Source organism: Oncorhynchus nerka, linkage group LG5, assembly GCF_034236695.1.
Source record: "Oncorhynchus nerka isolate Pitt River linkage group LG5, Oner_Uvic_2.0, whole genome shotgun sequence".
NCBI classification, from domain to species: domain Eukaryota; kingdom Metazoa; phylum Chordata; class Actinopteri; order Salmoniformes; family Salmonidae; genus Oncorhynchus; species Oncorhynchus nerka.
This window is the reverse complement of record NC_088400.1, coordinates 9,327,586-9,471,764: the sequence shown is the minus strand read 5'-3', so window position 1 is coordinate 9,471,764 and position 144,179 is coordinate 9,327,586. Positions and strand designations below refer to the sequence as shown.

Below are 144,179 nucleotides of genomic sequence, written 5' to 3'. Positions count from 1 at the left end.
ATATTCAGATGCCCTTCTCTTCTTCTTCTACCACATTATGGAACAACATATTCAGATACCCTTCTCTTCTTCTACCACATTATGGAACAACATATCAGATGCCCTTCTCTTCTTCTACCACATTATGGAACAACATATTCAGATACCCTTCTCTTCTTCTTCTACCACATTATGGAACAACATATTCAGATACCCTTCTCTTCTTCTTCTACCACATTATGGAACAACATATTCAGATGCCCTTCTCTTCTTCTTCTACCACATTATGGAACAACATATCAGATACCCTTCTCTTCTTCTTCTACCACATTATGGAACAACATATCAGATGCCCTTCTATTCTTCTTCTACCACATTATGGAACAACATATCAGATGCCCTTCTCTTCTTCTACCACATTACGGAACAACATATTCAGATGCCCTTCTCTTCTTCTTCTACCACATTATGGAACAACATATTCAGATGCCCTTCTCTTCTTCTTCTACCACATTATGGAACAACATATCAGATACCCTTCTCTTCTTCTTCTACCACATTATGGAACAACATATCAGATGCCCTTCTATTCTTCTTCTACCACATTATGGAACAACATATCAGATACCCTTCTATTCTTCTTCTACCACATTATGGAACAACATATCAGATACCCTTCTATTCTTCTTCTACCACATTATGGAACAACATATTCAGATACCCTTCTCTTCTCTTCTTCTTCTACCACATTATGGAACAACATATTCAGATACCCTTCTCTTCTTCTACCACATTATGGAACAACATATTCAGATGCCCTTCTCTTCTTCTTCTACCACATTATGGAACAACATATTCAGATACCCTTCTCTTCTTCTTCTACCACATTATGGAACAACATATCAGATGCTCTTCTCTTCTTCTACCACATTATGGAACAACATATTCAGATACCCTTCTCTTCTTCTACCACATTATGGAACAACATATCAGATGCCCTTCTCTTCTTCTACCACATTATGGAACAACATATTCAGATACCCTTCTCTTCTTCTTCTACCACATTATGGAACAACATATTCAGATGCTCTTCTCTTCTTCTTCTTCTACCACATTATGGAACAACATATTCAGATACCCTTCTCTTCTTCTTCTACCACATTATGGAACAACATATTCAGATGCCCTTCTCTTCTCTTCTTCTTCTACCACATTATGGAACAACATATCAGATGCCCTTCTCTTCTTCTACCACATTACGGAACAACATATTCAGATGCCCTTCTCTTCTTCTTCTACCACATTATGGAACAACATATTCAGATGCCCTTCTCTTCTTCTTCTACCACATTATGGAACAACATATCAGATACCCTTCTCTTCTTCTTCTACCACATTATGGAACAACATATCAGATGCCCTTCTATTCTTCTTCTACCACATTATGGAACAACATATCAGATACCCTTCTATTCTTCTTCTACCACATTATGGAACAACATATTCAGATACCCTTCTCTTCTCTTCTTCTTCTACCACATTATGGAACAACATATTCAGATGCCCTTCTCTTCTTCTTCTACCACATTATGGAACAACACATTCAGATGCCCTTCTCTTTTTCTTCTACCACATTACGGAACAACATATTCAGATACCCTTCTCTTCTTCTACCACATTATGGAACAACATATTCAGATACCCTTCTCTTCTTCTTCTACCACATTATGGAACAACATATTCAGATGCCCTTCTCTTCTCTTCTTCTACCACATTATGGAACAACATATTCAGATGCCCTTCTCTTCTTCTACCACATTATGGAACAACATATCAGATGCTCTTCTCTTCTTCTTCTACCACATTATGGAACAACATATTCAGATACCCTTCTCTTCTTCTACCACATTATGGAACAACATATTCAGATACCCTTCTCTTCTTCTACCACATTATGGAACAACATATTCAGATGCCCTTCTCTTCTTCTTCTACCACATTATGGAACAACATATCAGATGCTCTTCTCTTCTTCTTCTACCACATTATGGAACAACATATTCAGATACCCTTCTCTTCTTCTTCTACCACATTATGGAACAACATATTCAGATACCCTTCTCTTCTTCTTCTTCAACATATCAGATGCTCTTCTCTTCTTCTTCTACCACATTATGGAACAACATATTCAGATACCCTTCTCTTCTTCTTCTACCACATTATGGAACAACATATTCAGATACAACATATTCAGATGCCTTCCTTCTCTTCTTCTTCTTTATGGAACAACATATTCAGATGCTCTTCTCTTCTTCTACCACATTATGGAACAACATATTCAGATACCTCTTCTTCTTCTACCACATTATGGAACAACATATTCAGATGCCTCTTCTTCTTCTTCTACCACATTATGGAACAACATATTCAGATGCCCTTCTCTTCTTCTTCTACCACATTATGGAACAACATATTCTTCTCTTCTTCTTCTACCACATTATGGAACAACATATTCAGATACCCTTCTCTTCTTCTTCTACCACATTATGGAACAACATATCAGATGCCCTTCTTTCTTCTTCTACCACATTATGGAACAACATATTCAGATACCCTTCTTCTTCTTCTTCTACCACATTATGGAACAACATATTCAGATACCCTTCTCTTCTTCTTCTACCACATTATGGAACAACATATTTCTTTTTTCTTCTAGATGCCCTTCTCTTCTTCTACCACATTATGGGAACAACATATTCAGATACCCTTCTCTTCTTCCACATTATGGAACAACATATTCAGATGCCCTTCTCTTCTTCTTCTTCTTCTTCTACCACATTATGGAACAACATATTCAGATGCCCTTCTCTTCTTCTTCTACCACATTATGGAACAACATATTCAGATGCCCTTCTCTTCTTCTTCTACCACATTATGGAACAACATATTCAGATACCCTTCTCTTCTTCTTCTACTTCAACATATCTTCCCTTCTTTCTACTTCTTCTGCCACATTGTGGAACAACATATTCAGATGCCCTTCTCTTCTACCACATTATGGAACAACATATCAGATGCCCTTCTCTTCTTCTTCTTCTACCACATTATGGAACAACATATTCATATTCTCAGATGCCCTTCTCTTCTTCTTCTACCACATTATGGAACACAACATATTCAGATGCAACTATTCAGATGCCCTTCTCTTCTTCTTCTACCACATTATGGAACAACATATTCAGATGCCTCTTCTTCTTATGGAACAACATATCAGATGCTTATGGAACAACATATCTTCTTCTCTTCTTCTTCCACATTATGGAACAACATATTCAGATACCCTTCTCTTCTTCTTCTACCACATTATGGAACAACATATCAGATGCCCTTCTCTTCTTCTACTTCTCTTCTTCTATTCTTCTTCTACCACATTATGGAACAACATATTCAGATACCCTTCTCTTCTTCTTCTACCACATTATGGAACAACATATTCAGATACCCTTCTCTTCTTCTTCTTCTACCACATTATGGAACAACATATTCAGATGCCCTTCTCTTCTTCTTCTACCACATTATGGAACAACATATTCAGATGCCCTTCTCTTTTTCTTCTTCTTCTAACATATTCAGATGCCCTTCTCTTCTTCTACATTATGGAACAACATATTCAGATACCCTTCTCTTCTTCTACCACATTATGGAACAACATATTCAGATACCCTTCTCTTCTTCTTCTACCACATTATGGAACAACATATTCAGATGCCCTTCTCTTCTTCTTCTACCACATTATGGAACAACATATTCAGATACCCTTCTCTTCTTCTTCTACCACATTATGGAACAACATATTCAGATACCCTTCTCTTCTTCTTCTACCACATTATGGAACAACATATTCAGATGCCCTTCTCTTCTTCTTCTACCACATTATGGAACAACATATTCAGATACCCTTCTCTTCTTCTTCTACCACATTATGGAACAACATTCTTCTTCTTCTACCTTCTTCTACCACATTATGGAACAACATATTCAGATGCCCTTCTCTTCTTCTTCTTCTTCTACCACATTATGGAACAACATATCAGATGCCCTTCTCTTCTTCTTTCTACTATTCAGATACCCTTCTCTTCTTCTTCTACATTATGGAACAACATATTCAGATACCCTTCTCTTCTTCTTCTACCACATTATGAACAACATATTCAGATACCCTTCTCTTCTTCTTCTACCACATTACGGAACAACATATTCAGATGCCCTTCTCTTCTTCTTCTACCACATTATGGAACAACATATTCAGATGCCCTTCTCTTCTTCTTCTACCACATTATGGAACAACATATCAGATGCCCTTCTCTTCTTCTTCTACCACATTATGGAACAACATATCAGATGCCCTTCTCTTCTTCTTCTACCACATTACGGAACAACATATTCAGATACCCTTCTCTTCTCTTCTTCTTCTACCATATTATGGAACAACATTATCAGATGCCCTTCTCTTCTTCTTCTACCACATTATGGAACAACATATTCAGATGCCCTTCTCTTCTTCTTCTAACATTATGGAACAACATATCAGATGCCCTTCTCTTCTTCTTCTACCACATTACTATTCAGATACCCTTCTCTTCTTCTTCTACCACATTATGGAACAACATATCAGATGCCCTTCTCTTCTTCTTCTACCACATTATGGAACAACATATTCAGATGCCCTTCTCTTCTTCTTCTACCACATTATGGAACAACATATTCAGATACCCTTCTCTTCTTCTTCTACCACATTATGGAACAACATATTCAGATACCTTCTTCTTCTTCTTCTTCTACCACATTATGGAACAACATATTCAGATACCCTTCTTCTTCTTCTTTATGGAACTACCACATTATGGAACAACATATTCATATGCCCTTCTTTTCTTCTTCTTCTTCTTCTTCTTCTTCTACCACATTATGGAACAACATATTCAGATACCCTTCTCTTCTTCTTCTACCACATTATGGAACAACATATCAGATGCCCTTCTCTTCTTCTTCTACCACATTATGGAACAACATATTCAGATGCCCTTCTCTTCTTCTTCTACCACATTATGGAACAACATATTCAGATACCCTTCTCTTCTTCTTCTACCACATTATGGAACAACATATCTTCTACCACATTATGGAACAACATATTCAGATGCCCTTCTCTTCTTCTTCTACCACATTATGGAACAACATATCAGATACCCTTCTCTCTTCTTCTACCACATTATGGAACAACATTCTTTCTACTTCTTCTACACATTATGGAACAACATATCAGATACCCTTCTCTTCTTCTTCTACCACATTATGGAACAACATATTCAGATACCCTTCTCTTCTTCTTCTACCACATTATGGAACAACATATTCAGATACCCTTCTCTTCTTCTTCTACCACATTATGGAACAACATATTCAGATGCCCTTCTCTTTTTCTTCTACCACATTACGGAACAACATATTCAGATACCCTTCTCTTCTTCTACCACATTATGGAACAACATATTCAGATACCCTTCTCTTCTTCTTCTACCACATTATGGAACAACATATTCAGATACCCTTCTCTTCTTCTTCTACCACATTATGGAACAACATATTCAGATGCCCTTCTCTTCTTCTTCTACCACATTATGGAACAACATATTCAGATACCCTTCTCTTCTTCTTCTACCACATTATGGAACAACATATTCAGATACCCTTCTCTTCTTCTTCTACCACATTATGGAACAACATATTCAGATACCCTTCTCTTCTTCTTCTTCCACATTATGGAACAACATATTCAGATGCCCTTCTCTTCTTCTTCTACCACATTACGGAACAACATATTCAGATACCCTTCTCTTCTTCTTCTACCACATTATGGAACAACATATTCAGATACCCTTCTCTTCTTCTTCTACCACATTATGGAACAACATATCAGATGCCCTTCTCTTCTTCTACCACATTACGGAACAACATATTCAGATACCCTTCTCTTCTTCTACCACATTATGGAACAACATATTCAGATGCCCTTCTCTTCTTCTTCTTCTTCTACCACATTATGGAACAACATATCAGATGCCCTTCTCTTCTTCTTCTACCACATTACGGAACAACATATTCAGATACCCTTCTCTTCTTCTTCTACCACATTATGGAACAACATATTCAGATGCCCTTCTCTTCTTCTTCTACCACATTACGGACAACATATCAGATGCCCTTCTCTTCTTCTTCTACCACATTATGGAACAACATATCAGATGCCCTTCTCTTCTTCTTCTACCACATTACGGAACAACATATTCAGATACCCTTCTCTTCTTCTTCTACCACATTATGGAACAACATATTCAGATGCCCTTCTCTTCTTCTTTCTTCTACCACATTATGGAACAACATATTCAGATGCCCTTCTCTTCTTCTTCTACCACATTACGGAACAACATATCAGATGCCTCTTCTCTTCTTTCTTCTTCTACCACATTATGGAACAACATATTCAGATGCCCTTCTCTTCTTCTTCTACCACATTATGGAACAACATATTCAGATGCCCTTCTTTCTTCTTCTTCTACTTTCTTCATTATGGAACAACATATTCAGATGCCCTTCTTTTCTACTTCCTTCTCTTCTTCTTCTACCACATTATGGAACAACATATTCAGATACCCTTCTCTTCTTCTTCTTTATGGAACTTCTTCTTCTTCTACCACATTATGGAACAACATATTCATATGCCCTTCTTTTCTACTTCTTCTTCTTCTTCTTCTTCTTCTTCTACCACATTATGGAACAACATATTCAGATACCCTTCTCTTCTTCTTCTACCACATTATGGAACAACATATCAGATGCCCTTCTCTTCTTCTTCTACCACATTATGGAACAACATATTCAGATGCCCTTCTCTTCTTCTTCTACCACATTATGGAACAACATATTCAGATACCCTTCTCTTCTCTTCTTCTACCACATTATGGAACAACATATCAGATGCCCTTCTCTTCTTCTACCACATTATGGAACAACATATTCAGATGCCCTTCTCTTCTTCTTCTACCACATTATGGAACAACATATCAGATACCCTTCTCTTCTTCTTCTACCACATTATGGAACAACATATCAGATGCCCTTCTCTTCTTCTTCTACCACATTATGGAACAACATATCAGATACCCTTCTCTTCTTCTTCTACCACATTATGGAACAACATATTCAGATACCCTTCTCTTCTCTTCTTCTTCTACCACATTATGGAACAACATATTCAGATGCCCTTCTCTTCTTCTTCTACCACATTATGGAACAACACATTCAGATGCCCTTCTCTTTTTCTTCTACCACATTACGGAACAACATATTCAGATACCCTTCTCTTCTTCTACCACATTATGGAACAACATATTCAGATACCCTTCTCTTCTTCTTCTACCACATTATGGAACAACATATTCAGATACCCTTCTCTTCTTCTTCTACCACATTATGGAACAACATATTCAGATGCCCTTCTCTTCTTCTTCTACCACATTACGGAACAACATATTCAGATGCCCTTCTCTTCTCTTCTTCTACCACATTATGGAACAACATATTCAGATGCCCTTCTCTTCTTCTACCACATTATGGAACAACATATCAGATGCCCTTCTCTTCTTCTTCTACCACATTATGGAACAACATATTCAGATGCCCTTCTCTTCTTCTTCTACCACATTATGGAACAACATATCAGATGCCCTTCTCTTCTTCTTCTACCACATTATGGAACAACATATCAGATGCCCTTCTCTTCTTCTTCTACCACATTATGGAACAACATATTCAGATGCCCTTCTCTTCTTCTACCACATTATGGAACAACATATTCAGATACCCTTCTCTTCTTCTACCACATTATGGAACAACATATTCAGATGCCCTTCTCTTCTTCTTCTACCACATTATGGAACAACATATTCAGATACCCTTCTCTTCTTCTTCTACCACATTATGGAACAACATATTCAGATACCCTTCTCTTCTTCTTCTACCACATTATGGAACAACATATTCAGATACCCTCTACCACATTATGGAACAACATATCAGATACCCTTCTCTTCTTCTTTATGGAACAACATACCCCTTCTATTCTTCTTCTATTATGGAACAACATATCAGATGCCCTTCTTCTCTCTTCTACCACATTATGGATGCCCTTCTCTTCTTCTTCTACAATTATGGAACAACATATTCAGATGCCCTTCTCTTCTTCTTCTACCACATTATGGAACAACATATTCAGATACCCTTCTCTTCTTCTTCTACCACATTATGGAACAACATATCAGATGCCCTTCTATTCTTCTTCTACCACATTATGGAACAACATATCAGATACCCTTCTAGGAACAACATATCAGATACCCTTCTATTCTTCTTCTACCACATTATGGAACAACATATTCAGATACCCTTCTCTTCTCTTCTTCTTCTACCACATTATGGAACAACATATTCAGATACCCTTCTCTTCTTCTACCACATTATGGAACAACATATTCAGATGCCCTTCTCTTCTTCTTCTACCACATTATGGAACAACATATTCAGATACCCTTCTCTTCTTCTTCTACCACATTATGGAACAACATATTCAGATTATGGAACAACATATCTACCCTTCTCTTCTTCTACCACATTATGGAACAACATATCAGATGCCCTTCTCTTCTTCTACCACATTATGGAACAACATATTCAGATACCCTTCTCTTCTTCTTCTACCACATTATGGAACAACATATTCAGATGCCCTTCTCTTCTTCTTCTACCACATTATGGAACAACATATTCAGATACCCTTCTCTTCTTCTTCTACCACATTATGGAACAACATATTCAGATGCCCTTCTCTTCTTCTTCTTCTACCACATTATGGAACAACATATCAGATGCCCTTCTCTTCTTCTACCACATTATGGAACAACATATTCAGATGCCCTTCTCTTCTTCTTCTACCACATTATGGAACAACATATTCAGATGCCCTTCTCTTCTTCTTCTACCACATTATGGAACAACATATCAGATACCCTTCTCTTCTTCTTCTTACAACATATCAGATTTCTATTCTTCTTCTACCACATTATGGAACAACATATCAGATACCCTTCTCTTCTTCTTCTACCACATTATGGAACAACATATTCAGATACCCTTCTCTTCTTCTTCTTCTACCACATTATGGAACAACATATTCAGATGCCCTTCTCTTCTTCTTCTACCACATTATGGAACAACACATTCAGATGCCACATTACGGAACAACATATTCAGATACCCTTCTCTTCTTCTACCACATTATGGAACAACATATTCAGATACCCTTCTCTTCTTCTTCTACCACATTATGGAACAACATATTCAGATACCACATTATGGAACAACATATTCAGATGCCCTTCTCTTCTTCTACCACATTATGGAACAACATATCAGATGCTCTTCTCTTCTTCTACCACATTATGGAACAACATATTCAGATACCCTTCTCTTCTTCTACCACATTATGGAACAACATATTCAGATACCCTTCTCTTCTTCTTCTACCACATTATGGAACAACATATTCAGATGCCCTTCTCTTCTTCTTCTACCACATTATGGAACAACATATCAGATGCCTTCTTCTTCTTCTTCTTCTACCACATTATGGAACAACATATTCAGATACCCTTCTCTTCTTCTTCTAAACAACATATTCAGATACCCTTCTCTTCTTCTTCTACCACATTATGGAACAACATATCAGATGCCCTTCTCTTCTTCTACCACATTATGGAACAACATATTCAGATACCCTTCTCTTCTTCTACCACATTATGGAACAACATATCAGATGCCCTTCTCTTCTTCTACCACATTATGGAACAACATATTCAGATGCCCTTCTCTTCTTCTTCTACCACATTATGGAACAACATATTCAGATGCTCTTCTCTTCTTCTTCTTCTACCACATTATGGAACAACATATTCAGATACCACATTATGGAACAACATATTCAGATGCCCTTCTCTTCTCTTCTTCTTCTACCACATTATGGAACAACATATCAGATGCCCTTCTCTTCTTCTACCACATTACGGAACAACATATTCAGATGCCCTTCTCTTCTTCTTCTACCACATTATGGAACAACATATTCAGATGCCCTTCTCTTCTTCTTCTACCACATTATGGAACAACATATCAGATACCCTTCTCTTCTTCTTCTACCACATTATGGAACAACATATCAGATGCCCTTCTATTCTTCTTCTACCACATTATGGAACAACATATCAGATACCCTTCTATTCTTCTTCTACCACATTATGGAACAACATATTCAGATACCCTTCTCTTCTCTTCTTCTTCTACCACATTATGGAACAACATATTCAGATGCCCTTCTCTTCTTCTTCTACCACATTATGGAACAACATATTCAGATGCCCTTCTCTTTTTCTTCTACCACATTACGGAACAACATATTCAGATACCCTTCTCTTCTTCTACATTATGGAACAACATATTCAGATACCCTTCTCTTCTTCTTCTACCACATTATGGAACAACATATTCAGATACCCTTCTCTTCTTCTTCTACCACATTATGGAACAACATATTCAGATGCCCTTCTCTTCTTCTTCTTTACGGAACAACATATTCAGATACCCTTCTCTTCTTCTTCTACACATTATGGAACAACATATTCAGATACCCTTCTCTTCTTCTTCTACCACATTATGGAACAACATATTCAGATGCCCTTCTCTTCTTCTTCTACCACATTACGGAACAACATATTCAGATACCCTTCTCTTCTTCTTCTACCACATTATGGAACAACATATTCAGATACCCTTCTCTTCTTCTTCTACCACATTATGGAACAACATATCAGATGCCCTTCTCTTCTTCTACCACATTACTATTCAGATTTCTCTTCTTCTACCATTATGGAACAACATATTCAGATGCCCTTCTCTTCTTTCTTCTTCTACCACATTATGGAACAACATATCAGATGCCCTTCTCTTCTTCTTCTACCACATTACATATTCAGATACCTTCTCTTCTTCTTCTACCACATTATGGAACAACATATTCAGATACCCTTCTCTTCTTCTTCTACCACATTATGGAACAACATATTCAGATACCCTTCTCTTCTTCTTCTACCACATTACGGAACAACATATTCAGATACCCTTCTCTTCTTCTTCTACCACATTATGGAACAACATATTCAGATGCCCTTCTCTTCTTCTTCTACCACATTACGGAACAACATATCAGATGCCCTTCTCTTCTTCTTCTACCACATTCAACATATCAGATGCCCTTCTCTTCTTCTTCTACCACATTATGGAACAACATATCAGATGCCCTTCTCTTCTTCTTCTACCACATTATGGAACAACATATTCAGATGCCCTCTTCTTTCTTCTTCTACCACATTATGGAACAACATTATCAGATGCCCTTCTCTTCTTCTTCTACCACATTATGGAACAACATATCAGATGCCCTTCTCTTCTTCTTTATGGAACAACATTCTACCATTCTTCTTCTACCACATTATGGAACAACATATTCAGATACCCTTCTCTTCTCTTCTTCTTCTACCACATTATGGAACAACATATTCAGATGCCCTTCTCTTCTTCTTCTACCACATTATGGAACAACACATTCAGATGCCCTTCTCTTTTCTTCTACCACATTATGGAACAACATATTCAGATACCCTTCTCTTCTTCTACCACATTATGGAACAACATATTCAGATACCCTTCTCTTCTTCTTCTACCACATTATGGAACAACATATTCAGATACCCTTCTCTTCTTCTTCTACCACATTAAGGAACAACATATTCAGATGCCCTTCTCTTCTTCTTCTACCACATTACGGAACAACATATTCAGATACCCTTCTCTTCTTCTTCTACCACATTATGGAACAACATATTCAGATACCCTTCTCTTCTTCTTCTACCACATTATGGAACAACATATTCAGATGCCCTTCTCTTCTTCTTCTACCACATTACGGAACAACATATTCAGATACCCTTCTCTTCTTCTTCTACCACATTATGGAACAACATATTCAGATACCCTTCTCTTCTTCTTCTACCACATTATGGAACAACATATCAGATGCCCTTCTCTTCTTCTACCACATTACGGAACAACATATTCAGATACCCTTCTCTTCTTCTACCACATTATGGAACAACATATTCAGATGCCCTTCTCTTCTTCTTCTTCTTCTACCACATTATGGAACAACATATCAGATGCCCTTCTCTTCTTCTTCTACCACATTACGGAACAGCATATTCAGATACCCTTCTCTTCTTCTTCTACCACATTATGGAACAACATATTCAGATACCCTTCTCTTCTTCTTCTACCACATTACGGAACAACATATTCAGATACCCTTCTCTTCTTCTTCTACCACATTACGGAACAACATATTCAGATACCCTTCTCTTCTTCTTCTACCACATTATGGAACAACATATTCAGATGCCCTTCTCTTCTTCTTCTACCACATTACGGAACAACATATCAGATGCCCTTCTCTTCTTCTTCTACCACATTATGGAACAACATATCAGATGCCCTTCTCTTCTTCTTCTACCACATTATGGAACAACATATCAGATGCCCTTCTCTTCTTCTTCTACCACATTACGGAACAACATATTCAGATACCCTTCTCTTCTCTTCTTCTTCTACCACATTATGGAACAACATTATCAGATGCCCTTCTCTTCTTCTTCTACCACATTATGGAACAACATATTCAGATGCCCTTCTCTTCTTCTTCTACCACATTATGGAACAACATATCAGATGCCCTTCTCTTCTTCTTCTACCACATTACGGAACAACATATTCACATACCCTTCTCTTCTTCTTCTACCACATTACGGAACAACATATCAGATGCCCTTCTCTTCTTCTTCTACCACATTATGGAACAACATATTCAGATGCCCTTCTCTTCTTCTTCTACCACATTATGGAACAACATATTCAGATACCCTTCTCTTCTTCTTCTACCACATTATGGAACAACATATTCATATGCCCTTCTTTTCTACTTCTTCTTCTTCTTCTTCTTCTTCTACCACATTATGGAACAACATATTCAGATACCCTTCTCTTCTTCTTCTACCACATTATGGAACAACATATCAGATACCCTTCTCTTCTTCTACCACATTATGGAACAACATATTCATATGCCCTTCTTTTCTACTTCTTCTTCTTCTTCTTCTTCTTCTACCACATTATGGAACAACATATTCAGATACCCTTCTCTTCTTCTTCTACCACATTATGGAACAACATATCAGATGCCCTTCTCTTCTTCTTCTACCACATTATGGAACAACATATTCAGATGCCCTTCTCTTCTTCTTCTACCACATTATGGAACAACATATTCAGATACCCTTCTCTTCTCTTCTTCTTCTACCACATTATGGAACAACATATCAGATGCCCTTCTCTTCTTCTACCACATTATGGAACAACATATTCAGATGCCCTTCTCTTCTTCTTCTACCACATTATGGAACAACATATCAGATACCCTTCTCTTCTTCTTCTACCACATTATGGAACAACATATCAGATGCCCTTCTATTCTTCTTCTACCACATTATGGAACAACATATCAGATACCCTTCTATTCTTCTTCTACCACATTATGGAACAACATATTCAGATACCCTTCTCTTCTCTTCTTCTTCTACCACATTATGGAACAACATATTCAGATGCCCTTCTCTTCTTCTTCTACCACATTATGGAACAACACATTCAGATGCCCTTCTCTTTTTCTTCTACCACATTACGGAACAACATATTCAGATACCCTTCTCTTCTTCTACCACATTATGGAACAACATATTCAGATACCCTTCTCTTCTTCTTCTACCACATTATGGAACAACATATTCAGATACCCTTCTCTTCTTCTTCTACCACATTATGGAACAACATATTCAGATGCCCTTCTCTTCTTCTTCTACCACATTATGGAACAACATATTCAGATGCCCTTCTCTTCTTCTTCTACCACATTACGGAACAACATATTCAGATACCCTTCTCTTCTTCTTCTACCACATTACGGAACAACATATTCAGATACCCTTCTCTTCTTCTTCTACCACATTATGGAACAACATATTCAGATACCCTTCTCTTCTTCTTCTACCACATTATGGAACAACATATTCAGATGCCCTTCTCTTCTTCTTCTACCACATTACGGAACAACATATTCAGATACCCTTCTCTTCTTCTTCTACCACATTATGGAACAACATATTCAGATACCCTTCTCTTCTTCTTCTACCACATTATGGAACAACATATCAGATGCCCTTCTCTTCTTCTACCACATTACGGAACAACATATTCAGATACCCTTCTCTTCTTCTACCACATTATGGAACAACATATTCAGATGCCCTTCTCTTCTTCTTCTTCTTCTACCACATTATGGAACAACATATCAGATGCCCTTCTCTTCTTCTTCTACCACATTACGGAACAACATATTCAGATACCCTTCTCTTCTTCTTCTACCACATTATGGAACAACATATTCAGATGCCCTTCTCTTCTTCTTCTACCACATTACGGAACAACATATCAGATGCCCTTCTCTTCTTCTTCTACCACATTATGGAACAACATATCAGATGCCCTTCTCTTCTTCTTCTACCACATTATGGAACAACATATCAGATGCCCTTCTCTTCTTCTTCTACCACATTACGGAACAACATATTCAGATACCCTTCTCTTCTCTTCTTCTTCTACCACATTATGGAACAACATTATCAGATGCCCTTCTCTTCTTCTTCTACCACATTATGGAACAACATATTCAGATGCCCTTCTCTTCTTCTTCTACCACATTATGGAACAACATATCAGATGCCCTTCTCTTCTTCTTCTACCACATTACGGAACAACATATTCACATACCCTTCTCTTCTTCTTCTACCACATTACGGAACAACATATCAGATGCCCTTCTCTTCTTCTTCTACCACATTATGGAACAACATATTCAGATGCCCTTCTCTTCTTCTTCTACCACATTATGGAACAACATATTCAGATACCCTTCTCTTCTTCTTCTACCACATTATGTAACAACATATTCATATGCCCTTCTTTTCTACTTCTTCTTCTTCTTCTTCTTCTTCTACCACATTATGGAACAACATATTCAGATACCCTTCTCTTCTTCTTCTACCACATTATGGAACAACATATCAGATACCCTTCTCTTCTTCTACCACATTATGGAACAACATATTCATATGCCCTTCTTTTCTACTTCTTCTTCTTCTTCTTCTTCTTCTACCACATTATGGAACAACATATTCAGATACCCTTCTCTTCTTCTTCTACCACATTATGGAACAACATATCAGATGCCCTTCTCTTCTTCTTCTACCACATTATGGAACAACATATTCAGATGCCCTTCTCTTCTTCTTCTACCACATTATGGAACAACATATTCAGATACCCTTCTCTTCTTTCTTCTTCTACCACATTATGGAACAACATATCAGATGCCCTTCTCTTCTTCTACCACATTATGGAACAACATATTCAGATGCCCTTCTCTTCTTCTTCTACCACATTATGGAACAACATATCAGATACCCTTCTCTTCTTCTTCTACCACATTATGGAACAACATATCAGATGCCCTTCTATTCTTCTTCTACCACATTATGGAACAACATATCAGATACCCTTCTATTCTTCTTCTACCACATTATGGAACAACATATTCAGATACCCTTCTCTTCTCTTCTTCTTCTACCACATTATGGAACAACATATTCAGATGCCCTTCTCTTCTTCTTCTACCACATTATGGAACAACACATTCAGATGCCCTTCTCTTTTTCTTCTACCACATTACGGAACAACATATTCAGATACCCTTCTCTTCTTCTACCACATTATGGAACAACATATTCAGATACCCTTCTCTTCTTCTTCTACCACATTATGGAACAACATATTCAGATACCCTTCTCTTCTTCTTCTACCACATTATGGAACAACATATTCAGATGCCCTTCTCTTCTTCTTCTACCACATTACGGAACAACATATTCAGATACCCTTCTCTTCTTCTTCTACCACATTATGGAACAACATATTCAGATACCCTTCTCTTCTCTTCTTCTTCTACCACATTATGGAACAACATATTCAGATGCCCTTCTCTTCTTCTTCTACCACATTACGGAACAACATATTCAGATACCCTTCTCTTCTTCTTCTACCACATTATGGAACAACATATTCAGATACCCTTCTCTTCTTCTTCTACCACATTATGGAACAACATATTCAGATGCCCTTCTCTTCTTCTTCTACCACATTATGGAACAACATATTCAGATACCCTTCTCTTCTTCTTCTACCACATTATGGAACAACATATTCAGATACCCTTCTCTTCTTCTTCTACCACATTATGGAACAACATATCAGATGCCCTTCTCTTCTTCTACCACATTACGGAACAACATATTCAGATACCCTTGTCTTCTTCTACCACATTATGGAACAACATATTCAGATGCCCTTCTCTTCTTCTTCTTCTTCTACCACATTATGGAACAACATATCAGATGCCCTTCTCTTCTTCTTCTACCACATTACGGAACAGCATATTCAGATACCCTTCTCTTCTTCTTCTACCACATTATGGAACAACATATTCAGATACCCTTCTCTTCTTCTTCTACCACATTACGGAACAACATATTCAGATACCCTTCTCTTCTTCTTCTACCACATTACGGAACAACATATTCAGATACCCTTCTCTTCTTCTTCTACCACATTACGGAACAACATATCAGATGCCCTTCTCTTCTTCTTCTACCACATTATGGAACAACATATCAGATGCCCTTCTCTTCTTCTTCTACCACATTATGGAACAACATATCAGATGCCCTTCTCTTCTTCTTCTACCACATTACGGAACAACATATTCAGATACCCTTCTCTTCTCTTCTTCTTCTACCACATTATGGAACAACATTATCAGATGCCCTTCTCTTCTTCTTCTACCACATTATGGAACAACATATTCAGATGCCCTTCTCTTCTTCTTCTACCACATTATGGAACAACATATCAGATGCCCTTCTCTTCTTCTTCTACCACATTACGGAACAACATATTCACATACCCTTCTCTTCTTCTTCTACCACATTACGGAACAACATATCAGATGCCCTTCTCTTCTTCTTCTACCACATTATGGAACAACATATTCAGATGCCCTTCTCTTCTTCTTCTACCACATTATGGAACAACATATTCAGATACCCTTCTCTTCTTCTTCTACCACATTATGGAACAACATATTCATATGCCCTTCTTTTCTACTTCTTCTTCTTCTTCTTCTTCTTCTACCACATTATGGAACAACATATTCAGATACCCTTCTCTTCTTCTTCTACCACATTATGGAACAACATATCAGATACCCTTCTCTTCTTCTACCACATTATGGAACAACATATTCATATGCCCTTCTTTTCTACTTCTTCTTCTTCTTCTTCTTCTTCTACCACATTATGGAACAACATATTCAGATACCCTTCTCTTCTTCTTCTACCACATTATGGAACAACATATCAGATGCCCTTCTCTTCTTCTTCTACCACATTATGGAACAACATATTCAGATGCCCTTCTCTTCTTCTTCTACCACATTATGGAACAACATATTCAGATACCCTTCTTTCTCTTCTTCTTCTACACATTATGGAACAACATATCAGATGCCCTTCTCTTCTTCTTCTACCACATTACGGAACAACATATTCAGATACCCTTCTCTTCTCTTCTTCTTCTACCACATTATGGAACAACATATTCATATGCCCTTCTTTTCTACTTCTTCTTCTTCTTCTTCTTCTTCTACCACATTATGGAACAACATATTCAGATACCCTTCTCTTCTTCTTCTACCACATTATGGAACAACATATTCAGATACCCTTCTCTTCTTCTACCACATTATGGAACAACATATTCAGATACCCTTCTCTTCTTCTTCTACCACATTATGGAACAACATATTCATATGCCCTTCTTTTCTACTTCTTCTTCTTCTTCTTCTTCTTCTACCACATTATGGAACAACATATTCAGATACCCTTCTCTTCTTCTTCTACCACATTATGGAACAACATATTCAGATGCTCTTCTCTTCTTCTTCTTCTACCACATTACGGAACAACATATTCAGATACCCTTCTCTTCTTCTTCTACCACATTATGGAACAACATATTCAGATGCCCTTCTCTTCTCTTCTTCTTCTACCACATTATGGAACAACATATCAGATGCCCTTCTCTTCTTCTACCACATTACGGAACAACATATTCAGATACCCTTCTCTTCTCTTCTTCTTCTACCACATTATGGAACAACATATTCATATGCCCTTCTTTTCTACTTCTTCTTCTTCTTCTTCTTCTTCTTCTTCTACCACATTATGGAACAACATATTCAGATACCCTTCTCTTCTTCTTCTACCACATTATGGAACAACATATTCAGATACCCTTCTCTTCTTCTACCACATTATGGAACAACATATTCAGATACCCTTCTCTAATTCTTCTACCACATTATGGAACAACATATTCATATGCCCTTCTTTTCTACTTCTTCTTCTTCTTCTTCTTCTTCTACCACATTATGGAACAACATATTCAGATACCCTTCTCTTCTTCTTCTACCACATTATGGAACAACATATTCAGATGCCCTTCTCTTCTTCTTCTACCACATTATGGAACAACATATTCAGATGCCCTTCTCTTCTTCTACCACATTATGGAACAACATATTCAGATACCCTTCTCTTCTTCTTCTACCACATTATGGAACAACATATTCAGATACCCTCCTCTTCTTCTTCTACCACATTATGGAACAACATATTCATATGCCCTTCTTTTCTACTTCTTCTTCTTCTTCTTCTTCTTCTTCTTCTACCACATTATGGAACAACATATTCAGATACCCTTCTCTTCTTCTTCTACCACATTATGGAACAACATATTCAGATGCCCTTCTTTTCTTCTTCTACCACATTATGGAACAACATATTCAGATGCCCTTCTCTTCTTCTTCTACCACATTATGGAACAACATATTCAGATGCCCTTCTCTTCTCTTCTTCTACCACATTATGGAACAACATATTCAGATGCCCTTCTCTTCTTCTACCACATTATGGAACAACATATCAGATGCCCTTCTCTTCTTCTTCTACCACATTATGGAACAACATATCAGATGCCCTTCTCTTCTTCTTCTACCACATTATGGAACAACATATTCAGATACCCTTCTCTTCTTCTTCTACCACATTATGGAACAACATATTCAGATACCCTTCTCTTCTTCTTCTACCACATTATGGAACAACATATTCAGATACCCTTCTCTTCTTCTTCTACCACATTATGGAACAACATATCAGATGCTCTTCTCTTCTTCTTCTACCACATTATGGAACAACATATTCAGATACCCTTCTCTTCTTCTTCTACCACATTATGGAACAACATATTCAGATACCCTTCTCTTCTTCTTCTACCACATTATGGAACAACATATTCAGATACCCTTCTCTTCTTCTTCTACCACATTATGGAACAACATATCAGATGCTCTTCTCTTCTTCTTCTACCACATTATGGAACAACATATTCAGATACCCTTCTCTTCTTCTACCACATTATGGAACAACATATTCAGATACCCTTCTCTTCTTCTACCACATTATGGAACAACATATTCAGATGCCCTTCTCTTCTTCTTCTACCACATTATGGAACAACATATTCAGATACCCTTCTCTTCTTCTACCACATTATGGAACAACATATTCAGATACCCTTCTCTTCTTCTTCTACCACATTATGGAACAACATATCAGATGCTCTTCTCTTCTTCTACCACATTATGGAACAACATATTCAGATACCCTTCTCTTCTTCTACCACATTATGGAACAACATATCAGATGCCCTTCTCTTCTTCTACCACATTATGGAACAACATATTCAGATACCCTTCTCTTCTTCTTCTACCACATTATGGAACAACATATTCAGATGCTCTTCTCTTCTTCTTCTTCTACCACATTACGGAACAACATATTCAGATACCCTTCTCTTCTTCTTCTACCACATTATGGAACAACATATTCAGATGCCCTTCTCTTCTCTTCTTCTTCTACCACATTATGGAACAACATATCAGATGCCCTTCTCTTCTTCTACCACATTACGGAACAACATATTCAGATGCCCTTCTCTTCTTCTTCTACCACATTATGGAACAACATATTCAGATGCCCTTCTCTTCTTCTTCTACCACATTATGGAACAACATATCAGATACCCTTCTCTTCTTCTTCTACCACATTATGGAACAACATATCAGATGCCCTTCTATTCTTCTTCTACCACATTATGGAACAACATATCAGATACCCTTCTATTCTTCTTCTACCACATTATGGAACAACATATTCAGATACCCTTCTCTTCTCTTCTTCTTCTACCACATTATGGAACAACATATTCAGATGCCCTTCTCTTCTTCTTCTACCACATTATGGAACAACACATTCAGATGCCCTTCTCTTTTTCTTCTACCACATTACGGAACAACATATTCAGATACCCTTCTCTTCTTCTACCACATTATGGAACAACATATTCAGATACCCTTCTCTTCTTCTTCTACCACATTATGGAACAACATATTCAGATACCCTTCTCTTCTTCTTCTACCACATTATGGAACAACATATTCAGATGCCCTTCTCTTCTTCTTCTACCACATTACGGAACAACATATTCAGATACCCTTCTCTTCTTCTTCTACCACATTATGGAACAACATATTCAGATACCCTTCTCTTCTCTTCTTCTTCTACCACATTATGGAACAACATATTCAGATGCCCTTCTCTTCTTCTTCTACCACATTATGGAACAACATATTCAGATACCCTTCTCTTCTTCTTCTACCACATTATGGAACAACATATTCAGATACCCTTCTCTTCTTCTTCTACCACATTATGGAACAACATATCAGATGCCCTTCTCTTCTTCTACCACATTACGGAACAACATATTCAGATACCCTTCTCTTCTTCTACCACATTATGGAACAACATATTCAGATGCCCTTCTCTTCTTCTTCTTCTTCTACCACATTATGGAACAACATATCAGATGCCCTTCTCTTCTTCTTCTACCACATTACGGAACAGCATATTCAGATACCCTTCTCTTCTTCTTCTACCACATTACGGAACAACATATTCAGATACCCTTCTCTTCTTCTTCTACCACATTACGGAACAACATATTCAGATACCCTTCTCTTCTTCTTCTACCACATTACGGAACAACATATTCAGATACCCTTCTCTTCTTCTTCTACCACATTATGGAACAACATATTCAGATGCCCTTCTCTTCTTCTTCTACCACATTACGGAACAACATATCAGATGCCCTTCTCTTCTTCTTCTACCACATTATGGAACAACATATCAGATGCCCTTCTCTTCTTCTTCTACCACATTATGGAACAACATATCAGATGCCCTTCTCTTCTTCTTCTACCACATTACGGAACAACATATTCAGATACCCTTCTCTCTTCTCTTCTTCTTCTACCACATTATGGAACAACATTATCAGATGCCCTTCTCTTCTTCTTCTACCACATTATGGAACAACATATTCAGATGCCCTTCTCTTCTTCTTCTACCACATTATGGAACAACATATCAGATGCCCTTCTCTTCTTCTTCTACCACATTATGGAACAACATATTCAGATGCCCTTCTCTTCTTCTTCTACCACATTACGGAACAACATATCAGATGCCCTTCTCTTCTTCTTCTACCACATTATGGAACAACATATTCAGATGCCCTTCTTTTCTACTTCTTCTTCTTCTTCTTCTTCTTCTACCACATTATGGAACAACATATTCAGATACCCTTCTCTTCTTCTTCTACCACATTATGGAACAACATATCAGATACCCTTCTCTTCTTCTACCACATTATGGAACAACATATTCATATGCCCTTCTTTTCTACTTCTTCTTCTTCTTCTTCTTCTTCTACCACATTATGGAACAACATATTCAGATACCCTTCTCTTCTTCTTCTACCACATTATGGAACAACATATCAGATGCCCTTCTCTTCTTCTTCTACCACATTATGGAACAACATATTCAGATGCCCTTCTCTTCTTCTTCTACCACATTATGGAACAACATATTCAGATACCCTTCTCTTCTCTTCTTCTTCTACCACATTATGGAACAACATATCAGATGCCCTTCTCTTCTTCTACCACATTATGGAACAACATATTCAGATGCCCTTCTCTTCTTCTTCTACCACATTATGGAACAACATATCAGATACCCTTCTCTTCTTCTTCTACCACATTATGGAACAACATATCAGATGCCCTTCTATTCTTCTTCTACCACATTATGGAACAACATATCAGATACCCTTCTATTCTTCTTCTACCACATTATGGAACAACATATTCAGATACCCTTCTCTTCTCTTCTTCTTCTACCACATTATGGAACAACATATTCAGATGCCCTTCTCTTCTTCTTCTACCACATTATGGAACAACACATTCAGATGCCCTTCTCTTTTTCTTCTACCACATTACGGAACAACATATTCAGATACCCTTCTCTTCTTCTACCACATTATGGAACAACATATTCAGATACCCTTCTCTTCTTCTTCTACCACATTATGGAACAACATATTCAGATACCCTTCTCTTCTTCTTCTACCACATTATGGAACAACATATTCAGATACCCTTCTCTTCTTCTTCTACCACATTATGGAACAACATATTCAGATGCCCTTCTCTTCTTCTTCTACCACATTACGGAACAACATATTCAGATACCCTTCTCTTCTTCTTCTACCACATTATGGAACAACATATTCAGATACCCTTCTCTTCTTCTTCTACCACATTATGGAACAACATATTCAGATACCCTTCTCTTCTTCTTCTACCACATTATGGAACAACATATTCAGATACCCTTCTCTTCTTCTTCTACCACATTATGGAACAACATATTCAGATACCCTTCTCTTCTCTTCTTCTTCTACCACATTATGGAACAACATATTCAGATGCCCTTCTCTTCTTCTTCTACCACATTATGGAACAACATATTCAGATACCCTTCTCTTCTTCTTCTACCACATTATGGAACAACATATTCAGATACCCTTCTCTTCTTCTTCTACCACATTATGGAACAACACATTCAGATGCCCTTCTCTTCTTCTTCTACCACATTACGGAACAACATATTCAGATACCCTTCTCTTCTTCTTCTACCACATTATGGAACAACATATTCAGATACCCTTCTCTTCTTCTTCTACCACATTATGGAACAACACATTCAGATGCCCTTCTCTTTTTCTTCTACCACATTACGGAACAACATATTCAGATACCCTTCTCTTCTTCTTCTACCACATTATGGAACAACATATTCAGATGCCCTTCTCTTCTTCTACCACATTATGGAACAACATATTCAGATGCCCTTCTCTTCTTCTACCACATTATGGAACAACATATTCAGATGCCCTTCTCTTCTTCTACCACATTATGGAACAACATATTCAGATGCTCTTCTCTTCTTCTTCTACCACATTATGGAACAACATATTCAGATACCCTTCTCTTCTTCTTCTACCACATTATGGAACAACATATCAGATGCTCTTCTCTTCTTCTTCTACCACATTATGGAACAACATATTCAGATACCCTTCTCTTCTTCTTCTACCACATTATGGAACAACATATTCAGATGCCCTTCTCTTCTTCTACCACATTACGGAACAACATATTCAGATACCCTTCTCTTCTCTTCTTCTTCTACCACATTATGGAACAACATATCAGATGCCCTTCTCTTCTTCTTCTACCACATTACGGAACAACATATTCAGATGCCCTTCTCTTCTTCTTCTACCACAGTATGGAACAACACATTCAGTTAAAAACTAATATTGTGTAAGGGGTATTAGTAATACCGATGCTGGTTTTTGGTTTGATAATGATAATTTCAATAATCCAATTAAAACAGTATTTTGGACTGCGTAGGGCTGACTGGTGATAATTAGCTTGCAGGTGCAGGAGCTCTGCGTCGGTTAATCCTGGTGGTCCTATTGCTTATGGCCTCCTGCATATGAACAAAGACTTATATTCACATAGCGTGTACACAATAACGTGCCACCACTGACGCGACCCATGAACCCGTTACTTTAACACAACCCAGAAACAGATGGCATTGCATTACAGTATCCGACTAACTACACACGAATCCCCAGAAAATAACTTGATGTTTATTCAACCTTGTATAAAACGTCTGTTGAATTAAATTCAAGTTAGTGGGGGGAATGTGACGCCTAATAGTGTCTTGGTGAAAGACGTACATCCGACAACAACTCCACTAGGAGAGCTGAATAGTGAGATGATTTTATTTGGTCCTTGGCAGGCTGACATCCTCTCGATTTTTTTATTTGATTTTTTCTTCATGTAAATTGGCAGGTGCTTGTCCCCGTAGGGCTGGCAGCATTCCTATGATGCTCGTCTATCCCGTCTATCCCCGACACGTGCAGGACCTCACGCCGCCGAACTTCCAACTGGAGAATTTCACCTGAATCCCTTCAGAAATAACAATTATCCCGGGCGGGATGGATGATTACAACAACAACAACAAAACCTCTTTAAATTGATATCTGGTTTGGGAGAAGAACATTCTATAGAAGCTTTCCAATGAAAATGTCATAAACTGGTACTACACATGCAAAGACATCAATACATTTTCCAAACGGGATGCGATGCAATTTAGCAGTGTAAAGTGTAACAATTTGAATATTTATTTTAATCTGCCTTCTACAGTTTATATATATATATATATATATGTCAGATTTTATTTGGCCACATTAACAATCTTAGAATTGGCTATTTTGCCGGTTGAAAGTCCCAGAAGATGATACACTCAACAGTGCTGATAGTGGTCATGGGTGATGAGCTGCTCTCTCTAAAAGCGTTATCTTATTAATCACACCTCTTTGTTTCATGAACAGGCCACGCGAGGAAACTAACTGCTCTTGTAATTCATGTCACAATTATGACAATGATTGTTGTGCTAATGGGGTTTGCGATGCGCTTTATCAGTGCGATAATCAGCACGCATTGAGTGTTCGACTCTAAGCAACTAAGAAACATTTGAAGAGTCCAAACACTGAGAAATATGTTTTTTAAAGTTATATTTTTATTTATAGAAAAATGGTTCACACACTTTTCATGTAAATAGAATAGAAATCTATTTATATACAAAATACATTATGACAGGCGAAACTTGAATAAATACAAATTTAAAAAACGTAGCCCCTTCGTGGGATTGAGGCTTTCTATTGAACAGGATTGCAGTTTTCAGGGGGTCAATCTCCATAATGTATGAAGCCAGGTCCTTGTCTTCTGACGGCCTTTCACTCTATTGTCAGAGCGGTGAAACTGAATTTACACGCTCGTTTTTCTGCATTATCGCTCTACTAATTGTAAAATTGACTTTTCACCTCAGTCTACAAAAGCAAATCTTGTCTTCTTCTTTTTAGTGATAATACTCGTCTAATAGAGGTTAAGGTCAAGATCTGTGAAGTGGGCTTCTAGTAGGAATCGTATGCGCTGGAAAAAAAAAGTGCAAATGTTTTTGAGGAATATTAAACGTCTAACAAAACAATCATACGCAACTTAGAAAAGTCGACTAAATTAAATTAATGTTCAACCCGAATGTAAATTAGAGCATGTAAAAATAGGAAAACAAAACAAACTGTATAAAACACACCCACAGAGACATGGGTTAAGGCAAACAGTGATATCATTCAGTTTTTTCCCTTTCAACAGACTAACTGAAGTAGGCACTCAGTTATTACTCTGCTATCACTCTATTGTAACAATCTCGCAGTCTACAAAAGTTTGTGGTAAAGGCTTTAGTTCAGTTAGTAGGACATGCCTGGTACAAAGTTGTGGTAGCTGTACTGTCGAACATCAGTCTGGAAACACCCATAGTCATTCTGTGCAGCTGGGCTGCTGGAGCTTGAAGTGCAATAAGACGGAGAGGAGGAAGAGGAGGACGCGCTGGAGCTCCAGGAGCATGCATCACTGCCCGGACTCGGGGCGTCCATCACGCGCAAGTTGGGAAGCAAGAGAGGCGCATCAGCTCGTGACTTGTTCTGGCGCTGTTCAATATCCGCGATGCGTATGGTCTCGGAGAGTGCCCAGATGTAATTGTGAGCGAAGCGCAGAGTTTCGATCTTGGTGAGTTTGCTGTCATCGGGGAACGCCGGTAGAACGGTCCGGAGGGTCTCCAAAGCGTCATTCAGGCTGTGCATTCTGTTCCTCTCGCGGTCATTTGCCTTTACGCGCCGGTTCTTCTTTACCACGTGAACGGTGGCTTCGTTCCTCGCTCTGCCTCTGCGTCTCTTCTTCTGTGCCAGATCCGTAGAGCACGAGCCCTGGCTGTCGCTGGCCGGGGAGGCGGGCTTGCCGATGGAGGATGAAGGGGAGGAAGCGTGCATGCTGCACGAGTCTTCGTCATCGTGCGTAAAGTAGTCGCAGCTCGAACTGTCCATGTCAGAGTAAACGGTCTCCATTGCGGTGCACATGATGTTTTTCCTGCAGAAATAAGAGGAGAGGGAATGGGTTAAACACTGTAAATGCAAGAGCGCATGGTCAAGTTTGGAAAGCAGGCCTAGTCAAGGCAATGGCGAAGGACTCTGGGAGCAGAACGAAACCCACCTTAGTAATCTGGTTGGAGAAGGTACAGTATCAGTTGTCTTTCAAGGAGCCAAAGTCCGAAAAGTAGTTTGTATGATGAGTACAAGGCACGCGTCTTGCTCTTGCGCTTGAATCAGCTCGTGTGAGCGAATGAGCCTGGCACACGACTGGCCTCAGATACCTTATATACCCTGGTCAGACAATGGTCGTACACCTCTCGCGCTGGCATTTGTGTGAAGGATGGATGAATGGGGTGCATCAGGTCTGCCCCGTGCCGCACTGCCATCTCATTAGCATAATGTATGCCTGTTATTTGTTCGCGCTTCGAAGCGTGCCTGTAATCACGACCGTCCAATGAGAGCAGTGGACCGCTGCCCAGCCACGCGAGCACCACTGTTGCTATCCATCCCTGGACCAAACACCAAGCCCACTTTAAGTTAAACCTTTAAAGTTAAACGAAAGAAGAAGATGAGCAAATCACGGAGCGCTTAGCCCCCCGAAGCAAGGGCACGCTCCAAAAAATAAATTAGTTTATCTTCTGTCCAAGACTCGGTCTATAAACCTATGGAACCGAATATGTAAACGCAAACGGCATTTCTTATATATCGAAATGAAATAAACATTTGATTTTGAAAATGTTGGAAAATTAGATTGTTTTCCAAGTTTTCGAACAAAACACAAAATTTGCAGTAGAAAAATTAGATAGATTACGCACAGTGTTGCATGCATGCTTAAACATTCGCATTTTAGGGCTATAGCCTATCTAGCATCTAAAACAGAACAGGTTACTTCATCAAATCTTACAGTCAACCCTGGATAATTAACATTCACAACATGAAGGACACAGCAGTAAAAACGTCTAGCGCATGGATTGGGCACATTTTTTAATTAAAGGGTTTTTAAAGACATCTTTATGAGACAGGCATACCAATATCCATTAATTATTCTATTTATTCCATTTCCAGGATCTCGCCTCTCCTTTGAAAAAGTGGATGGGGGCACTATTTAGAAATAGTTTGGCCAGGGACCTGCAGTGCCTTTCTCCTGACGGTATAATGAGGGTAGAGGGACAGTCATTTATAAATAATTACACAATGTTTAGAGTCTTCGGCCATGTATAATATATCAAAGCGATTATAAGGTGAATTGTTCCAATTGTAGGCGTTACGCGTCGCCCCTCACTTCTTTTCACTCCTTATACGCGTTGTCCCTCGTCCAAATTCGGGCTCCTCTGGGCTTTTGTCACCCATTTTTTCAGCCTGAGCCACTCTATTGGCGTTATTCTTATTCAAATAGTCTTAGCAGGAGCAAAACACCCCGGCTCCAAGGCATGCTCCTAGATTCTATATCTAAAATCATTTGAGCGTATTTGTTGGTCTAAATTCGGGCATGAATTCGGGCATGACAATTATTTATATTTGTAAAAGGCCGAAGTTGTGACACAGACTATTGATGATGTTGCCACACGCCGGAGGTTTATGAGGTAAATAACATGTTCAACTCTTACAGACAAATCCCGTGCTCGGAAGTGCTCGGAAGTGCCAACCTACTGGGATTGGGATCGATGTTATTGTTACAATACCAAACAGTCAGTAATAACATCAAAGAGGAGGAGCAGCTTGAAGGTGTATTTTTGTTTTAGTTAGGACATTAGTAGGTAGTCATGCTTTATTGCTCTTATAAAGTGATAAAAGTTAACATTTTTACAATATGACTTAGTTGGTTTGCCCTAGAAGTGTGAGCCTGCATGGAGACCAGGCTGGTTTTGCGGATAGGACAAGTCGTCTGGGTGGTAGAGAAAGCAGAGTTTTCTGCCCACACTTGAGAGAGGTTGCCTGGGTGATGCTGTGACAGGATTAGGCACAAGAGCACGAGATGTGATTACATTTCAATAGCAGAAACACGTGAGAAAGTGAAACAACCGAATTACCCAAAGTAGGGTCTCAAACTCAAGAAAATAATAGAAACAAATAAGAACGAAAAAGTTATTCCATTCAGAAAATAAAATATATTCAATTGTATTTTTAGACCACCCCTGTGATCACTTTGTTGAATTATTCGTTTTGATTTAAAATATTATAGAATGAATTATGTTGAATCAAAGCTGATTTATTAAAAGAGTAGGTTGTAATATCACATTTGCACGGCAGGTGCTAAACTCGTGGTTAGGAATAAATCAATTCCTTTTGCAAGGTGTTATACTGGTGAGGTCATAATACCTCTATTGACACTAGAGCAAAGGAAGTGTGGGGGGATAGACTCTCTCTATTCTCTAGCGGCATATTCCTCCATTTATTTCATATCTATTTATACAACCTGAATTAAAATTCAATTTTGTATTTTTGCAAAAGCATTAATCCCCGGGTATTAACGCGATTACTGTCTGCTAAAAGATCTTTGAGTCAGAAAGTCTGAACGGAGTTTTCAGATGTTAATCTGTTGTTTAATCCCTTCCCTTGGCGTTCAGGCAGGAGCCCAGGCGAGCAGAGCTTTTTCCCCCCTTCTTGTTAAAAACTCAAGCAGGGCAGAATAGGGCCATTACTTTTCAATGGTAATTCATTCCTTAGTCCAGTGCTTCAATTGTACCCAGATACTACTCTCCACATCTCAAAGCTCCCCTTTCATCTTTGTAAAGGCATTAGCCAGAAATAGAGAACAAGAAAACAAGTCCCCTGCTTACAACCGTGATAGAAACAAACTTATTTGTAGCAAACTGTGGTGTCTTTCTATGGATTCACGGTTTCTTGGACGGTTCAGTTCCATTTTACACCCACTGTGTTCATTTCTAAATAAACAAATAAATACGTGTAATATTCTCCTGGGAAAAACCACAGCATTCCTACCCTTCCAAAGATCAGGCTGAATAATGCCCCTAACCTTAAATGAATGGTATATTCCATGTAACATGCTTGGAGAACAGAGGAATGTTATAGAATGAACTCTAAAGAATGTGTATTTTTTTTTTTTTTTTCAGGTCCAATGTTAATTTTGGTGCACATCACAAATTAACACATAATTAGATGACTTTGGTCAAATAGGAGCGGCAGGTGGTTAGAGTGTTGGGCCAGTAACCGAAAGGTTGCTAGATCGAATCCCCGAGCTGACAAGGTAAAAATCTGTCGTTCTGCCCCTGAACAAGGCAGTTCCCCAGTAGGCCGTCGTTCTAAATGAGAATTTGTCCTTAATTAACTGACTTCCCTAGTTAAATAAAGATAAAATGTGTCAGATTTACTTATTTTGTTATAAGTAAGTGCATTATTCTGTTGTAGAGAATGCTACTTTACCCACACAATCATTCAAACGTTACGTTTAATAGTACTTTTTTTGTGCACATTTTCCAAATTAGAGTGAAAAACATTTTATTCAAATTGATGGTCTTTCAATAAATGTTGATTGGTATTAGCATATATGAAAGCACATATAGCTCCCGACCAAAGCAAGACGCTCGACACTGTTTTGCAGAGGCAAAACCTTGAAATGGGCATGCTGTCTGTGGGTGAATGTTGTTGTTTGCCTATGGGTAGCCTATGCATATGCACCCACCTTCCTCTATTTTACATGTTTTTATTTATTTAATCTTTATTTAACAAGGCAAGTCAGTTAAGAACACATTTTTATTTTCAATGACAGCCAAACCCGAACGACGGTGGGCCAATTGTCCTCCGCCCTATGGGACTCCCAATCAGACCGCCGCTCCACCCGGGAGCCATCTTTAACAATACACCTGCTTGTTTGTGTTTTGGGAGAGAGTTAGCCAATCATGCTTCTATCTGTAATACCTGTCTTTTTGATTTGGGAATATTTTAGCTCAATTAGATTTTCAAACAGGTGCTATTATTATAATGTAATGGAATCTCATTTAGGGCAATCTGAATGCTAATGGCGTGGCCTCATTGTGAAGCGGTTTCTAGACTACAGCAGTTCGTGAACCTGCTGCTATCAATCACATGTTCTGGTCTAAATACAAGTCCTATTGCAGCCCTATTCACTTGTCTTCATTTATTTACACAAGTGCATAATTTACCTCTAGTTTACCCTGAATTAGGGTCCACAATGAGCATGGCGTCTCTAAACGCGTTCTAATTCTAAAGATCCATGGCAACGATTGAGCAGATTGAGGAAACGGTTTGCTGCAGGTTTAAACAGTGTTAAAAGAAGAACAAATATACAGCAATACTTTACTGTGATGTAGAACCTGACCTCATCAGCAGAGTAAACACCACCGTATGGCCATAGGCCCCTGGAAGGGATGTGGGTCCCTAGAGCTGTTGGCAACACCATGTCTATGTGCTGTACACCCAGGAGACCTTTCTATTATATAACAGCAGTTTATTATGCTCTGATTCGGAGTTGAATGGTGTGTTATCACCTTTTATATATGATTCTTCATATGATTCATCTGAATAGTAATGGTGATCGTGGTTATAATATAGTAATAACAGTATACTAATACATTTTTGGAGTTTCAACCCGCTGACTATATCCCAATAAAAGTTTCAATATTACAACTCTTGGGGCTAGCCTTTCTGGGACCCTGAACTGGACTTCTCTGGTAAGGTTCTGTTGCAGAGATGGCATCACTTGTGGCGCCTCGACTGAGCCATATGGTTTGGAGTGCAATAACTTGAAGCCGGTGCCAACAATGGAGTAATTGAGAAGGGGAAAGGGTCTGAGCTTGACTCGACAAAGCTGCAAAAACTCCCTCTTTCACTCTAATGAAGCTGTTGTCTGCCGAGTCTGTGTGGGGCTGGGGGGCAGGGGGACGTGATTTGTCATACAATCTGAAACTTTAGGAGGGCCGGAGAAAGCCCTCCTCTCCATATGTCTGCTTATTTTGCATCTGAAAGCTACTGGTTAAGAGAGAAGGGGAGAGAAGAGGAGAGATGGGGAGAGAAGAGGAGAGGAGGGGAGAGAAGAGGAGAGGAGGGGAGAGAAGAGGAGGGGAGAGAAGAGGAGAGGAGAGAAGAGGAGAGATGGGGAGAGAAGAGGAGAGATGGGGAGAGAAGAGGAGAGGAGGGGAGAGAAGAGGAGAGGAGGGGAGAGAAGGGCAGTGGTGGACCTGTCATTACAGCCAGAAGAGTCAACTGCCTCAGGTCCCACATCAAGCGGCCTCGTCATTTATTTTATTTATCTGCTTGAGGCCCCCCATGCTCCACTCGAGGCCCCCCATGCTCCACTCGAGGCCCCCCCCATGCTCCACTCGAGGCCCCCATGTTCCACTCGAGGCCCCCCATGCTCCACTCGAGGTCCCCCCCATGCTCCACTCGAGGCCCCCCATGTTCCACTCGAGGTCCCCCCATGCTCCACTCGAGGTCCCCCCCATGTTCCACTCGAGGTCCCCCATGCTCCACTCGAGGTCCCCCATGCTCCACTCGAGGTCCCCCATGCTCCACTCGAGGTCCCCCCATGTTCCACTCGAGGCCCCCCATGCTCCACTCGAGGCCCTCCCATGCTCCACTCGAGGCCCCCCATGCTCCACTCGAGGCCCCCCCATGCTCCACTCGAGGTCCCCCCATGTTCCACTCGAGGCCCCCCATGCTCCACTCGAGGCCCTCCCATGCTCCACTCGAGGCCCCCATGCTCCACTCGAGGCCCCCCATGCTCCATTCGAAGCAGTAATGAGGTGATTTAGAGTGGGCAGAGAAAATGTTTAAAAAATAAGGACGATTTAATTTGAACTAAAAAATGATTAGTCAAAAAGACAGGTGCTGCTGATAATACTGCCATCGTCGTGGAAACAGAACACATGTATGTGCTGCTGCTGTCTGGCTAAAAAGAGTGATGTCATCAGATACGTAGGCTACAAATAGTCAGACCGATTCGCTCGGTTTTGCTCTGACGCTTTTTCTGGTGACAAATTCAAGTGGCTGAAACCAAGGAAAGTTGGTGGGTGCACAACGCACTGTATGAATTATGGAATTATTTCTGATGAAGGTGCAAAAGTAACCTACTTAAAAAATATATATATATAAAAAAAGGTTTTGTTTGACAATCAGATGGAAAACATCATGATTGGTTGTGTTCATGGCACATTAAAAAAAAGGTAAGACATTTTTACAGTTCAATTTACTATAAACCCCATTAAAACAAATTGTGCATATAGGAGGGGTTTTAAACTGGCCTCTGCTAGGGGCGTCCAAATCATTAAGTCCGCCCTTGGAAATGTGGAGTGAGAGGGGGGAAGAGGTAGAAGAGGCGGCATCAGGGAGGGATACACTTTAAAAAAATGTGTATCCATTCGAGCTTGAACAAATCTAAACCGGCATCAAGGATGGAAAGCTGGAAATAAAGATTTTAAAAGGAAAATGACCTTTGGCAACAAGTAATAAAGTGTAACATTCATTATTTATACCTGCCTTTGACCATGAGGAAGATAACTGATTTGATTTGATTTATTTTACCAGGCAAGTCAGTTAAGAACAAATTCTTATTTTCAATGACGGCCTAGGAACAGTGGGTTAGTTAACTGCCTGTTCAGGGGCAGAACGACAGGTTTGTACCTTGTCAGCTCGGGGATTCGAACTTGCAACCTTTCGGTTACTAGTCCAACGCTCTAACCACTAGGCTACAGTCTTCTGATAAGGAAAGTCTTCTACACATCCTGGTTTAGTGATTTGTTGAACCTTTTTCTAAATATAGATCTGCCTCAGGTTTGAAAAGGCTTCTCATTTCAGTGGTCAGCAGAAACAAACGGACGATGTACAGATGACAAAACAAGGCACTTGTTAACTAAATCTCCTCTTCTACCGACCTGGAAACCTCCTCAATAATTTATCAGAACTTGTTTCTCTTTAATCTTAAACCCCATGCTAGATTAAAACAATCCACTAACAACAAGGCTGACTTTAAAAAGGAATGTGATTGGACAAAGAAGATATACAGAGAATGGTAATTCTTTAGCATGAGGTGTCACCATCAAGACAGTAAGAAGACTGAAGACCACAAGGTAATGAAAGAACCATTACTCTGCGTTTAAACATCACTTACTCAGACACTAGTGCTGTGCTGCTTCATACTCTACTTGCATATACAAATAATGTGAAATGATAAATCATTGAAATTATAATTATCAATCCTAAAAAAGTAAAAAATTAAGAGATTGGATGCATCATAAAACTAAAAATATCATATTTAATATAGACCTTCATGTAGCGACGACACAGTGAAATGCTGAATAATGAATATTGAAAGGGTATAAGCACACGGACTAATGTACAATATTTACAGTAAGAATGAAACGAATGGAGGACAATGCAAGCGAATGCATTACAACACACTATAGACACTTGGCAAAGGCAGTCAAATTGTAATATCTTATTGTCCATTTAGATTGATGAAAAAGGGAGGATATCTTAAACATGGCATATTAACGTAAAAGCAATAGACTTAGTAGTGCAAACATGAAGAATATTAAAATGTAGTGCCAATAACAATCATTATATTTGGCTGTATTCACGTCATACAGTGGTGTATATAATACTCAGAATCCATTTGTACTATCTAAAAGACAGTGTGGCATACTGCCACCTTCTGGCCAGACAGTGTCACAACACTCTGGGATATCTGGGGCTGTCTTGAAGCAAAACTGCTTTTGTTACTTTCACAGCTTTTATTTAAAAACAAAAAAAAACAAACAAAGTTGATAAAATATTCTTGAAAATAAATTAATACATTAAGAGACTGTAACACATTTCTATTTAAAATCCAGTTGTTTAAAACAAAACAAAAACAGTTGAATGCCTAATGCATCACCACCAGACATGAGAGAAGCATCCATTTCTCTTCTCACTCAAGAGGTTTAGTAAACTATGAAAAAAACCTAATGAAAAAAGGCATCCCCCATAGTTCATAGTTTAAGCAATTAGCAAGGATGTTATAATCCAATAAGCATCTTTCAATATAAAACGGATCTGTACATACCAGTGATAGAACAGTACTAGTTTGTAGGACAAAACAAGTAAATGGTTATTCCTATCTGATTATGTATTTTTGACACACCACCCAAACAAATGGGTTGTGTCCATACTCCCATGCTGTTACAGTCTTCTGTCTGTCTGGCCTGAGTCTACAATACAAGTGCACACATCTCTTCTTCTCCTCAGATGGCGTTCTTCTCTCCTGGTGGATTCTCCTCATTCTCTGTCTTCTTGGTGAAGACAGAGGACAGTTCCTGGAGGAGCAGCTCCTGAGAGGGGGTACAGGGCCTGTGCTGCTGCCTCCTCCTCCTCGGCACTGGCTGATTAGACTCCTGGAGGTTCTCTCTTTCACCCAGGACCAGGGTATCCAGAGAACCAGCAGGGGGCAGCAGACCCTCTCCTCCCAGTCCCAGAGAGTGAACCGGGTTGGGGCCGATCATGCGGTCCAGGGAGCCCGTCTTCCGAGGGCCCAGGATGAGGTTCAGGGGCCTGTCAGGGACCTCCTGGGTCTCTGAGGTGTTGTTGGAGAGGAAGCTGGTCTCCAGGGACTTGAGGACCTGCAGGCCGAAGTCTCCTACTTCCTCATACAGAGGCTCTGGGGGTTCTGGGGGTTCTGGCTCTGGAAGCTCCTCGAAGGAGTCCTGCTGCACCTTCATGGGCTGGGTGGAGGAGAGGGGGAGAGGAGGAGAGAGAAGGGAGAACGGAGGGAGGTAAGAAACACTCTGAAGTTGAACCAAACCCTGAGTTCTTGGTATGTTTGATTATACACTATGTAAAGATCTGGAAGGTCCAAGACAAATGCAGAAGTAGAACTATTATAATAGTAAGGGGGTTGAGATGTAACTATCTGTTAGGAACTTTAGGAAGGTATTAAGGAGATGATCTGCCACTACAGTGACAAAGAAAGACGTGTGGTTCATTTAAAAATGGGACAATCATGGTAGGGAGTTACCCTTCTTCGACAACGACGTTAAAAACAACAGACTTCCTCTTATTAAGGTCTGGCCATTGTTCTAGAGCCTCCAGCAACAACCTCAAGACAATTACTCAAAACACTAAGGGACAAAAGAAAAATACAAGTAAAACAATTCCCATGTCAATACATTTGGGACTTGGGGCTGGGCTAGTTCCAGTAGGTACACCAGTAGACTAATAGCCACAGCAGACTGTGTTCTGTAAAACACAAGAAGGTACTTCACTAAGCCTCTCAGGCCTCCCCATCAAGGCAAAGGGTCATATAACCTGAATAATACTGGAGAACAATATCTCCTTCCCAGTCCATCCTGTTGTCTACACTTCAGAAATCCACATCAACATCCTGATGCTCTAATACCAGGAAGTCGGAGCTTCCATCAGGAAGTGGAGGCGTGGTTGAGTCAGATATAGTCCCTGTATAAACCAAGGGAATGTCTATACACAGACAGACAGAGGCTTTGGAGAATTGTTAGTTATGAAAGTTAGGAGAGCATTAAACAAGTCCAAAAGCAACCTTCAAAATAAACATTATGTTCTATTCTCATCCTTAGCTTCTTGTTAGATGACAAGTCAACAAAAAGTAACACATTTGACATTTTAGTAGTTTAGCAGAGATAGTTGCAGCAGTTCCTCACTTCCCATACTGGTCTCCCCGTGGGAATCAAACCCACAACCCCCTGGTGTTACAAAGCTCTATGCTCTACCAACTGAGCCCTCGGGATGAAGTATGACGATTCAAAATGGCACGCAAAGCAAACATGCAACATTGAAATGACTGAGCACCAGGGTGTGAATACTTACAAAGAACATGGAGAGAGTCCTTCTAGCGTGAAGCTTTCGCTGCAGAGGAAGACAAAAAGATACCAGCGTCCCCCGTGAAATACAGTCATTTAAGTGACGATGTCAGAGAATCCGGTGTTTGGAGGATATTGGCATGGGCGTTGTTGGGCCGAGACTAAGTCAAGGTCTGCAAACCGTGCCAATATATCCTCCAATCACCGACTTCTCTGACATCATCACTTTTATACAACATATTACAATAACGAGTCACATATTTTCACTAAAAACTTCAATTTTCATTTGTATATTCATACTGTTTAATCCTTTCACAAGATATAGTCCCAACACAAATCTAGGGTTGATACCTAAACCATTTGGATACATTTATTCATAAGAATGAGCTAATGATGCACGATTTCACCTTGTATTGGAAATGTGCGGTTTCGTCAGGACACTGTTGTTCAGAGGAGCTAGCCAACAACACGGCCAACAACACGGCCAACAACACGGCCAACAACACGGCCAACAACACGGCCAACAACACGGCCACAACACGGCCAACAACACGGCCAACAACACGGCCAACAACACGGCCAACAACACGGCCAACAACACGGCCAACAACACGGCCACAACACGGCCAACAACACGGCCAACAACACGGCAACAACACGGCCAACAACACGGCCAACAACACGGCCAACAACACGGCCAACAACACGGCCAACACAATCACTTCAAATTGTAGCTGGAAAGACGACAAATTAGCTGCTTTTTGTTTAGTTTGACCTGTTTTCCACTGAAATTTCTTTGTATATGTACATAAAAATGCTGATTCGTGATTTTGACTGGTTGAGAAAAGCTGCCTGCCTTTCTGCCTCTCCTGGACTCCCAACCCCGACACATTCATTTACTATGGGACAGCTGGAGATCTCATTTCAATATTGAAACGATGTTGCAAATGTCAGAGAGACAGACAGCAAGGTTTATAAAAATCTCCACTATTGAAAAACAAAATGTTAGTCTAAAATAAATTAGAGGTAATGTTTAGATGCTTTTTACAGTGGAGATCAAGTTTATAAATTGCCTGGCTGGGCTGATGAGACAGTGGATAGCGTAGTGAGATGAAACAGAGTAAATAGGCATTTAAACATCATAGTTTTAGCCGGTGGTAATTTCTGGAAAAGACACAGGCTGCAATGTGGTTTTAACCAATCAGCGTCCAGGATTAGACCACCTGTTGTATAAACAGAGACCGTTTCCCTGACCCAGATTAAATCTATCGCTGGTCAAAAAAAAAAAAAGGTGCTTTGCCTTGCTTTTTGCCCATAAGTAGTCTTAATCTGGGTCAGGGAAACGGGCCCGTAGTGAATGCTGTTCAGTATACTGATAGTATTTGAGGGATACTGAAGGATATGAAATAGTAAAAATACTAGACACTAAAGAGTTACAGAAAGGGGAGACAGAAAGGGGAGACAGAAAGGAGAGACAGAAAGGAGAGACAGAAAGGAGAGACAGAAAGGGGAGACAGAAAGGGAAGACAGAAAGGGAAGACCGAAAGGGAAGACCGAAAGGGGAGACAGAAAGGACAGAAAGGAGCGATCTTGATACAAAAACAAGCGTTGTGTGTGAAGTAAACAACTTGGAATAAATGGAATCGTTCAAAGTTTAAAACATCAACCCAAATGTGCAGGCTCCCCACACTAGGTTCAGTTGGCTAAAGGCTCCCCACACTAGGTTCAGTTGGCTAAAGGCTCGCCACACTAGGTTCAGTTGGCTAAAGGCTCCCCACACTAGGTTCAGTTGGCTAAAGGCTCGCCACACTAGGTTCAGTTGGCTAAAGGCTCCCCACACTAGGTTCAGTTGGCTAAAGGCTCCCCACACTAGGTTCAGTTGGCTAAAGGCTCCCCACACTAGGTTCAGTTGGCTAAAGGCTCGCCACACTAGGTGCAGTTGGCTAAAGGCTCCCCACACTAGGTGCAGTTGGCTAAAGGCTCGCCACACTAGGTTCAGTTGGCTAAAGGCTCCCCACACTAGGTTCAGTTAGTTAAGACCTTTCCTTGAAAAACGAGAAAAAAAGCAGGAATATTACTGTTTGTCTCTTTTGAGATGCCGTAGCAACAACATAATCAGTATACACTTCCTCAATATAGTCCAAATTAAATCAAGAAATCTGTAATTCATTTGTTGTGTTTTTGCCAAGGAGGTCTAAGTTCCACAATTTGACATCTAAGATGTTTGGTGCAGTTTTTCTCAAGTGAAAGAATTTGCATGAAAACTAGTCATCTCTTATTGAATGACAACAAACACTTAATTGAAGTATCCCATCCATAGTTCCCACTCCTACTAGGAATAGTACTGTTGACCAATCACCGACGAAGGGGAATAGACTTCGACGACTAACGAACTTCCACTTGCCTCAAGAAAAAAATAAAAAATTGTGCGCGAACCGGAAAAAAACCTTCCTAACACCAAAGCGAACCAAAACGCCACAAAATGTCATAAATACATGAGCAAACTGGGAAGCATGCGAGAGGCTTGTATCCTGCAAAACCATACCAGAGTCTGATTGGATACGAGCATAGTCGAGTGTAAACGTACCAGAGTCTGATTGGCTGACAGCATGGTAGAGTTGGAACATACCTGAAGTCTGATTGGTTGAGTTTAAACATACCAGAGTCTGATTGGCTGACAGCATGGTAGAGTTGCTCTCATGTCCGTCCCCTCTGATTGGTACTAGGGGCATGGTCCCAAACTTCTGTTTGGAGATATCTGAGGAGGAGTGACGCCTCAACACCGGAGGTCGGGGGTCATCATTCTGTTAAGAGGGGAAACGAGGGAATCCAAAATGAATCAAAATTGAATTGAATGGATAAAATGAAACAGACAGAAGTACAAATCTAAAGAGTAGAGGTGTTACACCTACAAAAAGATAGGGGAAGCACACTGTGAATCCTTTAAAAGTGATACAACACAACCCATAGAGTCGGGGGGGAATAGCTCCACAACATACCTGTGCTTTGAGGAAATTGGTGACCCAATCCCATAGGTCAGACTCACAAAAGCAACAAAGGTACCTGGGAGACACAAAAACAGTGATTAGCTCTTAAAAAAAGGGAGGGGAAGGAGATGTCATTTAAAGGGGAGGGGAAGGAGATGTCATTTAAAGGGGAGGGGAGAGGCAGATCTAAAACAAGACATTCCACCCTCCCTCCCTTAAACAACGTAGTTCACTTACATAATATCATGACACCTGATGTCATGCAAAATCATTCACTACAATAAACAATGAGGAATGCTAAGAGGAATGCTAAGAGGAATGCTAAGAGGAATGCTAAGAGGAATTTCAAATACGTGAGAAAACATGGTGTATGTCCTATAGGAACACGTTTCAATCTTATCCAATAGAAGTTGGATTCAAGATTTCCATACATTCTGTGCAATGACCCAAATAATGTGTAGCAAGATAGTGGTATTTCCTTTCATTGCCAGACATGAGTTTAAAACACTTACAGTTGCTGTTTTTCCATCATGAGAGTAAAGCCCCATCTAGTGGGGGGTTTCAGCTTCTTTCGAATTCCCATGTAGATCTTCATAGATTTCAGAGGCCATTCCTTTTCCGGCTTGATGCTCTGAAATGACAGACATGTTATACAGTCAGAAAATATTTATAGGAAAGACCAACTGACAATCACAGATCTACCTGCGATAACGACATCGAGTCCAAAGTAGCGCAGAGTTCCAACTTCAAGATGTGACCGTGACGTGAGAGCAGAAATACCTTTTTGTCCTTCAGCAGTAGCAGCTTGTGGTCTTTGATCTGAAAGGTGTGTTCCTGAAAGACTTTTCCGTGGAGGAGTTTGGGAGGCTCTTCACGACACTTCAGAACTCCCATCTTCATTATTTCACTCTTGTAGGCTGTGAATAAAAATCTAAAATGTAATCATACGGTCTCCAAATAATATGTCCCGTAAGAGCAACAAGAAATTGGGCTGACTACAAATCGACGATCAAAAATCAAAAGAGGGTAATTTGATTGTGATTGTTTGGATAGATAGACTCAAGCTAATGAGCTATTTCTCTGGTCTGTGCCATATTCACCAGTGAGGATGTTGATGCCCTCTCCTTTGGGAACTCTCTTCACCACCAGGTAAGCTGAACTAGGATCAGCCATTTTACACCACTGTAGAGCCTGCTCCAGCACCTTCTCTTTGGGGTGTAGGGGCCGCTCTGTGGAAGACAGACAACAGTTTAACATTATATAACAACTATTCTGGGATAGCTTCTCTTTAGGGTGTAGGGGCCGCTCTGTGGAAGACAGACAACAGTTTAACATTATATAACAACTATTCTGGGATAGCTTCTCTTTGAAACATGAAGACTTTCTCACAGTCCAGTTGTATTTCACAGAAGGTCATTCCAGGACATCAGACTGTATAGTTTCACTTCCGTTTTTTTACAGTGGTAGTTTTATTATTAGAGATAAGTGCTATTTTGAGCTGTTTTTAGACTTTCTATAGTATTTTCCAGTTAGAGAGAGATAAACATCATGCTCCTCACCCAGTCAGAGATAAACATCATGCTCCTCACCCAGTCAGAGATAGTAACATCATGCTCCTCACCCAGTCAGAGATAGTAACATCATGCTCCTCACCCAGTCAGAGATAAACATCATGCTCCTCACCCAGTCAGAGAGAGATAAACATCATGCCCCTCACCCAGTAGGAGAGAGACAAACATCATGCTCCTCACCCAGTAAGAGAGAGATAAACATCATGCTCCTCACCCAGTCAGAGAGATAAACATCATGCTCCTCACCCAGTCAGAGAGATAAACATCATGCTCCTCACCCAGTCAGAGAGAGATAAACATCATGCTCCTCACCCAGTCAGAGAGAGATAAACATCATGCTCCTCACCCAGTCAGAGAGATAAACATCATGCTCCTTACCCAGTCAGAGAGATAAACATCATGCTCCTCACCCAGTCAGAGAGATAAACATCATGCTCCTCACCCAGTCAGAGAGATAAACATCATGCTCCTCACCCAGTCAGAGAGATAAACATCATGCCCCTCACCCAGTCAGAGATAGTAACATCATGCTCCTCACCCAGTCAGAGAGAGATAAACATCATGCTCCTCACCCAGTCAGAGAGAGATAAACATCATGCTCCTCACCCAGTCAGAGAGATAAACATCATGCTCCTCACCCAGTCAGAGAGATAAACATCATGCTCCTCACCCAGTCAGAGAGATAAACATCATGCTCCTCACCCAGTCAGAGAGATAAACATCATGCTCCTCACCCAGTCAGAGAGAGATAAACATCATGCCCCTCACCCAGTCAGAGATAGTAACATCATGCTCCTCACCCAGTCAGAGAGATAAACATCATGCTCCTCACCCAGTCAGAGAGATAAACATCATGCTCCTCACCCAGTCAGAGAGATAAACATCATGCTCCTCACCCAGTCAGAGAGAGATAAACATCATGCCCCTCACCCAGTAGGAGAGAGACAAACATCATGCTCCTCACCCAGTAAGAGAGAGATAAACATCATGCTCCTCACCCAGTCAGAGAGATAAACATCATGCTCCTCACCCAGTCAGAGAGAGATAAACATCATGCCCCTCACCCAGTAGGAGAGAGACAAACATCATGCTCCTCACCCAGTAAGAGAGAGATAAACATCATGCTCCTCACCCAGTCAGAGAGATAAACATCATGCTCCTCACCCAGTCAGAGAGAGATAAACATCATGCCCCTCACCCAGTCAGAGATAGTAACATCATGCTCCTCACCCAGTCAGAGAGAGATAAACATCATGCTCCTCACCCAGTCAGAGAGATAAACATCATGCTCCTCACCCAGTCAGAGAGATAAACATCATGCTCCTCACCCAGTCAGAGATAAACATCATGCTCCTCACCCAGTCAGAGAGAGATAAACATCATGCTCCTCACCCAGTCGGAGAGAGATAAACATCATGCTCCTCACCCAGTCAGAGAGATAAACATCATGCTCCTCACCCAGTCAGAGAGATAAACATCATGCTCCTCACCCAGTCAGAGAGAGATAAACATCATGCCCCTCACCCAGTCAGAGATAGTAACATCATGCTCCTCACCCAGTCAGAGAGATAAACATCATGCCCCTCACCCAGTCAGAGATAGTAACATCATGCTCCTCACCCAGTCAGCGATAGTAACATCATGCTCCTCACCCAGTCAGAGAGCGATAAACATCATGCTCCTCACCCAGTCAGAGATAGTAACATCATGCCCCTCACCCAGTCAGAGATAGTAACATCATGCTCCTCACCCAGTCAGAGATAGTAACATCATGCTCCTCACCCAGTCAGAGATAGTAACATCATGCTCCTCACCCAGTCAGAGATAGTAACATCATGCTCCTCACCCAGTCAGAGATAGTAACATCATGCCCCTCACCCAGTCAGAGATAGTAACATCATGCTCCTCACCCAGTCAGAGAGAGACAAACATCATGCTCCTCACCCAGTCAGAGAGAGATAAACATCATGCTCCTCACCCAGTCAGAGAGAGATAAACATCATGCTCCTCACCCAGTCAGAGAGAGATAAACATCATGCCTCTCACCCAGTCAGAGATAGTAACATCATGCTCCTCACCCAGTCAGAGAGAGACAAACATCATGCTCCTCACCCAGTCAGAGAGAGATAAACATCATGCCTCTCACCCAGTCAGAGATAGTAACATCATGCTCCTCACCCAGTTGTCCTTCCTCTATGGTCTCGAATGTCAGCCACACGTCCTTCTCCCCTGCTGGGATGTTCCTCATGTACAGGACCTGGTTAGTCAACTCCTCAGCACCCATGGTTGGAGATACCTACAGAGAACCAGACCGTAGAGAGATACCAACAGAGAACCAGACCGTAGTGAGATACCAACAGAGAACCAGCCCCTAGAGAGATAGCTACAGAGAACCAGACCCTAGAGAGATAGCTACAGAGAACCAGACCCTAGAGAGATACCTACAGAGAACCAGACCGTAGAGAGATAGCTACAGAGAACCAGCCCATAGAGAGATAGCTACAGAGAACCAGACCGTAGAGAGATAGCTACAGAGAACCAGACCGTAGAGAGATAGCTACAGAGAACCAGACCATAGAGAGATAGCTACAGAGAACCAGACCGTAAAGAAATACCAACAGAGAACCAGACCATAGAGGGATACAAACAGAGAACCAGACCATAGAGGGATACAAACAGAGAACCAGACCATAGAGGGATACAAACAGAGAACCAGACCGTAGAGAAATACCTACAGAGAACCAGACCATAGAGAGATAGCTACAGAGAACCAGACCGTAGAGAGATAGCTACAGAGAACCAGACCATAGAGAGATAGCTACAGAGAACCAGACCGTAGAGAGATAGCTACAGAGAACCAGACCGTAGAGAGATAGCTACAGAGAACCAGACCATAGAGAGATAGCTACAGAGAACCAGACCATAGAGGGATACCTACAGAGAACCAGACCGTAGAGGGATACCTACAGAGAACCAGACCGTAGAGAAATACCTACAGAGAACCAGACCGTAGAGAGATACCAACAGAGAACCAGACCGTAGAGGGATACCTACAGAGAACCAGACCGTAGAGAGATACCAACAGAGAACCAGACCGTAGAGAGATACCAACAGAGAACCAGACCATAGAGAGATACCTACAGAGAACCAGCCCCTAGAGAGATAGCTAAAGAGAACCAGCCCCTAGAGAGATAGCTACAGAGATGCATGCTTTTCAACCGATCGCTGCCTGCACCCGCATGCCCGACTAGCATCACCACCCTGGATGGTTCCGACCTTGAATATGTGGACATCTATAAGTACCTAGGTGTCTGGCTAGACTGCAAACTCTCCTTCCAGACTCACATCAAACATCTCCAATCGAAAATCAAATCAAGAGTCGGCTTTCTATTCCGCAACAAAGCCTCCTTCACTCACGCCGCCAAGCTTACCCTAGTAAAACTGACTATCCTACCGATCCTCGATTTCGGCGATGTCATCTACAAAATGGCTTCCAACACTCTACTCAGCAAACTGGATGCAGTCTATCATAGTGCCATTCGTTTTGTCACCAAAGCACCTTATACCACCCACCACTGCGACTTGTATGCTCTAGTCGGCTGGCCCTCGCTACATATTCGTCGCCAGACCCACTGGCTCCAGGTCATCTACAAGTCCATGCTAGGTAAAGCTCCGCCTTATCTCAGTTCACTGGTCACGATGGCAACACCCATCCGTAGCACACGCTCCAGCAGGTGTATCTCACTGATCATCCCTAAAGCCAACACCTCATTTGGCCGCCTTCGTTCCAGTACTCTGCTGCCTGTGACTGGAACGAACTGCAAAAATCGCTGAAGTTGGAGACTTTTATCTCCCTCACCAACTTCAAACATCAGCTATCCGAGCAGCTAACCGATCGCTGCAGCTGTACATAGTCTATTGGTAAATAGCCCACCCATTTTCACCTACCTCATTCCCATACTGTTTTTATACTGTTTTTTTTATTTATTTATTTACTTTTCTGCTCTTTTGCACACCAATATCTCTACCTGTACATGACCATCTGATCATTTATCACCCCAGTGTTAATCTGCAAAATTGTATTATTCGCCTACCTCCTCATGCCTTTTGCACACATTGTATATAGACTGCCCATTTTTTTTCTACTGTGTTATTGACTTGTTAATTGTTTATTCCATGTGTAACTCTGTGTTGTCTGTTCACACTGCTATGCTTTATCTTGGCCAGGTCGCAGTTGCAAATGAGAACTTGTTCTCAACTAGCCTACCAGGTTAAATAAAGGTGAAAAAAAAAAAAAAAAAAAGAGAACCAGACCCTAGAGAGATAGCTACAGAGAACCAGACCCTAGAGAGATAGCTACAGAGAACCAGCCCCTAGAGAGATAGCTACAGAGAACCAGACCGTAGAGAGATAGCTACAGAGAACCAGACCGTAAAGAAATACCTACAGAGAACCAGACCATAGAGGGATACCAACAGAGAACCAGACCGTAGAGAGATAGCTACGGAGAACCAGACCATAGAGAGATAGCTACAGAGAACCAGACCGTAGAGAGATAGCTACAGAGAACCAGACCGTAGAGAGATAGCTACAGAGAACCAGACCGTAGAGAGATAGCTACAGAGAACCAGACCGTAGAGAGATAGCTACAGAGAACCAGACCGTAGAGAGATAGCTACAGAGAACCAGACCATAGAGGGATACCTACAGAGAACCAGACCATAGAGGGATACCTACAGAGAACCAGACCGTAGAGAGATAGCTACAGAGAACCAGACCGCAGAGAGATAGCTACAGTGAACCAGACCGTAGAGAGATAGCTACAGAGAACCAGACCGTAGAGAGATAGCTACAGTGAACCAGACCGTAGAGAGATAGCTACAGTGAACCAGACCGTAGAGAGATAGCTACAGAGAACCAGACCGTAGAGAGATAGCTACAGAGAACCAGACCGTAAAGAAATACCTACAGAGAACCAGACCATAGAGGGATACCAACAGAGAACCAGACCGTAGAGAAATACCTACAGAGAACCAGACCATAGAGAGATAGCTACAGAGAACCAGGCCGTAGAGAGATAGCTACAGAGAACCAGACCATAGAGAGATAGCTACAGAGAACCAGACCATAGAGGGATACCTACAGAGAACCAGACCATAGAGGGATACCTACAGAGAACCAGACCGTAGAGAAATACCTACAGAGAACCAGACCGCAGAGAGATAACTACAGAGAACCAGACCGTAGAGAAATACCTACAGAGAACCAGACCGTAGAGAAATACCTACAGAGAACCAGACCGTAGAGAGATAGCTACAGAGAACCAGACAATAGAGGGATACCTACAGAGAACCAGACCATAGAGGGATACCTAGAGAACCAGACCATAGAGAGATACCTACAGAGAACCAGACCGTAGAGAGATACCTACAGAGAACCAGACCATAGAGGGATACCTACAGAGAACCAGAATGTAGAGAGATACCTTTTCTTTCTTTATTTTATTTAACCTTTATTTAACCAGGTAGGCTAGTTGAGAACACCTTTATTTAACCAGGTAGGCTAGTTGAGAACACCTTTATTTAACCAGGTAGGCTAGTTGAGAACACCTTTATTTAACCAGGTAGGCTAGTTGAGAACACCTTTATTTAACCAGGTAGGCTAGTTGAGAACACCTTTATTTAACCAGGTAGGCTAGTTGAGAACACCTTTATTTAACCAAGTAGGCTAGTTGAGAACAAGTTCTCATTTATAATTGCGACCTGGCCAAGATAACGCAAAGCAGTTCGACACATACAACAACACAGAGTTACACATGGAGTAAAACAAACATACAGTCAATAATACAGTAGAAAAATAAGTCTATATACGATGTGAGCAAATGAGGTGAGAAGGGAGGTAAAGGCAAAAAAAGGCCATGGTGGCAAAGTAAGTACAATATAACAAGTAAAACACTGGAATGGTAGATCTGCAGTGGAAGAATGTGCAAAGTAGAGATAGAAATAATGGGGTGCAAAGGAGCAAAATAAATAAATAAATACAGTAGGGGAAGGGGTAGTTGTTTGGGCTAAATTATAGATGGGCTATGTACAGGTGCAGTAATCTGTGAGCTGCTCTGACAGCTGGTGCTTAAAGCTAGTGAGGGAGATACGTGTTTCCAGTTTCAGAGATTTTTGTAGTTCGTTCCAGTCATTGGCAGCAGAGAACTGGAAGGAGAGGCGGCCAAAGGAAGAATTGGTTTTGGGGGTGACCAGAGAGATATACCCGCTGGAGCGTGTGCTACAGGTGGGTGCTGCTATTGTGACTAGCGAGCTGAGACAAGGGGGACTTTACCTAGCAGGGTCTTGTAGATGACCTGGAGCCAGTGGATTTGGCGACGAGTATGAAGCGAGGGCCAGCCAACGAGAGCGTACAGGTCGCAGTGGTGGGTAGTATATGGGGCTTTGGTGACAAAACGGATGGCACTGTGATAGACTGCATCCAATTTATTGAGTAGGGTATTGAAGGCTATTTTGTAAATGACATCGCCAAAGTCGAGGATCGGTAGGACGGTCAGTTTTATGAGGGTATGTTTGGCAGCATGAGTGAAGGATGCTTTGTTGAGAAATAGGAAGCCAATTCTAGATTTAACTTTGGATTGGAGATGCTTGACGTGAGTCTGGGAGGAGAGTTTACAGTCTAACCAGACACCTAGGTATTTGTAGTTGTCCACATATTCTAAGTCAGAACCGTCCAGAGTAGAGATCCTGGACGGGCGGGCAGGTGCAGGCAGCGATTGGTTGAAAAGCATGCATTTAGTTTTGCATGGAACACATTATAAAATGCATGTACTTCCAGAATTGATCGCAAGCTACTCCTAGGTGGGCTGCGAGCTCCTGGAAGGTGGGTTGCGAGCTCCTGGAAGGTGGGCTGCGAGCTCCTGGAAGGTGGGCTGCGAGCTCCTGGAAGGTGGGCTGCGAGCTACTGGAAGGTGGGCTGCGAGCTACTGGAAGGTGGGCTGCGAGCTACTGGAAGGTGGGCTGCGAGCTACTGGAAGGTGGGCTGCGAGCTCCTGGAAGGTGGGCTGCGAGCTCCTGGAAGGTGGGCTGCGAGCTACTGGAAGGTGGGCTGTGAGCTCCTGGAAGGTGGGCTGAGAGCTCCTGGAAGGTGGGCTGAGAGCTCCTGGAAGGTGGGCTGCGAGCTCCTGGAAGGTGGTCTGAGACCTCCTGGAAGGTGGGCTGAGACCTCCTGGAAGGAAACCCCCGTTCTAGAGAGACTCGTGGAGGGTGGAGAGGCGCCATCGTGTGGCTAAATAATAACAGCACCTTTCATGAAATAAAATCAGAAGATAACAGGTCTCCACTTACCTTGAGTGTGATGCAGCAGTCTGCCATCTTCTTCTCCAGGTACACTTCAATGATCAGGTCACCTGCTTGGGACAGCTGCACAGACAGGACACTGTGTGTTATAACCCTTTACAATGTGTTATAACCCTTTATGAATCATTTATAACATGTACCTGTGTGTCCTTCCAGGTGGTGATGAGGCTGAGCTCCAGTTCTATCTGGGTCTGTTGCTCCTCATCAATCTGAACAAAACACAATTAGGCATTTCCTGATTATTCATTAGATTATACAGAACAGATTGACCTGGACCATGTTCAGTAGGGCACACTGTAGCAAAACAATTTGCAATAGAATGTGAACATCTGTGTTTTGACTGGGCAAGTTCAGGTAGATAGTACCTCCCCGTTTCAATCCATTCAAAATGATTTCTACCTATGGAACACAACCCTGATTTCTAAGTGATGAATTTGAGCTTAGACCCTCTCTGGTTAGACTATACTCACATCAAGACAGACAGTTGTCTATGAGACACTAGTCACATCAAGACAGACAGTTGTCTATGAGACACTAGTCACATCAAATATATACAGGTAGTTGTCTATGAGACACTAGTCACATCAAGACAGACAGTTGTCCATGAGACACTACTCACATCAAAGATATACAGGTAGTTGTCTATGAGGTCTTCAACGATCTTCACTTCGTGTTCTCCTTTCCCGTCTGTCTGGAAGAGGCTGGGGGCGAACAGCAGGGACAGATTCTTGGTACACATCTGGTTCAGGTCTGCACACTTCTGAACCCTGGGACCAAGAGAGAGAGAGAGAACACTTCTGAACCCTGGGACCAAGAGAGAGAGAGAGAGAGAACACTTCTGAACCCTGGGAACGAGAGAGAGAGAGAACACTTCTGAACCCTGGGACCAAGAGAGAGAGAGAGAGAGAGAGAGAACACTTCTGAACCCTGGGACCAAGAGAGAGAGAGAACACTTCTGAACCCTGGGACCAAGAGAGAGAGAGAGAACACTTCTGAACCCTGGGACCAAGAGAGAGAGAGAGAGAGAGAGAGAGAGAACACTTCTGAACCCTGGGACCAAGGGAGAGAGAGAGAGAGAGAGAGAACACTTCTGAACCCTGGGACCAAGAGAGAGAGAGAGAGAGAGAGAGAGAGAGAGAGAGAGAACACTTCTGAACCCTGGGACCAAGAGAGAGAGAGAGAGAGAGAGAGAGAAGAACACTTGAACCCTGGGACCAAGAGAGAGAGAGAGAGAGAACACTTGAACCCTGGGACCAAGGGAGAGAGAGAGAGAGAGAACACTTCTGAACCCTGGGACCAAGAGAGAGAGAGAGAGAGAGAGAGAGAGAGAGAGAGAGAACACTTCTGAACCCTGGGACCAAGAGAGAGAGAGAGAGAGAGAGAGAGAGAACACTTCTGAACCCTGGGACCAAGAGAGAGAGAGAGAGAGAGAGAGAACACTTCTGAACCCTGGGACCGAGAGAGAGGGAGAGAGAACACTTCTGAACCCTGGGACCGAGAGAGAGGGAGAGAGAGAATACTTCTGAACCCTGGGACCAAGAGAGAGAGAGAGAGAGAGAGAGAGAGAGAGAGAGAACACTTCTGAACCCTGGGACCAAGAGAGAGAGAGAACACTTCTGAACCCTGGGACCAAGAGAGAGAGAGAGAGAGTGAGAACACTTCTGAACCCTGGGACCAAGAGAGAGAGAACACTTCTGAACCCTGGGACCAAGAGAGAGAGAGAGAGAGAGAGAGAGAGAGAGAGAGAGAGAGAGAGAATACTTCTGAACCCTGGGACCAAGAGAGAGAGAGAACACTTCTGAACCCTGGGACCAAGAGAGAGAGAGAGAGAGAGAACACTTCTGAACCCTGGGACCAAGAGAGAGAGAGAGAGAGAGAGAGAGAGAGAGAACACTTCTGAACCCTGGGACCAAGAGAGAGAGAGAGAACACTTCTGAACCCTGGGACCAAGAGAGAGAGAGAGAATACTTCTGAACCCTGGGACCAAGAGAGAGAGAGAGAACACTTCTGAACCCTGGGACCAAGAGAGAGAGGGAGAGAGAGAACACTTCTGAATCCTGGGACCAAGAGAGAGAGAGAGAGAGAGAACACTTCTGAATCCTGGGACCAAGAGAGAGAGAGAGAGAGAGAGAGAGAGAGAGAGAACACTTCTGAACCCTGGGACCAAGAGAGAGAGAGAACACTTCTGAACCCTGGGACCAAGAGAGAGAGAGAACACTTCTGAACCCTGGGACCAAGAGAGAGAGAACACTTCTGAACCCTGGGACCAAGAGAGAGAGAGAACACTTCTGAACCATTCTGAACCCTGGGACCAAGAGAGAGAGAGAACACTTCTGAACCCTGGGACCAAGAGAGAGAGAGAGAGAGAGAGAGAACACTTCTGAACCCTGGGACCAAGAGAGAGAACACTTCTGAACCCTGGGACCAAGAGAGAGAGAACACTTCTGAACCCTGGGACCAAGAGAGAGAGAGAGAGAGAGAGAGAACACTTCTGAACCCTGGGACCAAGAGAGAGAGAGAGAACACTTCTGAACCCTGGGACCAAGAGAGAGAGAGAGAACACTTCTGAACCCTGGGACCAAGAGAGAGAACACTTCTGAACCCTGGGACCAAGAGAGAGAGAGAGAACACTTCTGAACCCTGGGACCAAGAGAGAGAGAGAACACTTCTGAACCCTGGGACCAAGAGAGAGAGAGAGAGAGAGAAAAAATAACAGTAAAAAGTTGACAGTTGCCAACTTGCCAGTGAGGCTGTCTAAGTATGAAATAGTGTCCTGTTTCGGGTTGGGGTCAATTCCATTTGACTACAGGAAGTCACTATGCTTAGTTGCTCAACTTTAAACCTGGTCCAGTTTGAGGCTCTACGAACCTGTAGAGGTGGCTGATGAGAGCAGCCAGGGTAGTCCTGTTGACTCTAGGTAAACTACGGATGATCTCCTTGTATCTGTCCAGACGCTGGTTCTTATCTTTGGCTGTTCCTATAAAAAGACACAAACAGGAACCAGTTAGATTTAAAAAATATACATTGTGGGACATCCTGACCAGCAACAGCTTGATGGAAGCCCTATAATTCTAAAGGGAACCAAGAGGACACAACTTAGACAACAAAACAAAATAGTAGCTTCATATGTGTGCTATCTGTGATGGTAACTTAACATCTCTTTTGCCAGAGACACCTGTACTTACTGACAGCCTCTTTCCATAGCTGATGCAGGTCAGCCATGAAGATGGGATCGTCGATCTCCCTGAAGAACCTCTTCAGCACGTCAGTCACATCCTCGATGAAGTTATCCCCGATCCGGAGCTTGACGTTGCGAGCATCGTTCCTGAACTCCTCCATCAGTAGTTTGATCCTGGACGCGGCTCCGTTCTTCCTGTAGATCCCCTCGTGACCCAGACCTGACGAGCAGATCACACATCAGATCCAGTACATCAGTCATCAGCTAGTATCTCCTGTCCCTGGCTGGTGTAAAGTACAGCTAAACTGGGATAAGAAACCCTTCAGATCCCAGACCACTGCAGAGTTAGAATGAATGGATGAACCATTTATAAACCCCTTTATATACATTAATATAAAAGAATCACCTCCACTGAAAATGCATTAAATGCTACGGATCCACAAGATCCCTGGAAAACGTGCCGTTTTGTCGTTGATAATGAAGAATCCTCTATCCCTTACTATACTGTGTAAGGGAACAGAATACAGACTATCCAGACTCCTCCCTTACCATATTGTGTGATGGAGTAGAATACCCAGACTCCTCCCTTACCATACTGTGTAATGGAGTAGAATACCCAGACTCTTCCCTTACCATACTGTGTAATGGAGTAGAATACCCAGACTCCTCCCTTACCATACTGTGTAATGGAGTAGAATACCCAGACTCTTCCCTTACCATACTGTGTAATGGAGTAGAATACCCAGACTCCTCCCTTACTGTGTAATGGAGTAGAATACCCAGACTCCTCCCTTACCATATTGTGTGATGAAGGCGATGCAGCTGTCTACGATGATGGGGATATCATTCCTGCTGAGCTGCTGTTCTCTCAGGGTGTTGCCCTTCCCTCCAGCAGCTCTCTGGATGTCTGCGTACCACAGGGAGAAGTCTAACCGACCCATCCCCTGGAGGTGTAGCGTCCTGGGGGAGACATGTCGATACTCAGAAGTGAAGGTTCAGAGAAAATAAACTCACTCTGAATCCGGCTCCAAAAAACTAATTTACATGGTCAGATTAATTTCATTCTGGAATTGGTAGGGAATGGAATTTCCAGAGTGACAATAATTTGACCATGTAAATGAGTTTTTAGGCACCAAACTATCCACAATATGTTGACACTTGTATAATGACAAAAAGAGAAAAGGCTTGTATAATGACAAAAAGAGAAAAGGCAGAGAGACTGAAAACCAACCTTCCCTTTTCAACCAAAACCAGAATTTCCTTCTTCTCATGGTTTTGGTTCTCAGTTACAATACCTAGGAGACAAACACAGAACAAATGGAAGACGGACCAAAATCACTCATCAGCAGACAGTTGCTCCAAGAAACGGGGTAGTTAAGGCAGAGAAATGTCCATGACCAAGCTGGCAGTCGGCTTTTTCTTTATAGTCGGATGGGTTTTGAATGACTATAGTACCGCCTTTACTGGCAGTTTATCCAGAAAATGTGAGGAGTTACCAAACGTTGTGGCCAAAAGTTTAGAGAACGACAAGTTTTGAGAATGACAGAAATATTAATTTCCACAAAAGTCTACTGTCTTTAGATATTTTTTTGTCAGATGTTACTATGGATACTGAAGTATAATTACAAACATTTCATATGTGTCAAAGGCTTTTATTGACAATTACATGAAGTTGATGCAAAGAGTCAATATTTGCAGTGTTGACCCTTCTTTTTCAAGACCTCTGCAATCTGCCCTGGCATGCTGTCAATTATCTTCTGGGACACATCGTGACTGATGGCAGCCCATTCTTGCATAATCAATGCTTGGAGTTTGTCAGAATTTGTGGGTTAATGTTTGTCCACCCGCCTCTTGAGGATTGACCACAAGTTCTCAATGGGATAAAGGTCTGGGGAGTTTCCTGGCCATGGACCCAAAATATCAATGTTTTGTTCCCTGAGCCACTTAGTTATCACTTATGCCTTATGGCAAGGTGTTCCATCATGCATGAAAAGGCATTGTTCGTCACCAAACTGTTCCTGGATGGTTGGGAGAAGTTGCTCTCGGAGGATGTGTTGGTACCATTCTTTATTCATGGCTGTGTTCTTAATCAAAATTGTGAGTGAGCCCACTCCCTTGGCTGAGAAGCAACCCCACACATGAATGGTCTCAGGATGCTTTACTGTTGGCATGACACAGGACAGATGGTGGCGCTCACCTTGTCTTCTCTGGACAAGTTTTTTTCCGGATGCCCCAAACAATAGGAAAGGGGATTCATCAGAGAAAATGACTTTACCCCAGTCCTCAGCAGTCCAATCCCTGTACTTTTGCAGAATATCAGTCTGTTCCTGATGTTTTTCCTGGAGAGAAGTGGCTTCTTTGCTGCCCTTCTTGACACCAGGCCATCGTTCAAAGGTCTTCGCCTCACTGTACGTGCAGATGCACTCACACCTGCCTGCTGCCATTCCTGAGTAAGCTCTGTACTGGTGGTGCCCCGATCCTGCAGCTGAATCAACTTTAGGAGACGGTCCTGGTGCTTGCTGGACTTTTTTGGGCGCCCTGAAGCCTTCTTCACAACCATTTAACCGCTCTCCTTGAAGTTCTTGATGATCCGGTAAATGGTTGATTTAGGTACAATCTTACTGGCAGCAATATCCTTGCCTGTGAAGCCCTTTTTGTGAAAAGCGATGATGACGGCACGTGTTTCCTTGCAGGTAACCATGGTTGACAGAGGAAGAACAATGATTCCAAGCACCACCCTCCTTTTGAAGCTTCCAGTCTGTTATTCGAACTCAATTAGCATGACAGAGTGATCTCCAGCCTTGTCCTCGTCAACACTCACACCTGTGTTAACGAGAGAATCACTGACATGATGTCCGCTGATCCTTTTGTGGCAGGGCTGAAATGCAGTGGAAATGTTTTTGGGGGGATTCAGTTAATTTGTATGGCAAAGAGGGACTTTGCAATTAATTGTAATTCATCTGATCACTCTTCATAGCATTCATAACACATGGAGTATATGCAAATTTCCATTGAGGCAGCAGACTTTGTGTATATTTGTGTCATTCTCAAAACTTTTGGCCGAAACTGTACATTACCACACAGTGCCAGTAAAGCTTTGGTCAGGACAGGAGACTCACTGAGCTCTTGCAGACGTTTAAGGTTGATAATGTCCTCAGCTGCTCCGTCGTTCCCTGGGCAGATGAAGAGGTTAGACTTCTGAAGGACAAAATATCCCTCTTTCCACTGAGAAGGGTCTCGCATGGCCTTGTAACGCAGCACTCCCACCCGCTCAAACTCCCTCGCTAGCAGGCAGTGGCAGCTTAAAGGTGTGGCGGCCTGAGGAAGAGAACACAGGAAGAGGAAGACAACACAGGAAGTGGTTCAAATACAGGAGGGAACACTGAACAGACACATCCCAGGCTAGTACAGTACATAGACGGTGTTGGTTAGAAAGGAGGGCACACTGAACAGACACATCCCAGGCTTGTACAGTACATAGACGGTGTTGTTTAGAAAGGAGGGCACACTGAACAGACACATCCCAGGCTAGTACAGTACATAGACAGTGTTGGTTAGAAAGGAGGGAACACTGAACAGACACATCCCAGGCTAGTACAGTACATAGACAGTGTTGGTTAGAAAGGAGGGCACACTGAACAGACACATCCCAGGCTAGTACAGTACATAGACGGTGTTGTTTAGAAAGGAGGGCACACTGAACAGACACATTCCAGGCTAGTACAGTACATAGACAGTGTTGGTTAGAAAGGAGGGCACACTGAACAGACACATCCCAGGCTAGTACAGTACATAGACGGTGTTGGTTAGAAAGGAGGGCACACTGAACAGACACATCCCAGGCTTGTACAGTACATAGACGGTGTTGGTTAGAAAGGAGGGCACACTTCACTGTAAAGGGGGGCTTTATGCAGAGGGACATTACAACGTTGTGAGCTGGAAGAGCTCTAACTACACCAGTAAAGCTGAGAATTGGCCGTATCAGTGTGCAGGCATTGCACTCTTTGGGGATAGAAAGTCATCTCATACCTTTCCGATGGCCTTGACCCAACATTGCAGCGCATCAGGAGTTTCCAATCCAAACTGATAGAGCTTCTCTGAGGACAGGTACAGTTGAAACGTATAGAGGAACCTACAACAACACCCAGGAACATACGTGAAGGGCATTAGATCAACACTAGTTTGTAGACACCTGTACATTGAGTGGCAGTGATATAACCATTTCATGCTAAATGTACCTTTTCTCCACGTGCGTGTTTGAAAGAGACAGTGTGATTGGCCGCCTACATTAGTTACTGTGCCATGATTGGTCCTCTAACCTGTCAATGAAGCCGTTGTTGTTGCAGGAGTCCGGCCTGCTGACCCCCAGACAGACGATGTCTTTGACGTTGATCTTCATGCTAGGATCAGGACATCGGTCAGACTCGTAGAACAGAAGAGACCTCTCCACCGTGCACCAGTACTTCTGGAAATCTGGGGGGAATAACAGCAAAAATATAAGACGTTTCTTTCTACAATAGTCTAATGTTGCCGTAGTTCATAATCACGCTCATCCCTCGGCTATTAGAGCGAAACAAACGTGAAGAAGCCTGGAAATATTGGTCCCTTTAAAAATTCAAATTAGGGATTTTTATGATGGGCTGTGTTTTTAAAGAGAAATAAACTACAAGTAACTATGAGTAACTTTCTAAATCACAAAACTCTGATTTTACTGTAGAGACTCCAGCCACTAACAGTGAGTAGTGTATTTCCTAACAGAACAGTATTGGCCCAGTCAGTGTTTGGTCGTATAAAGTGCTTTGTTCTCTATAGGCCTTTATGCTGATGTTACTGAGGAGGCAGTATTCCTCTATTCAATCTGTGCCAAGTGGTGTGCTGTTAGCACCTGCCAACGCGCACACACGCGCACGCGCACACACACACACACACGCCTACCTTCTCTGGTTTTCCTGGATAATGTCCCTTTGTTCATTGAGGCTGACTTGTAGAGGTAGCCGGAGTGCAGCACGGCCTGCATAATCTCATCATACACACCGGGGTCTGAGAAAACAGGGAGGAATAGACGGGAAAAATAACTGGTTTTGACACTCCCAAGAAAAACATGTTGGGGTCTAGGCAAACAGGACAAAACATTAAGTCGTACTTCAGAAAGAGTCATGAATAAGCCAGAATAAATGCATTTACAAGATGATGCGTTATAAAATGATCAGACGTGCGATGAACGGTTATGAATTGAAATGTAGATTAAGTTTCTAAATAAGTTTTCCCTCCAGTGTTCTAGTTGTGCTGTTTCAACAGAGATACTGTTTCAACAGAGATATCTAGTTGTGCTGTTTCAACAGAGATACTGTTTCAACAGAGATATCTAGTTGTGCTGTTTCAACAGAGATGCTGTTTCAACAGAGATATCTAGTTGTGCTGTTTCAACAGAGATATCTAGTTGTGCTGTTTCAACAGAGATATCTAGTTGTGCTGTTTCAACAGAGATATCTAGTTGTGCTGTTTCAACAGAGATATCTAGTTGTGCTGTTTCAACAGAGATACTGTTTCAACAGAGATACTGTTTCAACAGAGATATCTAGTTGTGCTGTTTCAACAGCGATATCTAGTTGTGCTGTTTCAACAGAGATATCTAGTTGTGCTGTTTCAACAGAGATATTTTACTCTTACAACACTAGAGGTCAACACACAGAGGAAGACCAAACTGTTTCATCACAAAAGCTCTGGGTTCTCTATCAAACCGTGAACCATGCTGTAATGACTTGAAAGCTTTTTCCAGAGAGCTGCTGAGCACACTACATTATACTGCACGGTCGCAAAATAGTCACATAATGCACAAAAAGTCCAGCAGGCAAATAAATCCTGTCCCCGGTCTTACCTGAGGTGCCTTGCGGGAGGGAGTATTCCTGAGACAGATGCTTGTCAGATCCATTAGAGGCAGCGAGGCGGGCTCGGACAGCCTCTGCCTCGGTAAAGATCTGGGTGACTGTCTTCAGCAGGTTCTGCTCGGTCACAGCAGTACACAGAACCTGCAGGGTAGAGAGAGAGAGAGGAGAGACAGAGAGGGAAGCATTAGAGGACATATTAGGGTGACGCAACACACACACACACAGACGTACCACTAAAAGTATCCACAGCCACAGGGAGAGGGACATTCAGCCTATATTCCAAAAAGTCCCCTCTCCATTCAACTGGCTCCCTTTCATCTACTCTCTCTAATTGTTTTAGTTTCAGAGCACATTCCATGTCATTGTTGTTGGGATAAATGTCTGGCTGCATGCCAGCTACAGGCAGCTATAGCCGTAACTTGAACCCTAGTATAGCTTACAGGTACTAAAACTACCACCAATAGCATCTAGTCTAAAATGTGTACCCTTACAGAAAAACATGTGAAATTCATGTGTTTTTTCCCGTAAGGGCAGCCAGCTGTGTGTTTTTACTGAGACAGAGCAGACAGCTGTGTGTTTATACTGAGACAGAGCAGACAGCCGTGTGTTTATACTGAGACTGAGCAGACAGCCCTGTGTTTATACTGAGACTGAGCAGACAGCCCTGTGTTTATACTGAGAGACAGAGCAGACAGCCCTGTGTTTATACTGAGAGACAGAGCAGACAGCCCTGTGTTTATACTGAGAGACAGAGCAGACAGCCCTGTGTTTATACTGAGACAGAGCAGACAGCCCTGTGTTTATACTGAGACAGAGCAGACAGCCGTGTGTTTATACTGAGACAGAGCAGACAGCCGTGTGTTTTTACTGAGACAGAGCAGACAGCCGTGTGTTTTTACTGAAAGACAGAGCAGACAGCCGTGTGTTTTTACTGAGACAGAGCAGACAGCCGTGTGTTTTTACTGAGAGACAGAGCAGACAGCCGTGTGTTTTTACTGAGAGACAGAGCAGCCAGCCGGCTGTTTTTACTGAGACAGAGCAGCCAGCCGAGACAGATAGTAATTTAATTATTATTTCATAACAAACTAGAAATGTTCTCCATTCGTACACCTTGTAGACAAATAATAAGGGTTTATGATAAGAATATAGCCTATACAACACACCACATAGGGGTGGCAGGTAGCCTGGTGGCTAGGAGCGTTGGGCCAGTAACCAGCAGGTAGCCTGGCGGCTAGGAGCGTTGGGCCAGTAACCAGCAGGTAGCCTGGCGGCTAGTAGCGTTGGGCCAGTAACCAGCAGGTAGCCTGGTGGCTAGGAGCGTTGGGCCAGTAACCAGCAGGTAGCCTGGCGGCTAGGAGCGTTGGGCCAGTAACCAGCAGGTAGCCTGGCGGCTAGTAGCGTTGGGCCAGTAACCAGCAGGTAGCCTGGCGGCTAGGAGCGTTGGGCCAGTAACCAGCAGGTAGCCTGGCGGCTAGGAGCGTTGGGCCAGTAACCAGCAGGTAGCCTGGCGGCTAGGAGCGTTGGGTAGCCTGGCGGCTAGGAGCGTTGGGCCAGTAACCAGCAGGTAGCCTGGCGGCTAGGAGCGTTGGGCCAGTAACCAGCAGGTAGCCTGGCGGCTAGGAGCGTTGGGCCAGTAACCAGCAGGTAGCCTGGCGGCTAGGAGCGTTGGGCCAGTAACCAGCAGGTAGCCTGGCGGCTAGGAGCGTTGGGCCAGTAACCAGCAGGTAGCCTGGCGGCTAGGAGCGTTGGGCCAGTAACCAGCAGGTAGCCTGGCGGCTAGGAGCGTTGGGCCAGTAACCAGGAGGTAGCCTGGTGGCTAGGAGCGTTGGGCCAGTAACCAGCAGGTAGCCTGGCGGCTAGGAGCGTTGGGCCAGTAACCAGCAGGTAGCCTGGCGGCTAGGAGCGTTGGGCCAGTAACCAAAAGGTTGCTGGATCAAATCCCTGAGCTGACAAGGTAAAAATCTGTCGTTCTGCCCCTGAGCAAGACAGTTAACCCACTGTTCCTCGGGCGCCGTGGATGTCGATTAAGGCAGCCCCCCCCCCTCTCTGATTCAGAGGGGCTGGATTACATGCAGGAAGACACATTTCAGTTGTACATACAACCGACTAGGTATCCCCCTTTCCCCTCGATCCTCTTATAGCAGCTGAACATTTGAAAGCTAAACAATGGTGTTCCTGTACCTTGAGCAGCTCCTCCTGTGTGTTGAAGTTGGGGTGGGGGTGTCGGTAGCGCCCCTCACGGTACTTATGGATGATAAACTCTCTCCGCTGGTCCGGTGTGGCGTCATGGTGTAACTCGTCAGCTGGAGATAACCTGGCCGCCCAGAACTCATTGGCTCGGTCGTTCCCCAACATTATGAAGAGCTGACGAACACACAAACACATGACAGTTTCCACAACAAAAAAACACACAGAATAATCAGAACTCATGAGGTCCTGACTATATTCAGTCTATCATCGGACTTTCAACTTAAAAATGTCCAAAACATTTCAACTCTGTTCCAATATAATGGATTTGTTGGAGGTGAAAATGGTGAGAAGTCCTTGATACACAACAAAACAAACTCATTTTCAGTCTCCCGGAAAATATATTTTTTGCCACTTAACTAAAATAAACGTGAGCATTTCCCCTGACTTTCTCCCTTTCCTTCTCCCTGAAGAAGCCTTCTCGTTCCTCTCACCTGCACGATCTCATTGCTCCACACGCTGGTGTCCAGTTTCAGGCTCTGTACTTTAGACACCATAGTCCCCAGACCTCTGTGTTGACCTGCAGGGGAAAGGGGACAAAAGACCTCCATAAATCACTCTCCTGGTACGAGACAGTGTTGGTACTGGTACGAGACAGTGTTGGTACGAGACAGTGTTGGTACTGGTACGAGACAGTGTTGGTACTGGTACGAGACAGTGCTGGTACTGGTACGAGACAGTGTTGGTATGAGACAGTGTTGGTACTGGTACGAGACAGTGTTGGTACTGGTACGAGACAGTGTTGGTACGAGACAGTGTTGGTACTGGTACGAGATAGTGTTGGTACTGAGACAGTGTTGTTGGTACTGGTACTGGTACGAGACAGTGTTTGGTACTGGTACGAGACAGTGTTGGTACTGGTACGAGACAGTGTTGGTACTGGTACGAGACAGTGTTGGTACTGGTACGAGACAGTGTTGGTACTGGTACGAGACAGAGTTGGTACGAGACAGTGTTGGTGTTGGTACGAGACAGTGTTGGTACTGGTACGAGACAGTGTTGGTACTGGTACGAGACAGTGTTGGTACTGGTACGAGACAGTGTTGGTACTGGTACGAGACAGTGTTGGTACTGGTACGAGACAGTGTTGGTACTGGTACGAGACAGTGTTGGTAGACAGTGGGTACTGGTACTGTTGGTACAGTGTTGGCGAGACAGTGTTGGTACTGGTACGAGACAGTGTGGTACGAGACAGTGTTGGTACAGACTGTTGGTACAGTGTTGGTACTGGTACGAGACAGTGTTGGTACTGGTACGAGACAGTGTTGGTACGAGACAGTGTTGGTACTGGTACGAGACAGTGTTGGTACTGGTACGAGACAGTGTTGGTACTGGTACGAGACAGTGTTGGTACTGGTACGAGACAGTGTTGGTACTGGTACGAGACAGTGTTGGTACGAGACAGTGTTGGTACTGGTACGAGACAGTGTTGGTACTGGTACGAGACAGAGTTGGTACGAGACAGTGTTGGTACTGGTACGAGACAGTGTTGGTTGGTACGAGACAGTGTTGGTACTGAGACAGTGTTGGTACGAGACAGTGTTGGTACTGGTACGAGACAGTGTTGGTACGAGACAGTGTTGGTACTGGTACGAGACAGTGTTGGTACTGGTACGAGACAGTGTTGGTACTGGTACGAGACAGTGTTGGTACTGGTACGAGACAGTGTTGGTACTGGTACGAGACAGTGTTGGTACTGGTACGAGACAGTGTTGGTACTGGTACGAGACAGTGTTGGTACTGGACAGTGTTGGTACTTGGTGTTGGTACGAGACAGTGTTGGTTGGTACGAGACAGTGTTGGTACTGGTACGAGACAGGTACTGTTGTTGGTACGAGAGACAGTGTTGGTACTGGTTGGTACTGGTAGACAGAAAGACAGTGTTGGTACGTGTTGGTACTGGTAGAGACAGTGTTGGTACGAGACAGTGGAGACAGTGTTGGTACTGGTACGACAGTGTTGGTACTGGTACGAGACAGTGTTGGTACTGGTAGTGTTGGTACAGTGTTGGTACTGGTACGAGACAGTGTTGGTACTGGTACGAGACAGAGTTGGTACGAGACAGTGTTGGTACTGAGACAGTGTTGGTACTGGTACGAGACGAGAAAGACAGTGTTGGTACTGAGAGACAGTGTGTTGGTGGTACAGTGTTGGTACGAGACAGACAGTGTTGGTACTGGTACGAGACAGTGTTGGTACTGTGTGTTGGTACTGGTACGAGACAGTGTTGGTACTGGTACGAGACAGTGTTGGTACTGGTACGAGACAGTGTTGGTACTGGTACGACAGTGTTGGTACTGGTACGAGACAGTGTTGGTACGAGACAGTGTTGGTACGAGACAGTGTTGGTACTGGTACGAGACAGTGTTGGTACTGGTACGAGACAGTGTTGGTACTGGTACGAGACAGTGTTGGTACTGGTACGAGACAGTGTTGGTACTGGTACGAGACAATGTTGGTAACAGGACACTCAGGCGCTGCCTTGCTAGAGAGAACCACGACACAGTGAAATTATGTGTCCATTTGAAAAACATTTCCAGAGCAACATTTCACTTCACCTGGCACAGGTGGGCTTAAACAACACAGGTGGACTTAAACAACACAGGTGGACTTAAACAACACAGGTGGACTTAAACAACACAGGTGGACTTAAACAACACAGGTGGGAATGAAACTGTTGTGGCTCATGACAATGGGCTGATAGACACCTGGCCAATAGCTGCCAATGTCTAAGTTATCTCATCAGTCACACTCACCAGATGGGACCCAAATGCAGCTAGGCCCTCTGGCATCAAACTGAAACCCGCCCCACCTATACTGAAGCCCGCCCCACCTATACAATAGTAGGGGAAACGCTGTCTCACCTGCACAGTTCTTACAGATGACAACACAGAGGTTAATGGAGGCCCAGTCAGGGTTAACTGCTTGGCAGTCAGCACAGAGCTTATTGAACCTGTTGGACCAGATCTTCTCAGCCACCTCGTAGTCAGACAGGGTCTCTGCTATGGACTCCTGTACAGCCTCCATCCAGTCCCTCTTATCCCGCTCAGACTCAGCTGTGAAACTACAGGGACAATCAATCAAAAACTCTTCTGGCTCAATCAATCAAACACAATGGTCTCTGTTGTCAGGGATTCAAAAAAACAACAGTGTAGGAAGTGTATTTAACTAGGAAAGTTAGTTAAGAACAAATTCTTATTTTCAATGACGGCCAAGGAACAGTGGGTTAACTGCCTGTTCAGGGGCAGAATGACAGATTTGTACCTTGTCAGCTCGGGGGTTTGAACTTGCAACCTTCCGGTTACTAGTCCAACGCTCTAACCACTAGGCTACCCTGCCGCCCGATGCTGGGCCAATTGTGCGCCGCCCTATGGGACTCACGGGTGGAAGTCCGGGAGCCCCGAGTAATGATGAACAGAATGTATTTGTTGACAAAACTAGAGAAAAACGGTATATAAGTGTTATTCCCATGTCAGTAAATACGAACCTGAATGTTTTGTAAGGTGTGATGAGGTCAAAGCTCTTTCCTTTGCCGTCTCTGATCGTAGCTCCTCTGGCCTCGATCAGCGTGATTCCAATCCCATTCCTAAAACACTGCTCAGTCTTGTACAGCCAGACCTGCTCTGTGTTGATGGCCACGTAGACTTTTGACTTGGTCCCTTTGAGCTCCAGAGGACCACTCCTCTGACAGTGGCTGCCAGGACCGAAGTGAGGGCGCCCGAACACAAGCTGTTCCTTCACCCTCCCCTGTAGGGTACTGCACCACTGATGTCTCTGCACTGAGAGGGGACAGGTAGAAAGATAATGGTTGGTTTTACAATTTGTATTATTTAAAATTAAATTAAATTTTTAAAAAATGGTACAGAAAAGAGCAGGTATTTACTATGAAATGATATGGTAAAATGGTAATTACACAATGACAATATGTGAAATAATTGTTTGTGTCGTTTGGATTCAAAACCAAGCATCCTTTTGTATCAGTCAGTTACCAATTGTACCAGAAAACTCTTTTGATACCAAATAATTTCCTAATAGATAAATACCAGAGGAATCAGTAGCCTAAAATAAAGTCATAAACAATATGTGTTTACAATGAGATTGTGACAGTAACTGATACCATGTTGATACCATGTTGTCTCTCAGAGACTATTTTTCTCATTTGGGTCATTGGAGTCTCCAGAGAGAAAAGAGGGTTATTGGGTCCAACCTTTGTCCAACAGAGGTTATCACATAGGTTGTTTTCTGCTTCTATAGCTGAATCCCCAATCCTTCACACTTCTTCTAAAGTACGCACTAGGACACTTCTTCTAAAGTACGCACTAGGACACTTCTTCTAAAGTACGCACTAGGACACTTGGATTTAATAACACCTATCCAATGCTTTCAAATCCGCAATGGGAATTTTGGGACAGCTAATGTCTGTAGTTGCTTGTGTGTGAGATTTTAATTGCTTGTTGTTTGTTGTTGTTGTTGTTGTTAAGTGCTTTGTTTACCTTCGTTATCAGCCCGGAAGACAAACGTCCTGTGACTTGTCACTATCTCAAATTTATTGTCTTTGGCCATGCGGGCCATCTGTATCGCAGCCAGAGGAATCACTCCTTTGGGGTACGGGTCCTTGGAGAGAATAGTAAAAGAGGAGAAATACTGGTAAAGAAACAAATATTGTAATGAACAACGCTGATTATCTCAATCTAAATGTGATACAGTCCATCATTCAGGAAAAAAAGGCCTACCTTTTCACTGCCGAAGTACAGCAGATTTTTGCCATCAAACTTCACGTAGCGTTTCTGGAATACATAGTTCCTAGAATGCCAAATAGAAAAATGATCAGACTGTCATACCACTGCTGTAAAAAAAAAAATAAAAATATACGAGTTGAAGTGGGAAGTTTACATACACCTTAGCCAAATACCTTTAAACTCAGTTTTTCATTCCTGACATTTAATCCTAGTTAACATTTCCTGTTTTATGTCAGTTAGGATCAACACTTTATTTTAAGAATGTGAAATGTCAGAATAATAGTAGAGAGAATTATTTATTTCAGCTTTTGTTTTGTTCAAAACATTCCCAGTGGAAGTTTACATTCACTCAATTAGTATTTGGTAGCATTGCCTATAAATTGTTTAACTTGGGTCAAACATTTTGGGTAGCCTTCCTCAAGCTTCCCACAATAAGTTGGGTGAATTGTGTCCCATTCCTCCTGACAGAGCTGGTGTAACTGAGTCAGGTTTGTAGGCCTCCTGACAGAGATGGTGTAACTGAGTCAGGTTTGTAGGCCTCCTGACAGAGATGGTGTAACTGAGTCAGGTTTGTAGGCCTCCTGACAGAGATGGTGTAACTGAGTCAGGTTTGTAGGCCTCCTGACAGAGATGGTGTAACTGAGTCAGGTTTGTAGGCCTCCTTGCTCGCACACTCTTTTTCAGTTCTGCCCACACATTTTCTATAGGCTTGAGGTCAGGGCTTTGTGATGGCCACTCCATTACCTTGACTTTGTTGTCCTTAAGCCATTTTGCCACAACTTTGGAAGTATGCTTGGGGTCATTGTCCATTTGGAAGACCCATTTGCGACCAAGCTTTAACTTCCTGACTGATGCCTTGAGATGTTGCTTCAATATATCCTGCCTCATGATGCCATCTATTTTGTGAAGTGCACCAGTCCCTCCTGCAGCAAAGCACCCCTACAACATGATGCTGCCACCCCCATGATTCACAGTTGGGATGGTGTTCTTCGGCTTGCAAGCCTCCCCCTTTTTCTCCAAACATAACGACGGTCATTATGGCCAAACAGTTCTATTGTTGTTTCATCAGACCAGAGGACATTTCTCCAAAAAGTACAATCTTTGTCCCCATGTGCAGTTGCAAATTAGAGCAGTGGTTTCTCCTTGCTGAGCGGCCTTTCAGGTTATGTCGATATAGGACTTGTTTTACTGTGCATATAGATACTTTTGTACCCCTTCCTTCCAGTATCTTCACAAGGTCCTTTACTGTTGCTCTGGGATTGATTTGCTCTTTTCGCGAAGGAAAAGGAAGGAGAATGCGTCTCCTTCCTGAGCGGTATGACAGCTGCGTGGATCCATGGTGTTTATACTTGCGTACAATTGTTTGTACAGATGAACATACCTTCAGGCGTTTGGAAATTACTGAACCAGACTTGTGGAGGTCTACAATTTTTTTCTAAGGTCTTGGCTGATTTATTTTGAATTTCCCCATGATGTTAAGCAAAGAGGCAGTGAGTTTGAAGGTAGGCCTTGAAATAAATCCACAGGTACACCTCCAATTGCCTCAAATGATGTCAATTAGCCTATCAGAAGCTTCTAAAGCCATGACATCTTTTCTGGAATTTTCCAAGCTGTTTAAAGGCACATTCAACTTAGTGTATGTAAACTTCTGACCCACTGGAATTGTGATACAATGAATTAGAAGTGAAATAAACTGTCTGTAAACAACTGTTGGAAAAATTACTTGTGTCATGCACAAAGGAGATGTCCTAATCGACTTGCCAAAACTATAGTTTAACGAGTGGTTGGAAAACGAGTTTTAATGACTCCAACCTAAGTGTATGTAAACTTCCGACTTCAACTGTACACATAAAATAATAAGCAGAGCTCAGTTGAGATATTAACTGTTTATCATTTAACAAGAAACACAAAAACAGAGAAGCACAGTGGGAAAAGGAAGGGGGAAAAAGACACGAAGCAGAAAGTAGTAACACCCCTGAGTCTATACTTTGTAGAAGCACCATTGCCAGAGATTACAGCTGTGAGTCTTTCTGGGTAACATGCTGACTACACCGGGCATGCGTGCATGTTGATTCTGTCCGCCCACGCGCGATCAGGACACGCATGTTGAGTCTGTCAGGACACGCATGTTGATTCTGTCCGCCCACGCATGTTGATTCTGTCAGGACACGCATGTTGATTCTGTCCGCCCACGCGCGATCAGGACACGCATGTTGATTCTGCGCGATCAGGACACGCATGTTGATTCTGCGCGATCAGGACACGCATGTTGATTCTGCGCGATCACGACACGCATGTTGATTCTGCGCGATCACGACACGCATGTTGATTCTGCGCGATCACGACACGCATGTTGATTCTGCGCGATCACGACACGCATGTTGATTCTGCGCGATCACGACACGCATGTTGATTCTGTCCGCCCACGCGCGATCAGGACACGCATGTTGATTCTGTCCGCCCACGCGCGATCAGGACACGCATGTTGATTCTGTCCGCCCACGCGCGATCAGGACACGCGATCAGGATCACGCATGTTGATTCTGTCCGCCCACGCGCGATCAGGACACGCATGTTGATTCTGTCCGCCCACGCGCGATCAGGACACGCATGTTGATTCTGTCCGCCCACGCGCGATCAGGACACGCATGTTGATTCTGCGCGATCAGGACACGCATGTTGATTCTGTCCGCCCACGCGCGATCAGGACACGCATGTTGATTCTGTCCGCCCACGCGCGATCAGGACACGCATGTTGATTCTGTCCGCCCACGCGCGATCAGGACACGCATGTTGATTCTGTCCGCCCACGCGCGATCAGGACACGCATGTTGATTCTGTCCGCCCACGCGCGATCAGGACACGCATGTTGATTCTGTCCGCCCACGCGCGATCAGGACACGCATGTTGATTCTGTCCGCCCACGCGCGATCAGGACACGCATGTTGATTCTGTCCGCCCACGCGCGATCAGGACACGCATGTTGATTCTGTCCGCCCACGCGCGATCAGGACACGCATGTTGATTCTGTCCGCCCACGCGCGATCAGGACACGCATGTTGATTCTGTCCGCCCACGCGCGATCAGGACACGCATGTTGATTCTGTCCGCCCACGCGCGATCAGGACACGCATGTTGATTCTGTCCGCCCACGCGCGATCAGGACACGCATGTTGATTCTGTCAAAACAAACTCTGAACCAACTATATTAATTTGGGGACAGGACTAAAAGCATTAAACATTCATGCCAATTTAGCTAGCTAGCTTGCTTGCTTGCTTGCTGTTGCTAGCTAATTTGTCCTGGGATATAAACATTGGGTTGTTATTTCACCTGAAATGCACAAGGTCCTCTACTAATGAATTCACAGATAAAAAGGTCAACCTTGTTTGTTTGTCATCTCTCCTCCTTCATGATTCTTCTTGTTCAGCCTTTATATGGCGGTTGGCAACCAACATTAAAAGGTGCTTTACCACCACCAACTGGAATGGAGTGTACACCTCAGTTCACCTTTCAATCACCCACATGGGTATATGCTCCTAAAAACCAATGAGGAGGTTGGAGAAATGGTACTTGCAGTGCGTCAAGCATCACTAATAGAACCAAGTCCTATTTTTTAGCACCTGGTTATGCAGACACTCGTTGACGTGGGTGAGCAGTGTGGATGATTTAATAACATGTGTAAATGTATCGTGCAGCGCTCGCACACTTAACGTGAGCTGTGTGGTCGGCATGTAAGATCTTTGCACACCTGGATTGTACAATATTTGCACACTATTCTTTTTAAAAAATTCTTCAATCTCTGTCAAGCTGGTTGTTGATCATTGCTAGACAGACATTTTCAAGTCTTGCCATAGATTTTCAAGACTATTTAAGTCATAACTGTAACTAGGGCACTCAGGAACATGCAATGTTGTCTTGGTAAACAACTCCAGTGTATATTTGGCCTTGTGTTTTAAGTTATTGTCCTGCTGAAAGGTGAATTTGTCTCCCAGTGTCTGTTAGAAAGCAAACAACCAGGTTTGGCTCTGGGATTTTGCTTAGCTCTATACTGTTTCTTTATTCATCCTGAAAAACTCCCTAGTCCTTGCCGATGCAAGCATATCCATAACGTAATGCAGCCACCACTAAACTTGAAAATATGAAGATTGGTACTCAGTGATGTGTTGTTGGTGTAGGATTTGCCCCAAACATAACACTTTGTATTCAGGACATAAGTAAAAATGTGTAATTTAAAAAAAACTTTAAGTGCCTTATTGCAAACAGGATACTTATTTTGGAATATTTTTATTCTTTAAAGGATTCCTTCTTTTCACTATCATTTAGGTTAGTATTGTGGAGTGACTACAATGTTGTTGATTCATCCTCAGTTTTCTCCTATCACAGCCATTAAACTCTGTAAATGTCACCATTGGCCTCATGGTGAAATCCCTTGAGCAGTTTCCTTCCTCTCCGGCAACTGAGTTAGGAAGGACGCCTGTATCTTTGTAGTGACTGGGTGTATTGATACATCATCCAAAGTGTAATTAATAACTTCACCATGCTCAAAAGGGATATCTTTTTTATTTTGAGCCATCTACCAATAGGTGCCCTTCTTAGCGAGGCATGGAAAATCTCCCTGGTTTTTTGGTTGAATCTGTGTTTGAAATTCATCGCTCAACTGAGGGACCTTACAGATAATAGTATGTGGTGTAAAGCGATGAGGTAGTCATTCAAATCATGGTAAACACTATTATTGCACACAGAGTGAGTCCATGCAACTTATTATGTGACTTGTTAAGCACATTTTTACTCCTGAACTTATTTAGGCTTGCCATAACAAAGGGGTTGAATACTTATTGACTCAAGACATTTCAGCTTCTCGTTTTTAAGTAAAAAAGTAAACATTTCTAAAAACACAATTCCACTTTGACACGATGAGGTATTGGGTGTAGGCCAGTGACACAAAATCTCAATTTAAATACATTTTAAATTCAGTCTGTAACACAACAAAATGTGGAAAAATGTAAAGGCGTGTGAGCAACTTTCCCTCTAAACTGGGACTGCCGCACAGAAGAAATATTTGCCTTGCAGAGAGAAACACCAGATTAAACTTCCTTCAACTTTCTAGAGTTATCCTCATTAGTTAAGACTATACATGTTCAGTCACCTCCTTGTCTGAAGGACAAGTGGATAAACAGGTTAATGTCAAGCCCTGCATGTTGATTTCAAAAGTCTGATGGAATGTAGACCTACATTAAACACCACACATTGCTGCTCCTGTAGTCTGAATGGTAGAACAGCTAATTCCATGTTAAAATGTTATGGGATGCATTTTCTCCATTGTTTTTGATGGCCTACATTATAATCAAATAGCCACAGTGACCACCTGACCACTGTTAACACTAACTTAAAGTGGTACAGCCTCAGTGTTCACAGTAAACGTGCGCCGGAAGTTGCACAGAATTGTCATTAACATTCAAGATTGTGCTCAGCAGACCAGAAATGTGCTCAGCAGACCAGAAATGTGCTCAGCAGACCAGAAATGTGCTCAGCGATGATTTTAGTTTTTTTAAGCGAACATCAGTTGAGAATACTTTCTGAAGGTATATTATATATATATATATATATATATTTATTATATATGCATATGAACTTTCTAGCAAGAAACACAAGAAGACTGGAGAAACACAGTGGGGAAGAAGAAGTGAGAGACACACCGGTTTGAGAGGACGAGGCAGAGACAGTTCCTCAGAAGGGAGGAGAAGACGGAGGAAGGCAAGGAGGACCAGGACCAGGCATACCCTTGTGGTGATAGCTTATCCAGCCAGCCACAGATGATGGGTTCAGTCTGCTCAGAGAGAGAGGTGTAGCTGGCGTAGGGGGATATCGTCTGGTCCTCATCGGGCTCCGAGGGGTACAGGTTGGGGGGTAAGGAGAGGCAGAGAGGGGGTGGTGGTGCCTCTCCTACTGTGCTGTAGCCCTGGGACTCACTGTGGAGGGCGTGGGACAGACGTTTGGCCCAGGAGAGTTTGGGTGTCCTGCATTGTAAAAACAGTCTCTGTAACTGATTGATGCATTTGTAATAATCTTGACTCCAGCCGCTTTAGGTTTCTCTAGTGTGAGAATACGGCATGTTTAAAATTGGCAAGCCAGTAGCCTTATCCACTCCTCTAGACACAATAATCTTACCCATGATCCTCTCCGTGTTTCTCTTCCACCGCTCTTGTCATTCCAGTCTTTCCTTCACATCTGGTCCTTTCCGCCTTTGAGAACACATTCATCAATGTCAGGAGAGCCATAGTGACCACAAACACAATATAACTCTGATGGGTTCTTGTAACCTGATAACAGACCCAGGTCCCAAATGGCACCCTATTCTCTATAAGGCACCATATTCAGCACCCTATTCTCTATATAGTGCACTACTAGGGGCCCATAGTGCCATTTCAGACACCATTTGATGTTTCCTGGAAAGCCTATAGGGTTCTGGTCTTAAAGTAGTGCACTACATAGGGAATAGGGTGCCATTTGGTACGCATGCTCAAGAGGCCCAGTCTCACCTCAGAGTGCTGCAGTGGTCGTCTGGTCTGGAAGACCGTTTCACAGTAAGGACTGATCTCCTCCTCTGGGTCCTCCACTGTGGTGGAGGAAGAAATGACATATTATAAGCTTTGTTATAAGTCAATGCATGCCTATAGTATAGAAAACAGTGTAGTGTAGAAAACCAGTCCCTCTCCTGAACACTAACTCACGCCCCTCTAACTCTGGAAACAAATAGCCTACCTGCCCCCTCAACTCTGCCTGACCCTCTGACCCTGCAGAGGCAGGGGATTGGTCCCCATTGGAGAGCTCCAATTACATGCTACACACAGTGACCTCTGATTGGGACGTTTGACCGCCCATTCCCCACCTTTGACCCTGCCCACCTGCATCTCCTCAGGGCATCTGTCCAATAGGCAGGTGGGACCGGAACAAGTATAAAAGCAGTGTCCAGCCCAGTCTGGGCTCAGTCTTCAACAAGCAGTGGCAGAGTGAGGAGCATAAACCTCTGTCAGGCACATCAACAGCTGGGCCACAAAGCCATGGACCATTTCTCCTGCAGCCCTGAACTCTCCCATCACACCCTGAACTCTCCCAGCACCACCGACCAACAAAACGAGCACTAAAACTATCATTAAAACACTTCCACAGGTCCACTTCCTGTTTGCAGTGTGTGTGTGTGTGCCGGTCTTGTGTGTGGCCATAAAAGTGTGACTTGTGTCCCTGTCTCCTACTGGTCATTTCCGTCCGCTTACCAGGACGCCTTGACAGTTATATCTAAACCAGCATCTCTATTGAAGACCAGCATGCTCTTTTTCAACCAGCTGTAAAGAATTTAAACTGGATACTAAAGTTTAAGCGAAAAGTAAAGTTTGAGCGATGCAAAGTGTTACCAATTTCTTCAATGACCTTGATTTTTTTTTAAAACAGGTCAAGGGTCATTTATAGGGCTAAACGGTACACAGTTATAAGGTCTAACTAAACCAGCTGTCAGGTTACTTTCAGAAAGTGATGGGTACACTTACCTCCAAGGGACGATTCACGAGAGTTGTTATTTAAAGTGCTGCAGACACACAACACAAAACATTAGATACACAAAACAATACTCTTTCGACGTAGGCCTACATTTCTACCTTATAGGAAAATGATATTGAAGTCAGACGTTGACCTACCCATTTCCTTCAGGAGAGGTGTGGATCTCTGGCCGTGGTGGTGTTTGAGGAGCGTTGCAGGGAATCCGTCCACTACTAGCTGCCGTGCCAGGTTTAGTGCCACAGTAGATCTCATTGGAGACCATCTCCATCGGGGAGCCGGGAGGGGAAGTAGCCAGAGAGGGGAATCCAGTGTTATCATAGGAGGATGAGGGAGGTGGGGTTGTCATGCACTGGTCCTGGTTTTGTTCAGTCCTTCCACCAGATGACGGTGGTGTGGATGTAGGTCCCCTAAACATGGCTGGAGGGGTACCTCGGTTCAGCCGAGGGGGAACAGGGGGCTGGGGACCTCCAGAGTCTGAGGAGTTACTCAGCCTCCTCTCTCTCAGGCTTAGGCTGTGTCTCAGGGTAGGGGTAGGGGCAGGGTTAGGGGCAGGGTTAGGGGTAGGCCCCACCATCACTGTGTCAGTGTTAAATTCACCTGAAGCCAAACCTTCCAATATGGTGAAACAGAGAGATTCCTGAGACGGTTTCCTGGTTAGGGTCAGAACATGAGGATCTGGTGATGTCGGTGGTATGGGACAGGAGAGAAACCGGGCGGGTTCTGTTTTGTGTCTGTAAAACACTGTTCTAGGTTTTGGAACCGGTTTTATGACAACATTCCCATTGTACTGTTGCTGTTCTGACCTGGAGTTCATCAACATGGATGGAATGTTAGGAACAGAATTATTCCGGAACGCTTCAAACGGAATGGCCCCAGTTCCGCCCCCTTGGTCAGACCTCGGCCCTCCTGATTGGATGGGTGTGGAATTAATGTCAGACTCAGACTGACAACGGTCCAATAAGGGCTCCAAGGGCTCTGATGTCAACTGATTCTGATTGGTAGCCCTGTGAATGTGCTGGACAAGCCTCAGTATTCTCTTCCTGTGTCCGGTGGCAGTTACACCCAGCTGGATAAGAGCTCCATTGTCTAGGTGGCTGAGGTCCCTGGCCAAGAGGAAGCCAGACTGGCGGAAGGTCTTCAGGTATCGCTCCAGGTGGATCTCAGCCAACAGGGTCTCAACGTCCGTGTTTCCATCTATTGTTGCCATAACAACGTACATACATGGGCTTGGAGGGGGCCTTCAGCTGCTGTGGTCAAGACGACGGCCATCATGGATCTACACAGGGAGACTCCAATCCATCTGAAATGGAACACATTATTAAGAACTAGATAATAATATAATTCATGTTGAGTTAGTGTTCCATCTGGTCCATTGGTCTGATAAGAGAACTAAATTCACTTACATCCCCTTACTATAAATCAAATGAAAGTGTATTCGTCACGTGCACAGGATATAGCGTGTGTAATCGGTACAGTCAAATGCTTACAGAGTAACACCGTAAACGCTGAACACGTAACATGCAGAGTAAACACTGTAAACACTGTTAGACTCTAGCTTGAAATGTACTGATTCATGTTACCCTACAAGAACTCAATTAATTTACATGTAAACGGAATGTACAGTGGGGCAAAAAAGTATTTAGTCAGCCACCAATTGTGCAAGTTCTCCCACTTAAAAAGATGAGAGGCCTGTAATTTTCATCATAGGTACACTTCAACTATGACAGACAAAATGAGAAGAAAGAAAATCCAGAAAATCACATTGTAGGATTTTTAATGAATTTATTTGCAAATTATGGTGGAAAAAAAGTATTTGGTCAAGATTTCTGGCACTCACAGACCTGTAACTTCTATGGGGTTGAGATCTGGAGACTGGCTAGGCCACTCCAGGACCTTGAAATGCTTCTTACGAAGCCACTCCTTCGTTGCCCGGGCGGTGTGTTTGGTATCATTGTCATGCTGAAAGACCCAGCCACGTTTCATCTTCAATGCCCTTGCTGATGGAAGGAGGTTTTCACTCAAAATCTCACGGTACACGGCCCCATTCATTCTTTTCTTTACACGGATCAGTCGTCCTGGTCCCTTTGCAGAAAAACAGCCCCAAAGCATGATGTTTCCACCCCCATGCTTCACAGTAGGTATGGTGTTCTTTGGATGCAACTCAGCATTCTTTGTCCTCCAAACACGACGAGTTGAGTTCTTACCAAAAAGTTATATTTTGGTTTCATCTGACCATATGACATTCTCCCAATCTTCTTCAGGATCATCCAAATGCTCTCTAGCAAACTTCAGACGGGCCTGGACATGTACTGGTTTAAGCAGGGGGACACGTCTGGTACTGCAGGATTTGAGTCCCTGGCGGCATAGTGTGTTACTGATGGTAGGCTTTGTTACTTTGGTCCCAGCTCTCTGCAGGTCATTCACTAGGTCCCCCGTGTGGTTCTGGGATTTTTGCTCACCGTTCTTGTGATCATATTGACCCCAAGGGGTGAGATCTTGCGGGAGATTATCAGTGGCGTTGTATGTCTTCCATTTCCTAATAATTGCTCCCACAGTTGATTTCTTCAAACCAAGCTGCTTACCTATTGCAGATTCAGTCTTCCCAGCCTGGTACAGGTCTACAATTTTGTTTCTGGTGTCCTTTGACAGCTCTTTGGTCTTGGCCATGGTGGAGTTTGGAGTGTGACTGTTTGATGTTGTGGACAGGTGTCTTTTATACTGATAACAAGTTCAAACAGGTGCCATTAATACAGGTAACGAGTGGAGGACAGAGGAACCTCTTAAAGAAGAAGTTACAGGTCTGTGAGAGCCAGAAATCTTGCTTATTTGTAGGTGACCAAATACTTATTTTCCACCATAATTTACAAATAAATTCATAAAAAATCCTACAATGTGATATTCTGGATTTTTTTTCTCATTTTGTCTGTCATAGTTGAAGTGTACCTATGATGAAAATGACAGGCCTCTCATCTTTTTAAGTGGGAGAACTTGCACAATTGGTGGCTGACTAAATACTTTTTTTGCCCCACTGTACGTGTTGGGGTCAATGAGGGGTAGATGGGAACTAGGAATATGGAACGTTCCGAAGAGCAGAAGCTTCATATTCTGCTCCATGTTTCTGAGGAGAGAGGTGAAAGGCAATAGTTCGTCTCTGATAAGGCAGGCCGGCTGCGGAACTGAGGAGGAGTGCGTCTCGAGGTTACATCAACAGATGAAGTGAGAAGAAACCTCTGGGGAGGGGGGCCAGAGAGGCCCACCACAATGTCTCTCCTACTGTAGTACTCTCCCACACATACAGGCCACGCCCACAACGGTTACAGTAACAGGGCTGTGACTACACCAGCGAGAGGAACCAATTCCTACCTAGCAACAGAGATGTATTGGTTGTCTAGATGTGTAAAGGAGTTGACTCCGCCCAGTAGAGGGTATAAATACATGCGTGTCATCTTGTCTTTTGTCTTTGCAGCTATATGACCCAGTGGGTGAATAAAATTGATTTGAGATTTTTTCTAGTTTGTTCAGAACCTAACAATACTGAACATGTAACATGCAGAGTAACACAGTAGACATAACTGAACTGTTATTAATAGCATGTTAACTTCCAGCAGTGTGTGTGTGTGTGTATATATATATATGGCTATATTGATCACATTTGGTTTATTGACACATGTATGACCACTTGGTATGTAGAGACACCATCAGACCAGGGAAGGAAGAAGCAGGCGGGGGGGATACGACACCATCAGACCAGGGGGATACGACAGCATCAGACCAGGGGGATACGACAGCATCAGACCAGGGGGATACGACAGCATCAGACCAGGGGGATACGACAGCATCAGACCAGGGGGATACGACAGCATCAGACCAGGGGGATACGACAGCATCAGACCAGGGGGATACGACACCATCAGACCAGGGGGAAACGACACCATCAGACCAGGGGGATACGACACCATCAGACCAGGGGGATACGACACCATCAGACCAGGGGGATACGACACCATCAAACCAGGGAAGGAAGAAGAATGCAATAGGTTCATAGACAGAACACAGAGACATGAGAGAAATCGAATAAGGTAACAAAATGTGAAAACTGCAATTATTTGATGAATTCTGAATTCTATTGAAGGTGTGTACCATTTAATTGACGACAAGGCACCATTTCAAGTGTGTTTTTATTCTACATGAATTCAATAATAAGTTATACAAATGAATGGAGAAATAGAGTATCCAGGGATACAACAGACTGCAGCTAGGGAGAGGTATGTCAGGGTTTGGGGCTCTTTGAAAGCCTTGGTAGAAACACTTCCTGAGAAAGCTTGGAATGCGTTAAGTTTTAATGTCTACTTTTCCCTGGCTGGTGTGTGTGTTAGATCTGGGTTCAAATACTATTTGAAATCGTTCAAATACCTTGACCATTTGCTCTAGCCTGCCTGGAGTCCCATAATGGGTTTGCAGTTATGGGACTATTCTATTGGTTTATTACACTAAACATGCTCAATCAAGCAAAGATAAAGTATTTGCAAAGATTTAAAATATTTGGACCCAGGTTTGGAGTGGGTGTCCCTGTGGGTGACTCAGCTTGAGAACCCAGTCAGAACTAAAGAGAATATCAAGGCTGACTGAGGCAGTTTGCCAGCCTCGTGAGGGGGAGGCACACAGCACAACACATCACACACATTCTAATAGGAGTTTAAGATAGATAATAGTATTTTAATGAAACCCTTGGACAGATTAAGACAGATCCGTATTTAATTAGTTATGGGCACCAGATCAGAATGTAAAGTCTTCCTACAGAACTACAGTTTGCTGTAGGAACTCTTTGAACTAAAGTGTAGTTCTACTTTAACAAGTAGAGTACAGTCCGATGGCAGCCATAGACGTATCATTTACACAGTACTGAGCCAAGCAGTGCCAAGCAGAGCTGTACTCGGCTGGCCATGTTATGCATCCAGTCAGGTTTGGGTTTGACACAATAGTGTGAAAAAGGGTGATATCTAACCCTTAAACAGTGAGGAAGGAGAACTAGTCCTTCAGCATGTAGGAAGGCCGCAGGGGAATGGGAGGAAAGCTGCTGAAATGGGTCTGAGTCACGTCCTTCTCTTCCTCGGTCTCCACTCTGTAGGTTAACCTTTGCCTCCAGCCCACTGATACACACAGAGAAACACAGGACTCCGGTTGTGTGCTGAGAGCAGACCTGGGTTCAAATACTATTTGAAATCTTTTAACTACGTTGAGCATTTTCTCTAGCCTGCTTCGAGAACCAGATGGACAGAGTTTACAGTTTTGGGACTGTTTTCCTGGTCCATTTAGCCAGTCAATCTCAATCAAGTACAGATGAAGTATTTCAATTTTTTTTTTTTTTAAATAGTATTTGAACCCAGGTCTGGTGCTGAGCGCAGAGAGGCAGGAAACCTATGAAAAGGACTGATAACATGTGACCTGAGGGCGGGAGGGAGATGGGTGAGAGGATATTGTCCCTCCCATCCCACGGCAACATGCCTGCTGTTCCAGAACTGAAGTGGGCAGCCTGACATCATTATTAACATGCAGTAGATGCTATCTATCAATTTCACCAGATGAAAACTACTGCACCTCATTAAAACTACCAACAAAATGGATGTGTGACATACCAATGTAACACCAAGACCACAACTTCTGCTTTGGTTGTTGAATGCAAGTCATAACAGAGGAAGTGATGCGTTGAATGCTGTCTGGTTGAGCTGCAGGCGCACAGCTAGAACACCCATGCATACCCCACAAGACATGCCACAAGAGGTCTCTCTTCGGAGGCACACAGTACTACACAGAACTCTATTCCACATCAAGTAAAATAGCAAGTTGTAAGATTAGATAAAACAAATAACAAAAAAGGATAAAAAAAATACACCTTATGGAACAGCGGGGACTGTGAAGAGACACACACACAGGTCCATACATACACACATGTATTTAGTACTGTAGATATGTGGTGGTGGAGTAGGGGCCTGAGGGAGCACAGTGTGTTGTAAAATCTGTGAATGTATTGTTATGTTTTTAAAACTGTATGAACTGCCTTCATTTTATTTCTTTATTTACTCCTTTTATTCTTTGTCCCCAACGCTCTAGGCGACCAGTTTTGATAGCCTTAAGCCGTACCCTCATACTACTCCTCCTCTGTTCCGTGGGTGATGTGGAGGTAAACCCAGGCACCCTCATTTGTTGACTTCTGTGATCAAAAAAGCCTTGGTTTCATGCATGTTAACATCAGAAGCCTCCTCCCTAAGTTTTATTTACTCACTGCTTTAGCACACTCCGCCAACCCTGATGTCCTTGCCGTGTCTGAATCCTGGTTTAGGAAGGCCACCAACAATTCTGAGATTTCCATACCCAGCTATAACATTTTCCATCAAGATAGAACTGCCAAAGGGGGAGGAGTTGCAGTCTACTGCAGAGATAGCCTGCAAAGTAATGTCATACTTTCCAGGTCCATACCCAAACAATTCGAACTACTAATTTTAAAAATGTCTCTCTCCAGAAATAAGTCTCTCACTGTTGCCGCCTGCTACCGACCCCCCTCAGCTCCCAGCTGTGCCCTGGACACCATTTGTGAATTGATTGCCCCCCATCTAGCTTCAGAGTTTGTTCTGTTAGGTGACCGAAACTGGGATATGCTTAACACCCCGGCAGTCCTACAATCTAAGCTAGATGCCCTCAATCTCACACAAATCATCAAGGAACCCACCAGGTACAACCCTAAATCTGTAAACAAGGGCACCCTCATAGACGTTATCCTGACCAACTGGCCCTCCAAATACACCTCCACTGTCTTCAACCAGGATCTCAGCGATCACTGCCTCATTGCCTGTATCCGCTACGGAGCCGCAGTCAAACGACCACCCCTCATCACTCTCAAACACTCCCTAAAACACTTCTGCGAGCAGGCCTTTCTAATCGACCTGGCCCGGGTATCCTGGAAGGATATTGACCTCATCCCGTCAGTTGAGGATGCCTGGTCATTCTTTAAAGTAACTTCCTCACCATCTTAGATAAGCATGCTCCGTTCATAAAATGCAGAACTAAGAACAGATACAGCCCTTGGTTCACTCCAGACCTGACTGCCCTCGACCAGCACAAAAACATCCTGTGGCGGACTGCAATAGCATCGAATAGTCCCCGCGATATGCAACTGTTCAGGGAAGTCAGGAACCAATACACGCAGTCAGTCAGGAAAGCAAAGGCCAGCTTTTTCAAGCAGAAATTTGCATCCTGTAGCTCTAACTCAAAAAGTTCTGGGACACTGTAAAGTCCAAGGAGATCAAGAGCACCTCCTCCCAGCTGCCCACTGCACTGAGGCTAGGTAACACGGTCACCACCGATAAATCCATGATAATCGAAAACTTCAACAAGCATTTCTCAACGGCTGGCCATGCCTTCCTCCTGGCTACTCCAACCTCGGCCAACAGCTCCGCCCCCCCTGCAGCTACTCGCCCAAGCCTCCCCAGCTTCTCCTTTACCCCCAAAAAATTGTATCTCACTGATCATCCCTAAAGCAAACACCTCATTTGGCCGCCTTTCCATCCAGTTCTCTGCTGCCTGTGACTGGAACAAATTGCAAAATTAGCTGAAGTTGGAGACTTTTATCTCCCTCACCAACTTTAAACATTTGCTATCTGAGCAGCTAACTGATCGCTGCAGCTGTACATAGTCAATCGGTAAATAGCTCTTTTGCACACCAGTATCTCTACCTGCACATGACCATCTGATCATTTATCACTCCAGTGTTAATCTGCAAAATTGTAATTATTCGCCTACCTCCTCATGCCTTTTGCACACAATGTATATAGACTCTTTTTCTTTTCTACTGTGTTATTGACTTGTTTATTGTTTACTCCATGTGTAACTGTGTTGTTGTCTGTTCACACTGCTATGTTTTATCTTGACCAGGTCGCAGTTGTAAATGAGTACTTGTTCTCAACTAGCCTACCTGGTTAAATAAAGGTGAAATTAAAAATTTAAAAAATTTGCTGGAACCCAGAGGAAGAGTAGCTGCTGCCTTGGCAGGAACTAATGGGGATCCATAATAAACCCCAGGAAGAGTAGCTGCTGCCTTGGCAGGAACTAATGGGGATCTATAATAAATACAGGATGTTGGTCTTCAGAGATGAGCAATGAAGTGAGTGTTCTCCTCCCTCTACACAAGGCCAATGGTGTTCTCCTCCCTCTACACAAGGCCAATGGTGTTCTCCTCCCTCTACACAAGGCTAATGAGGGATTTTCAGGGTGAAACACATCCTACAGCACAATACAACAAAGGTTTTGTCTCGTCTTCCTCAGTGTTTGTATGGCTTCCTACCAGTCTTAAAATCAAGTTTACCAAGCTACCAATTACTTCACACTTGAAGAAGTTCAGCTACACTGAAGAAACATAACTAAAGTTACTTTGAAAAAGTAGTTCACCACATCCAAACTACTTTGTGAAAAAATATAATATCTAAAATGTCATAGAATACAAATTGCAAGAACAGATCACTCTGTCGTCAGATGTTAACGAAATGTGTAATTTGGCCTATTGAGCAGAAAAACAGTTTTAAGTGAGAATTGGGCAGATCTGATGTCGGAAAATGAAGTAAATTCTTGCCTACTTCACTCATATTTCATTTTCTTTCTGTAGTTAAATTGTTACCGTGAATTTTGTGGTGTAGTTAACTACTCAAAACACTACCAAGGTTTACATTTAGTTCCACTACCACCAAGCTACTGCTACATTAATCTTAATTACTAGTTTATTTTATTTTATCTTTATTTAACTAGGCAAGTCCGTTAACAACAAATTCTTATTTTCAATGACGGCCTAGTGGTTTTAACTGCCTTTTTCAGGGGCAGAACGACAGATTTTTACCTCGTCAGCTCAGGGATTTGATCTTGCAATCTTTCGGTTACTAGTCCAACGCTCTAACCACTAGGCTACGCTGCCGCCCCAAATACATGTAGTTTATTTCTCCCCAACAGTGCTTCCTAGTCCCCTCCATGCAAGGCCAAAGTGGTGATGGCCCGGGGGAGGGTTGTAAGAATTACAGTACCAGTCAAAGGTTTGGACATACCCTTGAATGAGTTGGGTATTTTCATTTGTCTATTTTCTACATTGAACATTGATGTTGTTCAATGTAAAAAATAAGACCCCTTGAATGAGTAGGTGTGTCCAAACTTTTTACTGGTACTGTATATGAAACCACTCAAGAGGTAGTAAATGGACATTCTCAGACTGGTCTTCTTCAGCAGGAGAGGAGAGATATGAAGTCAATCACTGAGATCATGAAGGATCATCATGAGCGCTGACTCCAAAAACCTGATTTATTATTTTGTTCCGTCACCAGATATTGTTCATAGGGAGTGTTTACAGCGGCTACTCAAATAACATGTGAACTGTTACCTATACTGCATACTGCGGGTCCTGCATACTGCGGTCCTGCATACTGCGGGTCCTGCATACTGCGGGTCCTGCATACTGCGGGTCCTGCATACTGCATACTGCGGGTCCTGCATACTGCGGGTCCTGCATACTGCGGGTCCTGCATACTGCATACTGCGGGTCCTGCATACTGCGGGTCCTGCATACTGCGGGTCCTGCATACTGCGGGTCCTGCATACTGCATACTGCGGGTCCTGCATACTGCGGGTCCTGCATACTGCGGTCCTGCATACTGCGGGTCCTGCATACTGCATACTGCGGGTCCTGCATACTGCGGGTCCTGCATACTGCGGGTCCTGCATACCAGCATACTGCGGGTCCAGCAGACTGCGGGTCCTGCAGACTGCGGGTCCTGCAGACTGCGGGTCCTGCAGACTGCGGGTCCTGCAGACTGCGGGTCCTGTAGACTGCGGGTCCTGCAGACTGCGGGTCCTGCAGACTGCGGGTCCTGTAAATCTCTCTCCTCTTCTCCCCTAACCATAGTCTTTATCTGGGCTAGAGATCTGGGCTCTGTCAATGCTCCAGAAAACACAGGATACAGCTGTCCCTTAAACACTAGAGGAAGAAAAAGGACACACCACACCCTCCACCCACGCTGCTCGCTTTCCTCTTCCACCCATTCCTCTCCCTAAACATGTCCTCTGGCCATAAACAAAGCCTTGTGACACTAGGAGAGAGGAGAGGTAAGAGTCGAGTGGAGGACTTTTCACACTACTGAGACGAACCAAACCAAGCTGTTCAGGGTGAAAATAACATATCTGAGCCAGCATTGTTTGGTTTGGGTCGGCATGATTGTGTGAAGACGGTGGAGTGTCGTGGGCTAGGAGTGGTGGTAGGATGACCCTAAACTAGAGACAAAAAATATATATATATTTCACCTTTATTTAACCAGGTAGGCCAGTTGAGAACAAGTTCTCATTTACAACTGCGACCTGGCCAAGACAGAGCAAAGCAGTGCGACACAAACAGAGTTACACATGGGATAAACAAATGTATAGTCAATAACACAATAGAAAAGTCTATATACAGTGTGTGCAAATGTAGTACAATTGAGGTAAGGCAATAAATAGGCTGTAGTGGCAAAATAATTACAATTTAGCAATTAAACATTGGAATGGTAGATGTGCAGAAGATGAATGTGCAAGTAGAGATACTGGGGAGCAAAAAAACTAAAAAACAATATGGGGATGAGGTAGTTGGGTGGGCTATTTACAGATGGGCTATGTACAGGTGCAATGATCGGTAAGCTGCTCTGACAGCTGTTGCTTAAAGTTAGTGAGGGAAGGCTCCAGCTTCAGTGATTTTTGCAATTCGTTCCAGTCACTGGCAGTAGAGGACTGGAAGGAAAGGCAGCCAAAGGAGAAGTTGACTTTGGGGATGACCAGTGAAATATACCTGCTGGAGCGCGTGCTGCGGGTGGGTGCTGCTATGGTGACCAGTGAACTGAGATAAGGCGGGCCTTTACCTGGCAAAGATCCCCATATTATTATTATTTTTGCTCCTTTGCACCCCAGTATCTCTACTTGCACATCTAGCACTCCAGTGTTTCATTTCTAAATTGTAATTATTTCGCCACTACAGCCTATTTATTGCCTTACCTACTTAATCTTACTACATTTGCACACACTGTATATGACCTGGAGCCAGTGGGTTTGGCAACGAATATGAAGCGAGGGCCAGCCAACGAGAGCGTACAGGTTGCAGTGGTGGGTAGTATATGGGGCTTTGGTGAGAAAATGGATGGCACTGTGATAGACTACATCCAGTTTTCTGAGTAGAGTTTTGGAGGCTATTTTGTAAATGACATCGCTGAAGTCAAGGATCGGTAGGATAGTCAGTTTTACCAGGGTGTTTGGCAGCATGAGTGAAGTAGGCTTTGTTGCGAAATAGGAAGCCAATTCTAGATTTAATTTTGGATTGGAGATGTTTAATGTGAGTCTGGAAGGAGAGTTCACAGTCTAGCCAGACACCTAGGTATTTGTAGTTGTCCACATATTCTAAGTCAGAACCGTCCAGAGTATTGATGCTGGATGGGCGGGCAGGTGCGGGCAGTGATTGGTTGAAGAGCATGCATTTAGTTTTGCTTGCATTTAAGAGCAGTTGGAGGCCACGGAAGGAGTGTTGTATGGCGTTGAAGCTCATCTGGAGGTTTGTTAATAGAATGTCCAAAGAAGTATACAGAATGGTGTCGTCTTGCGTAGAGGTGGATCAAAGAATCACCAGCAGCAAGAGCGACATCATTGATGTATACAGAGAAATGAGTCGGCCCGAGAATTGAACCCTGTGGCACCCCAATAGAGACTGCCAGAGGTCCGGACAACAGGCCCTCCGATTTGACACACTGAACTCTCTCTGAGAAGTAGTTGGTGAACCAGGCGAGGCAGTCATTTTGAGAAACAAGGCTGTTGAGTCTGCCGATAAGAATGCAGTGATTGACAGAGTCGAAAGCCTTGGCCAGGTCGATGAAGACGGCTGCACAGTACTGTCTTTTATCGATGGTGGTTATGATGTCGTTTAGTACCTTGAGCGTGACTGCAGTGCACCCATGACCAGCTCGGAAACCAGATTGCATAGCGGAGAAGGTATGGTGGGATTCGAAATGGTCGGTGATCCGTTTGTTAACTTTCGAAGACTTTAGAAAGGCAGGGCAGGATGGATATAGGTCTGTAACAGTTTGGGTCTAGAGTGTCTCCCCCTTTGAAGAGGGGGATGACCACGGCAGCTTTCCAATCTTGAGGGATCTCAGACGAAACGAAAGAGTGGTTGAACAGGCTAGTAAAAGGGTTTGCAAGAATTGCGGCCGACAATTTTAGAAAGAGAGGGTCCAGATTGTCTAGCCCAGCTGATTTGTTGGAGTCCAGATTTTGCAGCTCTTTCAGAACATCAGCTATCTGGATTTGGGTGAAATGTCGTGGGCTAGGAGAGGTTAGCGTGACACTAAACTGTGACAGCTGAATTATTTTCATTTCCCATCAAATCAGTTTGTCAGGCCACTGTACTGAAAGAGGGAGAAAAATTAAACAAAATGGCCTCCCACTATTTCACATGAGCTTTATCAAGAAATGATGTCATTCAAAACTAACATAATCCCTGTTTACATTGTTCTGGTGACACATTTCACAAAGCGTGGCTTTAAAATATTGTACAGACTCACAAACGCATTATGCAATGAATCAGCTTCTCATTTTTACACACAGTGACAGATGGCTAGCGTCTCTGGTCATTCACACAAATCTAAACTTCCTTCCCTCGTTCATTGTTACAGACCTCATAAAGTCTCACCCAAGACAACGTGAAGCTACAAAACAGTCTTAATAATGAGACCTTCGGTCTTCTTCTATTCTATTGCAAGTTGTCCTGTTCAGGACTCTGAGTCTGTAAACAATCGTTTCTCGGAGCTTGTTGGTGTCTCTCTGTCTGACATTAGCTCGTACAACTGGAATTGCTTTACATAAAAGCATCTGAACAAATTAACTGAGACTTACTGGGTTCATTTGTTCTTAATTGTTAACAGCTAGGCACCATGTGTTCGGACCACAAATCCAGTCCCTGGAAACACTTACATTAGAGAGATTGGCAGAAGTCTATTTTTTATATATTTTTTAAATGGATTTCAATTCATTATGTTACCGCTAAGTAATGTTTTGAAAAAAAATCAAGCATGTCTCAGTGCAGTGTGGGTGAGGCAAAAATAACAGTCTGAGGAGGACGTAACTGATTCACTGGTATGTTCAAGCGGTCTGAATGTAAATAACAACAACAGCATCAGTACTGCAACCCTTAACAGTTAGTCTACACGATGACATCACCCTAGGTAAACAGGACCTTCCCGTCTCCTTCAGTTAAAGGTGCTTCCTCTGCATTGGAATGTCAGGAAGATGTCCGTAATATATCTGTGGTAATATATCTGTAGTAATAGTGGAATGATAGTTTCATAATGTTGCTTAACCCGGCGGCGTTGTGGATTGGCTGATTTTCGCCTGTTGATTTCTCCTGGCCATTTCCCGGTTGCTAAAATTCAAATGTTTTGGTTAACTTTGGTTTTATGTGATAAAATAATCAGTCATTGTGTAGAGAATCATTGTTCCGTCTAAAACTGCTGTTAAATGTCTTTTCAATCATAAAATATTGTCTTTTCAGTTATTTGAAGCTGGTGCACAAAAAAACTTAACAGGAAGTATAGAAATAGCGACATAGATCATATCTACCTCTTCTTAGACTTGCTTTCACTGAGAATGACAGATCTATAACGCCCATTTCTATGTGAATCTGGTCTGGTCGCCCAAAAAGCTACACACCGTTTGCAGCTTCTTCTTTTTCAAAACGCAGCCCGTCTGGTGTTCAACCTTCCCAAGTTCTCTCACGTCACCCCGCTCCTCCGCTCTCTCCACTGGCTTCCAGTTGAAGCTCGCATCCGCTACAAGACCATGGTGCTTGCCTACGGAGCTGTGAGGGGAACGGCACCTCAGTACCTCCAGGCTCTGATCAGGCCCTACACCCAAACAAGGGCACTGCGTTCATCCACCTCTGGCCTGCTCGCCTCCCTACCACTGAGGAAGTACAGTTCCCGCTCAGCCCAGTCAAAACTGTTCGCTGCTCTGGCCCCCCAATGGTGGAACAAACTCCCTCACGACGCCAGGACAGCGGAGTCAATCACCACCTTCCGGAGACACCTGAAACCCCACCTCTTTAAGGAATACCTAGGATAGGATAAAGTAATCCCTCTCACCCCCCCCCCTTTAAAAGATTTAGATGCACTACTGTTCCACTGGATGTCATAAGGTGAATGCACCAATTTGTAAGTCGCTCTGGATAAGAGCGTCTGCTAAATGACTTAAATGTTAAATGTTACATGAAAAGGGACTCAGCAACATTATGAAAGAAAGATACAACATGCCTGTAAATTAATCTGGAAGGCACCCATTCAAAGCATGATCTTCCAGATACGTCCCCAACTTCAACTCTCCACTGGTTCTTCAAGTCAAACAATTAGCGGAAGTGGACAAGTGGTAAAAGCACTTGCTAAACGGAGGGAGGACCCACGCAGGCCTCTGGAATACATACAGGATGCTGGCTGAGCTGGTTGGGGGGGGGTAGGCTGTATATATAAATAACAGTGAAGCACTATTGTGAGACACATTATGTCATTGTTCTGCGCTAGGCTAGCTATGGCCGCCATGCTGCCTGGATGACAGTACAGGCAGTCCCATTTTGTGCTTCTCTCTCTCTGACTGAGAGTGTTTTAGTCAAGCACACACTGTCCCTCTTCTTTGGGAGAAACAACATTCAGACAGTGTGAAAGGAGCATCTTCTGCACACACCCACACATGGTTAGATCTGAACACCACTTAGAGAAGTTTAAAAAAACAGAGGAACTGCCAGAAAGTCATTACAGAGTCAATCAGGAGTTTATCTGTGTCCTCCCTGTCGACTCTATGAAGGAGGAGACGGCAGTACAAGACATAGATCTGAACACCTGGGTGACCTTATCCTTTGTTAGGACAGGCCCAAGTATCCCTTTCAGGCGCAGACCCCATTCACCAATCATACTATATAGTACATACAGTGGATACATGACAATCATTCATTTGATCTTTAGGATAATGAGGTTGAGGATACATGACAATCGTTCATTTGATCTTTAGGATAATGAGGTTGAGGATACATGACAATCATTAATTTGATCTTTAGGATAATGAGGTTGAGGATACATGACAATCGTTCATTTGATCTTTAGGATAATGAGGTTGAGGATACATGACAATCATTCATTTGATCTTTAGGATAATGAGGTTGAGGATACATGACAATCATTCATTTGATCTATAGGATAATGAGGTTGAGGATACATGACAATCATTCATTTGATCTTTAGGATAATGAGGTTGAGGATACATGACAATCAGTCCAAAGATCCAAAAATCTCCCTGTTCTCTCCCTCTAATTATTAGAATGTGCCCTCACAGGGCAGAATGACTTTGACACCCATACTCTAATGTAGCTTGATGGTCAAGCTGCTCCCGCAACAGCTCAGTATGGTTGAGATCCAGTGACTGTGCTGGCCACTCCATTGTAGACAGAATACCAGCTGACTGCTTCTTCCCTAAATAGTTCTTGCATAGTTTGGAGCTGTGCTTTGGGACATTCTCCTGTTGTAGGAGGAAATTGGCTCCAATTAAGCACCGTCCACAGGGTATGGCATGGTGTTGCAAAATAGAGTAATAGCCTTCCTTCTTCAAGATCCCTTTAACCCTGTACAAATCTCCCACTTTACCACCACCAAAGCACCCCCAGACCATCACATTGCCTCCACCATGCTTGACAGATGGCGTCAAGCACTCCTCCAGCATCTTTTCATTTTTTCTGAGTCTCATTCTGCGAATGTTCTTCTTTGTGATACGAACCCCTCAAACTGAGATTCGTCTATCCATAACACTTTTTTCCAATCTTCCTCTGTCCAGTGTCTGTTCTTTTGCCCATCTTAATATTTTCTATTTATTGGCCAGTCTGAGATATGGATTTTTCTTTGCAACTCTGCCTAGAAGGCCAGTGTCCCGGAGTCGCCTCTTCACTGTTGACGTTGAGACTGGTGTTTTGCGGGTACTATTTAATGAAGCTGCCAGTTGAGGATTTGTGATGCGTCTGTTTTAGAGGTCGACCGATTATGATTTTTCAACACCGATACCGATTGTTTGGAGGACCAAAAAATCCTATACCGATTTTTTTTTTTTTTTTTTTTAATCGGCCAATTTCTATTTTATTTATTTGTAATAATGACAATTACAGCAATACTGAATGAACACTTATTTTAACTTAATATAATACATCAATAAACTCAATTTAGCCTCAAGTAAATGATGAAACATGTTCAATTTGGTTTAAATAATGCAAAAACAAAGTGTTGAAGAAGTAAAAGTGCAATATGTGCCATGTAAAAAAGCTAACGTTTAAGTTCCTTGCTCAGAACATGAGAACATATGAAAGCTGGTGGTTCCTTTTAACATGAGTCTTCAATATTCCCAGGTAAGAAGTTTTAGGTTGTAGTTATTATAGGAATTATAGGACTATTTCCCTCTATACCATTTGTATTTCATTAACCTTTGACTATTAGATGTTCTTATAGGCACTTTAGTATTGCCAGTGTAACAGTATAGCTTCCATCCCTCTCCTCGCTCCTCCCTGGGCTCGAACCAGCAACACAACGACAACAGCCACCATCGAAGCAGCGTTACCCATGCAGAGCAAGGGGAACAACTACTAGAAGGCTCAGAGCAAGTGACGTTTGAAATGCTATTAGCGCGCGCTAACTAGCTAGCCATTTCACTTCGGTTACACCAGCCTCATCTCGAGAGTTGAAAGGCTTGAAGTCATAAACAGCGCAATGCTTGATGCACAACGAAGAGCTGCTGGCAAAACACACGAAAGTGCTGTTTGAATGAATGTTTACGCGCCTGCTTCTGCCTACCACCGCTCAGTCAGATACTTAGATACTTGTATGCTCAGTCAGATTATATGCAACGCAGGACACGCAATATAATATCTAGTAATATCATCAACCATGTGTAGTTAACTAGTGATTATGATTGTTTTTTTTATAAGATAAGTTCAATGCTAGCTAGCAACTTACCTTGGCTTACTGAATTCGCGTAACAGGCAGTCTCCTTGTGGAGTGCAACGAGAGAGAGGCAGGTCGTTATTGCGTTTGACTAGTTAACTGTAAGGTTGCAAGATTGGATCCCCGAGCTGACAAGGTGAAAATCTGTCGTTGTGCCCCTGAACGAGGCAGTTAACCCACCGTTCCTAGGCCGTCATTGAAAATAAGAATGTGTTCTTAACTGACTTGCCTAGTTAAATAAAGGTATATAAATAAATAATTTAAATAAATAAATAATTCGGCAAATCGGTGCCCAAAAATACCGATTTCCGATTGTTTTGAAAACTTGAAATCGGCCCTAATTAAATCGGCCATTCCGATTAATCGGTTGACACTAATGTACTTGTCCTCTTGCTCAGTTGAGTGGGAGGCCCCGGTGCACATCTTTCTATTCTGGTTAGAGACAGTTTGCGCTGTTCTGTGAAGGGAGTAGTACACAGCGTTGTACAAGATCTTCAGTTTCTTGGCAATTTCTCGCATGGAATAGCCTCATTTCTCAGAACAAGAATAGACTGACGAGTTTCAGAAGAAAGGTCTTTGTTTCTGGCCATTTTGAGCCTGTAATCGAACCCACAAATGCTGATGCTCCAGATACTCAACTAGTCTAAAAAATGACAGTTTTATTGCTTCTTTAAATAAGGACAACAGTTTTCAGCTGTGCTAACAATTGCAAACGGGTTTTCTAATGATCAATTATCCTTTTAAAATGATAAACCTGGATTAGCTAACACAACGTTCCACTGGAACACAGGAGTGATGGTTGCTGATAATGGGCCTCTGTACGCCTATGTAGATATTCCATTAAAAAAAGCTGCCTTTTCCAGCTACAATAGTCATTTACAACATTAAAAATGTCTACACTGTATTTATGATCAATTTGATGTTATTTTAAAGGGGGGTGCTTTTCTTTCAAAAACAAGGTAATTTCTAAGTGACCCCAAACTTTTGAATGGTAGTTAGTGTTTGCCAAACCAAAAAAATATTGATTTCAATGTTTACTTTGAATAATTTACACAGAAAATGTCACAAAAAAAACATTTACTGGAAGACCTGTCCAGATGCAAAGTTTGGTAACAGAATTACAGTAAAATCTCCCTCAGTTTTTTTTTTTGTGACCACGTTTTCCAAAAACTCTCAAAATAACTGCTCCGAATGAAGATTCAAAAGATGTCTGGAGAAAGAATGGGGGTGTCCGCTATGTCATGACACCTCCAGTTAAAACACATAGAGAGAGATATTTGTTGTTGAACTACAGTAAGTGACGTGGATTTACATCTGGTAACGGAATTACGGTAACAGAATTACATTATGGTTCCCTGACCTGTATTATACAAAAAAATGCATAATTATGAATATGATTATCTTCAGGGTGATATATCCTGAATAAAGTACACAAATATAGAAATATGCAATATCCTTATTTTGCATATTTGGGTATAATTATACACACGGATTATTATTCTAATGAGCTCCGCCCCCAAACAAGAACACATTTGTCTGGTCCGGACCAGACCAAATCTGAACCAATCATAGACATCGATGTTTCACAAGAGATCAGTAGAGTAGAGTTCAGTACAATACAGTAAAGTAGATATGTTCAGTACATTATACTATACATTAGCGTGCTCTACTGTACTGAAACTTTACTGTACAGTACTTTTCTTTACTGTCTGTCTGTCTATCCTTCCCAAATGAGTTGGTGAAATTATCCTCAAAATGGAGGGTATAATCCCAGCAACATGGGTGTTGTTATGAATCACTGTAAAAATAAAAAATAAAATAAAAACATTATGGTTGTTTAACACAATGCACCAGACATCACTGAAACACAATACAAGTAAATAGGATGTCTGTGTTTCTTTTGGATTTTAGACAGAAAAGCAAAGTGAATTTAACGTGAAGTCTTTGGGGTTTGGAAACGTGTTGAATATTAAACGTAAGTGGGGCTACAGTAGTAGTTTGTTGATCCGTAGTGTGAATTACACGTGAAACTCTGTTACAAATCTATGCTACTTTATACTGCGTCACATATAATAACTCAGATAACGCTGGCTGTGGTCTTCATCTATAGACAGATAGAGAGGCCTCTGAAGGTCAATGTTTCTGGACCGTGGAACGTTGTGCATCACACAAAACCCATCTAATGACCAAAGACGGAGACACTGTATACAGTGTGACTGTGGAGGAACGATCATCTGGGCCTTGCTTACAAGTGGCACTGCTGACACCCGAACAATTTAACATTCAGCCATCTTCATGTAAATGATCCATCTCCCTCTCCACAATCCTAAAAACAGAGCTAAAATTGGGAAGCATTTTAAATGGGAAATTCCAGTGATTATTTTTTAACTTGTGTTTCTCTGGCGCTGCACTATCTAATAACTTACTGAACTTATGTTCAAGGCTGCTCTTGATTTAAATCAGGTTTCAACTGTGAAACGCTATAACTGACAGGTTCCAAGACCCCAAAATCCACTCAACGCGAAGAGGAAATCTACAACGGGGTGGGGTGTCTGTAAAACATTAGTTGACAGCAAAACAGACAGGTGACTGTATAATGGGTGAAATGTTACAATAGGCTCACATTCCAAGCCCATGCGATGTCATGAGATTGGCAATTCTTAAACATGGTAATATAAATATATATATTTAAAATGTACAAGAAATCGTTACACAGAATCGAATTGATTATTCTGCGGTCGGCCAACACACAACTCTACAAGTAAAATATAATGAAATTCTCTCATTATTCACCCAGTTACTGTGAAAAAAGACAATATTAGGCCTATAGTATTGAAGAAGTGCGCTCCATAAAATCTCCTGTTAGCTGGATGTCGCCGATACACAGCGTGAGCTCCAGATGATCACTGAAACGTTGGAATCTATCCGTCTAAATATTATAATAATCCCGTTTTACCTTCTGCTGTGTTTCGATGTGCGTGGTTGTTTTCTCAATGCAACATCTAAACACTTGAATCCTTCGGTTTTTCCGTTGTGACGGGGACCGCTCATGACTTGGGCAGCAGAAGAAGCTTGTCCTTGTCGGCAACTTTCTTGCAATGGTGAGTGAGTTTACTCCACAGACTAACAAGGAGATCTTAATTAAAGGGGAGGGCGGTAGTGATGTTTAGCCGACATTTTTCCCCGTTCAAACTCATTATCCGTCCACTTCAAAGTTGCACATACTGGTAATTCATAGACATAAATGCAATATTTTGAGTCCACTACATTGCTTTGCGCAAGACATTTAAGAAACGGAATAGGCCTACTGTTAAAGAATGGACACCTTGCAATCAGGTCATTTAATTTAATTCAATTTATCCACTTGTTTTAAAAACATTCCCTATTGCCTACAAAATAACAAAAAAACGACACAGTATGTGCAATGTGTAGGCTACATTTTAGTGTGCATTTAGTTAGGTTAGGTTTAGTTAGGGTAGCTTTAGTTAGGTTGGGTTTAGTTAGGTTAGGGTAGCTTAGGTTATGTTTAGTTAGGTTAGGGTAGCTTTAGTTAGGTTAGGTTTAGTTATGTTAGGGTAGCTTTAGTTAGGTTAGGTTTAGTTAGGGTAGCTTTAGTTAGTTTGGGTTTAGTTAGGTTAGGGTAGCTTTAGTTAGGTTGGGTTTAGTTAGGTTAGCTTTAGATAGGTTAGGTTTAGTTAGGTTAGGGTAGCTTTAGTTAGGTTAGGGTAGTTTTAGTTAGGGTAGCTTTAGTTAGGTTAGGTTTAGTTAGGTTAGGGTAGCTTTAGTTAGGTTAGGGTAGCTTTAGCTAGGTTGGGTTTAGTTAGGTTAGGGTAGCTTTAGTTAGGTTAGGTTTAGTTAGGTTGGGTTTAGTTAGGTTAGGGTAGCTTTAGTTAGGTTGGGTTTAGTTAGGTTAGGGTAGCTTTAGTTAGGTTAGGTTTAGTTAGGTTAGCTTTAGTTAGGGTAGGGTAGCTTTAGTTAGGTTGGGTTTAGTTAGGTTAGGGTAGCTTTAGTTAGGTTAGGGTAGCTTTAGTTAGGGTAGCTTTAGTTAGGTTAGGTTTAGTTAGGTTAGGGTAGCTTTAGTTAGGTTAGGGTAGCTTTAGCTAGGTTGGGTTTAGTTAGGTTAGGGTAGCTTTAGTTAGGTTGGGTTTAGTTAGGTTAGGGTAGCTTTAGTTAGGTTGAGTTTAGTTAGGTTAGCTTTAGTTAGGTTAGGTTTAGTTAGGTTAGCTTTAGTTAGGGTAGGGTAGCTTTAGTTAGGTTGGGTTTAGTTAGGTTAGGGTAGCTTTAGATATGTTAGGGTAGCTTTAGCTAGGTTGGGTTTAGTTAGGTTAGGGTAGCTTTAGTTAGGTTAGGTTTAGTTAGGTTGGGTTTAGTTAGGTTAGGGTAGCTTTAGTTAGGTTGGGTTTAGTTAGGTTAGGGTAGCTTTAGTTAGGTTGAGTTTAGTTAGGTTAGCTTTAGTTAGGTTAGGTTTAGTTAGGGTAGCTTTAGTTAGGTTGGGTTTAGTTAGGTTAGGGTAGCTTAGGTTATGTTTAGTTAGGTTAGGGTAGCTTTAGTTAGGTTAGGTTTAGTTAGGTTAGGGTAGCTTTAGTTAGGTTAGGTTTAGTTAGGGTAGCTTTGTTAGGTTAGGTTTAGTTAGGTTAGGGTAGCTTTAGCTAGGTTAGTTTTACTTAGGTGCATGGGTGCAAAAGGGTACTATAATGTGGGCTTCAATACGACTACTGATACAATAGACCATGTGATGTGGGCTTCAATACGACTACTGATACAATAGACCATGTGATGTGGGCTTCAATACGACTACTGATACAATAGACCATGTGATGTGGGCTTCAATACGACTACTGATACAATAGACCATGTGATGTGGGCTTCAATACGACAACTGATACAATAGACCATGTGATGTGGGCTTCAATACGACTACTGATACAATAGACCATGTGATGTGGGCTTCAATACGACTACTGATACAATAGACCATGTGATGTGGGCTTCAATACGACTAGACCATGTGACTGATACAATAGACCATGTGATGTGGGCTTCAATACGACAACTGATACAATAGACCATGTGATGTGGGCTTCAATACGACTACTGATACAATAGACCATGTGATGTGGGCTTCAATACGACAACTGATACAATAGACCATGTGATGTGGGCTTCAATACGACAACTGATACAATAGACCATGTGATGTGGGCTTCAATACGACTACTGATACAATAGACCATGTGATGTGGGCTTCAATACGACTACTGATACAATAGACCATGTGATGTGGGCTTCAATACGACTACTGATACAATAGACCATGTGATGTGGGCTTCAATACGACTACTGATACAATAGACCATGTGATGTGGGCTTCAATACGACTACTGATACAATAGACCATGTGATGTGGGCTTCAATACGACTACTGATACAATAGACCCAAACAACCTGATGAGAGATCAACATTATAAATAGCTACAAAAAAAATGTGGATGTTCAGGTGTAATCAAGATGTGGTCCTGGATTTTCCTCAAACCCCCCCACCCCCACCCTGCCTGACACACACACACACACACGTATATTACACATTTTTCACATTAGTTCAAGTTTCAAGGCTATCATGAATCACACACATTGGTATTCAAAAATCAAAGGCAGCTCAGATTTATGGATAATAAATGGATGATTTTAGGAGATCATGAGTGTAACTAACATCGCACTCTTTAATTCTCAAAGATCACTCAAAATGAAAGACATTTTAATACGAGTTCTACAATCAAAGAGAAGCTTTTGTGTTGTGTGAGAAATCTAGACAACAGTGGAGTTTCCTTTCCCTCAAAAACAATCTGACTGATGCGGACAGGAAATGGGACAGGAAGTAGCCTTGGGGAAACAGGAAGTGCCTGAGACAATACAGATTCTGAGGATTGGCCCCCAGCTGCATTTTTAAGTCTGAAAAGGGATACAGTCGCACATAAACGTTCCTTATCGACGGAGAAAAACAAACATTGCAGTTAAAATGGGAACTTGTACTTGGAAATGATGATTAGGAATCAGGAGCATCAGCCGCGAAGGTCTTAAAATCAGGAGACAACTTCTCTTTATTTAACGCGTGCGTTGCTATGAACATGATGTCTCTCCATTTTGGAAACATGTCTGAAAATCCTACCAAAAGACCATTAGAATTGAAGTAAAACTGCATCACTAATAATAACTTTATGCAGAAAGACAAAATGTTTGAAATTCAGTCAGGACAGGCAAGACCAACGTATAACTGAGGTAATGACCTTTTTAACAGTTTTATGACCCCTACGGTTATAACAAGCTATAACAGATTATAATCATTCCTTTTAAGGGTCAGACAGGTTTTTTAAAATTCCCTCGGGCGTTGTTATGCTGCCATCTCTCCTCCCCTGTGACTGTCATTAGGAGTCTCAGTGGGCCATTCACTGTACAAAAGCACACTTGTCTTGGTGCATTATGCTAATTCACTTCCTAACAAACTGACAACATTCCATTGTTCTAACCCAGCGTTTTCCCTGAAACTCGGTGCACGTTTTTGTTTTTACCCTTGCACTACACAGGTGAATCAAATGATCAATGCTTGATGATTAGTTGATTATTTGAATCAGCTGTGTAGTGCTAGGGGGGAAAAACCAAAACGTGCACCGAGTTCGTGAAACACTGTTCTAAACGCTCACGGCTTCCAAACACTGGGCGATGAGGAAATGTTATGACCTATTACTGCCACTGGGAGGCACTAGATGCCAGGAAATATACGGTAGTAAGTAGGCTGCATGATAGGCTATTTTCTCTATTGGCAATGGCTATGGTATAACACTTCAAATGAAAGCTGAAGTCGAATCAAACATGAATATGAAAAGAAGAAAAAAACATGTTAGGGTCTTGAAATATTTAAATATTGTCTTGAAATTTGTTTTGAAATAGACACATTTTTACATTATTATCATAAATTCGATATTATACCATTTAATGGAAGGATAGCACCGTGCATACGTTGTCTATTTTTTTCCTATATGAAAATACCCTGTTAAACCCCTCTGATTCAATAAGTTATAGATCAATTACCAACTAAATGCAACAAGACAAAAGTTGCAGATCCAAATTATAGTAAATCATACATGTACATTTACATATTTGTACTGTACACACACACACACACACACACACACACACAAACACACACTCACACGGAAACACACGCACACACCAAACCCAACACAGAGGGTGTGTCCCAAATCGCACCCTATTTCCTATATAGTTCACTACTTTTGACCAGAGTCTTATGGGCCCTGCACAAATGTAATACACTTCTCTTTTTTTCTTTTTTTCTTTTACTGTTATTTTCTAGGGAATAGGGTGCCATTTTGAAAACACAGCCACACAAATATATACAAACAGTGTCTTCACTCAGAGTTAGCCTAGGTCTCTTCGTCATCGCTGTGACGTTGTGCTTGTTTCTCCTCCGTCAGGCGGCTCTCATCAATGTTCTCCAGTGAGTCGGCTCTCTGTAGCACAAGGTCAGACACGTTAATACACGGTAAGGTGTTCTGCTCGGGATAAATCCAGGGTTTCAGGTTAGGGTTGTGCTTCCTCTTCCACTCTGGATACTTCTGACAGGCCTTGTAGATCTTCTTCATGGCCTAGGGGGAAGGAGCACAAATATTCAGATTCTAAATGAATGTGTTAGTTAAGAGCCTCTCAGATAAGCCTTTTTTAAATTTAACCTTAACTGACTTGCCTAGTTAAATAAATAACAAATTCTTATTTACAATGACAGCCTAGCGGGGAACAGTGGGTGAACTGCCTTGTTCAGGGGCAGGAGGACAGATGTTTACCTTGTCAACACAGGGATTCGATCTAGAAACCTTTCGCTTACTGGCCAAACACTCTAACCACTAGGATACCTGCTGGTTACTGGCCAAATGCTCTAACCACTAGGCTACCTGCTGGTTACTAGTCCAACACTCTAACCACTAGGCTACCTGCTGGTTACTAGTCCAACACTCTAACCACTAGGCTACCTGCTGGTTACTAGTCCAACACTCTAACCACTAGGCTACCTGCTGGTTACTGGCCAAATGCTCTAACCACTAGGCTACCTGCTGGTTACTAGCCAAACGCTCTAACCACTAGGCTACCTGCTGGTTACTGGCCAAACGCTCTAACCACTAGGCTCCCTGCTGGTTACTAGTCCAACACTCTAACCACTAGGCTACCTGCTGGTTACTGGCCCAACGCTCTAACCACTAGGCTACCTGCTGGTTACTGGCCCAACGCTCTAACCACTAGGCTACCTGCTGGTTACTAGTCCAACCTCTAAATACTAGGCTACCTGCTGGTTACTGGTCCAACACTCTAACCACTAGACTACCTGCTGGTTACTGGCCAAACGCTCTAACCACTAGACTACCTGCTGGTTACTGGCCAAACGCTCTAACCACTAGACTACCTGCTGGTTACTGGCCAAACGCTCTAACCACTAGACTACCTGCTGGTTACTGGCCAAACGCTCTAACCACTAGACTACCTGCTGGTTACTGGCCAACCACTAGACTACCTGCTGGTTACTGGCCCAACGCTCTAACCACTAGACTACCTGCTGGTTACTGGCCCAACGCTCTAACCACTAGACTACCTGCTGGTTACTGGCCCAACCTGCTGGTTACCTGCTGGTTACTGGCCCAACACTCTAACCACTAGACTACCTGCTGGCTCTAACCACTAGACTACCTGCTGGTTACTGGCCAAACGCTCTAACCACTAGACTACCTGCTGGTTACTGGCCAAACACTCTAACCACTAGACTACCTGCTGGTTACTGGCCCAACGCTCTAACCACTAGACTACCTGCTGGTTACTGGCCCAACACTCTAACCACTAGACTACCTGCTGGTTACTGGCCCAACACTCTAACCACTAGACTACCTGCTGGTTACTGGCCCAACGCTCTAACCACTAGACTACCTGCTGGTTACTGGCCCAACACTCTAACCACTAGACTACCTGCTGGTTACTGGCCCAACACTCTAACCACTAGACTACCTGCTGGTTACTGGCCCAACGCTCTAACCACTAGACTACCTGCTGGTTACTGGCCCAACACTCTAACCACTAGGCTACCTGCTGGTTACTGGCCCAACACTCTAACCACTAGACTAAATAACGCTCTAACCACTAGACTACCTGCTGGTTACTGGCCCAACACTCTAACCACTAGACTACCTGCTGGTTACTGGCCCAACGCTCTAACCACTAGACTACCTGCTGGTTACTGGCCCAACACTCTAACCACTAGACTACCTGCTGGTTACTGGCCCAACACTCTAACCACTAGGCTACCTGCTGGTTACTGGCCCAACACTCTAACCACTAGGCTACCTGCTGGTTACTGGTTACCACTAGACTACCTGCTGGTTACTGGCCCAACACTCTAACCACTAGACTACCTGCTGGTTACTGGCCCAACACTCTAACCACTAGGCTACCTGCTGGTTACTGGCCCAACGCTCTAACCACTAGACTACCTGCTGGTTACTAGTCCAACCTCTAAATACTAGGCTACCTGCTGGTTACTGGCCCAACACTCTAACCACTAGGCTACCTGCTGGTTACTGGCCCAACACTCTAACCACTAGGCTACCTGCTGGTTACTGGCCCAACACTCTAACCACTAGACTACCTGCTGGTTACTGGCCCAACACTCTAACCACTAGGCTACCTGCTGGTTACTGGCCCAACACTCTAACCACTAGGCTACCTGCTGGTTACTGGCCCAACACTCTAACCACTAGGCTACCTGCTGGTTACTGGCCCAACACTCTAACCACTAGGCTACCTGCTGGTTACTGGCCCAACGCTCTAACCACTAGGCTCCCTGCTGGTTACTGGCCCAACGCTCTAACCACTAGGCTACCTGCTGGTTACTGGCCCAACACTCTAACCACTAGGCTCCCTGCTGGTTACTGGCCCAACGCTCTAACCACTAGACTACCTGCTGGTTACTGGCCCAACACTCTAACCACTAGACTACCTGCTGGTTACTGGTCCAACACTCTAACCACTAGACTACCTGCTGGTTACTGGCCCAACTCTAACCACTAGACTACCTGCTGGTTACTGGCCCAACACTCTAACCACTAGACTACCTGCTGGTTACTGGCCCAACGCTCTAACCACTAGACTACCTGCTGGTTACTGGTCCAACACTCTAACCACTAGACTACCTGCTGGTTACTGGCCCAACACTCTAACCACTAGACTACCTGCTGGTTACTGGCCCAACACTCTAACCACTAGGCTCCCTGCTGGTTACTGGCCCAACACTCTAACCACTAGGCTACCTGCTGGTTACTGGCCCAACGCTCTAACCACTAGACTACCTGCTGGTTACTGGCCCAACGCTCTAACCACTAGGCTCCCTGCTGGTTACTGGCCCAACACTCTAACCACTAGGCTACCTGCTGGTTACTGGTCCAACACTCTAACCACTAGGCTACCTGCTGGTTACTGGCCAAACGCTCTAACCACTAGACTACCTGCTGGTTACTGGCCCAACACTCTAACCACTAGACTACCTGCTGGTTACTGGCCCAACACTCTAACCACTAGACTACCTGCTGGTTACTGGCCCAACACTCTAACCACTAGACTACCTGCTGGTTACTGGCCCAACACTCTAACCACTAGACTACCTGCTGGTTACTGGCCCAACACTCTAACCACTAGACTACCTGCTGGTTACTGGCCCAACACTCTAACCACTAGACTACCTGCTGGTTACTGGCCAAACGCTCTAACCACTAGACTACCTGCTGGTTACTGGCCCAACACTCTAACCACTAGACTACCTGCTGGTTACTGGCCCAACACTCTAACCACTAGACTACCTGCTGGTTACTGGCCCAACACTCTAACCACTAGACTACCTGCTGGTTACTGGCCAAACACTCTAACCACTAGACTACCTGCTGGTTACTGGCCCAACACTCTAACCACTAGACTACCTGCTGGTTACTGGTCCAACACTCTAACCACTAGACTACCTGCTGGTTACTGACCCAACGCTCTAACCACTAGACTACCTGCTGGTTACTGACCCAACGCTCTAACCACTAGACTACCTGCTGGTTACTGGCCCAACACTCTAACCACTAGGCTACCTGCTGGTTACTGGCCCAACACTCTAACCACTAGGCTCCCTGCTGGTTACTGGCCCAACACTCTAACCACTAGGCTCCCTGCTGGTTACTGGCCCAACACTCTAACCACTAGGCTCCCTGCTGGTTACTGGCCCAACACTCTAACCACTAGACTACCTGCTGGTTACTGGCCCAACGCTCTAACCACTAGACTACCTGCTGGTTACTGGCCAAACGCTCTAACCACTAGACTACCTGCTGGTTACTGACCCAACACTCTAACCACTAGGCTACCTGCTGGTTACTGGCCCAACACTCTAACCACTAGGCTACCTGCTGGTTACTGGCCAAACGCTCTAACCACTAGACTACCTGCTGGTTACTGGCCCAACACTCTAACCACTAGGCTACCTGCTGGTTACTGGCCCAACACTCTAACCACTAGGCTACCTGCTGGTTACTGACCCAACACTCTAACCACTAGGCTACCTGCTGGTTACTGGCCCAACACTCTAACCACTAGACTACCTGCTGGTTACTGACCCAACGCTCTAACCACTAGACTACCTGCTGGTTACTGACCCAACGCTCTAACCACTAGACTACCTGCTGGTTACTGGCCCAACACTCTAACCACTAGGCTACCTGCTGGTTACTGACCCAACACTCTAACCACTAGGCTACCTGCTGGTTACTGGCCCAACACTCTAACCACTAGGCTACCTGCTGGTTACTGGCCCAACACTCTAACCACTAGACTACCTGCTGGTTACTGGCCCAACACTCTAACCACTAGACTACCTGCTGGTTACTGGCCCAACACTCTAACCACTAGACTACCTGCTGGTTACTGGCCCAACACTCTAACCACTAGACTACCTGCTGGTTACTGGCCCAACGCTCTAACCACTAGACTACCTGCTGGTTACTGGCCCAACGCTCTAACCACTAGACTACCTGCTGGTTACTGGCCCAACACTCTAACCACTAGACTACCTGCTGGTTACTGGCCCAACGCTCTAACCACTAGGCTACCTGCCGTCTTGCAGCCAAGTTCTGAAGGGTTTTATAAGTAGGCAATAAACAAAATAATGATTAGTTTATAAATGTGTAATAAACACTTATAACACCATGGTGTTATCTTTCATGGTATTCCTGATAGTGATTTTGTAATCAAAACAAGTCAAAACATCTTTGGGAAGTGCACTAACTTCCTGAAACCACTAGATGGAGACAGAGGTATCAAATAATATAGGCCACCCTTGTGCTTTGTTAGGCACACTTCTCTCTTCTTCTCGGGTTTCAAGATAGCACATTACCAAGACAGATTGATAATAATAATAATAATAATATTAAAATGATAATATTACCTTTGGTGCTACGAACTGAGAAGCTCTATTCACCACCCACTTGGGAAGGGAACCTGCAGTCCAAACCAAAAACATGAAACAGGCTTCTGTCCAGACAGTGGCAAGTCAAATTCAAGGACTTTCAAGTACATTTTCAAGCACTAATACATATTTTCAAGGACTATCAATTTGTAAATTGTTCTTATAATTCAATTGTTTCTAGTTGCCACCCGATGGCAGTATATCGCAAAAACCTCATGAAAATAAAAACATACAAATACAAAAAATACCACCTAGTATTCATCACTACCTTACAAGTTCTACTCAATAATACGTTGTTTTACTACTTATTTACTACATACGTGGTAAATCGGTGCTGATGATGTTGTAATTTGAGTGGTGATGAGCAGAGTTTTGGGACATGTCTACTGGTGAACCAACATGTCCTATACACACTACTACACAATTCCAGCTGAATTACTGTGTTTTTATTGGGCAATGAGGGAATCTACTGATTAATAGCTACGAAAAAAGCGTCATAACTTCCGACTGGCAACTTTGTGTGTTGCCGGCGGGAGAAGGGCAGGTGGGCTGTGTGAGGAAAACAGCACATGAACGGCCACCAGCACGGTTGCGGCTTGATAAAGCGGAATATCGCGGGCGACCTGTCAACGAGGCGATTGGCAAAACAGCTCTGGAGGCTGTTGCAGAGAACAAGTAGAACTGTAGAACTGGTGCTAGCAGGACGGAGCGTTGTGTCTTCCCCCCCGTCACGTGGCTCTTCAGGGCCGATTCACCAGTGCTCGCAATGTCAAAGTCTGACGCATTTTGTGCAACATATACGGTGTGGGTTGGTTGGGTCCAGTGATGTAGTGGTAAAAAATGCTGGGTAAACTATACTGAACAAAAATATAAAACGCAACATGTAAAGTGTTGGTCCCATGTTTTCAAAAACATGAGCTGGCGCACACCCAGAAAATAATGTTTGTGTGGAGGTGCTGACTAACGGCGAATAAACTATAAACTATCAAAGTAAAGAAAGTCTCACACTCCATGTATAAAAACTCCCAGCAATTTAATGGGTATTTACCAACGTTTCGGCATCACTGTGGCTTCCTCAGGGTCATGTTTTCATGAATTGAAATGTAAAAAATCCCTGAAATATTCCATAAACATAAAAGGAATCCTGATTTTCCCGGGATTTTGGATATCAATGTGACGGTTGACGTCCCCTAATCAGCCAGTTCTGTACCTGCTCGGCTGAGTGGCAGTGTGTGTGGAATGAGCGAGCTCTCCTGGCAACCACAGCGCCAAACGTGAGGTAATACAACTCTGGTTGTCTACCTGGAAATGAATTCGCAAGACCAATATTTTTTTTAAATAATATTTTTCATAAACATATTTTGATCATTATCTGTTCTCCTCTCATTTTAATTAAAATACTTTTAAAGTACCAACTTGAGAAAATGTCTTATTACAGGACTTGACTCCAGTACTTGAATTTCAGTGCCTTGTGAGAACCCTGATGAAAGTTTAACACCAATACAAACTATTTCTATTAGGCAGACCTATGAAAAAAATGTGTTTTTCTCTCTTTAATAAAACACACTGCTTGCTTCCTGTTGATATAGTTCCTGCAGGACCCCTGGTTTACAGTAAGGACAGTATACAGTAGATATAGTTCATGCAGGACCCCTGGTTTACAGTAAGGACAGTATACAGTAGATATAGTTCATGCAGGACCTCTGGTTTACAGTAAGGACAGTATACCGTACATTTACATTTACATTTACAGAACAGAAGTGTTGCTATACAGTAGTTCCTGTGCAACCCCTGGTTTACAACATAGTTCCTGCATGACACCTGGTTTACAATAAGGACAGTATACAGTAGATATAGTTCATGCAGGACCCCTGGTTTACAGTAAGGACAGTATACAGTAGATATAGTTCATGCAGGACCCCTGGTTTACAGTAAGGACAGTATACAGTAGATATAGTTCATGCAGGACCTCTGGTTTACAGTAAGGACAGTATACCGTACATTTACATTTACATTTAAGTCATTTAGCAGACGCTCTTATCCAGAGCGACTTACAAATTGGTGCATTCACCTTATGACATCCAGTAGATATAGTTCATGCAGGACCTCTGGTTTACAGTAAGGACAGTATACAGTAGATATAGTTCATGCAGGACCCCTGGTTTACAATAAGGACAGTATACAGTAGATATAGTTCATGCAGGACCCCTGGTTTACAGTAAGGACAGTATACAGTAGATATAGTTCATGCAGGACCCCTGGTTTACAATAAGGACAGTATACAGTAGATATAGTTCATGCAGGACCCCTGGTTTACAATAAGGACAGTATACAGTAGATATAGTTCATGCAGGACCCCTGGTTTACAGTAAGGACAGTATACAGTAGATATAGTTCATGCAGGACCTCTGGTTTACAGTAAGGACAGTATACAGTAGATATAGTTCATGCAGGACCTCTGGTTTACAGTAAGGACAGTATACAGTAGATATAGTTCATGCAGGACCTCTGGTTTACAGTAAGGACAGTATACAGTAGATATAGTTCATGCAGGACCTCTGGTTTACAGTAAGGACAGTATACAGTAGATATAGTTCATGCAGGACCTCTGGTTTACAGTAAGGACAGTATACAGTAGATATAGTTCATGCAGGACCCGTGGTTTACAATAAGGACAGTATACAGTAGATATAGTTCATGCAGGACCTCTGGTTTACAGTAAGGACAGTATACAGTAGATATAGTTCATGCAGGACCTCTGGTTTACAGTAAGGACAGTATACAGTAGATATAGTTCATGCAGGACCTCTGGTTTACAGTAAGGACAGTATACAGTAGATATAGTTCATGCAGGACCTCTGGTTTACAGTAAGGACCGTATACAGTAGATATAGTTCATGCAGGACCTCTGGTTTACAGTAAGGACAGTATACAGTAGATATAGTTCATGCAGGACCTCTGGTTTACAGTAAGGACAGTATACAGTAGATATAGTTCATGCAGGACCTCTGGTTTACAGTAAGGACAGTATACAGTAGATATAGTTCATGCAGGACCTCTGGTTTACAGTAAGGACAGTATACAGTAGATATAGTTCATGCAGGACCTCTGGTTTACAGTAAGGACAGTATACAGTAGATATAGTTCATGCAGGACCCCTGGTTTACAGTAAGGACAGTATACAGTAGATATAGTTCATGCAGGACCCCTGGTTTACAGTAAGGACAGTATACAGTAGATATAGTTCATGCAGGACCCCTGGTTTACAGTAAGGACAGTATACATTAGATATAGTTCATGCAGGACCTCTGGTTTACAGTAAGGACAGTATACAGAACAGAAGTCTTGATATAGTTCCTGCATGACATCTGGTTTACAGTAAGGACAGTATACAGAACAGAAGTCTTGATATAGTTCATGCATGACATCTGGTTTACAGTAAGGACAGTATACAGTAGATATAGTTCATGCAGGACCCCTGGTTTACAGTAAGGACAGTATACAGTAGATATAGTTCATGCAGGACCCCTGGTTTACAGTAAGGACAGTATACAGTAGATATAGTTCATGCAGGACCTCTGGTTTACAGTAAGGACAGTATACATTAGATATAGTTCATGCAGGACCTCTGGTTTACAGTAAGGACAGTATACAGTAGATATAGTTCATGCAGGACCCCTGGTTTACAATAAGGACAGTATACAGTATATATAGTTCATGCAGGACCCCTGGTTTACAGTAAGGACAGTATACAGTAGATATAGTTCATGCAGGATCTCTGGTTTACAGTAAGGACAGTATACAGTAGATATAGTTCATGCAGGACCTCTGGTTTACAGTAAGGACAGTATACAGTAGATATAGTTCATGCAGGACCTCTGGTTTACAGTAAGGACAGTATACAGTAGATATAGTTCATGCAGGACCTCTGGTTTACAGTAAGGACAGTATACAGTAGATATAGTTCATGCAGGACCTCTGGTTTACAGTAAGGACAGTATACAGTAGATATAGAGTTTCTTCGCACTCAAGGACAGAAATGAGGCTAGACTGTTGTTAAATGACAACGTGGCACACATAGTCAACAATGTGGTGATCTGCTGCACCCTGCCATTGGGTTTACAAAAGGTGCACGAGAAGACATACTGTATACTATAGTAAAACGGTCTCTCCACATTTTAATCAGATGCAATGTCAGCATTTAAATGGTTAAACTCTCTGTCAGTAATGGCCTTCTTTAAAACACGGCCGTTAAAAGCACCTGAAATATCTTGGATAGGAAGGATAATGCCACAGGTCGTATCATCCACCTAATAGGTTTCAAAAAGGTACTGCTGAAACGTAATCTTGTTGCGTTTGATCTTCGCCTGATTCCTCCCTAAGAGCTGTGTCTGTGTACACAGAGGTGTTGCAACAGGAGTCTCTCAGTGTGAAGTGAAGCTAGGGGACTTTCAGCTCACAGGAATGGTGTTACGTACACAAACAGACAGAGCAGTCTTCTCATAGCGCCCTATGACAGCGATGCACTGTATCCAGAACTGGTGTTGACCAGCATAGAGCTGTACCGTCAACACCAAAAACATGTTATGTTAATCATTTAAAACGTACAGTACTGTATATAACCAGTTAAAAAAAGGTTTTACCTTTGGGATCGACCTGGGTCAGGTAATAGAGAGTGGAGGAGTTTTCTCCGTTGGACTGAATCAGGTATCCTGTCAGCAGAGACACTGCTCTCACATAGTCCATTTTGGGCGGATATTGCTGAAATAAAGACCAATCAAATCAAAGTATTATTCATTAATGAATTACCATACAAATAAATAACCAGTCAGCTGTTCATATTATGTTTAGAGTTGTTTTTGTTTGTTAAACAACCCAAACTTCACCCCAGACTTCACAACAGAGGCATGAATAGATGTTGACCCCACTTCAACAGTAGACAGGGCCTCTGGCAGGACTTTCTTACTGAGTCTGCCAAACAGCACTAATAGCATCTGTCTATTGTACAACATTCACTAGAAGACATGCTCAACTTCAGAGAAGTAAATTCATCTTCGGGTGCTGTAGCACAAAAGTAATCCTACTTGTGTGAAAACGACGACCGGCCGCTCGTCCATTGTGACAGCTGATAAAATAAATACTGTTCTTTTAAATACTTTTGTGAGTGCTGGTTGTCTTTTTCATTGTGCAATATTTCCGAGCCATCCAAAATTGTGTGTAGATAAAGGTACATACCGGGTGTTTGACAGAGTAGTTGATGATCAGGTAGTCGTTGCCCAGAGGAAGCCACGATCTCATGGTAACAAAGTCCCTGTTCTTCAGGGGGCTCGGGCACTTCCCTACAAAACACAATGACAACATGACTTCAGTGGAAGATGTTTCAATGAGTCCAAATGTCCACATACTGTAGTATTCTATTGTCAGTGATTCTCAGTGATGAACTGCCTCACAACCCAGTCTATTCAGTCTATTTCTATGCCTGATTAAATTGTGTGGTTGCTGTACCTTTCTTCTGCAACATGTGGTTACAGTAGGGCCTAGTCATAGAAACACCTTTTACGTTGAGTAACATTCTTTAGTCTGCTACCTCTGTTGAATCATACCGGCACATTTTGGGGCGGTAGGGTAGCCTAGTGGTTAGAGCAATGGACTAGTAACCGAAAGGTTGCAAACTGACTCACACTGACCGGCACATTGACTCACACTGACCGGCACATTGAATCACCTTGACTCACACTGACCGGCACATTGAATCACCTTGACTCACACTGACCGGCACATTGACTCACCTTGACCGGCACATGGACTCAAACTGACCGGTACATTGACCCACCTTGACTCACACTGACTGGCAAATTGACTCAGGCTGACTGGCTCATTGACTCACACATTGACTCACACTGACTGGCACATTGACTCACACTGACTGGCACATTGACTCACACTGACCGGCACATTGAATCACCTTGACTCACACTGACCGGCACATTGAATCACCTTGACTCACACTGACCGGCACATTGAATCACATTGACTCACACTGACTGGCACATTGACTCACACTGACCGGCACATTGACTCACTCTGCCTCATGAATATTGATTCAATAGCAGGAGGCTTATCATCAGTAAACAATGTGACACTAACTCACAGGAGTAATATCCTACAGCTGACACTAACTCACAGGAGTAATATCCAACATCTGACACTAACTCACAGGAGTAATATCCTACATCTGACACTAACTCACAGGAGTAATATCCTACAGCTGACACTAACTCACAGGAGTAATATCCTACATCTGACACTAACTCACAGGAGTAATATCCTACATCTGACACTAACTCACAGGAGTAATATGCTACATCTGACACTAACTCACAGGAGTAATATCCTACATCTGACACTAACTCACAGGAGTAATATCCTACATCTGACACTAACTCACAGGAGTAATATCCTACATCTGACACTAACTCACAGGAGTAATATCCTACAGCTGACACTAACTCACAGGAGTAATATCCTACAGCTGACACTAACTCACAGGACTAATATCCTACATCTGACACTAACTCACAGGACTAATATCCTACATCTGACACTAACTAATAAGGAATACCTAGGATAGGATAAAGTAATCCCTCTCACCCCCCCTTAAAAGATTTAGATGCACTACTGTTCCACTGGATGTCATAAGGTGAATGCACCAATTTGTAAGTCGCTCTGGATAAGAGCGTCTGCTAAATGACTTAAATGTAATGTTAAATGTAAATGTAACTAACTCACAGGAGTAATATGCTACATCTGACACTAACTCACAGCAGTAATATCCTACATCTGACACTAACTCACAGCAGTAATATCCTACATCTGACACTAACTCACAGCAGTAATATCCTACATCTGACACTAACTCACAGCAGTAATATCCTACATCTGACACTAACTCACAGGAGTAATATCCTACATCTGACACTAACTCACAGGAGTAATATCCTACGTCTGCGTTGACAGTGAGCCTGCCGATGTCGTGGGTGTCGATCATGTTGCTGTCCCATTTCTTCCGGTAGCTGGTGTCATGAAGGACGTCGTAAAGTGTCTCGGCAGTCACGTCCTTACACACTATCCTCATCTGAAACAGCAAGTAAGAGACAACAATGAGTTGAGGAATACAATTATGTAATAACCTATACCGATAAACCCCGTTACCACGGTAACTACGTAGAAATGACTAGGTAACGACTTTGTTGCCACTACAGTTATTACTGTGTAGTGTGGCTTAGCTATGAATAACATGGGTGGAACGGGGACTGACTCCTCTTCTCTGAAACTGCGTTCTCTGAAGCTAGAACTGTCTTTGGTATCAATTAAGTTTAGAACAATGCATTTTTTAGGAAGAAACAAAAACAAGAGATCTGACACAGAAGCTGTTACTGTCTCTCTTCCAGAAGGATTTGATGTTGACACATTGTTATGTGGAATGTTGCCCATAGATCAGTCCGTGTTTTTATATAAACAATTACACTGTTTATAAAAGCAGGTGAGAAGACAGTACACCACCATAACAACAACAACATTTGAAGTTGAGGAAGCTCAATATATTATATTGCTGTAATATCGGTGTGACCACATGGAACCAACGGAATATACCAGAACCTACCTAAATTAATTCATTTACAATATGAGATATATTAGTTGAATTAATAATAAACTATATGAAGTGTTTCCTTGGAGATATTACGTAAGATTACAACCATCTTAATGCGCCCTGTTTCCATTATAGTGTACATCATATTAAACTCCATCCAGTGTAGTGTACATCATATTAAACTCCATCCAGTGTAGTGTACATCATATTAAACTCCATCCAGTGTAGTGTACATCATATTAAACTCCATCCAGTGTAGTGTACATCATATTAAACTCCATCCAGTGTAGTGTACATCATATTAAACTCCATCCAGTGTAGTGTACATCATATTAAACTCCATCCAGTGTAGTGTACATCATATTAAACTCCATCCAGTGTAGTGTACATCATATTAAACTCCATCCAGTGTAGTGTACATCATATTAAACTCCATCCAGTGTAGTGTACATCATATTAAACTCCATCCAGTGTAGTGTACATCATATTAAACTCCATCCAGTGTAGTGTACATCATATTAAACTCCATCCAGTGTAGTGTACATCATATTAAACTCCATCCAGTGTAGTGTACATCATATTAAACTCCATCCAGTGTAGTGTACATCATATTAAACTCCATCCAGTGTAGTGTACATCATATTAAACTCCATCCAGTGTAGTGTACATCATATTAAACTCCATCCAGTGTAGTGTACATCATATTAAACTCCATCCAGTGTAGTGTACATCATATTAAACTCCATCCAGTGTAGTGTACATCATAAAACTCCATCCAGTGTAGTGTACATCATATTAAACTCCATCCAGTGTAGTGTACATCATATTAAACTCCATCCAGTGTAGTGTACATCATATTAAACTCCATCCAGTGTAGTGTACATCATATTAAACTCCATCCAGTGTAGTGTACATCATATTATCCAACATCATATTAAACTCCATCCAGTGTAGTGTACATCATATTAAACTCCATCCAGTGTAGTGTACATCATATTAAACTCCATCCAGTGTAGTGTACATCATATTAAACTCCATCCAGTGTAGTGTACATCATATTAAACTCCATCCAGTGTAGTGTACATCATATTAAACTCCATCCAGTGTAGTGTACATCATATTAAACTCCATCCAGTGTAGTGTACATCATATTAAACTCCATCCAGTGTAGTGTACATCATATTAAACTCCATCCAGTGTAGTGTACATCATATTAAACTCCATCCAGTGTAGTGTACATCATATTAAACTCCATCCAGTGTAGTGTACATCATATTAAACTCCATCCAGTGTAGTGTACATCATATTAAACTCCATCCAGTGTAGTGTACATCATATTAAACTCCATCCAGTGTAGTGTACATCATATTAAACTCCATCCAGTGTAGTGTACATCATATTAAACTCCATCCAGTGTAGTGTACATCATATTAAACTCCATCCAGTGTAGTGTACATCATATTAAACTCCATCCAGTGTAGTGTACATATTAAACATCCAGTGTAAACTATTAAACCATCCAGTGTAGTGTACATCATATTAAACTCCATCCAGTGTAGTACATCATATTAAACATCAGTATTAATTACTCCATCCAGTGTAGTGTACATCATATTAAACTCCATCCAGTGTAGTGTACATCATATTAAACTCCATCCAGTGTAGTGTACATCATATTAAACTCCATCCAGTGTAGTGTACATCATATTAAACTCCATCCAGTGTAGTGTACATCAGGTTAAACTCCATCCAGTGTAGTGTACATCATATTAAACTCCATCCAGTGTAGTGTACATCATATTAAACTCCATCCAGTGTAGTGTACATCATATTAAACTCCATCCAGTGTAGTGTACATCATATTAAACTCCATCCAGTGTAGTGTACATCATATTAAACTCCATCCAGTGTAGTGTACATCATATTAAACTCCATCCAGTGTAGTGTACATCATATTAAACTCCATCCAGTGTAGTGTACATCATATTAAACTCCATCCAGTGTAGTGTACATCATATTAAACTCCATCCAGTGTAGTGTACATCATATTAAACTCCATCCATCATATTAAACTCCATCCAGTGTAGTGTACATCATATTAAACTCCATCCAGTGTAGTGTACATCATATTAAACTCCATCCAGTGTAGTGTACATCATATTAAACTCCATCCAGTGTAGTGTACATCATATTAAACTCCATCCAGTGTAGTGTACATCATATTAAACTCCATCCAGTGTAGTGTACATCATATTAAACTCCATCCAGTGTAGTGTACATCATATTAAACTCCATCCAGTGTAGTGTACATCATATTAAACTCCATCCAGTGTAGTGTACATCATATTAAACTCCATCCAGTGTAGTGTACATCATATTAAACTCCATCCAGTGTAGTGTACATCATATTAAACTCCATCCAGTGTAGTGTACATCATATTAAACTCCATCCAGTGTAGTGTACATCATATTAAACTCCATCCAGTGTAGTGTACATCATATTAAACTCCATCAGTGTAGTGTAAACTCCATCCAGTGTAGTGTACATCATATTAAACTCCATCCAGTGTAGTGTACATCATATTAAACTCCATCCAGTGTAGTGTACATCATATTAAACTCCATCCAGTGTAGTGTACATCATATTAAACTCCATCCAGTGTAGTGTACATCATATTAAACTCCATCCAGTGTAGTGTACATCATATTAAACTCCATCCAGTGTAGTGTACATCATATTAAACTCCATCCAGTGTAGTGTACATCATATTAAACTCCATCCAGTGTAGTGTACATCATATTAAACTCCATCCAGTGTAGTGTACATCATATTAAACTCCATCCAGTGTAGTGTACATCATATTAAACTCCATCCAGTGTAGTGTACATCATATTAAACTCCATCCAGTGTAGTGTACATCATATTAAACTCCATCCAGTGTAGTGTACATCATATTAAACTCCATCCAGTGTAGTGTACATCATATTAAACTCCATCCAGTGTAGTGTACATCATATTAAACTCCATCCAGTGTAGTGTACATCATATTAAACTCCATCCAGTGTAGTGTACATCATATTAAACTCCATCCAGTGTAGTGTACATCATATTAAACTCCATCCAGTAGTGTACATCATATTAAACTCCATCAGTAGTGTACATCATATTAAACTCCATCCAGTGTAGTGTACATCATATTAAACTCCATCCAGTGTAGTGTACATCATATTAAACTCCATCCAGTGTAGTGTACATCATATTAAACTCCATCCAGTGTAGTGTACATCATATTAAACTCCATCCAGTGTAGTGTACATCATATTAAACTCCATCCAGTGTAGTGTACATCATATGTAAACTCCATCAGTGTATGTAAATATTAAACTCCATCCAGTGTAGTGTACATCATATTAAACTCCATCCAGTGTAGTGTACATCATATTAAACTCCATCCAGTGTAGTGTACATCATATTAAACTCCATCCAGTGTAGTGTACATCATATTAAACTCCATCCAGTGTAGTGTACATCATATTAAACTCCATCCAGTGTAGTGTACATCATATTAAACTCCATCCAGTGTAGTGTACATCATATTAAACTCCATCCAGTGTAGTGTACATCATATTAAACTCCATCCAGTGTAGTGTACATCATATTAAACTCCATCCAGTGTAGTGTACATCATATTAAACTCCATCCAGTGTAGTGTACATCATATTAAACTCCATCCAGTGTAGTGTACATCATATTAAACTCCATCCAGTGTAGTGTACATCATATTAAACTCCATCCAGTGTAGTGTACATCATATTAAACTCCATCCAGTGTAGTGTACATCATATTAAACTCCATCCAGTGTAGTGTACATCATATTAAACTCCATCCAGTGTAGTGTACATCATATTAAACTCCATCCAGTGTAGTGTACATCATATTAAACTCCATCCATCCAGTGTAGTGTACATCATATTACACTCCATCCAGTGTAGTGTACATCATATTAAACTCCATCCAGTGTAGTGTACATCATATTAAACTCCATCCAGTGTAGTGTACATCATATTAAACTCCATCCAGTGTAGTGTACATCAGGTTAAACTGTTTACAGTAGACCTAGCTACAAGCCAATCACAGTGTATTATATTACAATGTAAACAAGCAAATAAATGGATTTTCCCCATTTCTCTGACTGATGACTGATGAATATACCATTCTGCCTGCATCACAGCAGCAGATTGGGAGAGGATCATGGGATAGCTGGGGGCCACAGCAGCAGAGTGGGAGAGGATCATGGGATAGCTGGGGGCCACTGCAGCAGATTGGGAGAGGCTCATGGGATAGCTGGGGGCCACAGCAGCAGAGTGGGAGAGGATCATGGGATAGCTGGGGGCCACTGCAGCAGAGTGGGAGAGGATCATGGGATAGCTTGGGACCTTCAAGCCTTTCCTTGGGTTTGAGTTTGGGAGAGGATAATGGGATAGCTGGGGGCCACAGCAGCAGAGTGGGAGAGGATAATGGGATAGCTTGGGACCTTCAAGCCTTTCCTTGGGTTTGAGTTTGGGTGGTCAGAAGTTGAGTGTTTGTATTTAACCATGAGGCAGCAGGAGTTTCCCATAACACTTCGTATGGAAACCCTCTTCATCAAGCATTATGGGGCGGCAGGGTAGCCTAGTGGTTAGAGCGTAGAGGTGGCAGGGTAGCCTAGTGGTTAGAGCGTAGGGGCGGCAGGGTAGCCTAGTGGTTAGAGCGTAGCCAGGGTAGCCTGGTGGTTAGAGCGTAGGGGAGGCAGGGTAGCCTAGTGGTTAGAGCGTAGGGGCGGCAGGGTAGCCTAGTGGTTAGAGCGTAGGGGCGGCAGGGTAGCCTAGTGGTTAGAGCGTTGGACTAGTAGCCAAAAAAAGTTGCAAGTTCAAATCCCCCAGCTGACAAGGTACAAATCTGTCGTTCTGCCCCTGAACAGGCAGTTAACCCACTGTCCCTAGGCCGTCATTGAAAATAAGAATTTGTCCTTACCTGACTTGCCTAGTTAAATAAAGGTAAAATAAAATAATGCATTATAATGCACAACTTAGTTTACTTTCCTGGTGCTCTCCATAGCTGTCGTAAATATGTTTATTTAGACTCTTCTGTGATCAATGAGCTTTATTGTAATCAGTTATCGTCAGTGGGGGGGGGGGGGGGATTGGTCATTTGACTTCTGTAACAGCAATATGGCAGATCGAATACTGGACTCTTTGTGACTAAAGATTTAGGAAAAGACAGGATTCAAGATGAATGTGGAAACTACCGGACAAAGAGATGATGCATTCAATTCAATTTGACCCATTGTCATAAGGGTGTAAAGTACAGGATAGGAATATTGTAAAGAAGGGTTAGGTAGGTCTAGCCCGGAATAAGCATTCCACTTCCTTCCATTAGGTCTAGCACCGGAATAAGCATTCCACTTCCTTCCATTAGGTCTAGCCCGGAATAAGCATTCCACTTCCTTCCATTAGGTCTAGCCCGGAATAAGCATTCCACTTCCTTCCATTAGGTCTAGCCCGGAATAAGCATTCCACTTCCTTCCATTAGGTCTAGCCCGGAATAAGCATTCCACTTCCTTCCATTAGGTCTAGCACCGGAATAAGCATTCCACTTCCTTCCATTAGGTCTAGCCCGGAATAAGCATTCCACTTCCTTCCATTAGGTCTAGCCCGGAATAAGCATTCCACTTCCTTCCATTAGGTCTAGCCCGGAATAAGCATTCCACTTCCTTCCATTAGGTCTAGCCCGGAATAAGCATTCCACTTCCTTCCATTAGGTCTAGCCCGGAATAAGCATTCCACTTCCTTCCATTAGGTCTAGCCGGAATAAGCATTCCACTTCCTTCCATTAGGTCCATTAGGTCTAGCCGAATAAGCATTCCACTTCCTTCCATTAGGTCTAGCCCGGAATAAGCATTCCACTTCCTTCCATTAGGTCTAGCCCGAATAAGCATTCCACTTCCTTCCATTAGGTCTAGCCCGGAATAAGCATTCCACTTCCTTCCATTAGGTCTAGCCCGAATAAGCATTCCACTTCCTTCCATTAGGTCTAGCCCGGAATAAGCATTCCACTTCCTTCCATTAGGTCTAGCCCGGAATAAGCATTCCACTTCCTTCCATTAGGTCTAGCCCGGAATAAGCATTCCACTTCCTTCCATTAGGTCTAGCCCGGAATAAGCATTCCACTTCCTTCCATTAGGTCTAGCCCGGAATAAGCATTCCACTTCCTTCCATTAGGTCTAGCCCGGAATAAGCATTCCACTTCCTTCCATTAGGTCTAGCCCGGAATAAGCATTCCACTTCCTTCCATTAGGTCTAGCCCGGAATAAGCATTCCACTTCCTTCCATTAGGCCTAGACCGGAATAAGCATTCCACTTCCTTCCATTAGGCCCGGAATAAGCATTCCACTTCCTTCCATTAGGTCTAATAAGCATTCCACTTCCTTCCATTAGGTCTAGCCCGGAATAAGCATTCCACTTCCTTCCATTAGGTCTAGCCGGAATAAGCATTCCACTTCCTTCCATTAGGTCTAGCCCGGAATAAGCATTCCACTTCCTTCCATTAGGTCTAGCCCGGAATAAGCATTCCACTTCCTTCCATTAGGTCTAGCCCGGAATAAGCATTCCACTTCCTTCCATTAGGTCTAGCCCGGAATAAGCATTCCACTTCCTTCCATTAGGCCTAGACCGGAATAAGCATTCCACTTCCTTCCATTAGGTCTAGCCCATTAGGTCTATAAGCATTCCACTTCCTTCCATTAGGCCTAGACCGGAATAAGCATTCCACTTCCTTCCATTAGGCCTAGCCCGGAATATGCATTCCACTTCCTTCCATTAGGCCTAGCCCGGAATATGCATTCCACTTCCTTCCATTAGGCCTAGCCCGGAATATGCATTCCACTTCCTTCCATTAGGCCTAGCCCGGAATATGCATTCCACTTCCTTCCATTCTAAATCTGACTAACTTTAGTTGATCAGTGTGCAGGGACGACGGTGCTGTATATAGCATGCCAGGTGCAACACGATCAGATATTGTGCGTCGGGTCAACGTACCAAACGGCTCCATGTAACTCAATCAGTAGATAGCTGACGGTGAGTTAATAATTCACCATCACACCTCCCCCTCTGTCCAACCCCCGTCCGGGCCTGGCTTCTAACAGAAGGCTTAGTCACTCCTCATTTCCACTGCCTGGGTTGGCTCCTTTAGGTTAGGTTATGTCCCTCTGAATGGAACGTCGTCAATACCTCGACGCGTACGTTCTATTATTCATGAACCAAGCATCACTGCCCGGAAAGATTCATGCATTATAAAGAGAGGTCTATCTAGCCATCATCTCCTGTTATGTTGACGTTTGTGCTGGGTGTCGAAAATGATTTTCTCATTTATCCTTCTAAACAATCCATCATTCCTACCCTGTTTCTTCTTTTTCCCCCTCTTTATTTACCCCATCTGGGTTCCCAACGGGGTCAGCAGGAGGTTCTTCAGTTAGGGCTGTTACCCTCTTGGCCTGGCAGCAGGGGGGAATCAGGTTTCCTCATTACTAGCTGCTAGCCATTACCACAGTTTTCCACTGTTCATTTTTCAAGGATGTCTCCTGGGTGGACGTTACCTCAGAGACCCAGACTGCCTTTCCTTTCCGACAGAGAGAAACCAGAGGTCTACAGAGGCATGGTCAGACCATCTACTATCTTGACTAGAACCCAAACATGTGATCATATTACTCCAGTGCTAGCCTCCCTACACTGGCTTCCTGTTGAGGCTAGGGCTGATTTCAAGGTTTTACAGCTAACCTACAACACATTCAAATTGACTTGCTCCTACTTATCTCTCCAATTTTGTCCTGTCGTACATACCTACACATACGCTACAATCACAAGACGCAGGTCTCCTTATTGTCCCTAGAATTTCTAAGTAAACAGTAGGAGGCAGGGCTTTCTGCTATAGAACTTGGAATGGTCTTTATTGAAGACTCATCTCTTCAGTAGGTCCTATGATTGAGTGTAGTCTGGCCCAGGCGTGCGAAGGTGAACGGCAAGGCACTGGAGTGATGAACCACCCTTGCTGTCTCTGCATGGCCAGCTTCCCTCTCTCCACTGGGATTCTCTGCCTCTGACCCTATTACGGGGGCTGAGTCACTTGCTTACTGGTGCTCTTCCATGCTGTCCCTAGGAGGGATGAGTCACTTGAGTGGGTTGAGTCTCTGACGGGATCTTCCTGTCCGGGTTGGCACCCCCCCAGGGCTCGTGCGGTGGAGGAGATCTTCGAGGGCTATACTCAGCCTTGTCTCAGGGTAGTAAGTTAGTGGTCTGTTGATATCCCTCTAGGGGTGTGTGGGGGCTATACTCAGCCTAGTCTCAGGGTCTGTTGATATCCCTCTAGGGGTGTGGGGGCTGTGCTTTGACAAAGTGGGTGAGGTTATATCCTGCCTGGTTAGCCCTATCCGGGGGTATCGTCGGACAGGGCCACAGTGTCCCCCGACCCTCACTGTCACAGCCTCCAGTATCTATGCTGCAATAGTCTATGTGCTGGGGGGCTAGGGTCAGTCTGTTATATCTGGTATAATTCTCCTGTCCTGTGTGAATTTAACTATGCTCTCTCTAATTCTCTCTCTCCCTCCACTCCTGGAGGACCTGAGCCCAGGACGATGCCGCAGGACTACCTGGCCTGATGACTCCTGGCTGTACCCAGTCCACCTGGGTGGAACCCTGACCTGTTCACCGGATGTGCTACCTTGTCCCGGACTTTCTCTCTCTCACACACACACACACACACACACACACACACACACACACACACACACACACACACACACACACACACACACACACACACACACACACACACACACACACACACACACACACACACACACACACACCTGCTGTCTTGACCTCTGAATGCTCGGCTATGAAAAGCCAACTGACATTTACTACTGACATACTGACCCGTTGCACCCTCAACAATCTGGCATTAATGGCCAGGTCTCTTATAATCTCCAGCCGGCACATAGCCTGATTCCTCTCTAGGTTTCTTCCTAGGTTCTGTCCTTTCTAGGGAGTTTTTCCTAGCCACTGTGCTTATACACCTGCATTGTTTGCTGTTTGGGCTTTTAGGCTGGGTTTCTGTACAGCACTTTGTGACATCTGCTGATGTAAAAAGGGCTTTATAAATACATTTAGTCTTACCTAGGATTACAGTATAGCTGGGAAAGGGAAAGCATCGCACTGCGGAGAGGAGACTGGAAGTGCGGAACTTGGGATTTCCAAGAGAAACCCGACTACTGTAGCTTCTTAAGATACAACAAATATAATAATACCTGAACAGGTTCCAATCTAATGTGTGGAATCATAATGATACTTTTCCTAATGTTTAAATCAATATAATCATCAATTAATACTGTATACAGCCTTATTCATGATATTGTGTCCGGAATAGACTAGAGTAGCTAGACTTGAGATGTAGGTCTACCTCTGTGAATACCATGGCATTCAGTAATGATTAGGTAGGTCATTAAGAGCACCAGGGTTTAGGCTTTGTAATGCACTGGTGACTGTTAACATAGTCAACCACGAGTTATTAGAATATGTGCTGGTCTCTTAACCACATTAGTGGCACATAATAACAAATACTGTCAGTGTCTCTCCATCACTTGGAATGCATCTCAATAGTCTACAGTTGACTTAGAGACCCCTGGAGCATTACATTACCCATACTGCTGTGTTTCTCTTCTGTCCTCCCCCTTAGAGACCCCTGGAGCATTACATTACCCATACTGCTGTGTTTCTCTCCTGCCCCCCTTAGAGACTCCTGGAGCATTACATTACCCATACTGCTGTGTTTCTCTCCTGCCCCCCCTTAGAGACTCCTGGAGCATTACATTACCCATACTGCTGTGTTTCTCTCCTACCCAATGAGACATGAAACTCAGACTGAATAAACTGCTCATTTGCTAGAAGATGAGAAACCACTGCAGTTATTTATCTAGTGAGTGTTACAGTATATGAGAGGAGAGAGAGTATTAGAGCAGACACAGCAGTATGGGTAATGTAATGCTCCAGGGGTCTCTAAGGGGGAGGACAGAAGAGAACCACAGCAGTATGGGTAATGTAATGCTCCAGGGGTCTCTAAGGTGGGGGACAGAAGAGAAACACAGCAGTATGGGTAATGTAATGCTCCAGGAGTCTCTAAGGAGGGGGGGCAGAAGAGAAACACAGCAGTATGGGTAATGTAATGCTCCAGGGGTCTCTAAGGGGAGGACAGAAGAGAAACACAGCAGTATGGGTAATGTAATGCTCCAGGGGTCTCTAAGGGGGGAGGAAGAGAAACACAGCAGTATGGGTAATGTAATGCTCCAGGGGTCTCTAAGGGGGTGGGGGCAGAAGAGAACCACAGCAGTATGGGTAATGTAATGCTCCAGGGGTCTCTAAGGGGGGGGGACAGAAGAGAAACACAGCAGTATGGGTAATAGAATGCTCCAGGAGTCTCTAAGGGGGAGGACAGAAGAGAAACACAGCAGTATGGGTAATAGAATGCTCCAGGAGTCTCTAAGGGGGAGGACAGAAGAGAAACACAGCAGTATGGGTAATGTAATGCTCCAGGAGTCTCTAAGGGGGGGACAGAAGAGAACCACAGCAGTATGGGTAATAGAATGCTCCAGGAGTCTCTAAGGGGGAGGACAGAAGAGAAACACAGCAGTATGGGTAATGTAATGCTCCAGGAGTCTCTAAGGGGGAGGACAGAAGAGAACCACAGCAGTATGGGTAATGTAATGCTCCAGAAGAGAAACACAGCAGTATGGGTAATAGAATGCTCCAGGAGTCTCTAAGGGGGAGGACAGAAGAGAAACACAGCAGTATGGGTAATGTAATGCTCCAGGAGTCTCTAAGGGGGAGGACAGAAGAGAACCACAGCAGTATGGGTAATGTAATGCTCCAGAGGTCTCTAAGGGGGGGGACAGAAGAGAAACACAGCAGTATGGGTAATAGAATGCTCCAGGAGTCTCTAAGGGGGAGGACAGAAGAGAAACACAGCAGTATGGGTAATGTAATGCTCCAGGAGTCTCTAAGGGGGAGGACAGAAGAGAACCACAGCAGTATGGGTAATGTAATGCTCCAGGAGTCTCTAAGGGGGGGCAGAAGAGAACCACAACTATATGGGTAATGTAATGCTCCAGGGGTCTCTAAGGGGGGCAGGAGAGAAACACAGCAGTATGGGTAATGTAATGCTCCAGGAGTCTCTAAGGGGGGCAGGAGAGAAACACAGCAGTATGGGTAATGTAATGCTCCAGGAGTCTCTAAGGGGGGGGGGGCAGTACAGAAGAGAAACACAGCAGTATGGGTAATGTAATGCTCCAGGAGTCTCTAGGGGGGGGGCAGGAGAAAACACAGCAGTATGGGTAATGTAATGCTCCAGGAGTCTCTAAGGGGGTGGCAGAAGAGAAACACAGCAGTATGGGTAATGTAATGCTCAAGGAGTCTCTAAGGGGGGGGGCAGGTGAGAAACACAGCAGTATGGGTAATGTAATGCTCCAGGAGTCTCTAGGGGGAGGACAGAAGAGAAACACAGCAGTATGGGTAATGTAATGCTCCAGGAGTCTCTAAGGGGGAGGACAGAAGAGAAACACAGCAGTATGGGTAATGTAATGCTCCAGGGTCTCTAAGGGGGGGACAGAAGAGAACCACAGCAGTATGGGTAATGTAATGCTCCAGGAGTCTCTAAGGGGAGGACAGAAGAGAAACACAGCAGTATGGGTAATGTAATGCTCCAGGAGTCTCTAAGGGGAGGACAGAAGAGAAACACAGCAGTATGGGTAATGTAATGCTCCAGGGTCTCTAAGGGGGAGGACAGAAGAGAAACACAGCAGTATGGGTAATGTAATGCTCCAGGAGTCTCTAAGGGGGGGCAGAAGAGAACCACAGCAGTATGGGTAATGTAATGCTCCAGGAGTCTCTAAGGGGAGGACAGAAGAGAAACACAGCAGTATGGGTAATGTAATGCTCCAGGGTCTCTAAGGGGAGGACAGAAGAGAAACACAGCAGTATGGGTAATGTAATGCTCCAGGAGTCTCTAAGGGGAGGACAGAAGAGAACCACAGCAGTATGGGTAATGTAATGCTCCAGGGTCTCTAAGGGGGGGACAGAAGAGAAACACAGCAGTATGGGTAATAGAATGCTCCAGGAGTCTCTAAGGGGAGGACAGAAGAGAAACACAGCAGTATGGGTAATGTAATGCTCCAGGAGTCTCTAAGGGGGGGGCAGAAGAGAACCACAACTATATGGGTAATGTAATGCTCCAGGGGTCTCTAAGGGGGGGACAGAAGAGAAACACAGCAGTATGGGTAATGTAATGCTCCAGGGTCTCTAAGGGGGGGGCAGGAGAGAAACACAGCAGTATGGGTAATGTAATGCTCCAGGAGTCTCTAAGGGGGGACAGGAGAGAAACACAGCAGTATGGGTAATGTAATGCTCCAGGGTCTCTAAGGGGGGACAGAAGAGAAACACAGCAGTATGGGTAATGTAATGCTCCAGGGGTCTCTAAGGGGGAGGACAGAAGAGAAACACAGCAGTATGGGTAATGTAATGCTCCAGGAGTCTCTAAGGGGAGGACAGAAGAGAAACACAGCAGTATGGGTAATGTAATGCTCCAGGGGTCTCTAAGGTGGGGGGACAGAAGAGAACCACAGCAGTATGGGTAATGTAATGCTCCAGGAGTCTCTAAGGGGAGGACAGAAGAGAAACACAGCAGTATGGGTAATGTAATGCTCCAGGAGTCTCTAAGGGGAGGACAGAAGAGAAACACAGCAGTATGGGTAATGTAATGCTCAGGGGTCTCTAAGGGGGAGGACAGAAGAGAAACACAGCAGTATGGGTAATGTAATGCTCCAGGAGTCTCTAAGGGGGGCAGAAGAGAACCACAGCAGTATGGGTAATGTAATGCTCCAGGAGTCTCTAAGGGGGAGGACAGAAGAGAAACACAGCAGTATGGGTAATGTAATGCTCCAGGGGTCTCTAAGGGGGAGGACAGAAGAGAAACACAGCAGTATGGGTAATGTAATGCTCCAGGGTCTCTAAGGGGGGGACAGAAGAGAAACACAGCAGTATGGGTAATGTAATGCTCCAGGGGTCTCTAAGGGGGGGACAGAAGAGAAACACAGCAGTATGGGTAATAGAATGCTCCAGGAGTCTCTAAGGGGAGGACAGAAGAGAAACACAGCAGTATGGGTAATGTAATGCTCCAGGAGTCTCTAAGGGGGAGGACAGAAGAGAACCACAGCAGTATGGGTAATGTAATGCTCCAGGGGTCTCTAAGGGGGGGACAGAAGAGAAACACAGCAGTATGGGTAATAGAATGCTCCAGGAGTCTCTAAGGGGAGGACAGAAGAGAAACACAGCAGTATGGGTAATGTAATGCTCCAGGAGTCTCTAAGGGGAGGACAGAAGAGAACCACAGCAGTATGGGTAATGTAATGCTCCAGGAGTCTCTAAGGGGGGGGGGCAGAAGAGAACCACAACTATATGGGTAATGTAATGCTCCAGGGGTCTCTAAGGGGGAGGACAGAAGAGAAACACAGCAGTATGGGTAATGTAATGCTCCAGGGTCTCTAAGGGGGGGGCAGGAGAGAAACACAGCAGTATGGGTAATGTAATGCTCCAGGAGTCTCTAAGGGGGGGGGCAGGAGAGAAACACAGCAGTATGGGTAATGTAATGCTCCAGGGGTCTCTAAGGGGGGACAGAAGAGAAACACAGCAGTATGGGTAATGTAATGCTCCAGGGGTCTCTAAGGGGGGGCAGGAGAGAAACACAGCAGTATGGGTAATGTAATGCTCCAGGAGTCTCTAGGGGGGGGACAGGAGAGAAACACAGCAGTATGGGTAATGTAATGCTCCAGGAGTCTCTAAGGGGGGCAGAAGAGAAACACAGCAGTATGGGTAATGTAATGCTCAAGGAGTCTCTAAGGGGGAGGGGGGCAGGAGAGAAACACAGCAGTATGGGTAATGTAATGCTCCAGGAGTCTCTAGGGGGGAGGGGGAGGGGCAGGAGAGAAACACAGCAGTATGGGTAATGTAATGCTCCAGGAGTCTCTAAGGGGAGGACAGAAGAGAAACACAGCAGTATGGGTAATGTAATGCTCCAGGAGTCTCTAAGGGGAGGACAGAAGAGAAACACAGCAGTATGGGTAAAGTAATGCTCCAGGGGTCTCTAAGGGGGGGGACAGAAGAGAACCACAGCAGTATGGGTAATGTAATGCTCCAGGAGTCTCTAAGGGGGGGCAGAAGAGAACCACAGCAGTATGGGTAATGTAATGCTCCAGGGGTCTCTAAGGGGGAGGACAGAAGAGAAACACAGCAGTATGGGTAATGTAATGCTCCAGGAGTCTCTAAGGGGGGGGCAGAAGAGAACCACAGCAGTATGGGTAATGTAATGCTCCAGGAGTCTCTAAGGGGAGGACAGAAGAGAAACACAGCAGTATGGGTAATGTAATGCTCCAGGGGTCTCTAAGGGGGGGGGGGACAGAAGAGAACCACAGCAGTATGGGTAATGTAATGCTCCAGGAGTCTCTAAGGGGGGAGGCAGAAGAGAAACACAGCAGTATGGGTAATGTAATGCTCCAGGGGTCTCTAAGGGGGAGGACAGAAGAGAAACACAGCAGTATGGGTAATGTAATGCTCCAGGAGTCTCTAAGGGGGAGGACAGAAGAGAAACACAGCAGTATGGGTAATGTAATGCTCCAGGGGTCTCTAAGGGGGGGACAGAAGAGAACCACAGCAGTATGGGTAATGTAATGCTCCAGGAGTCTCTAAGGGGGAGGACAGAAGAGAAACACAGCAGTATGGGTAATGTAATGCTCCAGGAGTCTCTAAGGGGAGGACAGAAGAGAAACACAGCAGTATGGGTAATGTAATGCTCCAGGGGTCTCTAAGGGGGAGGACAGAAGAGAAACACAGCAGTATGGGTAATGTAATGCTCCAGGAGTCTCTAAGGGGGGGGCAGAAGAGAACCACAGCAGTATGGGTAATGTAATGCTCCAGGAGTCTCTAAGGGGGAGGACAGAAGAGAAACACAGCAGTATGGGTAATGTAATGCTCCAGGGGTCTCTAAGGGGGAGGACAGAAGAGAAACACAGCAGTATGGGTAATGTAATGCTCCAGGGGTCTCTAAGGGGGAGGACAGAAGAGAACCACAGCAGTATGGGTAATGTAATGCTCCAGGAGTCTCTAAGGGGGAGGACAGAAGAGAAACACAGCAGTATGGGTAATGTAATGCTCCAGGGGTCTCTAAGGGGGAGGACAGAAGAGAAACACAGCAGTATGGGTAATGTAATGCTCCAGGGTCTCTAAGGGGGGAGCAGAAGAGAACCACAGCAGTATGGGTAATGTAATGCTCCAGGGGTCTCTAAGGGGGGGACAGAAGAGAAACACAGCAGTATGGGTAATAGAATGCTCCAGGAGTCTCTAAGGGGAGGACAGAAGAGAAACACAGCAGTATGGGTAATAGAATGCTCCAGGAGTCTCTAAGGGGGAGGACAGAAGAGAAACACAGCAGTATGGGTAATGTAATGCTCCAGGAGTCTCTAAGGGGAGGACAGAAGAGAACCACAGCAGTATGGGTAATGTAATGCTCCAGGAGTCTCTAAGGGGGGGGGGCAGAAGAGAACCACAACTATATGGGTAATGTAATGCTCCAGGGGTCTCTAAGGGGGGACAGGAGAGAAACACAGCAGTATGGGTAATGTAATGCTCCAGGAGTCTCTAAGGGGAGGACAGAAGAGAAACACAGCAGTATGGGTAATGTAATGCTCCAGGGGTCTCTAAGGGGGAGGACAGAAGAGAAACACAGCAGTATGGGTAATGTAATGCTCCAGGAGTCTCTAAGGGGAGGACAGAAGAGAAACACAGCAGTATGGGTAATGTAATGCTCCAGGGGTCTCTAAGGGGAGGACAGAAGAGAAACACAGCAGTATGGGTAATGTAATGCTCCAGGGGTCTCTAAGGGGAGGACAGAAGAGAACCACAGCAGTATGGGTAATGTAATGCTCCAGGAGTCTCTAAGGGGAGGACAGAAGAGAAACACAGCAGTATGGGTAATGTAATGCTCCAGGGGTCTCTAAGGGGGAGGACAGAAGAGAAACACAGCAGTATGGGTAATGTAATGCTCCAGGGGTCTCTAAGGGGGGAGCAGAAGAGAACCACAGCAGTATGGGTAATGTAATGCTCCAGGGTCTCTAAGGGGGGGACAGAAGAGAAACACAGCAGTATGGGTAATAGAATGCTCCAGGAGTCTCTAAGGGGGAGGACAGAAGAGAAACACAGCAGTATGGGTAATAGAATGCTCCAGGAGTCTCTAAGGGGGAGGACAGAAGAGAAACACAGCAGTATGGGTAATGTAATGCTCCAGGAGTCTCTAAGGGGAGGACAGAAGAGAACCACAGCAGTATGGGTAATGTAATGCTCCAGGAGTCTCTAAGGGGGGGGGAAGAGAACCACAACTATATGGGTAATGTAATGCTCCAGGGGTCTCTAAGGGGGGCAGGAGAGAAACACAGCAGTATGGGTAATGTAATGCTCCAGGAGTCTCTAAGGGGGGCAGGAGAGAAACACAGCAGTATGGGTAATGTAATGCTCCAGGGTCTCTAAGGGGGGACAGAAGAGAAACACAGCAGTATGGGTAATGTAATGCTCCAGGGTCTCTAAGGGGGGCAGGAGAGAAACACAGCAGTATGGGTAATGTAATGCTCCAGGAGTCTCTAAGGGGGGGCAGGAGAGAAACACAGCAGTATGGGTAATGTAATGCTCCAGGAGTCTCTAAGGGGGGGGCAGAAGAGAAACACAGCAGTATGGGTAATGTAATGCTCAAGGAGTCTCTAAGGGGGGCAGGAGAGAAACACAGCAGTATGGGTAATGTAATGCTCCAGGAGTCTCTAGGGGGAGGGGGAGGGGCAGGAGAGAAACACAGCAGTATGGGTAATGTAATGCTCCAGGAGTCTCTAAGGGGGGGAGGGGCAGAAGAGAAACACAGCAGTATGGGTAATGTAATGCTCCAGGGGTCTCTAAGGGGGAGGACAGAAGAGAAACACAGCAGTATGGGTAATGTAATGCTCCAGGAGTCTCTAAGGGGGAGGACAGAAGAGAAACACAGCAGTATGGGTAATGTAATGCTCCAGGGGTCTCTAAGGGGGAGGACAGAAGAGAAACACAGCAGTATGGGTAATGTAATGCTCCAGGAGTCTCTAAGGGGAGGACAGAAGAGAAACACAGCAGTATGGGTAATGTAATGCTCCAGGGTCTCTAAGGGGAGGACAGAAGAGAAACACAGCAGTATGGGTAATGTAATGCTCCAGGGGTCTCTAGGGGGGAGCAGAAGAGAACCACAGCAGTATGGGTAATGTAATGCTCCAGGAGTCTCTAAGGGGGGGACAGAAGAGAACCACAGCAGTATGGGTAATGTAATGCTCCAGGAGTCTCTAAGGGGAGGACAGAAGAGAAACACAGCAGTATGGGTAATGTAATGCTCCAGGGTCTCTAAGGGGGGGAAGAGAACCACAGCAGTATGGGTAATGTAATGCTCCAGGAGTCTCTAAGGGGAGGACAGAAGAGAAACACAGCAGTATGGGTAATGTAATGCTCCAGGAGTCTCTAAGGGGGGGAGAAGAGAACCACAGCAGTATGGGTAATGTAATGCTCCAGGAGTCTCTAAGGGGAGGACAGAAGAGAACCACAGCAGTATGGGTAATGTAATGCTCCAGGAGTCTCTAAGGGGAGGACAGAAGAGAAACACAGCAGTATGGGTAATGTAATGCTCCAGGGGTCTCTAAGGGGAGGACAGAAGAGAAACACAGCAGTATGGGTAATGTAATGCTCCAGGGTCTCTAAAGGGGGGCAGGAGAGAAACACAACTGTATGGGTAATGTAATGCTCCAGGGGTCTCTAAGGGGGGGGACAGAAGAGAACCACAGCAGTATGGGTAATGTAATGCTCCAGGAGTCTCTAAGGGGGAGGACAGAAGAGAAACACAGCAGTATGGGTAATGTAATGCTCCAGGAGTCTCTAAGGGGGGGGCAGGAGAGAAACACAGCAGTATGGGTAATGTAAAGCTCCAGGAGTCTCTAAGGGGGAGGACAGAAGAGAAACACAGCAGTATGGGTAATGTAATGCTCCAGGAGTCTCTAAAGGGGGGGGGCAGGAGAGAAACACAGCAGTATGGGTAATGTAATGCTCCAGGAGTCTCTAAGAGGGAGGACAGAAGAGAAACACAGCAGTATGGGTAATGTAATGCTCCAGGGGTCTCTAGGGGGGGGGGTGCAGAAGAGAAACACAGCAGTATGGGTAATGTAATGCTCCAGGAGTCTCTAAGAGGGAGGACAGAAGAGAAACACAGCAGTATGGGTAATGTAATGCTCCAGGGGTCTCTAATGGGGGGGACAGAAGAGAAACACAGCAGTATGGGTAATGTAATGCTCCAGGAGTCTCTAAGGGGAGGACAGAAGAGAAACACAGCAGTATGGGTAATGTAATGCTCCAGGGGTCTCTAAGGGGGAGGACAGAAGAGAAACACAGCAGTATGGGTAATGTAATGCTCCAGGGGTCTCTAAGTCAACTGTAGACTATTGAGATGCATTCCAAGTGATGGAGAGACACTGACAGTATTTGTTATTATGTGCCACTAATGTGGTTAAGAGACCAGCACATATTCTAATAACTCGTGGTTGACTATGTTAACAGTCACCAGTGCATTACAAAGCCTAAACCCTGGTGCTCTTAATGACCTACCTAATCATTACTGAATGCCATGGTATTCACAGAGGTAGACCTACATCTCAAGTCTAGCTACTCTAGTCTATTCCGGACACAATATCATGAATAAGGCTGTATACAGTATTAATTGATGATTATATTGATTTAAACATTAGGAAAAGTATCATTATGATTCCACACATTAGATTGGAACCTGATTATTATTTTGTTGTATTTAAACATTAGGAAATCCCATCATTATGATTCCACACATTAGATTGGAACCTGTTCAGGTATTATTATATTTGTTGTATCTTTGTAGTGGGTTTCTCTTGGAAATCCCATCATTATGATTCCACACATTAGATTGGAACCTGTTCAGGTATTATTATATTTGTTGTATCTTAAGAAGCGCTACAGTAGTCGGGTTTCTCTTGGAAATCCCATCATTATGATTCCACACATTAGATTGGAACCTGTTCAGGTATTATTATATCTGTTGTATCTTAAGAAGCTACAGTAGTCGGGTTTCTCTTGGAAATCCCAAGTTCCGCACTTCCAGTCTCCTCTCCTCTCCGCAGTGCGGTGCTTTCCCTTTAAGCACCGCATCAGACCTATCAGAAGGATGCTGTAGTAGCGACATACTTGCCTTTAGTTTCTGGATAGTTTTACACTCTTCATCCCTGCACCACACCGTCACGCTTCCCTTGTTGTAGCGCGCTGTCCATCCTTCGTGGTTTTCACATTGTTCCTTGAAAGAGGTAAAGTCTGTATCGTCTGGTATCTGAACGGGCATCTTCCCGTAACCTACTTGTGATGTGGTTCAAATATATCAGAAGGAGACTGGCGACAGACAAGAGAGTGGCAATCCCCTTCTTCCTTGATCTCTGTTAGCTCCCACTGCAATGCTGAGTTTGATGGTGATGGTAGATGTCAGCACAAAGTGCTATCCAGGGGAAATTCAGTTCAAGTCCCAATAACAAGTAGAAGCGAATTTAATGGTAGAGCTTTGACTAATTGACGAGGACTTTTGTCCGGAGTCCTGTTGATACTGGCACTTACTTTCAGCAGGTGCACCTACGTCGTACTAATGTCCCCTGGCGCTCTCACCCCCTATCGTCGTCATAGTGGTGGAGCACGGTAAATAGATAGAGGCGTCACGTTACCGATATCCCGATTTCAGGTGCGGTAGTCCTAGACAACATGGCGCGCATTCAGTCAGACTGACAGATGAACAACAAGATCAGGTGTCATGATTTATGATGTAGACTAGAGGAGATTGTTTTCCGTTCCCTCTGTGTTTATTTGATCTAATTGTCTGCTGGTGAGGTGAGGCGAGGTGAAAAGGCGCTGCAATGTATCCAACAGCCTGTAATAAAGTTGTAATAACCCTATAAATACATTTATAATCACTTTATAATCACATTTGATTCATTTTGCATCTCTAAACGCATCACTCTGCCCAGTAATGAGTTGTTGTATCTAAGAACAATGGTTTTAGGCTACAACAGATTAGGCATATTATATATTATATAATATTTTTTTCCATGTACATAACATTGCAAAAATCAGAAACTTTCTGTCCAAAAATTATGCAGAAAAATTCATCCCTGCTTTTGTCACTTCTAGGTTAGACTACTACAATGCTCTACTTTCCGGCTACCCGGATAAAGCACTAAATAAACTTCAGTTAGTGCTAAATACGGCTGCTAGAATCCTGACTAGAACCAAAAAAATTTGATCATATTACTCCAGTGCTAGCCTCCCTACACTGGCTTCCTGTCAAGGCAAGGGCTGATTTCAAGGTTTTACTGCTAACCTACAAAGCATTACATGGGCTTGCTCCTACCTATCTCTCCGATTTGGACCTGCCGTACATACCTACATGTACGCTACAGTCACAAGACGCAGGCCTCCTAATTGTCCCTAGAATTTCTCAGCAAACAGCTGGAGGCAGGGCTTTCTCCTATTGAGCTCCATTTTTATGGAATGGTCTGCCTACCCATGTGAGAGACGCAAACTCGGTCTCAACCTTTAAGTCTTTACTGAAGACTCATCTCTTCAGTGGGTCATATGATTGAGTGTAGTCTGGCCCAGGAGTGTGAAGGTGAACGGAAAGGCTCTGGAGCAATGAACCGCCCTTGCTGTCTCTGCCTGGCCGGTTCCCCTCTTTCCACTGGGATTCTCTGCCTCTAACCCTATTACAGGGGCTGAGTCACTGGCTTACTGGTGCTCTTTCATGCCGTCCCTAGGAGGGGTGCGTCACTTGAGTGGGTTGATTCACTGATGTGGTCTTCCTGTCTGGGTTGGCGCCCCCCCCCTTGGGTTGTTCCGTGGCGGAGATCTTTGTGGGCTATACTCGGCCTTGTCTCAGGATGGTAAGTTGGTGGTTGATGATATCCCTCTAGTGGTGTGGGGGCTGTGCTTTGGCAAAGTGGGTGGGGTTATATCCTTCCTGTTTGGCCCTGTCCGGGGGTATCATCGGATGGGGCCACAGTGTCTCCTGACCCCTCCTGTCTCAGCCTCCATATTTATGCTGCAGTAGTTTATGTGTCGAGGGGCTAGGTTCAGTTTGTTATATCTGGAGTACTTCTCCTGTCTTATCCGGGTCCTGTGTGAATTTAAGTATGCTCTCTCTAATTCTCTCTTTCTCTCTTTCTTTCTCTCTCTCAGAGGACCTGAGACCTAGGACCATGCCTCAGGACTACCTGGCATGATGACTCCTTCCTGTCCCCCGTCCACCTGGCCGTGCTGCTGCTCCAGTTTCAACTGTTCTGCCTGCGGCTATGGAATCCTGACCTGTTCACCGGACGTGCTACCTGTCCCAGACCTATTATTTGACCATGCTGGTCATTTTATGAACATTTGAACATCTTGGCCATGTTCTGTTATAATCTCTACCCGGCACAGCCAGAAGAGGACTGGCCACCCCTCATAGCCTGGTTCCTCTCTAGGTTTCTTCCTAGGTTTTAGCCTTTCTAGGGAGTTTTTCCTAGCCAACGTGCTTCAACACCTGCATTGCTTGCTGTTTGGGGTTTTAGGCTGGGTTTCTGTACAGCACTTTGAGATATCAGCTGATGTACGAAGGGCTATATAAATACATTTGATTTTATATATTTTGTAAAATAGCCTAAATTGTTGTACTATGATTTTAGATGTGTTTTAAGGTTTTATTTCAGCTTTGCATTGCCACAACCACTAACGGCCACCAGAAATGTTACAGAAAGTATGAACAACAGTTTTCAGGAGACATCCTACCATGAGAAGGCACTCATCCACCTGAAGAGCAATCATGATGATGATGAGACATCCTACCATGAGAGGGCACTCATCCACCTGAAGAGCAATCATGATGATGATGATAATGAGACATCCTACCATGAGAGGGCACTCATCCACCTGAAGAGCAATCATGATGATGATGATAATGAGACATCCTACCATGAGAGGGCACTCATCCACCTGAAGAGCAATCATGATGATGATGATAATGAGACATCCTACCATGAAGGGCACTCATCACCTGAAGAGCAATCATGATGATGATGATGATAATGAGACATCCTACCATGAGAGGGCACTCATCCACCTGAAGAGCAATCATGATGATGATGATGATAATGAGACATCCTACCATGAGAGGGCACTCATCCACCTGAAGAGCAATCATGATGATGATGATGATAATGAGACATCCTACCATGAGAGGGCACTCATCCACCTGAAGAGCAATCATGATGATGATGATAATGAGACATCCTACCATGAGAGGGCACTCATCCACCTGAAGAGCAATCATGATGATGATGATAATGAGACATCCTACCATGAGAGGGCACTCATCCACCTGAAGAGCAATCATGATGATGATGATAATGAGACATCCTACCATGAGAGGGCACTCATCCACCTGAAGAGCAATCATGATGATGATGAGACATCCTACCATGAGAGGGCACTCATCCACCTGAAGAGCAATCATGATGATGATGAGACATCCTACCATGAGAGGGATGATGAGACATCCTACCATCTCATCCACCTGAAGAGCAATCATGATGATGATGAGACATCCTACCATGAGAGGGCACTCATCCACCTGAAGAGCAATCATGATGATGATGAGACATCCTACCATGAGAGGGCACTCATCCACCTGAAGAGCAATCATGATGATGATAATGATGCTAATGATGATTAACGATGGTAATAATGATGGGGATGATGACGAGTATAAGGAGAATGATGATATTAGTGATAATCATGATCATGATGTTAATGATGATTATAATGATAGTGGTAATAATGATGTGATAATAATGATGGTGATGATGATGATGGTAATGATGATTATAATGATAGTGGTAATAATGATCATGATGATGATGATGATGGTAATGATGATTATAATGATAGTGGCAATAATGATCATGATGATGATGACGGTAATGATGATTATAATGATAGTGGTAATAATGATGGTGATAATAATGATCATGATGATGATGATGATGGTAATGATGATTATAATGATAGTGGTAATAATGATGGTGATAATAATGATCATGATGATGATGATGATTATAATGATAGTGGTAATAATGATGGTGATAATAATGATCATGATGATGATGATGATGGTAATGATGATTATAATGATAGTGGTAATAATGATGGTGATAATAATGATCATGATGATAATGATACCAGTGGTAATAATGATGGTGAAAATGATGATGATGATGATGATACTAATAATGATGATAATGACTATGATGATAATAATTCTGGGTTGACCGGGGTGCTGGCGTTGGAAATCAGCGACGAGACCTGGGTCCAGGATGTCCACAGCAGTAACCTTGCACCCCTCCTCTGGGCCATAACCCTCCCAGTCAACCAGGTACTGGAATCCCCTGCCCTGAGGTGGAACCTTCAGGAGACACCTCACCGTGTATGTACGCCGGTTGGCCATCGATGAGATGGGGAAGAGGGGTGGGCCTGGAAACAAGGGAGGAGACAAAGGGCTGTGAGACATGGGTTTGATCCTAGACACATGAAAAGTGGGATGTATACGGAGGGTACGGGGCAACAGAAGACGAACAGCAGAGGGGCTAATGATCTTAGAGATTGGGAAAGGGCCAAAAACCGGGGGGAGTTTGCGGGACTTCACCCGGAGGGGTAGATCTCGGGTGGACAGCCATGCCCTCTGCCCGAGACGATACCAGGGAGCCGGGGTACGGTGGTGGTCCGCTTGTTGTCAATACCTGGAGGTGGTCCTGAGAAGAACCGACCGGGCTCTCTTCCAGGTATGGCGACAGTGGCGGACAGACATCTGGGCCAAGGGTATGCCAACCTCTTCCTTTTGCTCTGGGAAGAGCAGGGGCTGATAACCCAAGGAACACTCAAAGGGCGAGAGACCTGTGGCAGAGCAAGAAAGGGTGTTGCGGGTATATTCAAACCACACAAGTTGCTGGCTCCAGGTGGTGGGGTTGGCTGGGACCAGGCAGCGAAGAGTTGTCTCCGAGTCTTGGTTGGCTTGCTCCGACTGTCCGTTTGACTGGGAGTGGAACCCAGAGGACAGGCCCAATGAGTGTGCAGAATGCCTTCCAGAACTGGGACGAGAACTGAGGACCATGGATCTGGAAGACGTGCTGCACCTTGAGCTGGGCCACTTCTTTGGCAGAGGGTAGCTTGGGGAGAGGAATGAAGTGGACGGCTTTGGAAAACCGGTCCACTACTGTCAGGATGGCGGTGTAGCCATCAGACGGGGGGGAGACCTGTGACAAAGTCCAGGGATATATGAGGCCAGGTGTGGTGAGGAACAGGCAGAGGTTGAAGGAAACCAGCTGGAGCTTGTCGGGGAGTCTTGTTCTGCACACAGATCATGCGTGCAGCAACGAACGGGGTTCGCTGGAAACGCTGTGGAAACGCTGTGCCTCACAAACCTTCTTCCCTATTCTCCAGCTGAGTGCCGTTGCCAAGTACCAAGTGGGAAGGAGGATCTCGGGTTCTGAAGGTGTAGTCCTGGGGCTATAGTGGCGGGACAGAGCATCCAGGTTGACATTCTTAGATCCCGGTCGGTATGAGAGGGAGAAGTTGAACCGGTTGAAAAGCATGGCCCATCTATTTGGCCTGGAATTGAGACACTTGGTGGTGAGGAGATATTCCAGGTTCTTGTGGTCTGCCCACATGCTTCAGATGTCGGAATGGGGGGTGTCCTGTCCCAGCGTTCTGCCCTGTACCTCACCCCCCCTCCAGCCAGTGCCTCCACTCCCCCAACGCCATCGTCACTGTGAAAAGTTCAAGATTCCCTACATCGTAGTTCCTCTCCGTGGTGACGGGAGAAGAAGGCGCAGGGATGTAACTTGAGGTACAGGGCAGAACGGGGACGGGTCAGGATGAACCAAGATGGGAGCTGTGGTGAAATGATGTTTGCGATCCCAGAACGCCCAGTCGGCAGCTGGGGACCACATGAACGGAACCTTGGGAGAGGTGAGTGCAAACATGTGGGGAAGCCAAGTTGCGGTAACCCCGGATAAAGCGGAAATAGAAGTTGGCGAATCCCAGGACATAGGCTGGGGCCAATCGACCACCGCTCTCACCTTCCCGGGATCCGAGGATGACGTCGAGGTAGATGAAGACAAACCATTCCAACATGTCGCAGAGAACATTATTCACCAGAGCCTGAAGCAGGGGCATTGGTAAGGCCAAATGGCTTGACCAGATACTTGTGGTGACCACTGGAAGGCAGTCTTTCACTGCTCCATTTCCCGTATCCGCACCAGATGGTAGGCGTTCCGTAGGTCCAGCTTGGAGAACACGGTGGCCCCCTGTTGTGGCTCGAAGGTCGAGGAGATGAGTGGTAGTGGATAGAGGTTCTTCACCATGATGTTGTTGAGGCCCCGGGTGTCAATGCGCGGGCACAGGGTTATGTCCTTCTTCTCCGCAAAGAAGAACCCTGCGCCGGCGGGGGAGGCAGAAGGATGGAAGAACACTGCAGCTAGGGAGTCCTCAATGTAAGTCTCCATAGCCTTGGTCTCCGGACCTGACAGAGAGTACACTCATCCCCGGCGCAGAGCGGAGCGGTGCCTGGGAGAAGGTCAATCCCGCAGTCCTAGGGTCGGTGCGGCGGGAGCGAAGTGGCCCGGGCCTTAATGAACACCAGGTCCTAGTACTCCGCGGGAATGACGGAGAGGTCCGGGGCAACTTCTGAGCCCCCAGGAAGACGTCCCGAGGCAGGCTGCGCTTACTTCAGGCAATGAGCATGGCAGAATGGGCTCTAGCACATGATGGCACCAGCAGACTAGTCAATAAAGGGATTGTGTCCCTGGAGCCAAGATAATCCCAATACCACGGGAACCTGAGGAGACTTAATAAGCAGTAATAGGAGCATCTTGCTGTGGTTCCCTGACACATGTAGGGTGATGGGGCTGGTATTGTGGATGATCCGGTCAATAGAGCACCCGTCCAGCGCTCTAACATCCATAGGAATGGAGAGGGGCTGAGTGGGGATGCCCAGCTCGGACGCAAGGGTAGCGTCCATAGTCCATGAGGATCAGGACAGGCAGAGGTCAGTAATCCAGGGTGGTATGACAAGTTACAGAACGGCAGGCAGGCTCAGGATCAGGGCAGGTAGAGGTCAGTAATCCAGGGTGGTGTGACAAGTTACAGAACGGCAGGCAGGCTCAGGATCAGGGCAGGTAGAGGTCAGTAATCCAGGGTGGTGTGACAAGTTACAGAACGGCAGGCAGGCTCAGGATCAGGGCAGGTAGAGGTCAGTAATCCAGGGTGGTGTGACAAGTTACAGAACGGCAGGCAGGCTCAGGATCAGGGCAGGTAGAGGTCAGTAATCCAGGGTGGTGTGACAAGTTACAGAACGGCAGGCAGGCTCAGGATCAGGGCAGGTAGAGGTCAGTAATCCAGGGTGGTGTGACAAGTTACAGAACGGCAGGCAGGCACAGGATCAGGGCAGGTAGAGGTCAGTAATCCAGGGTGGTATGACAAGTTACAGAACGGCAGGCAGGCTCAGGGTCAGGGCAGGCAGGCCCAGGGTCAGGGCAGGCAGGGTCAGGGCAGGCAGGCCCAGGGTCAGGGCAGGCAGGCTCAGGGTCAGGGCAGGCAGAATGGTCAAAACTGGGAAAACTAGAAACAGGAACTAGAAAAAGACACGAGCAACACTGGTAGGCTTGACGAAACAAAACAAACTGGCAACAGAAAAACAGAGAACAAGGTACAAATACACTGGGGATAATAGGGAAGATGGGCAACACCTGGAGGGGGGTGGAGACAAGCATAAAGACAGGTGAAACAGATCAGGGTGTGACAGATAATGATGATACCGATGACAGTAATGATGTCAATAAAGATAATGATAATAATGATGATATGATAATGACGATGTTGATAATGCCCTAACAACAAAACCTGACCTCAACCTCAATGGTTGATGATATTGGATTCCAGGGGACAAATGGCTTCCCTTTCAAGGGAAGGCTGTTCATCTTTAATACAGTTACGTGAGGCCACAGGCTTTGTGAGTCTACAGGTAGGCACAGTTCATTGGAGTTCAGTGGGAGCTTGCAGTAAACATGGCTCAGAGCACTTTTTATCTTGCCTATGCTGCTCTGTACCATCACTCATTCATATATCCTTATGTACATATTCTTTATCCCCTTACACTGTGTATAAGACAGTAGTTTTGGAATTGTTAATTAGATTACTTGTTGGTTATTACTGCATTGTCGGAACTAGAAGCACAAGCATTTCGCTACACTCGCATTAACATCTGCTAACCATGTGTATGTGACAAATAACATTTGATTTGATTTGATTTGATTTTGTGAGCCACTGACCCTTGACATCTGCTCTGGTAATATGACCCAACTACAAGCACAAAGCTACACTAGTACGATAGCCGTTTCACCTAAATGACCACATGCTACTTTAAAAACGGACAGATTACACAACCTGTTCTTCTTTACACTGCTGCGTCCTCTGAGATCTTGATTGATGGAAGGTCTAATGCATTCTTTGCCAGTGAGATACAGTGGCAAACTGATAAACACTAGACAAAAAAAAGTGTTCGAAAAAAAGTCTTTAAAATAATATTTATACTATTTATTCCATTCCTACAGAGGTTGGAGTGACCAATTGACCAATATTTGGTCCCGGCTACTTTGTTTCGAAAGGTTTGGAGAGGATAAGGGGTTGTATGGCTCTTATGACTCAGATTTATGCTCTGAGAATGTTTACAGGAGAGATTCTGGAGAACTTACGTAACCACTACATCAGCTTTGTCTTTATACACAAAGACACCTGTTTGTCTGAACTGGGGATCTCTCTCTAACCACTCTAGGTCCCATGGCAGCGGTATAGTTAACTGTTCAGTGTAACCACTGTTGTTGTTCTGAATGTTTTCTTGCTGAGTCGCTAGCTATTGATTCCACTCACCAAAACCGCCTACACTATACCACAGCACATGCACACTTATATTTACTGTCCCTTTGTAACTTTTACTGGGTAATTATGCACATCTTTCCATAAAAAAAAAAATCTACATTTTGACCAACTTGTCATGATTCTCTTTCTCCTTAAATCAGTTATTAGCTTTTGGGGGGGTACATTGCATGTCGGTGTAGTTGCAGAATGTGTGGTGGACGTGACACAGTGAAGTGAGCACTGTCAGGGGAAGGGGGGGGCTGTTGTTCCAAGTTTTGTTTTGTCTACAGCTAATGCCGTACCCATGACAACCACGGATTGTTTTGTAGTTGAAGTGAACCTTAACATGTGTGGCAAAAGAGGTAGACAGGAAGTAGTGTCAGACAGTGAGGAGACCTGAGGAGAGGAGCTAGGAAAAACACTTTATCTCTACAGCTGCTGGTTTAGAGTGGAAAACGCAGCTACAAACCACACATGGGATCAAATACTATTAAAAAAATCATTCCAAATACTTAATCTGTGGTTGATTGGTTTAATGGAACCAGTCAGTGGTGGTTGGTGCCGTTTAAGATGAGAGATCATTTTATTTATGAGCATGGCCTTATTTCTATTACAGCATATTGGATAACTGTCATTCATTTTCCATTCATCCAGTTCAATGTAACAGTGATAGGTTTAGGCTACTACATGATACTCACATTTTACTCTAAACCCATCATGAGGTTGCTACAACCTGGCCTATGTAATGAAAGTTTACAACGTAGGTGCACACAGGTCGAGAAATGTGAGAAATCAAGGTGACGGACAGTGACACATTCAATACCGCCTTGAACACTCTTCATCAGGGTCTTCATCAGTGCAACAGTTGCAAATGAGAGTTTCTATTGGACAAATTCAGGTATGTTTATCCTCGTTTTTAGTTCAGAAAGCTTCCATTTAAGGAAACGTTTTTCTCCAGAATCGGCAGAATGAATACACCCCTGATCACACGAAAACAGTTCACTTTCATAGCAGCCACATAAAACAGCATGATGCCTTTGATCGTTGGATTATTGCTTTTCGCATCTACCCGCTCTCCTGTCACCTTTTCCTTTCGCTTGTGAACTTCAGTGCACACAACACATCAGCTGTCTGTGACCAGTCGTAAAACCCCTCATCATAACTGCTAACCGCTACACAAGGCCAACATCGCTAATGTCACCATATTTGCTAACGTCATAGCTAGTCGACATATCTACTAGAACTAACAGGTTAGCAAACCCGCTAGCTACAATCATGCAGTACAGTGTTGAAGTCAATGTACCCAGAGGAGGACGGAAGCTAGCTGTCTTCAGGCTACACCATGGTGCTACCCTATAGAGTGCTGTTGATGCTACTGTAGACATTCATTGCAAAACAGTGTGTTTTAATTAATTATTTGGTGACGTGAATATATTTAATATAGTTTAACCTAAAAAGGTTTCACAATTTGTATTTTTATGGTACCAAAAGAGTAGTCCCAAAACGGCAAACATCCAGGCAGGCATCTGAAACTCCAGACAGGCTGTGGCCAATTCTTAAAGAATTTTAAAGATTTAAACTAGTATTTGAACGCAGGTGTTCAGTAGAAAACCCAGATACAATGTGATTGGTCTGGAAGATGCTGCAGGCTTGTAGCAACAGACAAACACACTTTAAAGCAGAGAGAGAGTCCCTCTCCTTTAAAACACACTTTAAAGCAGAGAGAGAGTCCCTCTCCTTTAAAACACACTTTAAAGCAGAGAGAGAGTCCCTCTCCTTTAAAACACACTTTAAAGCAGAGAGAGAGTCCCTCCTTTAAAACACACTTTAAAGCAGAGAGAGAGTCCCTCTCCTTTAAAACACACTTTAAAGCAGAGAGAGTCCCTCTCCTTTAAAACACACTTTAAAGCAGAGAGAGAGTCCCTCTCCTTTAAAACACACTTTAAAGCAGAGAGAGTCCCTCTCCTTTAAAACACACTTTAAAGCAGAGAGAGAGAGAGTCCCTCTCCTTTAAAACACACTTTAAAGCAGAGAGAGAGAGTCCCTCTCCTTTAAAACACACTTTAAAGGTGAAGTGGGTGGCGGGAGATCAGCGGAGCAAGTAGGTAGCAGCAAGGTCACACTGCTTGTTCAGTCAGGAAGGTAGGAAGTCTAGAAAAGAGAAGGAAGATAACATCAGACAAAGCATTGGTCTCAAGCCCCAGATTGACTCAGAAGTATTTGGTCCACACAGATGGAGGCTATACAACTTCCACTGGGGCTTCCCTCAGGTAGAGCAAGCTGCCTGAACTAATACAACAAGCTGCCTGAACTAATACAACAAGCTGCCTGAACTAATACAACAAGCTGCCTGAACTAATACAACAAGCAGTCTGAACTAATACAACAAGCTGCCTGAACTAATACAACAAGCTGCCTGAACTAATACAACAAGCTGCCTGAACTAATACAAGTTGGGGAAAAATAAACCACACCTTTATCCTGTTTCCCTTCCAATAAAACATCTTCAAATTATCAGTTAAATAGATTAGAATGAGATATATACTGTAATTGTAAGGTAATCTAGGGACAAGCACTGGACATGAACCTAAACTCAAATGTGATTATATAATCCAACTTACTTGTGTATTGAAGGTTTCAAAATCTTTCAATTGTATTGTATGCAAATAAACAAATTAATAGCTAGCCAATAGCCAGCCAACGTCTACTGAATAGAACTTTCGCATTCCGGTCGCATTCCGCTTCGCTCCACAGGTAGTATCACATTTTCATTTCATTTCATTACAGTCCCAACGGTGTGATTTGTTTGATCGTAGCTAGCTACATAGCTAGCTACATAGCCGTCTTTGTTTCAAAGATAATTGTGTAGTCTAGAGCGATTTTCTAGGTTAGCTAGCCAGCTATTGTCGTTCTTCTAACGCAACGTAACGTAACCAACACTGCTAGCTAGCCAGCTAGCCCCCGAAAAGCAGCATTGTAGAAACTTCACACTCAACGGAACGACTTGATTAGGGTAGTGTCAACAACGCAGCTAGCCTACCTCAGCAGTACTGTATCATTTTAATCATTTTAGTCAATTAGATTCTTGCTACGTAAGCTTAACTTTCTGAACATTCGAGACGTGTAGTCCACTTGTCATTTCAATCTCCTCTGCATTAGCGTAGCCTCTTCTCTAGCCTGTCAACTATGTGTCTGTCTATCCCTGTTCTCTCCTCTCTGCACAGACCATACAAACGCTCCACACCGCATGGCCGCGGCCACCCTAATCTGGTGGTCCCAGCGCGCACGACCCACGTGGAGTTCCAGGTCTCCGGTAGCCTCTGGAACTGCCGATCTGCGGCCAACAAGGCAGAGTTCATCTCAGCCTATGCCTCCCTCCAGTCCCTCGACTTCTTGGCTCTGACGGAAACATGGATCACCACAGACAACACCGCTACTCCTACTGCTCTCTCTTCGTCCGCCCACGTGCTCTCGCACACCCCGAGAGCTTCTGGTCAGCGGGGTGGTGGCACCGGGATCCTCATCTCTCCCAAGTGGTCATTCTCTCTTTCTCCCCTTACCCATCTGTCTATCGCCTCCTTTGAATTCCATGCTGTCACAGTTACCAGCCCTTTCAAGCTTAACATCCTTATCATTTATCGCCCTCCAGGTTCCTCGGAGAGTTCATCAATGAGCTTGATGCCTTGATAAGCTCCTTTCCTGAGGACGGCTCACCTCTCACAGTTCTGGGCGACTTTAACCTCCCCACGTCTACCTTTGACTCATTCCTCTCTGCCTCCTTCTTTCCACTCCTCTCCTCTTTGACCTCACCCTCTCACCTTCCCCCTACTCACAAGGCAGGCAATACGCTCGACCTCATCTTTACTAGATGCTGTTCCTCCACTAACCTCATTGCAACTCCCTCCAAGTCTCTGACCACTACCTTGTATCCTTTTCCCTCTCGCTCTCATCCAACACTTCCCACACTGCCCCTACTCGGATGGTATCGCGCCGTCCCAACCTTCGCTCTCTCTCCCCGCTACTCTCTCCTCTTCCATCCTATCATCTCTTCCCTCTGCTCAAACCTTCTCCAACCTATCTCCTGATTCTGCCTCCTCAACCCTCCTCTCCTCCCTTTCTGCATCCTTTGACTCTCTATGTCCCCTATCCTCCAGGCCGGCTCGGTCCTCCCCTCCCGCTCCGTGGCTCGACGACTCATTGCGAGCTCACAGAACAGGGCTCCGGGCAGCCGAGCGGAAATGGAGGAAAACTCGCCTCCCTGCGGACCTGGCATCCTTTCACTCCCTCCTCTCTACATTTTCCTCCTCTGTCTCTGCTGCTAAAGCCACTTTCTACCACTCTAAATTCCAAGCATCTGCCTCTAACCCTAGGAAGCTCTTTGCCACCTTCTCCTCCCTCTTGAATCCTCCTCCCCTCCCCCCTCCTCCCTCTCTGCAGATGACTTCGTCAACCATTTTGAAAAAGAAGGTCGACGACATCCGATCCTCGTTTGCTAAGTCAAACGACACCGCTGGTTCTGCTCACACTGCCCTACCCTGTGCTCTGACCTCTTTCTCCCCTCTCTCTCCAGATGACATCTCGCGTCTTGTGACGGCCGGCCGCCCAACAACCTGCCCGCTTGACCCTATCCCCTCCTCTCTTCTCCAGACCATCTCCGGTGACCTTCTCCCTTACCTCACCTCGCTCATCAACTCATCCCTGACCGCTGGCTACGTACCTCCCGTCTTCAAGAGAGCGAGAGTTGCACCCCTTCTGAAAAAACCTACACTCGATCCCTCCGATGTCAACAACTACAGACCAGTATCCCTTCTTTCTTTTCTCTCCAAAACTCTTGAACGTGCCGTCCTTGGCCAGCTCTCCCGCTATCTCTCTCAGAATGACCTTCTTGATCCAAATCAGTCAGGTTTCAAGACTAGTCATTCAACTGAGACTGCTCTTCTCTGTATCACGGAGGCGCTCCGCACTGCTAAAGCTAACTCTCTCTCCTCTGCTCTCATCCTTCTAGACCTATCGGCTGCCTTCGATACTGTGAACCATCAGATCCTCCTCTCCACCCTCTCCGAGTTGGGCATCTCCGGCGCGGCCCACGCTTGGATTGCGTCCTACCTGACAGGTCGCTCCTACCAGGTGGCGTGGCGAGAATCCGTCTCCTCACCACGTGCTCTCACCACTGGTGTCCCCCAGGGCTCTGTTCTAGGCCCTCTCCTATTCTTGCTATACACCAAGTCACTTGGCTCTGTCATAACCTCACATGGTCTCTCCTATCATTGCTATGCAGACGACACACAATTAATCTTCTCCTTTCCCCCTTCTGACGACCAGGTGGCGAATCGCATCTCTGCATGTCTGGCAGACATATCAGTGTGGATGACGGATCATCACCTCAAGCTGAACCTCGGCAAGACGGAGCTGCTCTTCCTCCCGGGAAGGACTGCCCGTTCCATGATCTCGCCATCACGGTTGACAACTCCATTGTGTCCTCGTCCCAGAGCGCTAAGAACCTTGGCGTGATCCTGGACAACACCCTGTCGTTCTCAAATAACATCAAGGCGGTGGCCCGTTCCTGTAGGTTCATGCTCTACAACATCCGCAGAGTACGACCCTGCCTCACACAGGAAGCGGCGCAGGTCCTAATCCAGGCACTTGTCATCTCCCGTCTGGATTACTGCAACTCGCTGTTGGCTGGGCTCCCTGCCTGTGCCATTAAACCCCTACAACTCATCCAGAACGCCGCAGCCCGTCTGGTGTTCAACCTTCCCAAGTTCTCTCACGTCACCCCGCTCCTCCGCTCTCTCCACTGGCTTCCAGTTGAAGCTCGCATCCGCTACAAGACCATGGTGCTTCATTCCATTGCTCTGTTTGATTCTCTCTGTGTTCATAGTAAGTTCAGCTCTAGGTCCCATGGCAGTAGTATAGTTAACTGTTCAGCTCTAGGCCCCATGGCAGTAGTATAGTTAACTGTTCAGCTCTAGGCCCCATGGCAGTAGTATAGTTAACTGTTCAGCTCTAGGTCCCATGGCAGTAGTATAGTTAACTGTTCAGCTCTAGGCCCCATGGCAGCGGTATAGTTAACTGTTCAGCTCTAGGTCCCATGGCAGCAGTATACTGTAGTTAACTGTTCAGCTCTAGGTCCCATGGCAGTAGTATACTGTAGTTAACTGTTCAGCTCTAGGTCCCATGGCAGCAGTATAGTTAACTGTTCAGCTCTAGGCCCCATGGCAGCGGTATAGTTAACTGTTCAGCTCTAGGCCCCATGGCAGCAGTATAGTTAACTGTTCAGCTCTAGGCCCCATGGCAGCAGTATAGTTAACTGTTCAGCTCTAGGTCCCATGGCAGCAGTATACTGTAGTTAACTGTTCAGCTCTAGGCCTCATGGCAGCAGTATAGTTAACTGTTCAGCTCTAGGCCCCATGGCAGCAGTATAGTTAACTGTTCAGCTCTAGGTCCCA

The 144,179-nt window shown here is 43.6% G+C and overlaps 3 protein-coding genes across 3 annotated transcripts; all 3 read right to left on the bottom strand.

The window, feature by feature from the left end:
• Nucleotides 1-25,649: 25,649 nt before the first annotated feature.
• Nucleotides 25,650-26,946, bottom strand: LOC115121952 (neurogenin-1-like). Its single transcript, XM_029651100.2, has one exon. It carries the CDS (start codon nucleotides 26,944-26,946, stop codon nucleotides 26,281-26,283), a length of 666 nt encoding a protein of 221 aa, XP_029506960.1. The 3' UTR covers nucleotides 25,650-26,280.
• Nucleotides 26,947-34,169: 7,223 nt separating this feature from the next.
• Nucleotides 34,170-92,445, bottom strand: LOC115121950 (arf-GAP with Rho-GAP domain, ANK repeat and PH domain-containing protein 3-like). Its single transcript, XM_029651098.2, has 32 exons — nucleotides 92,292-92,445; nucleotides 72,404-73,566; nucleotides 72,257-72,294; nucleotides 71,252-71,328; nucleotides 70,881-70,954; nucleotides 70,493-70,729; nucleotides 64,706-64,775; nucleotides 64,466-64,586; nucleotides 63,460-63,751; nucleotides 62,837-63,036; nucleotides 60,407-60,492; nucleotides 59,907-60,089; nucleotides 57,716-57,866; nucleotides 56,773-56,877; nucleotides 56,157-56,310; nucleotides 55,867-55,969; nucleotides 54,957-55,155; nucleotides 53,069-53,132; nucleotides 52,634-52,797; nucleotides 51,845-52,057; nucleotides 51,528-51,636; nucleotides 49,279-49,426; nucleotides 48,800-48,868; nucleotides 48,648-48,722; nucleotides 43,480-43,597; nucleotides 40,831-40,959; nucleotides 40,511-40,647; nucleotides 40,243-40,361; nucleotides 39,743-39,806; nucleotides 39,404-39,547; nucleotides 36,751-36,789; nucleotides 34,170-35,633 (listed from the first exon to the last, which is right to left on the bottom strand). The coding sequence occupies exons 2-32, from the start codon at nucleotides 73,483-73,485 to the stop codon at nucleotides 35,157-35,159; spliced, it is 5,241 nt and encodes a 1,746-aa protein (XP_029506958.2). The 5' UTR covers nucleotides 73,486-73,566; nucleotides 92,292-92,445; the 3' UTR covers nucleotides 34,170-35,156.
• A 2,590-nt stretch (nucleotides 92,446-95,035) lies between these two features.
• On the bottom strand, nucleotides 95,036-129,424 carry LOC115121951 (START domain-containing protein 10-like). Its single transcript, XM_065018324.1, has 6 exons — nucleotides 128,942-129,424; nucleotides 108,873-109,020; nucleotides 107,121-107,224; nucleotides 106,529-106,646; nucleotides 101,865-101,917; nucleotides 95,036-96,996 (listed from the first exon to the last, which is right to left on the bottom strand). The coding sequence occupies exons 1-6, from the start codon at nucleotides 129,086-129,088 to the stop codon at nucleotides 96,775-96,777; spliced, it is 792 nt and encodes a 263-aa protein (XP_064874396.1). The 5' UTR covers nucleotides 129,089-129,424; the 3' UTR covers nucleotides 95,036-96,774.
• Nucleotides 129,425-144,179: the final 14,755 nt, after the last annotated feature.

Excerpts from the sequence above, each read along its gene's own strand:
- LOC115121952 (XM_029651100.2), bottom strand. The coding sequence starts at position 26,946 with ATGTGCACCGCAATGGAGACCGTTTACTCTGACATGGACAGTTCGAGC.
- LOC115121950 (XM_029651098.2), bottom strand. The coding sequence starts at position 73,485 with ATGTACGTTGTTATGGCAACAATAGATGGAAACACGGACGTTGAGACC. Across the intron at positions 53,133-54,956 it reads TAAACGTCTGCAAGAGCTCA|GTATTGTAACTGAGAACCAA; the intron begins GTGAGTCTCCTG and ends TTTGTCTCCTAG. Across the intron at positions 49,427-51,527 it reads CTCATCAGCCACCTCTACAG|GGTTCAGAAGTGTGCAGACC; the intron begins GTTCGTAGAGCC and ends TCTTGGTCCCAG.
- LOC115121951 (XM_065018324.1), bottom strand. The coding sequence starts at position 129,088 with ATGCCCGTTCAGATACCAGACGATACAGACTTTACCTCTTTCAAGGAA. Across the intron at positions 109,021-128,941 it reads AAACTATCCAGAAACTAAAG|ATGAGGATAGTGTGTAAGGA; the intron begins GCAAGTATGTCG and ends TTGCTGTTTCAG. Across the intron at positions 106,647-107,120 it reads ACTACTCTGTCAAACACCCG|CAATATCCGCCCAAAATGGA; the intron begins GTATGTACCTTT and ends TCTTTATTTCAG.